A 144179-nucleotide genomic window follows, 5' to 3' on the forward strand; every position below is an offset into this window, starting at 1 on the left:
AAGAAAAATGAGCAGAGAAAGAGAAAGAGGGGAAGAGAGAGAATACAAAACCAAGAGAGAGACACATAGAGAGAAGAAAAGAACTTCCACACGTCTTCATTTCACTGCACTCAAGGATAGAGTCAAGCTTCTACCAAAAAAAGTGGTCAGGGAAAGGAAAGAGGAGAAATAAAAGGGAGAGAGAGGGAATGAACAAAATGGAGAGAGAAAATCAAAAAAGAAAAAAATATGAGAGGGAGAGAAAAATAAAAGGGAGAAGGGAGAAAAAGAATGAAAAAATAGGAGAGAAGAGAATAAAAAAGGCAAGGAGAGAGGGAGGAGAGAAGTGAGAGAACAAAAAAGAGGAGAGAGATAAGAAAAGAGAAGGAATAAACAAGAGATAGAAAAATAAGAAAAAAGAGGAGAGGGAAAGAGGAGAGAGAATAAAAAAGTAGGGAGAGAGGGAGAGAGAAGAAAAGGAAAAAGAGGAGAGAGAGTAAGAAAACAAGATGAGAGAGAGAGAGGAAGAAGAAGAAAAGGAAAAAGAGGAGACAGAGTAAGAAAAAAAGATGAGAGAGAGGAAGAAGAAGAAGAAGTAAATAAAAAGGAGGAGAGAGAGGAAAGAATAAAAGGAAAAAGAGGAGAGAGAAAAAAGAGGAAAGAGGGAGAAAAAGATAAGAGAGAGGGGGGAAAGAGGGGAGAGAAAAAAGGGAAGAGAGAGAGGGAGAAAAAATGAAAAAAACTGAAGAGAGAGAAGTAAAAAGTAGGAGAGAGTAAAATAAAAAAGAGGGGGGAGAAAGAGGGAAAAGAGAGGAGAGAAAGGCAAAGAAAAATAAGAGAGAGTGGGGGGAGGGAAAAGAGGAAAGAGAAAAAGGAGGGAAGAGAGAGAGGAGGCAAAAGAGGAGAGCAAGAGAGAGATGAAAGAAAAAAAATCAAGGGAGAGAAAAGTGAGAAAAATTTGAGAGAAAGAGAGGGGGTGAAAAGAGTGAGAGAAAAAATAAAAAAAATATACATAGAGAGAGAGGAAAAATCAAGAGGAAGAGGTGAGAAGAGAGAGAGAGAGAGGTTTTGGTCTATATAAGGGTGGGAGGTCTCAATTGATTCATCCTTATTAATTCATCCATGCTATAGAAGCTCTATTAGTGAAACTATTGAAGCTTTCTATTTACTTGTTTTATTCTATCATTTTTCTCCATTATTGAGAGCAAGGGTGAGAGAGAGTATCAAAGGTGTGTTGAGTGAGAAACTCAGGATAGAGAAGCTTTACATCTTCTTCTTCTTCCCATTCATGGTGTTGAGTGTGGAGTTGTGTGTGAGATTGTGAGAGAGTGAAGGACCACATATAAGATACAACTTTTCTCCATATTCTTTCTCTCCTTCTTCTCTCATTGTTGATGTACTTGGTCATAGATGTGAAGGAGTGATGGCATTGGATTGCATTGCTTGAATTGTGAAATCATCTTCAGTTTCAAGTGATTGGTAAACTTTGTGTATAGATAAAATTTTAAAAGTTTGATGTATAAAAGAGATTATACGTATATCTGGTGTTCTATATTATAAATTTTATAAATTATGTTTAGTTTTAAGTTTGATAAGAGAGAGAGAGAGAAAGGGGATATGAGAGAAAATAAAGAGAGAGAGAGAAAGGGGATATGAGAGAAAATAAACTAAAATAAAAAGACAAAGAGAGAGAAAGAGGAAAAAATTTTAGACATAGGGAATTGAGAAGAAACAAATTAGAAATAGAGAGAAAACAAAGAAGAGAGAAAAAAGAGAAATGGATTGTGAAGCAAAATTGTGGTATTGTAGTGACTTCGTATAGCAAGAGCTGCCTCGAAATGACCTAGCATTCCATGTATGTGAAATGCCAGTTCTACTATTAACTTGAGAGAGCCAATCAAACAACCAATCCAAATTCTCTAATTTCTAGAAGCCTACAACAATCAAAAGGTTATAGCCTTCCCAAAAGAGGGGGAGGGGTGGTTGTTGGAATAGCCAAGCCTCATGATACTACAATCAATAATTATCACTTGTTATCATAAAACTGCAATAGGTGCCTGCCTACGTCCATGAGTGGTGGAGAGAGCTCCACCCTTGTAATACTCGGGTGGCAATAAGAATGGCGGCTGCCGCCGGAGCTGCTGTTGGAACAACAGCCACCACCTCCCCTTCCGCCATCATAGCAGGAGTAGGGGGACATAGTCCTACTATTTGGTCACAATCACAATCCTCTCGTCTGAGCAGCAGGTGCCGAACTCTAAAGGCGTTTCAGCTTGCTCCCAGCGGCATTGTCGTCGCTAGATGGAGGTGCAGACACCCAGTAAGACATGGCCACCCTTGCGTGTGGGCCTCTGCATCGTCTGTGTTGCAAGAAACGGCCACAGAATCGGAGTCTCGAATCTCTATTTCTGAGCAGGAGCCCGTGGTCCTTCCCACCAATGAGTTTTCAGAGAACCTGCTTAGGATTCGCCACACGGTCAGTCACCAATATGCTTTGGACACTGAAATTGTAAACGAAACTGAATCGATTGGATTTCTAGACTTTCAGATGGATATGGTGACACTACCGACCAGGATTGTTTTGTCATAATTCCTTTTGTCCCATTGTCTTGAAAATACGGTTCCGGTTGCAGAAGCTCAAAGAAAAGTAGATGCTTCACTCTATGTTCTTCTGATTCCCCGAAAATAGCATGAACTAAATCTGGCTCTCTAGGCACATCTCAAATTTGCCCCAAGTTTAAGTAGGAAATCATTACAACTTCATAGTGTTTGCTAGATCAATTGTCGCTACACTAGGGTCTGTAGAGAAAACAGAGAGAGTGTATGAATGCAACTAACGGATGAACTTAGACAAGGACCCAGACAAAGAAGATTTTAAGATGATAAATCCCCAAAGAAAATGCAATGAACAGACCGAGTATGTGAGGTGTGATACAATGGATGCTGAAGGAGGGGAGGGTCCAACAACCATTGCCTCTTGTGGGAGTGGGCTGAGGGATGAAGTAGTTTGACGCACTTTGATGGATCCTAAGTGCAGCAAACTGCTACTGGATGATGCTAGATGATTTACAAAAGATACCAAGTAGCTACAATCATAGTAGGAGAGCCTAACAATATTTGATGGAGAAAGGGTCTCCGATGCTTTGGAAATGCCAGACACATAGCAGAACCTCTGATGCGGAGCAGTCCAACACAATATAACAATAAGATATGATGCTGTCCGATAGTGGAGATGGCAGCATGAGCCAAAAGTATTGTTGAGGGTGTTGAGCAACCAAAGCATAGTTGCATTCCGTTTAGCTTTTGTGACGTAATGAGGAATATTAAGAAGCACCACATTCAGTCTGTTTCCCTCCTCTCTGAGCTGTTCCTCTATTTCCTCCTTCGCTTGATGGATGCTGCATACTGGAGTTGTTGTATGCCCACACCTAGAGCTGCTGCTTGCTCAGCTGTGGTCCACCCAGGTCAGCGGGCTGCTGCCAACTGCTGTACATCTGCGTTTTGGTTCCAGCAGCCGCCCACATCCTATGTGGCTCCTTCAATGGTCTTCAACATCAGTGTTCTTTGCATTTGCTGGTTCCAGCTCTGTGCTTGCTGGCTACAGCTGCTTTTCCTTTTTCGGCAGGCTTCCCTACCAGTTGTCCACATCTGGAGTACACTTGGATTGTTGATCATCATCCTCTTTATCTATTTTGCATTTTGACTCTCTTGAAGGGCTGCTCAGCAGTTGCCTATTTGCAGCCACTTGTATATAGAGTTCTTCATCAGTACTTTTGCAATCTCACCTTCAAAAAGCTGCCCAGCAGTTGCATTGATAGCAGCCATCATTATGGAGAGATTCCAACATCTTTTTCATCATTGACAACTTCTGAGGACTGCATTTCTCTCCCTCTACCACTGTCCTTCATCACTCGGTATCTTCTCCGCCATCTTCATGCTTGGAGGAATGTATTTCGCTCTCTCACTCTACAGAGCATTCCTCATTCATAGGTGCTACCGCCTGATCAAAACAGGATAGTGCAGCCATCTTTGAGCTTTGATTAGTGTCATTGACTTGACTGTGCTCGCCTTAGTACCAGTCACAGAGACATGGAACCTTGAGGCTCACTCCTCCATTGTAACTGTTAGCAGAGTATTTGTCAGCTCATGTGTGAGTCTGAGCTTGATCTGGGCTGGGCATTTTTTATTAGGTATTTTAGATATTTTTCTGGTGTGGCATTTTATGCCAGTGGAGCATTTTATGCACCAGTCGGCCAGCTTTTAATGCTGTCCGACCAGCATTATTGCTCCCCACTTTTTCAGCCTATTTATACTCAGTGGCTCCTCCTCAGTCAGTCACTTCATCTTCACCATCTGCAGACTCTGTGGAGAGAGGAGCCAGTGCCAGTGCCCACGCAGCCAGTGACTCACTGTTGTATGCGACTGTCTCGTGTTCAGATATATGGATTCCATTTCCCGTGCATACATCTGAGTTCTCATCTGTATTGTGTTCTTTTCTTTTCTCTTTTTGTCTTGTGTTTCAGCAGTTTATTTCAGCACATGTTTATGCTTCCACCGCTGCTCCACTTCTGACATGGTATCAGTTTTCAGGATTTGTGTTTCTGCTGTGTTTTCTTGCTGATTTCAGGACTGTTTTTACCCCTGCTGATCCGACGACTGTTGTCGCAGCCAGGCGACCTGTTTTAGGGCTGTTTTCAGCCTGCGTTTTTTTGCAGTTTTGCCATCGCCTGCTGCCTCCGTACCCTCTGCTGCCTACGCACCCTCTGCTGCCTGCGTTTTTCATCTGCAGCTGCTGGCGACAGTTTTCTACCTGTTTTTCTCCAGTTTACAGCCTGCGTTTTGCTGATTCAGCATCTCTCGTGGCTGGGTGACTGTTACTTCAGGCCGTTTTCTCTATTTTTGGCAGTTTTTGACTGATTTTTTGACTTTCTGCAGCAGATTTTGTCTTCTATTGATCAGATTTTGGGTTATATTGCATGTGAACTCTCATTTTCTGCAGTCTGTGCTTGTGTTTTGGCTGTGTTTCCTCTCTCAATTCCATCTCTTCTCTACTTCTCTTCTTATCCTCTCCATATGGCTCCTCCGTGCACTTCCACTGATGATAAGTTACATATGACCTCGATGCTTCTTGAGCATGAGACATCCTTGAGATTACAGGGGCGGCTTCCGGCACATTATGGAGGTGAGGCTTATGTAGCTTCAGAGAGGGGTGACGGGAAGAAGAAGTCGAAGGCCCAGTGTTACCACTGTGGCAAGAAGGGACATTTGCGGAAGGACTGCAAGAAGTTAGCGGCTTCCAGGAAGAAGGAGCAGAAGACGAAGCGGGATGCTGGCTCTACTGATGAGTCCTCTCCTTCATCAAACTCCGACTCCGATCCTCCGACCAAGGTGAAGTCCAAGGCGCGGAAGGGATCCTCTTCTTCGGATCGCGGGAAGGGCTTGGTGGCCCCTTCCTCGGTTGCTTTCTAGTGGTGGTGATGAGGTCATCCCTCACGACTCTCTTGTGCCAGAGAGGGAGTGTGAGCGGGTGTTCAGATGGGGCAGCCGCGCCTCATCTATACTTTTATACAGGTGCACAGGTTCCAGAGAGGGACGTCCCTGACGCATCGACTTTAGTCTGGTGGAATCAAATCCTAGAGCTGGGATTGTCATCCCGGTTCATGATGAGCTGGTTATCTGACAGAGAGCGGGAGGCTTTCGTCTGGCGCTCACATGAGGGGACACTTTGGCGGTCTGGCCAAAGGCCGGGAATCCATGGTCACCTATGTTCAGAGGCATTTTTGACAGGATGGTCTTGTATGCTACTGCGAGACATTGGTGATGGACACAGAGACATGCTATGATCTTCTCTATTTTCAGGTGTTTGGTACGATCGACATCGACATCAGGTTCTCTCCGAGGCACCTTGGTGGTGGCTTGATCACCCACTGCTTGGGTATCCATGGTTCTACTTGGTGGTTCTATGTTGTATAGTTTCTGATCCCTTTTCATTGTACTATTGTATTGTATCAGTGATCTGAGAGAGGGTGTTAGCAGAGTATTTGTCAGCTCATGTGTAAGTCTGAGCTTGATCTGGGCTGGGCATTTTTTATTAGGTATTTTAGATATTTTTCTGGTGTGGCATTTTATGCCAGTGGAGCATTTTATGCACCAGTCGGCCAGCTTTTAATGCTGTCCGACCAGCATTATTGCTCCCCACTTTTTCAGCCTATTTATACTCAGTGGCTCCTCCTCAGTCAGTCACTTCATCTTCACCATCTGCAGACTCTGTGGAGAGAGGAGCCAGTGCCAGTGCCCACGCAGCCAGTGACTCACCGTTGTATGCGACTGTCTCGTGTTCAGATATATGGATTCCATTTCCCGTGCATACATCTGAGTTCTCATCTGTATCGTGTTCTTTTCTTTTCTCTTTTTGTCTTGTGTTTCAGCAGTTTATTTCAGCACATGTTTATGCTTCCACCGCTGCTCCACTTCTGACAGTAACAACATTTAACATGATTCATAGAGCATGATTCATTATTACATTCATCTTCTATGTGTTTGAATTCTCTGTCATAGTGTTTGCTGTAAACACTTTGTGTTGTCCCCTGCAACCCAAATGTTTCTTTACATGGTACTAGAGCAGAGGTGCTACAAGAGCTAAAGGACATCATCCTTAGTGAACGTGAATAAAGGTTGCAGGAAGTGGCAATGCTTTGAGATCCCAGATTGTTCTTCATTTTGTAACAATGTCTGGGAGATACCATTATCTTCTTCTCCCTCCCACCCTCTCATTATAGGTTTGACACATTGATGCTATGGCTTCTTTTACAAAGGAGGAAGCATTGGTCATTGGGTGCGTCTACTGTGGGGAAACCGATTGCTCCAACAAAGATTTTCATCATTGACGTGCTCCCTATCCCATGGGAATATATACGTCTATCCTCAAGCACTCCTTGTTTTGGGAGATAGAGATTGTTTTGTATCGGCTATTTGATTTCTTTGCTTAAGGCAATAAGACACATACGACGCATATGAATAGTAGGAGGCTCTATGATCTCATGAGGTGATAAGTCCTCTTGGAGACCATTGTAATGAGTTGCTGAGGTTGTTCCTAACTACTTTTTGGATTAGTGGCTTCCCCATCCTTAGCTTCATAGTTCGCTCCATCGATAGACAATGGCTGGTCACAATCATTCTTGGCCTAGCAGTTTGTTGAGTTGAGAGACAATGGTTGTTCATCACCACCTTTAGATCCACAGTTCTCTCCATCGAGGGATAGAGGTTCCATATGGAAGGGTTACAATACCTCTACCCTTTACTTTTCATACTATACCCAACAAAATTGCATTTTATTGCCTTGTCATCAAGCTTTCCACAAAGGTCTTTGAGTACATGTGCATATGCAACACAATTGAAAACACGAAAGTAATCCACACTAGGCTTCTTGCCATACTATGCATGATATGTTGTAATTGTCTTCAATGCTTTTTCTAGCATGAAACATGATTTGCACACATGAGACCTTCGAGCCAAAAATCTATGAGGCAGCCCTTTGCTCTTCAATATGTAGCTAGTCATTTCCATAAGAGTGTGGTTCTTATGTTCTGCTACTCCACTTTATCAAGAAGTCATCCTCACCATAGACTGATGTGCAATGCCATCGTCCAAAAATAAGCCTCAAAGGCTTTAGACATGTCCTCTTCCCCTCTATTTGTGCGAGGAGTTTGCTTGTTTAAACCAGTTTCAGTTTTCCATTCAGCAACCAAATGTTTGAAATCCATCAATACATCCGATTTGGCTTTTAAGCCATTCACCCAAGTGTATCTAGAGTAGTCATCAATAAATGTGACAAAAGAGAGATGACCCCCAAGAGCATGGGTCTACATGGGACCACATACATCACTATGTACAAGCTTTAATTTTTGGGCATCACACATTGCACTATCCTTGAGGGAAACCAATGCATTTTGCCAAGAGTGCAACCCCCACAAGCATGGGGAGAGGGAGTATCCAAAGTAGGCAAAGCATCAACCATCTAACACCTTTGGAGGATCATAAGTTTGCCAAAACTCATGTGCCTATATCTAGCATGCCACAACTCCGCATTTTTCATTGTAGGGGTGATCTCTTTATGTAACCATCCAAAAGAAAGAGACCTTTGTACAAAGTGCTAGAAAGCTTCAATGTATAATCATACTCTTTGTGATGCACAATGCAATTATCATCCTCAAAAATGACCTGAAATCCACATTGATTATAAATAGACACTGAAACTAAGTTCTTGTAATCCATGGAGCATACAAAATAGTCAAAAGTTGGAATTTGTGCCATTAGCTGCTGTAATCAGCAGCTCCTCAACAATATCACAAACTGCATGGGAAGTCTTCTTGGCACAAGATACCTTCTTGCCAGAATACAAAGACTTCCTAGAAGTGATATGGCATGATGCATGTGTGTCAAAATACGAAGTATGTTGAGTCTCTCTTGCATTAATGATTAAAGGCTGACCCATCCATAGAAGAAATAGCTACATGTGAGAAAAGTCAATAGCCCTCCTCCATGAGGTTGGCTGAAATATCACCATCGGGTATGTGAGGGGCTGATTTCTATTGGATTGCCATGTGGGAGTCCTTCTCTCTTTTGCAAGACTTTTTTTACCCTCTTCAATGTAATGACTTGGAATTTGCAATATGGAGATTTTTCCTTTTTCTTCGACTTGCATGCATCATTGTTGCCCTTATATGAAGGTTGTCCAACATTAGCTTTGGGGCAATTTTATTTTTCTTTCCTTTCACTTTGCCTTTGTAACTAGAAAGCATGGCCGAATCACTTGAACGTAGAGTCATATTCTTCCGGGTCTACTCCTCTTGAAGCAAGAGGCTAGTGAACTCCTTGAATGTGAGAGGCTGAGCTATCCCCCTCAGTGACAAATTCGGTGAAGTGTGAATACCAAGGTATGAGTTTGGAAGAGATTTCAAAGTGATGTTCACCATTCTTCAATTACCACATCAATGTTGACTAGTTGCTCATGCAAACCTTGAATGCACGAGCCATAGAATCATCCTCACTCATGTGAGCATTGACCAACTCACTTATCAAAAAAGAGTTGCGCGCCTCATTCTTGGCTGCAAATATCTGGTCTAGAATGATCCAAGTCACATGTGAGGTTTTTTTAGCCCGAATGCGAGGTATGATAGCTCTTTTCATTGATAGAGCTATAAAAGACAAAGCCTGTGCATCTCGAGAATTCCATCTCTTTTGGTTAGGTGTAACAGCAATGGGGGCAATAGTAGGCTGTCTTCTACCTCTCCCTTGTGCGAGAGGAGGTGTGCTAGGAGCAATTGTTGCGGGCCAAACTTCATCACCCATGACGTAATCCCACAAGTTCTTGGCCACAAGGAGATTCTGAATCATGAAACTCTAGAGGCAGTAGTTTGTACCATCTTCACTAGTGAGGATGCCAAGAACATCGTTGTTATTCCATGCCATTACTGAATAAAAACTAAATGAAAGCTATATCCAACACTTCTAATACTGCAGAGGGATAAATGACCAAAATCCTCTTCTTCGGGATCCAATGCAAAAAAAATTCTACCTAAATTTTGAGAAATTGTAAAAATTCAGAATTCCTGAACTAATGACCAATGTTAGTGAGACGAATCTCGAGATTTTAGTACCAAGTGTAGTAACATAGTGAAAGATAATGTTTTTTTTTTCAATTAAAATGGAGCTAATTATATTACTTAAAAGGCTAATTACAATGGAGTGCTCATGCTCAACAAACTAGTTGGAGCTGATGCAACGTCACGAATATATCATGTATACAAGCCTCTCAAGGCAGTCTGGGGGGGATGGGGGCAAGAAGCTGTGGAGGGGGGATGTATCGCCATCTGGGGCTGCTTGCCTATATCATGAAGACTAGGTCTTGGCCGCCCCAAGTGTGCAAAAAGTGAAGACGGAGCTCTTGACGAGCTGGAGACTCGCCCTGCACCTGGTCCCATTGGCCTTGGAGGGAGTGGATGATGGAAGTCCAAAGCTCAGCCAAAGTTGCCTGTATTGAAAGGCACTCCCCGCCAAAAACCTCCTGACAATGTACCTTCCAAATGTGCCACCTTGTAAGACTTCCTACGATCTCCCATACCTCAAAACGGTTTGTTGTGGGCTCCAGTACTTGGCGGCTAGGTAAAGCCTCTAAGCTGACCACTACGCAAGGCCCAACGTTGATGATGAAAATCATATCCTGCATCCCGGCCTCATACAAAAGGTTGCGGCCTTGGCTAATTGCCTACCAGCAGAAAGCTCCCTACAAGATACATCCAAGGTTGGGTGCCAGACGGTGGAGAATGTGGCAGGTTTCTCTCCACACGTGCTGTGCCGCCTCGCAAGACCCAAGGCAATGCTTTGGAGTTTCCAAAAGCTGCCGTGGGTAGCGTTTACACCCCTCCATCCTGATGCATCTGGGGTAGGCAACTCCCAACCGCCAGCCCTCCATGTGCCAAAAGCCATAGGAAATACGATACCCTTCTCGGCCTCCAGCTGTCCAATAGGCGGTGCCAGAAAGTCCGACGAAAGGCATCTGTGATGCTGTGCTCCGCCAAGTATTTGCTACGCAAAGGCGCCCAGTCCATGTCCTCCTGCATTAGTACATGTCTACCAATCTTGGTTGTGTACTCCAAGAACCTCAGTGGCTTCTTGGCGATTGAACTGGCTGGCCATAGCCACTCTCCTGGGTCCCACTCTAGCTCATTAAGTGACCTGCTTTCCCATATCCAGATGTGCCACTCTTGGAACTCCTCCCAGAACACATAAGGGTCCAGACGCCAGGTCTTCCCCTGGAGACCAACCACACGAATCCTCCTCCAAGGAAGGCCAACGTTCTCCTCATCCTGCTGCCCTCTGTCAAGGACCAAATTCCCCCCATCCTACACGTTGAAGAAAATTCTGTAGGGGGCGCCGCCCACTCTACCTAATACCTGTAGGGGGATACTCGCCGGTGAGAATCTAGCGGCCCACACCTTGCTAGGCTCCATCGACTCTTGGATTGGGGGGTCAAGCCACTGCTCATGGATCACTGCCTCAATCTCCCTTCTTCTCAACTCAGCTCCTCGGTGACAACCTGATGCTTGCTGTAGTACCTCTTGATCCACCATCTTGTATTCCTCCCGCCATGTCTTGATAGTACGAGTAGGGCCAGCCTCCCATCCAGCCCATTGGATGTGGGGGGGGGGGATTCGCCAATTTGTATCTCGTCCTGATCTCTGACCTGGGGGTTCCAGACTACTGGCTAGTGGTCTATCTCCTCTTGGCATCTTGGGAGGCTCTGAATTAGGGCCTTGCGGAGGCCCTGCCACACATGAAGTAGGCTGCGGAGGAAGGAGGATCTGGGCGGTGTGATCTGGGCCGTCGTGAAGATCCATCTCAAAGATGGCCTCTCTAATCACCACCAAGCCTTGGTCTGCACTCATGGAGACCCTGTTGCAGAAGGACCTTCTAGGTTTGCCCTCTTGGTGTGAGCCCATGGACTACTAGCTTGCCCAGAAGGCCAAGGCTCTAAAACTCTAGGTCTATGATCTCAGAAGCCCTCCCTCAGCCCGATGCTGGATGATGTTTCCCACGCTACCTTGGCCCAAGAATCCGTGGAACCATATGAGCTGGCCCAAAGAAAATTCTGCACTAGGCGGCGAAGCTGAACTACACAAGACGATGAGGAGCACCAACATGAGGCAATGTACCAAGCCGTCGCTAGGAGGACCTGGTTGACCACTAGGGCTCGGCCCGCTAAGGAGAGGCGGGCAGTACTCCAGCAGGTCACTGATAGAGTCAAGACCTAGAAGAAACTGCTTGGTAGGAGTGATATCAAGTCCCACCTAGAACCCTAGGTATCGGACGGTCTGCCCTCTACACACCCATCTGAATCCCAAGGGGATGTCCCACTCTGTGCTAGAGTTCGGGTCCGTAAGAAAACCAACCGACTTTCACCAGTTGATTTTCGTTCTAGCTGCAGTGCAAAACACCTCTAGGGCTAGTCTCACTCTCTTCAGCATCAACTCATCATCCTCTATATAAAGGGTGGTATCATCTGTATACTCTGAATCTAGCAGCTCCGTCTCCTCCCTCATCAGAAGTCGAAGGCCACGTAGCCCACTCACACGTGACCAGAGGAAGTACGACATTGCCTTTGAAAAGTGTAGGAACAAATACAGGGCAAGAGGACGATCCTGCCGGACTGATCTCTCCAGCCGAAACTCCTCCCTCCTCTTGCCACCTATGAGAACCCTTCTCGTAGGTGATCTGTAAAGTGCAAAGACCTCATGGATCCATGCCTAATCTCACCATGGTGCCCTCTAAGAAGTCACAGTCAACCCTATCATAGGCTTTCTCAAAGTCCAAGAGAAGTAAAACCAATCCCTGACCACTGTGCTGGGCCCACTCAGTCGCCTCTAAGAAGGTGAAGACATTGTCTAGGATGCTCCTATCCTGGACAAAACCTGTCTGTGTGTCATGAATGATGTTTGGAAGTACGGGTCGGAGTCGCCTACCGATCATCTTGGCCAGTGCCTTATAGGCCATTGACAAGAGGATGATCGGTCTCCATTGGGATAGCTCCAACCGGTCTTCCCCCTTTGGGGAGGAGACTGATCAGTCCTACCAATAGACTTCTTGGCATCCGTCCTGAGTTGAAGATCTCCTGAAAGGCTAGCAATAGGGGGTCCTTCACCACCTCCCAGTAGGTAGTGAAGAAGGCCTTAGAAAGGCCATCCTCTCCCTGGCATTTCTGCCCGTTCTGTGCATGGAAAGCCTTCTCTAGTTCCTTCTGTGCGAAGGGTCTAGGAGGGAGTGCCCCATCTCCTCTGTGACGAGGGATAGAATGTGGTCCCAGACTTGTTGTCTACAGCCCTGTCCTTTGGCTAAGATTGCGTTCTGCTGCTGTTGAAAAAGGTGTCTATAGTAGTCAGTGGCAATCTCCATCACCTCATCTGGGCTAGAGCGAATTCTCCCATACTGATAGGAGGTTGCGAATCAGATCTCCTGAGGTGCGAGATTGATGCACTGGAAAAACTCCCTACACATCGTGTCCCCTTTTGGCACCCAAAAGGTTGCTGAGGTACGGAAGGAAAACTAGGAGCGCATGTCCTTGAGACTGGCGAGGGCTGCCCATACATGCACCTCTTGTACGTGAAGAGTGGGATCCCCTGGTGCCTCTTGGAGTAGTCTCTGCGTGGCTGCTAGGTCTCGCTAGAGTGCTCTCTCCTCCCAACTTTGCTGCCTGGCTTGTATGGCTGCCTTGTGGCAGATCTTGCTTAACTCGGCTAGGACCTCTGCAACCTCCTTTGTGATCCGGTCCCTCTTGTCCCACTCCCTATTCTAGAGCTGCTCAATTTGCATCCTCAAATCCTCCATCCTATAGATCGAGTGAGGGATCTGGCAAGATCGCGTGTCCAGGGCTGAAGTTGGAGTATCAAATGTAAGGAGGACCGGGCAGTAATCAGACAAAGTGGTGCCAGCCAACTGCCCTACTTGGCCACCGCGAGAGCACCCCCACTCTCCCACATAGAACCTATCTAGCTGGTCCATAAGAGCTCCACCCAGCCGCCTGTATCCCCAAGAGAAGTCCAGCGACCTCTCCCTCCTGTGGAAAGCTGGGTCCCACCAAGCATCACACGCCTATGGAAAGGGGGGGGGAGGAGCAAGAGGTCACCTCCTATGGAAAGGGGGGGGGGGGGTGGGCAGGGGGTCACCTATATTGGGTGAGGATCAGAGGGATTGATTGGTGGGGGAGATGGTGGGAAGGAGGAAGATTGAGGGATGGTGGGGTGATCAGAGGTATGAGGCGGGTGTGGGGGGGGGGGGGGCGTGGTGGCCCTAGAAGGGGGAGGTTGTGGGGTAGGGTCGGGAGGGGATCCATGGGAAGGGGGGTGTGGGTGTGGGGGCTGTGGGATCTCGGGTGAGATAGCCTGACGCCTCCGTGGGTGGTGGATGTGGAGGTTTGTGATCTTGTCGGGTGGGACGAGCTGGGGGGGCTGCGGGGTGCTCTGCCAGGGGTCCGTCGCTCACCCTCCTGCTCTTTGCTGCTGTGGCTGTGTTTGAGGGACTGACTGAGGCTCCCCCTGCCGTCTCCCTCTCTGTCGTCTCGTTAGACGTGTGTAAAGTTGTTAGCGTCCACCTGCAAGCTTGTTGGCGGAGCTGCCTTGGCTCCGAAGCGTGTGCAATTTGCTGCCTGATGCCCAAAGTCATGGCATTGCAGACATTGCCTTGGCTGCCTAGTCACTATAACCTGCTGTGTGAAGGAGTGTCCGCCTGCCTCAATCTCCAGAAACTTTGGTATGTTCTTTGTATCTTTCACAGTCACCCGTACCTTTGGGACTCCTGCAGCTGTCACTGCATCCACGAAGGAAGCAGGAAGAACTGTGCCGAAGAGCCATCCAAAGTCCTTCACTAACTGACGATACACTACCGCCAGTTCGGGGAATAGTAAGATGACCGGATGTCTAAGAAATGTGTTGTGGAGCGCAAATTCCTCCACTATGAAGCCACTGTACCAGGGAACCATGTAGATGACCCCCTTTGTGGAGGCATAAGATGAGCTATCCACTAGCTCACGGGCTGCGTCCGCCGAGGTGAGTCAAACCATGAAGATCCCTTGACCCTTGAGAACTGCCTCCGCGATCTGCGCTGTGCCAATGCGCAGCGTGGAGTGAAGCCAATCTTGAAGCTAGGCCCTAGATCGGGAGTGCCCTATGACTTGACCAAAGATCGCTATTTCTTTCAGCTCCAGCTCTGTGGCACGGACGACTAAGAGCTGTTCCTTAGAGAGGATGATGCACAAGGTGTTTGACTGGGGAGCACTCGCAGAATGCACCAGCGTCTAACCAGAGGTTTCCATTGCGCGTCCCTGCTGAGAACCTACCAATCACGTTGTTGTGCTACCAGAGGGGGGAAGTGTTGTTGCAGATGGAGGGAGCAATTGGGAGGGGGGGGGGGGGGTGATGGTGAGGAGGGCAGATGCTGTTTTTTGGCGACGGGGGAGGTGCTGAACTCCACGGATGGCCAGCTCCCAATAGGAACACGTGGGTGGGGGGCTTGTCGGACAGGGCCGCAGGGCGAAGGAAGTGGGGGCAGTGCGCGGGGGGGGGGGGGGAGCGGGAGGAGGAGGATTGCCTGGTGCAATGGCGGGGTGGAGGGGGGAAAAGTTGGGCGGCGGGAGGAGGGGGGGAAAGCTGGGCGCTATGGCGGGGCAGCAGCGTGATGGGTAGGACAGCATAATGTATGAATACTAAATAGAATATAATACTCGATGCAATAAACACACTAGGCAATGAAGAATACTAACTTCCGAACTCCCATGTTTTGAAGATCGGGGTAGAGAGTATGAGCTGGAGAGTGTGTTGTACTCAGACGGATCCTGAAATGCAGCAGGCAGCCTCGGGATGCGTCTGGGCAGTAGCAAAGCAGCAATAGGATGCTAGATCAATGCTAGATGTGTAGTAGATTTATCAAAAACTGCAAATGTAGCAAGGTAGGGATGAGGGTGCAGCTGGTAATGACTAGGAATAGCAAAACACAGCATTAGGCAGCAGCAACCAGGCTGAGCGGCAGCAAGATGATGAAAATGCAGCAGTGTGGGAGGTTGCCAGCTGTAGCTGACAGCTGATCAGGCTGAAATTAAAGCTTTTGGGTGATAGGTAGCAGCAAATGCAAGTTTTTGATGTAGATAGCAGCTGCCTTGATGACTAGTAGTGAAAGGATGGCTGAAAACAGTCAAAATCTGCAAAGAAGGGTTGGGTAGCAAGTGCTTGATGGTAGACAACAATGTTGGTCAGCTTTGGTTGAGATATCCTCTGCAAAAAGGGTGTCTACTATCCACACCCCGTTCGTGGAGTATATCTCAGTTCAAGCTGGTATTCCTTGCTGGTCTACACTTGGTTCTTGCTACCCAACCCCTTCCATCCATTGGCGACTGATTGCAGCCTGCTGCCATCGCCTGGTTGGCTGTGTTTACTGCTGTTCCTGCCTTTCCAGCCTACATTTGGACCTGCATTGCTGCTATCAGCTGCTGATGTCACCATCCCAGCTTGTGTTTTTTTTGCTCTACCTTGCGGTACGATTGCTACATCATCATCCATTGTTGCATTTTGGTGCTGCAGTTGTTGCCTGCACTTCTCCTAATAGAACTCTACTATTTGTTGCTTGTTTGTCTCACCGATCCAGCTCCCTACTGCTGCGTTTGCTATTGCTAGACATTCATAGAGACCATCTATTGCATTTCGGGATCCATTAGAGTACAACACACTCTCTTATACTCTTTGCCTTGGTTTTGGAGACACGGTTATCTTGTACATTGTTCATTATCCGAGTTACCCTAATCTTAATTGTGTTCTTTTATCAGTCACGTGCTTTGTTACACGATTGTGTTTGTTATTTGTAGAGAGTATTTCTTTACATGGTATCAAAGCCAAGTACTCTTTGAAGAAACCTCGGCCCTTGATGGAAAAGCTCGTCAGCAATAGGTCCAAAGGGGGGATATGAGTTCAAATACTACTTTACGACTTCAGTCTCTAGAATGTCCTATGTCAAGAACCGAGTAGAAGTGGGCTCGATAGCTTGCCTAGTGAGGTTTTGACATTGGTGGAGAGACTTTTGACTATCATGGAATCTACAAACCTTTTGAGATGTCTTAGACTGAGTGTGACTTAATTTTCATGCATTGAGTCCAATAAGCTATTGAAGGTAAACATGAAATTTTTTCTTTAGATGCTTCATGTAAATCTAAAGATATTGCATGATTGTTGAAGCCTCCACTAGGGATGGACTCCCCTGTTGGAGAAAGAGATCCGGAGCATGTTTCCTTCTTCCAACCTAATATATCTACTCCGGTGCAAGCTACACAAGTTTTTACTTTTGACCCTTCTTCTTTTGCTTCTACATCCATGCAAGATTGTGGAACAGGTTATGAGGAAGATAGATTTCAGGTTGATTATGAAATAATTACAGAAGAAGATCGTTTTCCGTAAGAAGAGGTGGATATAAGAAAGTCAATACTCACTAGGTCATCCGATATCTTTTCGGCATATAGACCATCCTCAAGTTAATCACTTCCTTTAGAGCACACATCTAGAGTTACCATACCAAGCACTCTAGGCCCTCTCCACCTAGGAACTCGAGCATATCAAGCAAGGGCATTTCAGCCCCACCTCCACAGTTGAGGTGGTCATCCTCCTCAATAAGGTAGATCCACTTCTCACATGGCAATTGGACCATCCACCCTTGCTTCACCAAAGGGGTTATTTGATTGGTTTGCCCATGCCACTACTTTGGACGTCAATCCTCGGGTGCTCCTTGTCTCCCTTGAGGAGAGACTTGATGAGTCCCCATCTATTTTTGAGTTGCTCTCTACATCAAATACGCAGCCAAAAGGAGTTGAGGCCACTTTCTCTAGAGATCTTATGATCCGATGGATTGTGGAGCCTTTTCCTAATTTAGATGTCAGCGACACTGATCATGGACCTAACCCACTTTCCACTGACATATTAATTAATTTTTACAGGGCACACTCTAGCCTAGCTTCACTATTACGCGACACATACCTATGCCATTTTCCTATATCTTTAGTACGTCTACCTTTTGGTAGTGGGACCCTCCTCAAACCCAATCTATTGCACTCATAAGCACTCTTCATTGAAGTTGAGGTATGTGTGTTTTATGGCCTTCTATGATATTTTTGCTCCTAACATGTCTTTTGTAGGTTGGCACTAACCCTTACAAGACCTATCGGTTGATTGAAGTGGAGACTTGGATCATTTGACACTCCTTACCTTGGTTACCCTTGATGGGGCTTGACACTTTGGACCAACAAGGAGTCTTTTCCTCTTGAGGCCGAGTTCTTGCTTTCCTTGAGGTGCTCTTGGATTTCATTCATTTCACAGGTTTTCAGTTGGGCATGTAGCTCACCCTTCTTCTTTGGGTGCTTCTCCTTTCCCATTGACATCGACATCTTAGGGAGAGAGAGGGGATGCTTGCTTCTCCTTCCACCATCCAATGGTGAGAGGGGGTGGTCTTCTATGCTTGGTGTCTACAAGATTTTGATTACTTCAGAGACATTATTTTTTTACTTTGTATCATTATTGCTATCATCAAGATGATTATGATTGTAAAGTGGTGCTTCAGCAAGTGAATAATTCCCTTGTGAGGGCACTATCCAAGTGGCATTGTTGCATAGCACTTTACATGAGTATGATGTTTTGCATTGTCCTTTGCATTTTTCTGCGCATTGGTATTCTGCTCTTATAAACATACATCTATGTATATTTATCTCTTTTCAATTAGAGAGTGGTTGGCTTTGGATCCACTATATTCATGTTAGCTTCTATGGTAGTCTCCTAGAGTAGTCTTTTTTCTTTCCTTACAATATACCCCTCATAGCTTGCTTCATCATCGATACCCATGGGTGGTCGGGATAGCTTGTTTATTTTGTGATGTGTTGGGTCCAACCGTCCCTTTTATTCTCCCCCAAGGGCACAGATTACTCAATAGGATTGAGACTATCATTCCTATTAAAAAAAAAAAAAAAGACAAATCCATTGTGGTTCCATCCACCTTCGCAAGTCTTGGTAGGCCAGTAGGTAGCCGATAGCCCTCTTTGTCTAATGCCTTTGCCTCTTTGGGGTGATCACTTGGGCTCCCTTGGTAAGATAACCATCGCCTTTGTAGTCTTGGTAGGTCATTGAGTAGTCGAGTAGCCTTTGCCCAATTTGATTTTATTACGTTGTGACCACACCCAAGAAGCACGAGAGACGAGAGATATCCCTTCGTTCACCACTCATCTTCGCTTAGACAGATTTAGGAACCGTGCGTGTCTAGTATCTTGCCAGCTGTCGGTTTCTTAGGAGTTATACTAATTAATAACTCACTTACTAATTGCCTTGTTCCCACTTTCATTCCTAAGTCCCCTCGAACCCCGTACGGGCGTCCAAGGCTCCCGAACGGTCATCTCTCGTGTTGTTTCCCCATAAGTTACATTTATTAATGTAACATTTCCTCCCCCTTAAGAATCGGTTTCGTCCTCGAAAACGATACTTGGGAGGTCTAACTGTAAATTGGGAAACCTTTTTCTTAAAGTACTTACTCGCTCCTATGTTGAGCTTTCTTCTGAACAATCTTTCCATTTTACCAGACATTCTTGATAAACAGTATGCCTTGTTCGTCTATTACGAACATTTAAAATTCTTTTTGGTTCATGTGGAATAGATTGGTCACTAAATAGCTCCTCAATCTTATCATTTAAGAGTAGATTATCCATATCGCCTAGCTTCTTTCTTAGCTTACTTACATGAAAAACTGGATGTATTTTACTACCAGCAGGTAGTTGGAGCTTGTAAGCCTGTTTTCCCACCTTCTTAAGTATTGTGAAAGGACCACAATACCTGGGTGAAAGCTTTGGATATCGTCCCGCTTTCATAGTTTTAGTTTGTCCAAGCACTTTAAGATAGACCAATTCCCCTTCTTCAAAGGAGATGTCTCTTCGATGAGGATCTGCATAAGCTCTAGCTCGGTCTTGAGCTTTCTTAATATTTTCTTGAGCAAATTTTAACATACTATTCATATCCTCCAAAAAATCCTTTGTTGCTTAAACCTTTTCCTTATGTAGTCCTATTGCATGAGGAGCTTTGGGCTGAAACCCATACATTAGCACAAATGGACTATATTCGGTGGAAGAGTGCTTGGCACTATTATATGCAAACTCTGCTATTGGTAAATACTCTTCCCAATTAGTTTGCCTTTTACTTACATATGCTCTCAACATATCTTCAAGGATTTTGTTAACCCTTTCAGTTTGCCCATCAGTTTGCGGATGCTCCGCCATACTCGTGCTAAGTTTAGTATCCAACTTCTTAAATACAGCGCACCAAAATTGACTATCGAATTTTCTATCCCGATCAGAAACTATATTTGCCGAAAGGCCATACAATCGGTACATGTTCTCTATGAATAATCTAGCCAATTCTAGTGTTTTAACATCAGTTGAAGTTGGAATAAACCTAGCCATTTTGGTTAACCTATCCACAATCACCCACACAGAGTCGTGCCCCCTCTGTGTCCTGGGTAACACGACAATAAAGTCCATGGAGATACTCTCCCATTTTCCCGAAGAAATCTCTGATGGGTGGAGAAGTCCTCCCACTTTCAATCTTTCAGCTTTATTAACTTGGCACTTATTACATTCGACCACATAGTCAAGGATGTCCTTATTCATTCTAGGCCAATAGAACTGCCTTTTAATAAGACTATAAGTCTTATTAACTCTTGGATGTCCCGCACTAAGGGTATCATGACACTCAAAGAGTAACTGGCGCCTTATTTCTTTATCTTTCGGGACACATACCCTACCCTTGTAGAGTAAATAACCATTATCAATGGTAAAATTCTTCCACTTGAATCCCATTTGAGCAACCCCTGATGCTCCATTTCCTTGTTGAACATCTTCAGATGTTCCTTCCTCAATGGAGGTCTTCATTTGGATCCCCATTTTCAATTGCTTCCCATATGTTGGAATATGCCAGATCAACCTGACATTTTCCTTTTAAGGATTCAAGCAAATCGAAAGTGAACTGAGTAAAACTCAATTCATTTATGATGGGCATTCTGCTGAGCGCATCAGCCTCTATATTGTACTTTCCTTTTCTATACCTTATCTCGTAGTCGAACTCTTGAAGAAGTTCGACCCATCTGGCTTTACGCCCTTGTAGATCCAGTTGGTCATTAAGCCACTTAATGCTTTCATGATCCGACAATATCAAAAGTTTGGCACTGTACAAATAGTGCCTCCATTTCTTCATTGCATATACTATTGCATACAGCTCCCTCTCATAAGCGGAATAATTCTGTTTTGCATGGTCTAATTTCTTGCTTTCAAACGCGACCGGTCGACCTTCTTGTAATAAGACCGCACCTATTGCCCTATCACTGGCATCAGCTTCAACCACGAATGGTTTAGGATCCACAACTAATAGTACTAGAGCTGTAGTAATAGCTACCTTAAGTTCTTGAAAACTTTCATTTTGGTCTGTTCCCCAATTAAAGCTCTTCCCTTTCCCTTTAAGTTGGCCCGTCATTGGAACAACTATCTTGGGTATAATCTCGAATGAATCTATGATAAAATCCGGATAAACCTAGGAAGATCTGTAGCTCTTCCACATTCCTTGGAGATGGCCATTCAATAATTGCCCTTACTTTTCCTGGATCCATCTTGTTTCCCTCTTTTAAGATAATATGTCCCAAGTATTTGACTTCTTGTGCGAAGAATTCACACTTAGTTTTCTTCACATAGAGAGAATGGATTCTTAGCAATTGGAATACTAACTGTAAGTGTTCCAAATGTTCTTCTCTTGATTTACTAAAGATCAAGATATCATCCAAGAAGACTACTACAAAACATCCTAGATAGGGCTGTAATACACTATTCGTCAGCTCCATAAAAGTAGCTGGTGCATTAGTGAGGCCAAAAGGCATCACAAAAAAATCATAATGCCCGTATCTAGTACAAAATGCCGTCTTCGGAACATAGTGGGCCTTAATTCTTACTTGGTGATAGCCTGATCTTAAGTCAATCTTTGTGAAGAATTTTGCCCCTTGTAATTGATCAAAAAGATCTTTCATTCTGGGCATAGGAAATTTATTCTTCATCGTTATCTTATTAAGTGCTCTATAATCAACACAAAGTCGCATAGAACCATTTTTTTTCTTCACCAATAAAATTGGCGAAGCCCAAGGTGAATTATTGGGTTGTATAAATCCCTTATCAAGGTAATCCTTGATTTGTCTTTCGACTTCTTGGTGCTGTGTTTCACTTAGCCTGTAAGGTGGTTTAGAAATAGGGTGTATATCCCTATCTATGTCAATTGGGTGATTCACATTACCCCTATTTGGTGGAAGGCCACTAAGTAAGTCAGATGGAAACACATCTTTAAATTCATCTAACAAATCACTTAATTCATTATTTACATTCAACTCACAAACATACGAAAATTGTTGCTTTATATTACAAGAAGTAAAAGTGTCCTGTGTACAGGAAGGGACCATGACATATATACCTCACAAGCTTCCTTCTTTATCAGCTTTTGAACTTCAAGGGAACACATCAAAGGGTTATCAGATACTTCATGTTCACCTTGAATCACAAAAGTCTTACCATCCCTTTCAAATTCTAGTGTATTATGATGATAACTACACTTTAAAGATGGTTCCAATCCCCATAGCCACTCCCTCCCTAAAGCAATATCGGCTCTTTTCATATTCATAATCTGGAAATCAAGCTTATCTTTATATCCTTGGATCTCGATTTCCAAATTGGATACCATTGTATCCCATATTTTATTATCCTGACCTTGCATCATGCGAACAATGTATTGATGCTTACTCTTTTGTTGGGGAAGTTTCAACTTTTTGACAAGTGCATAACTTATGAAGTTATGGGTGGCAGAGTCATCAATCATGACTCTAACCCTCTTTTCACCTATCAATCCATGCACTCTAACTAAATCATGTGGCCCGAAGGTAGGTTACCACATAGAAGTTAACATACAACACCTGTGTTGTACATCCTTGTGCAAGACTTCTAAAGATTTATACTTTTCATGCCCCTTTAATTCCAGGGTCTGCACTACATGGATTTGTTTCTCTTTTCCCTTGCCCTTGTCCTTATCCTTTCCTTTATCTTCCCCCTTCTTTCTTTGAGAGTAATTCCAAGCAGCATGGTTAGGGGATAGGCAATTGAAACAGAGTCTTTATTTTTTGGCCTTATCAAAGTCATCTTGACTTAACTTCGGCCATATATATTGTTTCTTTTCAAAGGGTTGTTTCTTACCCTTAAGGCATGGCATTTTCCTTTTGGATTTACCTACAAATTTTGAGGTCTCAAATTCCTTAGTCTTGGGCTTCATATCGGTGAGACTAGTGAGTGCACGTGGACGTGTATTATCTTCATTGATTAATGTAAATTTAATCGCCTCTTCAAGCGTCTTGGGTGAACTCCTTTTCACTTCCTTTTTACAGGCCTTATCTAGTCCCCTTATGAATCCTCTTGTCTTTTGAAATTCATCCATTGCTTCCAATTTGAGGATTATCTCACGATACTCCTCGAGATATGTAAGCAAAGGTCTTCCCTTTTGTCTGACAAAATCCCAATCTTCCCAATTTCTTTCCATTTCATTCTCAGGAAGGAATTCTTTCAAAAAGACAGATTCAAATTGAGGCCAAGTTTCAGGTATTTTATTTGCCTCCTTTAAAGTTCTCCACCATTTATATGCCTTTGGCCCCAAGGTTAAATTGGCCTCCAACGCTTGAAGATGTGGTGGAGTATTATTTAATTTGTGCAAATTCTCCCATTTTTGGAGGAAGCTAAAGATAGTGTCTTTGTTTCTATCTTTTTCCTCCCCATGAAACTGAGGGGGTTTCATATCTTTTCACAGTGGTTTATCCCTTAGCTTTTGGTGGGGTTCCCTTGGGTCTTGCATAGTCACATCTACATCTTTTGATGAAGATGGAATATCTGAGGTCTCTATCTTACCTTTATCCCTTCCTAGTAATAAGGATAATTGGGATTTTATTTCAGTGAGTGCTTGAGTTAGCAACTCCATTTGAACCCCCTGTGCTTGCACACGAGCAGTTAAATCATCAAATTGTTCTCGTGTAGCGAAAATTCTTCCCAGTGTTCTTGTATTTCAGTTTCATGGGGATCCACCATAGGGTGGTCCCCGGAACTAGAGCCTTCCGTTGCCCCCTCTCTCTCTTTCCTCTCCATCTATACACTGGAATTGAAATTGGAAAGAAATTGTAAGAAATTTGGAAACAAAGGATGGGACACTTCCCTGTATTTCGTCTGCCTAATTTCTGACAGGCAGTGTGATAGTAAATGGGCCGTGGAAGATGAGGTGGAGTTTTCATGTTTTCCTGTCGAGCAGGAAAGCTGGGCTGCCTTGTCACGCTGGATGTGGAAGAAAATTTACGGCCGAAGGGAAAGGACGTCATTGGCCACGTGTTGCAGTATCACGGGGTCGCTTGAAGTTGGGCGATGGCCCATACGAATTACGGGGTCACTTGGACCCCTAGACACCAGCCACGAGCCGCCCGTCTTCAAATCACAAGTGGCCCTCAGTATATCAACGCCCGTTTCCAATTGCAAGAGTTGTGGATTAAGGATTTCTATTCATTATACAGCGGGGTGAGATATGGCTGAAGTGGTAGTTGGCGTGGCCCATCTTCAGATTGCAAAAGCTCTGATATCAGTATTACGTTGTGCCCACAACCAGGAAGCACGAGAGACGAGAGATATCCCTTCGTTCACCACCCAGCCTCACTTAGAAAGATTCAGTAACTGAGCGTGTCTAGCATCCTGCCAGCTGTTGATTTCTTAGGAGTTATACTAATTAATAACTCACTTACTAATTGCCTTGTTTCCACTTTCATTCCTAAGCCCCCTGAACCCCGTACGGGCGCCCAAGGCTCCCGGACGGTCATCTCTCGTGCTGTTTCCCCATAAGTTACATTTATTAATGTAACAGATTTGGGCTGGGACGCCTTGGGGTAAAGGAAAAATTGAGCTTGATCTATCTTGATTGTTCCTTCCTAGATCTCATTTTGGGCATGAGAGGGGGTGTTGAGCTAAAAGAGGCATTATTACTTAATTAGCCCTTAGTAACAGCCTAAAACTCAAAATTACGAACTTTTATTAAAAACAAATGCGATTCTAGAGAATATATGTGTCCCATGAGACAAATCCTAATTTGGGAGGACCCATCCATCTATAAATAGTTAGGCTGCCTATCGCTCAACTCAATCTCATTTTTGCAATTTGCAGGTGCCATATCTCTGCTATTCACACGCCATTCACAGAGGATATCTCAGTTCGAGTTGTTGCTCCTTGCTGATCTACACTTGGTACTTGTTGTTTGCTTGTGATTGATTCTAGCCTGTTGCCATTGCCTGGTTGTCCGCATTTATTGCTGTTCCTGCCTTTCTACCTTGTGTTTGGACCTATGCACTTGCTGCCAACTGCTGACGTCACCATTCGAGCCTATGTTTTGCTGTCCGGCCCTTTGGAAAACTGCCACATCCTCAGTCATTGCTGTGTTTTGGTGCTGCGATTGTCGCTTGCAGTTCTCTTGATAGAATTGCACAGTTTGCTGCCCATTTGTCACTGATCCATGTCCCTACTACCATATTTGGTGCTGCCTGACATTCATAGAGACTCTTTGCTATATTTTGGAATCCATAAGAGTATAACACACTCTCTGGCTCATAATCTCTGCCCTAGTCTTGGTGACATGGGAGTTTGGAGTTAGTATTTCACCTTTGCATAGTGCGTTTGCTACATTGAGCATCGCATATATTGAGCATTCATTATTTGTTGTCTTCTATAGTGTTCATTGTCTCTGAGTTACCATAATCCTAATTGTGTTCTTTTATTAGTTTGTGCTTTGTTGTACGATTGTGTTTGTTATCTATAGATGAATATTTGTTTATTGAGTGATCATCCCATCTTAGTTGTCACTAGGGATGGGATGTTGTCCCACACTTTGATCACGTGAGTTGAGACTGTCTCTTGCTAAACGGTTGTCAATAAAAGTCGGCTGCAAGTCCCATCACCTTGTTAGGAATTTAGAACATCATGCTATTGCATTGGCTCCTCCTTCAATGTATGTTGTTGTCTCAAAGATCTTGAAGATGATTTTCTGTTCTTGCCTTTATTGCCCTCTTTACCATGGATCATTTGCCATTGCATAAACATTTCAGCTATTGTGCTTAGTTGATCCTTAAATCGGTCATTAAATTCCTCTTTCTAGCTTTAAGAGTCCTAGAAGAACCCGCATTTTGGTCTACACCAACATTTTCAGCTCATTGCAAATGTTGAGTGCCTTGTTCAAGATTTGGCATTGCATTTTCTTTCCATTTTGTAAATTTTCAAATTGAGAGGCATCATCACTGCTTGATCCCATCTCATTGTATGAAGACATTATTGTTATAATTCTCAGCTGATTACGAATTCAGCACTAATGCATTGCTTTTGACTTCCAATTAGGTGCCATGGGCTCACCAAATCAAGGAAATTGATGGTTTCCTAGCAAATGGAGCCATGAAACTAGCTTCCCTCCTTAGATAGGGCGGTGATTAATGTGACTATTCACTAATAATAGCAAGCATTAAATTCACATAAACTGAAAATGCCAATGTTACTCCTTAATCTTGAATAGTGGACACTTTGTTGCCCCCAAAAATTGGCATCCCTTGCAATATTTCTTTAGTTTGTATTGCTAAAGGTTGAAGTGCACCGAGGTCCAGCTTGATCTCCTTCAATTTTCAATACATCTTGCGGTCCATAGCAATTAGCAAGCCTTCAAACCAATTTGCCCCTTAGTTTGCTTGGGGATTGGAATTCATTTTTCTCCTTGGAAGGAAAATTCTACCCCAAACTTAATATTGGCGGGTTGGCCTTTGAAATGTTTTGAAATTTTCAAAATTTAGGTGCTGAATTTCATGTACTAGGCTCCAACTTCTAAGCACTCTTCCTAAGGTGGCTGGTAAGTCCTAATTTTTGCTGTAAAATAGGTAAGAGTAGCAAATTTTTTTCAATTGCACCCTTGTGGGACTAAATTTAGTTGAGATCTCTTGATGGAAGCTGTGAACTGGTTGAAATAATAGAGAGGAAGGTGGAGAGAGAAATTTTAGAGATTCATTGTCAAAATTGCCTGAAACTCAATGCTTTCTTGTTGTGAATGGCTAATTGACTATAAGAAACCCACATTGGAGCCCGAAATGCAGTCATTAGTCTTTGGGATGATCAATGATCAATGTTGCTGCCGCTAGCTTGTAGGAGTCCTTGATTAGCTATCACCTGCCTCCTATGCACTCTCCAATGGGCCTCCATAGCTGGCACCCATAGTAGCTTGGCCTCTTTTTTCCTCCCATCAGCTCTTAGAATGCTGGAATGAGGTTGCACTAGCTTGTAATAGCCCTTTTCCATCTTGCACGGGAAGGTTTTGCCAAGTGGCAGACTTCTAATTACATTTTTCAGCCCAATTAAATCAATTTTCACAATATTAGCTCCGAAAATTAATTTAAAAATGAATTTTTTCTTAGAAAAATAATTTTAATAGCCAACAACTAAGTTGGATAGGCTAATTTGTTATCCAAGTATTTTTGAGCATTTAATAGTTTGCGAATTGGCATTACTCAATTAATTTATGCCTAGTTCCTAATATCACCATTGACATTAATAGTAATAAAATCCTCTAGGTCAAAATGTGAGACTAGGTACCACCTAGTACCTATCAAGGATAACTTATTACAACTTTTACCTTTGGCACTCATTGACTTCTTAGGGTCCTTGGCTTGTCATTGTGACATGACTAGCTTGCACATCACACATCACATGTGTAGCTCACATTTGCACATTTGATTAGCAGGTACTTAAATGCTAAGTAAAGCATCAAAATTTCATGTCCTTGTGACACACTTGATTGAAGGGATTTGGTCATAGTTACCTTAAAGAATTTGTTGTGTCGAATGCATCAAGTCACATTTAGCCCGAGAGATTCGATATGTCCTGTATTGTCCATAGTAGTCAGTTGTATCTTCATATGCCAGACTCCTTGGGAGTTAGTTGTGAATACCACTCTTGTATAGTCCATGGCATAGGTTGAGTTGGAGATTGATTCGATGTGAAGTGCTTGAAGACTTCCCTTATGTGTTCTTATGTCTCTTCCATGTCAAGCTTCTAGATCAAGGCTTAGGTATCTTCATTGTATACCTAGCTCAAATATCATATCAATAAATACTCGAGCAAACAAGATAAACACAAAGTGTATGACAAAACACAATGGTAAATAGTAGAACTCAAAGATGAAGAGTAACTTAGAGTGAATGAGACTGCTGAAAACACACTATGCAAAGGGAATACAATAACCTCAAACCTCCATGTCGCAAAATGGATTGGGGTAGAGATGAATTGGAGAGTGTGCTGTACTCTAAACAGATCCTGAATTGCTGCAGGCAATCTCTATGTACAACCAGCTGCTGTGGAAGCAGATCAGACCATGGAATCTGTTTGGAACAGGCTGATGAATGGCAGTGCCAGCAGGGCAGCCTGCACAGTAGATGAAACATAGGCCAGTAGCTGAAAAATACTGATCAGGCTGCAAATGCAACAGCTGGCAGCAAGGCAACTGCTGCAGGATGTACAGTAGGTGCTGGGTGGCAGCAGGCAGCTGCAAATGCAGCCTGCCACAGGCTGAATCTGGTGATATATGGCTTGGGCTGATGTGGTTGGCAGCTGACAGCAGCAAGCAAATGTGTAGACAGCTCCAGAATAGGGTGTAGGTGATGGGCGGTAGCTGCTATGGAAGCACCTTAGCTGAGGCAGGTTGGATATGCAGTCCACGAACTGAGATGTCCTTTGTGCAGCATGTAGACAATTGTGGAACTAGGCACGAGATGATGAAGAATGAAGAGCATGTAGAACTGCAAAATAGGTTTGGACAAGTGGCTAGATTAATCTCTCTGTTTATAGATGTGATTTGACCAAAAGTTTGGGTGTTTGCTTATGGGACACAACTTTGTAGTATTTTGAGTTTTGGGGCTGTCTAAAATGAGCTAATGAAGGTTTAAACTGTAATGCACATTTTTAGCTTAACAACATCTGCTATGGTGAGGCATGGAGGAGGATTTGAAGGTGAGAGTGGGGGAGGTGCTAGAGGGTGAAGAGGGGGTAGTATCCAATGATGGAGGAGGGGGTGGGTGTGGCGTGGCAGGGGAAGGGGAAGGGAGGGGATCAGTGTGCTGTGGAGGGGCAAAGGGGGGGTCGGGTGGAGAGTGGTGTGTTAGGGGTGGGGACGAAGATAGGTGAGTTCAATTAAGGGATTTGTGTGGGGGTGGGGGGATGTGATGATGCTCCTATGGTGTTTTTTGGGGAGAGGGGGGGGACTACTACTATGGTAGGCCTTCATTAGTGGGGACACTAGCGCGATCATGCGCCCTCAATTGGGGTTGCGACTATTGAGGTCACACAGATTGTTGGTCCCCTGGTGGCCTCCTACCTTGGCATTCTTGGACTCTAATGAAATCATCATCCTCTAGCTGTGTTGTTGTTTGCTACGTGGTCGTAGCCTCGAAGTGTGTGCACTTTGAGGCAAGGTGCCCAAAATTATGTCAAAGAAGACTTTGCTTGGGTTGTGATGTCACTATGATCTGTTGCTTGAACTCATGTCTTCTTGCCTCAATCTCTAGAAACTTAGGGATTTTCTTTGTGCATGTTACCATCACTACCTTTGGGTACCTATGCATAGGTTATTGCATCAATGAACAATGGGGGGAGGACCAGCCCAAAAAGTTGCCCAAAATCCTCCATGAGCTAGCGGTACTCAATTGCAAGATCAGGGAAGAGGAGGGTAACAAGATACCTAGGAAACCTATTGTGAAGTGTGAACTCTAGAATTGTGCAACCACTGTAACACAAAACCAAATAAATCACTCTCTTTGAGGATATGATTGGATAGATATCAACAAGCTACTCTACAAAGGTGACTCAAACCATGAAGATGCCTTGCCCCTGAAACCATCCTTCCTCCTCGGATAGAGTGATACTTCCCTAGTTTAACACTAATTACAACAAGTAATTAATTCATATAAATTGAAAAGCACACTTTACCACTTTAATCTTGGACAATGGAGAGCCTGTTGGCCCCAAAATTGGCATCCCTTGTGGTATCTCTTTAGCTTTTATTGCAAATGGATGGAGTGCAACTGAGATTCTTTGATCCCGTCCGTTAATCCAAGTGCCTCTTGTTGTCAAAATTGACCAGCAAGCCTTCAAACCAATTTTCCCCTTGGTTTACTTTGGAAATTGGCTTTCACCTTGCTCCATGCAAGACATATTTAGCCCCAAATTGACATTGGTTGGTTGGCCTTTGGAACATCCCTGAAATTCTTTAATTTTAGCTACTGGAATTCAAGTCCTAGGCCCTCAATTTTGAGTATGCATCTGAGGTGGCTGTTAAATCTTGATTTTTGCTGTAAATTAGGTTTTATGTCAAAGATTTTTCAATATCTCCACCTCTAATGACTCAAACTACTAGAAAATGCTGAGGGGAGTTTAGAAATGGTTGTATAATAAAAGAGAGTATCAAAGAGAGAGAAATTTCAGACTTCCATCATGAGAAAATGGAAGAGATCAGTTGCTACTCTGTCTAGACGGCCATGAAAGCTGTCCCTCAAACTACAATCATCTACTGTTGTAGTCTCTTGAGAGCATGTCACCAGCTCTTGGAGAGTCTCTTAATGGCTGAAAATGGCTTGTCAACTATTGTAGCAACGCAGCCTTCTCTTTGTCTCTCTTAGCTTGCACAAGACTGGAATCAACTCCCTCTCTCTCTCCTAGCCTCAAAAATATATTTTCCACTTGCATGGGCAAGTTTTGCCAAGTGGTGGCTTTCTAATCACATTTTGCAGTATTATCTAGCCTATTAAATTAAGTTTAAAATATTTTAAAAATTAATTTAATACCTACTCTAGTGCCTAGAAAAATGATTCCTCTAGCCAATAATTAAATTGGCTAGGCGAATTTGTCTCCCAAGTGTCATGAGGAGTTATTGACTCCTAAACTAGCATTAATTAATGAATTAATGCTTAGTATCTAATGTTACCACTGACATTAGTGGCTAATAAATTAGTCTAGGCCCAAATTACCACCTAGTACTTGTCAAGCATAACTTATTACAACTTTTGGCTTTAGTACCAACTGATATCTTCGGGTATTGGGTCCCACACTTTGAAATAATTATTTTGCACCTCACATGTGCAAGCCACGTTAGCATATTTGATTAAATTTTACTTAAATGCTAAACAAAGCAATAAAATTTCATGTCCTTGTGACGAACCATCCCCTTGAAATCCTTGCAATTGTCCTCAATTGCACTGCAATGTGCCAAAGCAAAAACATACAATATTGAAGTTTCCCTAAAGACATCATAGTAAAAATAACATTGGCTAGTGCTGCTTAATCATGCTAATGCCAAGGACTTGCTGAAAATTTCCAGCCTGCATATATGAAACATAAGACTCAAATAATCCAATATTGCTGCCAGAAACCCATAGAATGCATTTCCCATTAGCATACCTTAACCATTTTGGCCAAACAACCATAGCAAAGCATAAATTGAGCACAAACCATTGTTCAATTATCAATGGCATTCACAAAACATGCCGTTGTCCACAAAACCAGCTGAATACCAACTGAAAATTGAGGATTATTAGTGAAAACCAGTAGTCCTAGTGCATGTTTGCAAGTTGAAGACTACTACGGTAGATTGGAAGAAGCTCGTGTTCCTCTATCATGAGAAGACATTTGCTCTCCCTATCTCCCTTGAGAAGAAACTTTGCTCTCCGTATCTCCCTTGAGAAGAAACTTCGAATGCTTAGTGTTGATAATTCACCTTCCATGAAGGATCACATCAACAAATTGGAAGACATGAGAGATGAGCTTGCATCTTTGATGGACTATATCTTCAAAGACATGGCCATGATTCTTCTAACTCAGCTGCAATCTCCAAAGTTCAATGTATTCTACACCAATCTCCTTACGTCGAGGACCTAAGATATGCTTCTTTGGGAGGATCTTGCCTTGCTAGTCTTGGAGTATGATGAGCGACTCAGAGACATAGGTACACATGGATGATCCAACTCTACGAAGGCTTTTATTGTAGGTTTAGGGGGAGGGAGGAAAAAGGGTAAGCCCCAGGCTAAGAAATAAGAGGTCAAGAACGATAATTTCAAGAATGAGAAGAAGAAGTAGCCAAAGTGCCTACACTTTGGGGAGGGCACTCATCCTAAGGAGAAGTGTTGGCAGAAGTATCTCCACGGCCCATTTGAAGCCCAAGGAGGGGTCCAAGGATTTGAAGGCTACACTTGCTATACCACTGAGTCTATCTTTGTATATTTGTTTGAGGTGGAGGATGTGACACTCATGGATAGTGTTTCCACATGACTTATCTCCAGGATTGGCATAGGACGTGAGATCCAGAGGGGGTTCCATCACCTTTGGTGACAACTATTTAGTCCCTGTGCATGGAGTGGGAACCATTCCTTTATTGCCCGATTGACATTCTTCTTCGGCCAAAGTCCTCTATGTGCCAAATTTGGGCTTTATTCTTTTCTCTGTTTATGATCTTACTCAGCTAGGTACCTAAGTGATCTTTACCTAGGGTGTAGTCATAGTGGAGGATGCATTGTCTAGAGCTGCTATATGGACTGGTACACAAGAGGGTGGACTCTACACCCTCACATCCCTTGCTGTGTGGTTTTCCCATGAGCTTGGATTGTTTTGCCATGCTCGTTATGGGTATTTGAATTTTGATGCTTTTGAGCGGGCTTCTAGGAGAAAGATAGTGGAGGGACTACTAGATTTCTCTCCCATACACACTCTTTGCCCTAGTTGCTTGAGGGGCAAGTAGCATAGGCATCCTCATCCTCAGGTTGCTACTTGGAGGGCTTCTACACCACTTGAGTTGGTGCATACCGAATTTTGTGGATTTTTGGGCATGACCTCTCTTGGGAAGGCCAAGTACCTTATGTTGATTGTTGACAACTTTAGTCATTGCGTGGCCCTATTTCTTGGAGTACACGAGCAAGGTGTACTACCACTTTTGCGATTCAAAGGTGTTTGCGGAGAGGCAAACCTCTTTCAAAGTTCGTGGTATTCGAGTAGATCACGATGGCGTGTTTTCTTTTAATATATTTTTTGAGTTTTATAGGGACCAAGGCATTTGGGTGGAGTATTCCAATTTGAACATACCATTTGAAAATGGTGTGGTGGAGCATGCCAATCAGATCATGCTTGAAATGGCCCGATCGATGTTGGAGCACAGGAGTCTTCCCCATTCCCTATCTGCGAGGCAATGGCTATTGTGGTACATGTTGAGCTAAAATATGCATTACTTGCTGATTAGCCTCTTAAATAGCCCCAAAATACACTAAAAATGCTATTTTAGAGTAAAATCCTATAACGGGGAGCGGTTCGAGAGAGTTCAGTGGAAACCCTAAAACGGGGAGCGGTTCGAGAAAGTTTAGTGGAAACCCTAATTTTTGGGGCGCCCTTCCACATCTATAAATAGACAGGCTACCCCCATTCAGCAATCATCCTTGTTTTGCAGGTTACACCAGCCCACACACCCTGTGCTGCTGTTGGCGCCCAGTTTCCAGCCTGCAGTCCGCCTCCATTTGCTGTCCAGCCATCATCGACTGCAACCACATCATCTTCAGCCTGTCCATTGCTGTAGGCAACAGCTCTCAGCTGCTAGCGACTGCTCCAAACTGTCCTAGATTGCTGTTCAGCCTGCTGTCCATCATCTCCAGGGTTAGCCAGCCTACGTTTTCAGCATTGCAAGCCCTGACACTCTCATACACTGTTTCAGCTTGCTGTTTACAGCATACTGTGCACAGTTTCTAGCCCCCGATCGGTGGTACATTGCTGCGTTTACCAGTTTCCAGCCTCCAGACTACTGCGTTTTGGTGACCAGCTTGTTGCCATTCACTATTCAACACTCCTACACTCCGACTGGTGATCACAGAATTGGGATCCCTCTTCAGTAGACGTCACACCCTGACATTGCTCTGGCCTTGAGCATTGTACACTCTTACATTCATTTACAACATTCATTCACTTCAGAGTTGTGTTCTCTCTCTCCCTTCTTCTGTTTGTGTTTGAGTTTTGAGTTTTGTGTTTAGGGTTTGAGTTTTGCCCTATGTGTCTGTGTCTGTGTCTTTGTGTTTCTGTCGTGGTCGTACACTCTGTGTGTCCTCAGTGTAAACCCTAGCAGTCTTCTTAACATGGTATCAGAGCTTGTGCTCTTGTAAAGAGTATCCTGCGGGTATTGTTGAGAGCTAGTCTTTGTGCGAGGCACACAATACGACTCGTAACCGAATCACAATGTCCCAGACACCTTCTTCTCCAGTTCCTATGATGTCTTATCAGGCTTCTCCATCATTGGAGGCCCTGAGACGGCATTATGGACTTGGTGAGGAGGACGATACTCCATTTTTACCAGATTTCACTAACATGACAAAGGAGGACTTTGAAGAGTACTATCGTAACAAGTATGGTGATGTTTACGCCCCTCCTACCAGTTTTGCTACCATATCCGGACCGGTTGGTGAGGCTGGCCACCTCTCCGATCATGGAGGACATACGGCATTTGGAATGTTTGGCTATCCATCTTCATCATCTCAGCCAGGTTCAATGTCAGGTTTGTACTATTCTTTTGTGTTGCATGAATCAAAACCCTCGCGTGTTTCTTCTTTTGAGGTACAGGATCCGGATGGCTTTGCGTATGTGAACTTCAATAGAGGGGGGCTCACGATGCAGAGGGAATTCAGGTACATCTACAGCTTCTGTTTCTTTTGAGCATATCACACACACTTCTTACTTCCCTCTCATCCCATCCTCTTCTATATCACACCTTGATCATCTCTCATCATCTTTCCAAAATCTTGGATTATACTCCACATCTACTTCACACACCCTAGGGGTTGGATCTTCCATCTCCGCTCCTAGCAACTTTTCCTTCTCCACCCCATTCTCTACCTCTTTGTACCATGGTACTTCGTTAGGGGGAATGCCAAGCACATGAGCACACCCATAACTCCTGGGACGACTGTGATGGGCATCCCCCTCACTATCCCCATCTTCACATCTCCCATGACCACTCATACGCAGGGGTTTCCATCCTCAGCTTATGGTGCGTCTTTACACTCTCCTTGGGTTACACCTACGCAGGGATTCCCATCTTCTGCTCATTGTGTTCCCATCCCACCTCCTTGGGTTCCTCATGTGGCTACCATGCCCATGCCTAGTCAACCCATCCCTATCTATGGATCCACCTTGCACACTTCTCGCATGCTTGGTGGGCACTCTGGGGCCCATTCCCAAGTGTACTCCACTCCCCCATCCTACCCCCACTACACTTTTTCACACTATCCATCTCCGAGCACTACCACTCCTGTTGCAACGGCCAAGAATGCCTTCACAGATAAGACACATTTTAACGGGTTAAATTTCACTACTTGGTCAAATTTCATGTAGCAAGTGCTTGAGTTTTAGGGTCTTTGGGACCTCGCCATTGGTCTAGAGCCTATGCCGAACCCTCGACTAGCTCACCCTGACTACATCCGTCAATGGAGAGTTCGCAATGCTACAGCCAATGTTGAGCTGATGCAGGGATTGCTTCCTGAGTTTCACTCTCAGTTGTAGCACTTCCTGCTCGCGTCAGAGCGTTGGAGTCATTTTCTCGACCGCTATGCGGCTCGTGATCGTACTCGGCGCATCAATCTCGACTTTGAGTTTCAAGAGTTCTCTCTTAAGGAAGGGGATGATCTGAAAGTCAAGCTGGCTGACTATAGGCGGCTACTTGCCGAGTTCGCCACTAATGGCTCTCCAAAGTCAGATGACGATCAGGTTACATTCTTCTTGAATAATTTGCCCGCAAAATATTTCAATTTCATTCAACACATCATCTTCCAACCTCGATTGCCAATCTTCTACGATTTTGAGTGCCAGTTCTTGCGTTACGCAAGGTTGCATGATCAAGTCCACAAGAAATCCTCATCACAGCCTTATTTTGAGCAGAGGGGATTGGTTGCTTTTTCTTCGGGAGGGAAAACCACCAGTGGCAAGAACTCGCTAGATGCAAAGGCAAGCATGTTGGGTATTTGACTCACGCCTCACTTACGTCTACGCTCATATGGGAGTGTCGGTGATTAGTAGGACACTGGGGCACTTTTTACTCTCGGTAGGAGAGGTTTTTTCCCCCAGACTTATGGTCTTATTGTCGTATGTACTTATGTGCTTATGTTACACACATTTGGGCACTTAGTGTGTGTCGGGTGTGAACACCCCCTTCACACCCCCTACAACCCTAAGGTTTAAGGGTTGTACTTTGTACTTTCTAGTTACACTCATTCAGTCTATTCTCTTGGGTGTCGTGCTTCAACTTTGTCTCTCACTCTCACACTGTCTACTGAATCCCGGCTGCACCTCGATCCTTCCATCTCACATTTGGTATCAGAGCAGTCTTCAGTCTGCAATCTGCAGCCCATGCCAGTTCTGCTCCAGGCCGTCAGCTCCAGCCGCCAGCGTCAGCTCCACCTGCCTGTCCCAGCGCGCCACTAGCAGGAGCCGTCAACGTCAGTCTCGTCAGTCTCGTCTGTCCAGCCACGTCGTCAGCAGTCAGGCGCCACCTCATCATCAGTCTGCCAATGTTACAGCCCGCCAGCGCAGCTCCATCAGCGCGCTGTTCATCAGCGCTGCCCTCGTCAGCCCAGGCGCCAGCTACGTCGACTGTGATCTTGTTCGTCAGCACTGTCGTCAGCTGGCTCGACTGTTCGCCTACGCGACTTCCGCCAGATTGTCCTGCCGCCCGCCTGACGACCAGCCAGCCCGGCTGCCCGACGACCAACCACCTGCCACACAACTCGCAACTGTCCTGCCCGCCCGTTTGACGCCTCCACGTCAGCTCGCGACTGTCCTACCTGCCGTCTGACGAGTCCACGTCAGACCTGTCACTCTGCTCGTCCGCCCTGACCACGTTAGGTGTGTTTTTCTTTAAAAACAAAATTTTTAATTTTAGTCTAGAATCAATTTCTGGCAGAGGAGGTTCATACGCAGCAGGGACCGTAGGCACAGCACAGGTGTGAAATAAATTTGATGCAAATTTTTGGACTGGGTCATCAGAAATTTTGGGGCTTTTGTGTATTTTGGGGACAGTTGCATATGAACTGCTGGTACAGTCACAGAAAGACTGTTTTGACAGAAATTTTGGCAAAATTTTTGGGGATTTTGATATAACAGTGTTGCAGTGCACTGTTTGCACCTTGGGAAGCGTGCATTATAAGACAGTTTTCTGATAGAGTACGCCCTTGCACATTAATTGCAGAAACGTGTTTGCTGCAATTTCTGGAAATTTGCAGGTTTCCAGTTCATACTGCTTTGACATTGCTCATTTTGTCTTTGGAAATTTGTCATCATGGCAAATCAGGGAGGTGCTTCTTTACGTATGTATCCAAGGAAGACAGATTGGACGGAAACAACTATTCGCTTTGGTCATTCATGATGAAGAATGTATTAGTGGCCAAGAATTTATGGGATTATGTCAGTGGAGAGGAAACTCGACCGGGAGTTGTAGCTCCCGTTACTCCTCCCCACGGCGCACGTGGACAACGGGGACCTCAGCCCGCTCCACCTCAGCCACTTCCTCCAAGAACTGCAGCTCAAAAAGCTTGGGATACACGTGATGCACAGGCCTTGTCGCTGATTGCTCTGGTAGTTCAGTGGTTCATCATACCTCATATCCGTTCGGCATCTTCTTCACGAGATGCATGGTTGACTTTGGAGCATATGTTTGCAGGAAAGAATGAGACTCGGATCTCTTTCTTGAAAAAAGAGTTGGAAACTCTGAAGATGCATGAAGGTGATTCTATGCAGGATCACTTAAATAAGATTCAGGACTTGAGGGAGCAGCTCATGAATGTAGATGAGTATTTTTCGGATGCACAGTTGATATCCACCACCTTGAATTCCTTACCTCCTTCGTACTTGTCTTTTCATACTACATTGAACCTCACCATGAGGATTGCTGAGCACCCACTCACTTTTATTCAGCTGGTTAGTTTGCTTCTAGAGGAGGAGCAAACACGGAAAAATAGTGGTGTGGATGCTATAGTCTCCGAGCAGGCTTTTGTGGCAAGACAGAAAGGCAAAAACAGCAAGGTGAAAAATGCTCCACAGAGTTCTGGCACTTCGGGCACATCGCAGAATCAGATATAAGGGGGGACGCAAGCAAAAAAAGGAAAATGTCATTATTGTAAGAAGCCCGGCCACTATATCACTGAGTGCAGGAAGCGCATTGCCAAAGAGAAGAAGGAGTCAGGAATGTCTGTTTCTACTACTCCTTCCACTGCTAGTGAGTCCGCGTCCTTTGTTGTGGACAGGGACTATTGTTTTTACACTTGCAGTTATGACATCTCTTGGGCCGATAGAGCGCTTAGCTCTACAGAGGATGCTGACACTTGGTTCTTTGACAATGGCGCTTCTAGACATATTACATCTCGCAGAGATTTGTTTGCTTCAGTTAGTGTACCTCCCGTTGGGAAATCGGTACAGTGTGCTAATAATGCGTCATACCCTGTTCGTGGTATTGGGGAGATTCAGCTCACAGCCATTGATGGCTCTATTCTCCGCCTGCAGGATGCTTTGTTTGTGCCTGGAATCAAGAAGAATTTGCTTTCTATTTCTTCTTTGGCACGTTGTGGTTTGCAGGTCACCTTTGATGATGACCGTTGTATGGTTAGAGAAAAAGAATGCATGACTTTGGTCTTGACAGGATCTTTGTGTCATGGTTTATATGAGTCGGATGCTCTTTCAGTAGATCAGTCGGCATACTTGACATCCACTCTTACTCCTGCTATGATATAGGCGGAGTTATGGCATGCTCGTTTGGGGCATGTAAACTTTGGCAGCTTGATGCTTTTGCAGCGTACTCAGATGCTGGATGGCTTACCTCCCTTGGAGAGACCTCCTGAGCACTTATGCGAGGGATGCATTTTGGGGAAACTGCCGGTTCTCATTTCCTCGTGATGTTGCTTTCAGAGCAACAACCAGATTGCAGTTGGTGCATTCAGATGTTTGTGGGCCTATGCAGACCATGTCATTGGGCGGTTGTTATTATTTTGTGACATTCATTGATGACTTTACACGTTTTTGCTGGGTCTACTGTTTGAAAAAGAAGTCAGAAGTGTATGATGCATTTTTTGCTTTCAGTGCATTTGTTGAAAACCAATCTGGATGCAAGATTAAGACTCTCCGTTCGGACCGAGGGGGGGAATACATGTCCTCTATGCTGAATTCTTTTTTGCAGCAGAAGGGCATAGTCCATCAGTATACTGCAGCTTATACTCCACAGCAGAGAGGAAGAATCGGTCACTCATGGAGATGGCCAGATATTTGCTGAAGGCAAAGAGCTTGCCTCATAGTTTTTGGATGGAAGCAGTCATGTGTGCTTGCCATATTTTGAACAGATGCCCTACCAAAGCCTTGAAGACTATCACACCTTTTGAGGCTTGGAACAACCGTAAACCTTCTGTTGGTCACTTTCGTACCTTTGGGTGTCTTGCCTATGTCCATATTCCACAGGTACTTAGAAAAAAATTGGACAACAAGGCTGTTAAGTGCATTTTTATGGGATATAGCAATGAGAGTAAAGGCTACAGACTCTATGATCCTGTTACAAAGGTGGTTTTTGTCAGCAGGGATGTCGTTTTTGATGAAAAATCAGAATTATCCTTGGCTGGTTTGGATACATATCAGGCTGCCCGTGATGTTTTTGAAGGGCTGCTGCCCATTACTTTTGGTGATTCAGCTGGAGGTTCAGAAAATGAACCTAATGTTCAGCCAGCTGCTCCTATGGAAAGTGCAGAAATTCAGCCATTGGCTGATCGGAATATTCAGCATCATGCTGAAACTGAAATTCAGCAAGAGCTTGCACACAGTCAGGATGCTAGACAGCTACCTAGATGGTATTTGCAGACTATGCAAGATAGTCCTTTGGATGCACCCATGGTTGGTCGTACTAGAAGGCAAACTCGTTTGCATGATTCGGCACATACCATGGAGTTTATTATGGCAACAAGTACTTTTGATAATGAAGAGCCTGAATGTTATGAGGATGCACAACACAGTGTGCATTGGATGGCAGCTATGCAAGCTGAATTAGATTCTATTACTAAGAATCAAACTTGGGATTTGGTGTCATTGCCATTTGGGAAGAAAGCCATTGGAACGAAATGGGTCTACAAACTGAAAAGAAAAGCAGATGGATCCATTGATAAATACAAGGATGGCTGGTAGCTAAAGGCTACGCATAGAAAAAGGGCATTGATTATGAGGAGACATTTGCTCCTACTTCCCGTATGACGACCATCAGGTCTATGATTGCTTTGGTTGCACATTATGGTTGGACAGTGCATCAGCTAGATATCAAGACTGCATTTTTACATGGGGAACTTTAGGAGGAAGTTTATGTATAGCAGCCCATTGGTTTTGCAGTTGAAGGCTCAGAACATTTGGTATGCAAGCTTAAAAAGGCACTATATGGTTTGAAACAAGCTCCTAGAGCTTGGTATGCAAAAATAGATGCATTCTTGCTTGGTCAGGGATTTCTAAACAGCTCATCTGAGTCTACCCTTTACGTATGTAAAGAAGGGGGATCGCTGATTATATGTCTTTATGTTGATGACCTTTTGCTCACTGGAACACATGCTGATTGACATGTCTGACTTGGGAGTTTTGCATTACTACTTGGGCATCCAGTTCATACATAATGCTCGAGGTATTGGGCTATCACAGTCAAGGTATATTGGGCAGCTTCTTGAGAAGTTTGGCTTACAGGATTGCAAGCCAGTTTGTACTCCCATGGAACCTAGACTGAAACTGTCATTACATGATGACAGTGATTTGTTTGATATACATATATATGCTCCTGCAGTTGGATTATGGCGGTGACTTCTACCTAGCTCTTCCAGTTGGGATGCTTCCTCCTCTTCATTCCTTATGGTTCTTGGCACCACACGAAGACCGACATCAAGCTCCTCTTCCTTCTTCGGCATCTACATCCAGGTTGAGAGGGGGTTCCCACCCTTCTTGTTATTCTACAGGCTTTAGCACTTTGTCTTCGATATCGGCTTCTCCCTCCTGTTGTACCTTACCCTTTGCATTGCATGATTTCATCATCTTTGTACTAGGGCGCTTGGGCAAGTGAACAATTTCCCCATGAGGAACACTGTCCAAGTGGCACCTGCTGCATGAGCTGTTTCCACCGGCGGCTATTGTTACCACACCACCATCCTTCTTCATCACATGGATACCTCATCACCTACTTTTCCTCGTCATCAACACCCAGAGTGGATGGGTTAGCTTGTACTGTTTTGTGATGTGTTGGGTGTACCCTCCCTACTCCCGTCTTCTAGGTCACTATTCCTCAATCGGCGCATCCCATCAAATTTACCACACTTATTAAAAGAAAAAAAAAACACAACACACAAAAGTTTCATGTAGTTCCATCCGCCTTTGTAGGGCTTGGTAGGCCATTGGGCAGCCGACGTGCACCCTTTGTCTAATGCCCTGTCCTCTCTGGGGTGACTACTTGGATTCCCTTGGTACGATAACCATCGCCTTTGTAGTCTTGGTAGGCCACTGGGTAGCCGATGTGCACCCTTTGTCCGATGCCTTGGCTGCTTTGGGGTGGGTCGCTTTGGGGTACATCAACATCACAATGGCTGGTCTAACCTTTTGGCTCAGTTTTGGGCTTGAGAGGGGGTGTTGAGCTAAAATATGCATTACTTGCTGATTAGCCTCTTAAACAGCCCCAAAACACACTAAAAATGCTCTTTTAGAGTAAAACCCTATAACGGGGAGCGGTTCGAGAGAGTTCAGTGGAAACCCTAAAACGGGGAGCGGTTCGAGAAAGTTAGTGGAAACCCTAATTTTTGGGGCGCCCTTCCACATCTATAAATAGACAGGCTACCCCCATTCAGCAATCATCCTTGTTTTGCAGGTTATACCAGCCCACACACCCTTTGCTGCTGTTGGCGCCCAGTTTCCAGCCTGCAGCCCGCCTCCATCTGCTGTCCAGCCATCATCGACTGCAGCCACATCATCTTCAGCCTGTCCATTGCTGTAGGCGACAGCTCTCAGCTGCTGGCGACTGCTCCAAACTGTCCCAGACTGCTGTTTAGCCTGCTGTCCATCATCTCCAGGGTTAGCCAGCCTGCGTTTTCAGCATTGCAGGCCCTAACACTCTCAGACACTGTTTCAGCTTGCTGTTTACAGTAGACTGTGCACAGTTTCCAGCCCCCGATTGGTGGTACATTGCTGCGTTTACCAGTTTCCAGCCTCCAGACTATTGAGTTTTGGTGACCAGCCTGCTGCCATTCACTATTCAGCACTCCTACACTCCGACTGGTGGTCACAGACTTGGGATCTGTCTTCGGTGGACGTCACACTCCGACATTGCTCTGCCCTTGAGCACACTGTACACTCTTACATTCATTTACAACATTCATTCACTTCAGAGTTGTGTTCTCTCTCTCCCTTGTTCAGTTTGTGTTTGAGCTTTTGTGTTTGAGTTTTGAGTTTTGCGTTTAGGGTTTGAGTTTTTCCCTCTGTGTCTGTGTCTGTGTCTTTGTGTTTCTGTCGTGGTCGTACACTTTGTGTGTCCCCAGTGTAAACCCTAGCAGTCTTCTTAACAGTATATATTCACAATAGATTACCTACTTTGGCATTGGAGGATGTGACTCCCTACCTAGCTTTCTTTGGGAAGAAGCCTTCAGTTTCCCACTTTCGTATCTTTGGATGCAAGGCATATGTCCATGGTGATAAGAAGAAAAGATGGAGAAAGCTTGACTCCAAGTCAAAGAAGCTTATCTTCGTTGGTTATAGTACAAGCAGGAAGAGCTATCGGCTCTACGACTCAAAGACTTGAAAGATCGAGATGAGCACGGATGTGATCTTCGATGAGGCTATGGCCTCCAAAGATGGGATTGATGGTTCTTCTATTACAGGTGGTTCTTCATCTTCGATTGACCCCCCCACCATCAGTCTCTCCCCTTCCTTCCAGGTTACCCCTTGGCACTTCTTCTTCGTCTATGACTCCTCCCCCTCCTTCCCCTTCTCCCTCACCTTCTTCCCTTTCACCCTTGACAACTCCTTTATCTACTACTTCATCTTTGAGTATTTCTACCCCTTCTCCATCTCCTCAAGTTTGCTTTGGGGAGATTAAGTCGTCCCAAGGGGAGTCTTCTTCATTGGATGAGGAGGATCTAGCTTCTCTCAATGAGGGGAAGTCCTTTCCATAGATAGGTACTTTACAGGTATCAGAGGCCACTCGATCTCCTTTGCACCGGGATGAGTCTATTACCATTTCTTGGTGGTATTGGAGGCTCATGCAAGATTCAAGGACTTTGTTTCTTGAGATGCCTCTTGGCTCATGTAGGTTAGCTCAACTTCAAGCCTGGCGGGATAGTTCACTTTGCGTGAACTATGCCATTATATCATATATTCTTTAGGACCATGAGTCTCCTATAGTTGATGAGGCCCTTGCATAGGATGTTTGGTGCAATGCTATGCAGGCTGAGCTTGATTCTATTGAGTAGAACAAGACTTGGGAGTTCGTTTCTCATCCAAAGCGGGAAGGTGATTGATGTGAAGTGGGTCTATGACCAAGTATCTTGCAAATGAGACCTTGGAAAAGCATAAGGCATGGCTTGTTGTTAGGGGATTCTCTTAGTGGGCAAGTTTGGATTGCTTTGAGACTTTCGCAAATAGCTCAGATATCCACTATTCGAGCTATCTTGGTTTTGGCCACTCATCACCATTGGCCAATTTATTAGATGGACATGAAGTAAGCCTTTTTGAATGGCGTTTGGCAGAGGAGATTTATGTCTCTCAGCCTCTTGGTTTTCTTGTGCAGGGGAAGAATAACCATGTTTACAAGTTGCGGAAGGCCCTCTATGGTTTTTGAAGCAGGCTCCTAGGGCTTGGTATCAATGGATTGATTGATTCTACTTGGACAATGGCTTCCATCGATCAAATCATGACCCCAACCTTTATTAGAAGGTTGTGTAGGACAGGTACATCTTGGTCATCTTGTATGTTGATGACCTCATCATTACAGGGAGCGACACATAGGAGGTTGATCAAACGGGAATGATATTGGACCAAGAGTTTGACATGACGGATCTTGGGATCCTATTCTTCTTTGATTGGAGATCTATTTTCTAACATAGGTATATCTTTGAGCTTCTTTTGGAGTTTGATATGGCCATTTGTGGGCCTATTTCTTGCCCCATGGACCCTGAGTCTAAGTTATTGGCATCATGTGATCCCCTTCCCAATGCTACTCACTACAGGTGCCTTGTTGGCGTCTTGCTCTGGCTGATCCACACTTGGCCCGATCTCTCTTTTGTGGTGGATTTGCTATCTTATTTCATGAAGTCTCCTACTTATGCTCACTGGAGAGCCGCTTTGTGCGCTTTGTGCTATCTACAGGGGAATCGATTCTATGGGATCGTGTATGGAGAGGGGGCTACTCTTTCTAGATGGAGTGACTTTGTACTATCTATAGGGGAATCGATTCTATGGGATCATATATGGAGAGGGGGACTACTCTTTCTAGATGGAGTGACTCCGATTGGGTAGGTGATGTGGATTCAAGATGGTCCACTATAGGTTATGCCTTCTCCCTTGGATCAAGAGCTATCTCTTGGAGTAGTAAGAAGCAGCCTATTGTGGCTTTTTCTTCTACAGAGGCGGAGTATGGTGCCCTTTTGTTCTACAGCTATGGAGGCGGTTTGGCTCTGTTATCTGTTGGCAAAGATTGGCTTTTCATAGACAAGATCTATAGAGCTATGCATGGATAACTGGAGTGCCCTTGCTTTGGCGAAGAACCCAACGTTTCATGCTCACACAAAACACATTGTAGCAGACCTTTTCATGAAGCCTTTGCCGAAGGCTTCCATGCTTCATTACATGAGGTTGTTGAGTCTTCAAACACTCCCAAGATCTGAGAGGGGGTGTTGGCTTGCCTATTTTAGTCATGTTAGTTTATCATCGAGTGAGCTTCTATCAGAGTGTGACAGAGACATGGGAGCTTTGGTATTTTAGTATGCATTTCTTCTGTTTTAGGCCCTTTTCCTATGTTTGTCAGTCGGTTTACACCTTCTGTCAGTGCCTACCTCCTTCTAGACTGTCTAGGATGCCACCTCATTATTTTTTGGATTTTCCTATATAGTCAAACTGCATTTATTGCAGCCCTCGGGTTATTTGTAGCAAGTCGGCCAGATTTAGGGCCCTTTTTTGCAGGTCGGCCAGATTTGGTGGTCTTTAGCTATATATAGCTGGCCACTCTTCACTTTGGCTATCATCTTTTGCAGGTTGCTCCTTCGTTTCCGGTGCTATTGCTATTGGCATCATAATTTCCAGCCTGATCTAGTGCCCTCCTTGATGCCTCGGGTTGCGTGTAGGGATTGATCAGTCCTTTGTATTCAGCATTCATTCTCAGCCAGTGCAGATTTTCTTCCTTCTTCTTCTTGCTGTCTCTCTCTCTTCCCTTTTCACTATGTTCATGGTCCTTCTTTTGTTCCGTATTGTCACATATACATCCTCAAGCACATCACCATGGAAAGGCCTCAATAAGCTCATGTGAAAGGCATTGCATACCTGCCACTACAGCGGCAATTTCAGCATGTAAGCAATATCGTGGATCCTTTGCCAATCACACTTTACTTTTTGACATACAACGCGTGTCCTGACAAACTACTAAACATCATGTCTCAAAGAAGACAAGTAAAAGAAATGCTCCACTGCTCTAACTGTAGCATCAATCTCTCTATGTCTTGCATAAGGAGGAGCATAACTCTCATTGAGAACTAAAGTGACACACAGTCATCCATGCATTATCAGAAAACCATCTCTAAGCACAAAGTGCTCATATCTCTGGCCATTGCAAAGCTGATCATATATATTTGCAGAGTGCAAATCAACAGTATATTGATCATTCATGGCATTCAATTTAGTGTGATATATCATAGTGATAGCCGAAATTGGAGGCTTACATGATAATGTATCAGCCACCACATTTTTTTCCCCATCTATGTGCACAATTTGAAAGTGAAATATAGATAAAAAGTTGGCCCATCTCATGTGCTTCTCAAACAACTTAGTCCGAGTCAAGAAATAGCGCAATGTTTGATGGTTCGTCTACACTGTGAAATTGGCCCCTAAAAGATAGTGTTTCAACTTTCCATGTGGAAAGTGCATGAATTTTAACAAGCAATTCTTTCTTGTATACCTGCAAATTTCTCCTTGTACCATGGAAAACATGACTCTCAAATTCCTCTCTTGCATTGAAACAGTCCCTACGCTGTTTCCACATTCATCACATTATTGAACAACAAGTGACTTTCTTAGATTTGGCAATACAAGCACAGGATCTGAAGTCATCCTTTCCTATAACTTTTCAAACACTGAAATTTCCATTGTTGTTCACTTGAAAGGCACACCGTTCTTTTGCAAAGCATGCAGTGGCGATGCAATTTCAGCAAAACTGTATATGTACTTATTGTAATAAGAGCATAGATCCAAAAAGCTACAGATTTCATGTGCATTCCTCAAAGGTGGCCATGAACGTATCGTCTCAACCTTTGCAGGGTCCATATGAATACCATCAGCCAATACTATGTGCCCCAAAAAGTGGATCTCGTGTAAGAAAAATTCACTCTCTTGTCATTAATAACCAGTCTATGCTTATACATCTCAGTGAACATAATATCCAAATGCTTTCTATGCTTTACCTCATGCTTTAAGTAGACAATCATGTCATCAAAGAAGGTGCCCACAAATCCTCTACGTGGCCTGAAGATGCAATCTATCATTTGATTAAAAGTGGCAAGAGTACTCATAAGTCCAAAAGGCATGAGAATAAACTCATACAATCCAAAAGATGTCCTGAAAGTTGTCTTAGGTACATCCTTCAGTGGTCTAATGTGTATTTAATGATATCCACTTTTCAAATCTATACGGCTGAATATAGCTGCCCCTTGCGATCTATCTGTAGCATCATCGGTTTGAGGGATTGGAAATTGATTATTTATTGTGATTTTATTCAAAGCATGATAGTCAATGCACATCTTCCATGAACCATCCTTTTTTTGCTCTAGAAGCACTAGAGAACAAAAGGGCAATAAGCTGGGTTAATCAACCCTTTTTCTTACAACTCATTCACTTGACTCATTATCTCCTCATGTTGGGCTGCACTTACCTTGTAGGGTGGCTTATTAGATGGGCTACTTCCAAGGATAAGATCTATGCCATGATCTTCTGGCCTTTTAAACGATAGCTGCTTTGAAAGTGACCGAAAGAAATAATCAACATACATTTTCAGAAGTAAAATGCGATCCTTCTCTAACTTTGACATGTTCCCAACATTTTCATTGTCAACCTTATCCTTACTAAAAACTAAGTATGTTGAAAGGTGATTTTTCATTACTTTGGAAATGGTAGCAACTGATACAACAGGGATAGATTTCCATTTCAACTTTACATCTTAAGTATGGTTCTTGCCCTTATGCTTGTTGAGAAACCCTTCACCCTTCACCTGCAGTTTGCGTTTCTGCATTTTGCATTTAGGGTTTGCAGCCCCAAAAAGGAGCGCCATCCTAGAGTGACTATGCCTATTTATAAGCCACTCTCTCATTCATTCCTTACGGCTGATTCATTCAGTCCGTCACCTCTTCTCGCCAGCCCCTTTAGGAGGACATTGCGGTTCGTGGTTCGTGGTTGTCTTCATCATCTTTCTTGTGCTACAACACCCTTATTCCCTTGTATCACATTCACTCCATGATTCGGAACTTCATCATTCCATTCATTAGAGTTTCTTCTCTCTTCTCTTCTCTTCTCCATGTTTGCCGAGTTTACTCCATGTTCCTCTCCGCAAACCCTACTGTCTCACTGGTACATCATCTTTTGACATGGTGAATAGTGATCACTTTACCATGTGAATCAATACGTGCATATACATGATGGTACCAAGGCATACTAAGCAAAACATCACAACCCTTAAGTGGAGCAATAAAGAACTCACTGGTGTCCATATATCCTTCGATGCGCAAGCGAAACTCTCCAATGAGTGGTGTGATAGGCTTTGCATGGCCCTTGCATGCCATACTAGCTTCTTTTATGGGTCCCGTCTCATCCTCTCTAATGCCTAGATGGGCTACCATGTCTGTAGAAATACAATTGGCTCATGCTCCCTTTTTGGGCTACTTACCCTTGGGATCTCCTTGATTTTTTGATTTTCCAGCTTGCTACCTATTTGGACAATCCTTAGCTATGTGACCTCCACCCAACTCCATTATCATATAAGATCTCCATAGAGGCACTTGGAATGGGGGTTGTGTCAAAGTGCATATCATTATAGAGCTTGCTACGGATTTATTGTAGACTTGCTTTGGTAATACTTGATCTATCTCATCAATAGAAGTTCCTTAGTGTGTTCTTGAGCTTGTGCTATCTCAGTATCTCTCCAAGTATGTCTCTCCTTTTTCCCCACTCCCCACTCCCTCTATGGCACTCCAATTTTCTCATTCTATTTCTATGCATTGGTCTATGGCTCTCTCTCTCTCTCTCTCTCTCTCTCTCTCTCTCTCAATGATTTAGGGTTAATCTAGGCCACTCTATGACATTGAGCTCTCACTTTGACAAGCACTTGTACAACCACACACTCTAGTCTTACCATAGTCTTACTCTAGCTCTTCTCCAATGATACCCCATGTCTTACCAAAGCCTTCCTCTATCTTCTCTCTAAGAGAACTCCATGGTTAAGAAGAGAGTATATTACTTCTTGAAAACTTGATATATACCCAACATTACTATATGGCTCCGTGAGATCATAAAGAGGGATCCAATTCCAAGCTAAACATGAGGGATGGGTGTGATGATCACTTACCATAGTATTGATGATGATGTTGCTAACGACTTCTCATGGCTCCACCACTTATAATGATATTGATGATGATGTTGTTAATGACTTATCATGTCTCCATACAACTAGTAGAAAGGGGATGTGTAGGTCTACATTGAATGCTATCCACCAAAGTATCCTGGCTGCCATTGCATGCATGCTGTCCAAAACTGATTGGATTGGCACTAGCAAGATGGCCTTGCATTTGGGTATGCAATCCTAGTGGTACCATTTGCTTTTGCTCATTTTCAGCCTTGGGCGCAACGTTAGGTTGCGGTGGCTGTCCTTTGGAAACTTCTTGCTACCCAAAAGCCTTTGAAGATGATGTCTTCTTCTTGCCCTTGCTGTCCTTTTTGGGAGAATTCAAAAATCTCTCAAAATTGTTGATCTTTGACCAATTGAACAAAGATGTCAAGTGCTGTCTTCAATCAAGCCTTGAACTGGTCATTGTATTCTTCATCTCCTTGCCGGTCATTAGCATCTTGTGGCCTTGAAGGACTTGCTTCTAGGTTAACGACCACATTTTCTCCTTGCTGTCCATGCTGTAAGCTTGTTTCAGGATTATGCATTGATTTTCCCCTTCATTATGTGCATTTTTGGAATGAGATGCATCATCACTACTTGATCCCATCTCATTGTAAGATGCCATGCTTGCTGTAAATATTGAGTTGAACACAATTTCAGTACTTGAGAAAAACTTCTAGCCTTCAATTAGGTGCATCGGGCCCACCAAGTCATGGGATTTGATGGTATCTCGGCAATGGAATTGTGAAACTAGCCTTCCTCCTCAGATACGGTGGTTAGGGTTAGGGTAACTTAGAGACAATGAAATATGAATGAATGACTGAATATTGAATATACAATGCTCATGCAATAAACAATGTGTGTAGGGAATGATAACTATACCTTGAACTCTCATGTCTTGAGGACCGAGGCAGAGGTAATGAGTGGGAGAGTGTGTCGTAGTCCTGATGGATCTCGAAGGCAACAAGGCAACCTCCAAGATGTTGGACAACAAGAAACGCAACAGATGATTGTTGTGGATTTGAGTCAAATGCATGGAGGAGTGAGAAAAAGTAGCAAATGTAGATTTAGCTAATGATATGGTACGGCAGTCCATATAGTAAACACAGATCAGGATGTGATGATTTGGTAGCTTGTATGACAGCTTGCTGCAGCAAACGTAGGGTTTCAGCAATTGTCCGGGGCTGGGTGGCAGCCAATAGGTACCAATGCAGCAGTAGAGTGCCACATGACAGCTAGCGATAACAAATGGATGTGCAGTGTGAATGAAGGATTGAATAGTGAATATACAATGCTTATGCGGTAAACAAACCGTGCGGAGAATGAAAACTATATTCCAAACTCTTGTGTCTTGATGAGGACCAAGGCAGAGGTAATGAGAGGGAGAGTGTGTTGTACTCTCGACGGATCTTGAAACACAGCAAGGTGGCCTCCGACAGCAGCAAATGCAGCAGATGATGTGTTGGAGCTGAGTTAGATGCACAGAGGAGAGAGAATGCTTATTCAACTGATGAGCCTGTACAGCAGCCTTCACAGTAAATGTAGATCAGGATGGTGATGTGGCAGCCTGTATGGCAGCTTGCTGCAGCAAATGCAGGGTTTCAGCAGTCATCTCTGGGGCTGGCAGCAGGTACCAACGCAGCAGTAGAGTGCCATGTGGCAGTTGGCGACAGTAGATGGCTGGGCAGCAGCAGCTCTTGGGGCTGCACAGCAGCTATCAGTGCTATGGACTGTGCGATGAAGGTTGGAAACACATTGCGGATGGATGTAGACAAGTTTGGGAGCTGTCTTGGCTGAGTTGTCCTCTGCGAATAGGGTGTGGGCAATGAAGCTAGAAGGCCTGAAATGTGCAAGAACGAGATTGGATTGAATGGAGGGCAACCTATCTATTTATAGAAAGTTTCAAGACCTCGAACCTCTCCCCGTATAAAACTTGAGCTGTGCCCCGACTTAGGGTTTTCATTAATTAAGCATTTTTGCCATTTGGGACTATTCAAGAAGCTAATTCAGCATGTAGTGTGTATTTTAGCTCAACAGCCCCATCAACACAGCGTTTTGCTATTTGTGAGGTGTCGATGTGTAAGGTAGAATGAAGCCTATCATGAAGGTGTGCCCTAGAGGGGGAGTGACCAACTACTTGTTTGAAGATCATGGTCTCCTCTAGTGGTGTGGAGTGACTCAAGCTGTTCCTCGGTTGAGGATGACATGCAAGGCATGCGATTGGGGGGGGGGCCTTGGAGTGCTCCTGGCAACAGTTCAGAGTTTTCCATTGCATTCGTTCAACTGACCTCTTGGGTGAGCTACTGACTACGAAGGGAATGCTGTTGCTGCAAAGAGAGGGAGCAATTGGTTTTATGCCTGCATGTCATGGGAGTGGAGTGGAGTGTAGGGGTTGTAGCCTGGGTACGGGCGGGGGGGCGTAGGGGGAGGGGGAGGGGGAGAGGGAGAGGGGTTAGTTCAAGGATGAAGCAAGTGGGGAGCAGAGGCAAGCAGACAGAAAGGGGAGAAGCAGGCCACAGAGAGGAGAGGATGTGAAGAAAACTGCTAGGGTTTGCACTGAGGACACACAGAGTGTACAACCATGACAAACACAAAGAGACAGACACAGACACAGAGGGCAAAACTCAAACCCTAAATGCAAAACTCAAAACTCAAACCCTAAATGCAAAACTCAAAACTCAAACACAAAAACTCAAACACAAACAGAAGAAGGGGGAGAGAGAACACAACTCTGAAGTGAATGAATGTTGTAAATGAATGTAAGAGTGTATAGTGTGCTCAAGGGCAAAGCAATATCGGAGTGTGACGTCCATCGGAGACGGATCCCAAGTCTGTGACCACCAGTTGGAGTGGAGTGTTGAATAGTGGATGGTAGTAGGTAGGTCACCAAAACTCAGCAGTCTGGAGGCTGGAAACTGGTAAACGCAGCAGTGTACCACCGATTAGGGGCTGGAAACTGTGCACAGTCTGTTGTAAGCAACATGCTGAAATAGTGTATGATGTGGCTAGCGATGAGTGGATGATCAGATCGCAGCAGATGATGATGTTGCCAGCATGGATGAAGGCGCCAGCAGCAGGAGCAAACACAGATGGAGTGGCAACAGTCTCGAGGGCTGGATAGCCACGTGGGAGGAGGCTGATGGCTGAAATCTGCATGTGGAGTGAGAAACCTGCATAGACGGAATAAGGCTGAATGGGGTCAGTCTGTCTATTTACAGATGTGGAAGGGTGCTCCAAAAATTAGGGTTTCCACTGAACTCTCTTGCACCGCTCTCCGTTTTAGGGTTTTACTCTAAAAGAGCATTTTTTAGTGTGTTTTGGGGCTGTTTAAGAGGCTAATCAGCAAGTAATGCATGTTTTAGCTCAATACCTCCTCTCAGGTCCAAAATTGAGCCGAAAGGTTAGGCCAATCATTGTGATGTTTATTTACCCCAAGGCGTTTCACCCCAAAGCAGCTAGGGCATCAGATAAAGGGTGCACGTCGGCTGCCCAATGGCCTACCAAGACTATAGAGGCGATGGTTATCTTACCAAGGGAAGCCAAATAGTCACCCCAGAGAGGACAAGGTCTTGAACAAAGGGTGCATGTCAGCTGCCTAGTGGCCTACCAAGACTACAGAGGCGATGGTTATCTTACCAAGGGAAGCCAAATAGTCACCCTGTCAAAAGATGACGTACCAGCGAGACAGTAGGGTTGGTGGGGTGGAACACGGAGTGAACACGGCAAACATGGAGAAGAGAAGAGAAGAGAGAAGAAACTCTAATGAATGGAATGATGAAGTTTCGAATCGTGGAGTGAATGTAATACAAGGGACCAAGGGTGCCGTAGCACAAGGAAGATGATGAAGACAGCCACGAACCACGAACCGCAATGTCCTCCTGAAGGGGTGTGAGGGTAGTGGAGAGGCTGGAGAGAAGAGGTGACGGATTGAATGAATCAGCCGTAAGGAATGAATGAGAGAGTGGCCTATAAATAGGCACAGTCAGTCTAGGATGGTGCCCCTTTTTGGGGCTGCAAACCCTAAACGCAAAACACAGAAATGCAAACTGCAGGTGAAGGGTTTCTCAATACCCCCTCTTAGGCCCAAAAAGGGAAACAAGAGAAGAGTGAGGTGGAGATGCAATGCTACATGTTGAAGAATGCTCATGCAGCAGGTGCCACTTGGACAGTGTCCCTCGTGGGAAAATTGTTCACTTGCCCAAGCACCCTAGTACAAAGATGATGAAAAGATGCAATGCATAGGAGGAATGTCGGACTTTGTGTGGTGCCGAGAACCATAAGGATATTCCCATACTCGATCTCCGGAGGTGGCTCCATGCTAACCAAGTGACCAAGGTAAGAAAAGAAGAGGAGGAAGAAGATGTAGAGGATCCCTAAGATCCAAGATTTCCATCGGAAATGGAACCTGCAGTAAAAATCAGTAGACAGAGTGAACTGGAGAACCCGAAACTCAACCTCGAGAGAGAAGCTACTAGCTCCGTGCATCCATGCAAAAAGGAATACGAAGGCCTTATCACCAAGTCGCAGCTGAACCTCAGAGTTCGCGATCTAGGTGGTACCTGAAGATCCTAGGTATCAGTAGAAGAGATGACTGGCTGAAGACAGCCACCCCAAGAAAGTAGAGGATGGGTGAAGAACTTCATGTGGAGTAGGTTGCCCCTCTGAGGTGGGAGGTGGAGGGGCCTCCACTGAAGTCGAAGAAGAAGTAGATGCCCCCTCTGAGGGCAAAGAAATAACATCCCCCTTTGAAGTAGATAGGGAATCCAAAAACTCATGGATCACGGACTCCGAAATGTCTGATGACGAAGGAAGTGCCGCCGGTCGTGCTGAAGAAGGTATCTAGAGTGCCGAAGAGCTCTTAGAGGTAGCCTCTCGAACCTGAGTAGTCGAGGATGGGGAAGGATGGGACTCAAAATGAGCAAGAGGTGGGCAGCAGCAGCTGTCTCTCAGTGGAGTAGACTGGGTAGCCGAAGAAGAGGAAGGAGTCAAGCAGCCATTGTCTCTCGAAGGAGCAGACTGATGAGGAGACAGTATCAAACAATCACTGTCTCTCGACGGAGCGGACTGCAGATCCATAGGTCGTGGAAGTAATTGTACCAGAAAATAAGTGGGAGAAGATTGCCACTGGCATTGCGACGATCTCCAAAAGGTCGTAGCACCAATCGATCCTCCATGTGCTCGAAAGGAGTGAGTGCGCATTGAATGCGTCTTATTGCCTTGAGCATAGTACTTTGATAGCCGATGCAGAACAATCTTTGTGGCCCAGAAAGGAGAAGTGGCACAAGGAGTGCGTGGTGGAAGATGAATATTCTCTAGGGGGATGGGAAGCAAAGGTTGAAGTCGGTAAGCATCGGTGGTATGTCCGTTGATACCACAGTAGGAGCACCCAGTAGTCTGGACATCTGTTGGTAAAGAAGCCATGGATACTAGTGTGCCTTGTTGAAGAAGGAAGAGGTCAGCCACCATGAACCATGAATTGTAATGTCCGCCTCAAGGGGTGTGAGGGCAGTATGAAGCACGAACCGCAATGTCCGCCTCGAGGGGTAGGAGGGTAGTGGAAGGGCTGGAAGTGAGCTACCAGTAGTAGGAGGATACGACCAGCAGTAAGAGGTTGCAACCAATGGAAAAATGCACGTGTGGAGAGAGAAAGACTAAAAACGCAGGCAACAGGATTATGATGACGTGATAGATTGTATGGCAGTAGGTCTGCACAGGAACAGCAGTCGCCTGACTGGAATCGACTCCAAACTGCATGAAGAGGACTGAAAATCAGGCGCCAACTGATGGTGACAACAATGGACAACTTCAATTGAAAACGTGGTGTAGGCAGTAAGCTGAAACACTTGAAATCTGCAAAAACGAGATTTTGATGAGGTGGAAGAAGAAGAGAAGTGGATGTCGAACCCGCCACCGATCTTTGCCTTCAGTGGAGTGGAGGATCTTTGCCGTCGTTTGAGCAGATCTAGCTCTGATACCATGTCAAAAGATGACGTACCAGCGAGACAGTAGGGTTGGTGGAGTGGAACACGGAGTGAACTCGGCAAACATGGAGAAGAGAAGAGAAGAGAGAAGAAACTCTGATGAATGGAATGATGAAGTTCCGAATTATGGAGTGAATGTGATACAAGGGACCAAGGGTGCTGTAGCATAAGGAAGATGATGAAGACAGCCACGAATCACCAACAGCAATGTCCTCTTGAAGGGATGTGAGGGTAGTGGAGAGGCTGGAGAGAAGAGGTGACGGATTGAATGAATCAGCCGTAAGGAATGAATGAGAGAGTGGCCTATAAATAGGCACAGTTAGTCTAGGATGGCGCCCCTTTTTGGGGTTGCAAACCCTAAATGCAAAACTCAAAAACGTAAAAACGCAAACTGCGGGTGAAGGGTTTCTCAACACACCCTAGAGAGGACAGGGCATCGGACAAAGGGTGTACGTCGGTTGCCCAGTGGCCTACCAAGCCCTATAAAGGCGGATGGAACCACATGAAACTTTTTTGTTTTTTTATTATAAAGTGAGGTAAATTTTATGGGATGTGGCCGATTGAGTAAAAGTGACCCAGAAGATGGCAGTAGGTAGGGTACACCAAACACATCACAAAACAGAACAAGCTAACCCATCCACTCAGGGTGTTGATGACGAGGAAAAATAGGTGATGAGGTATCCATGTGATAAAGGAGGATGGTGGTGTGGTGACATCTGCCGCCGGTGGAAACAGCTTAGGATCCGCTCAAGTGGTGCTCTGCACAAAGTATATTACATGCTCATGCAGCAGGTGCCACTTGGACAGTGTCCCTCGTGGGAAAATTGTTCACTTGCCCAAGCGTCCTAGTACAAAGATGATTAAATCATGCAATGCAAAGGGTAAGGTACAATAGGGGGAGAAGCCGATGTTAAAGACAAAGGGCTGGAGCCTGTGGAATACCAAGAAGGGTAGGAACCCCCTCTCAACCTGGATGTAGATGTCGAAGAAGGAAGAGGAGCTTGATGTCGATCTTTGGATGGTGCCGAGAACCATAAGGAATGAAAGAAAAGGAAGTGGATAAAGTGGACGAAGCACCCCACCTAGAAGAGCAAGGTAGAAGGCACCGCCATGATAGCATCGACAGAGATGCTGCACGATCCATCTCGGGAAGGGAAACCGCCATGCTAGAAGAAGAGAAAGCACTCCTAGGATGATGAAACCATGTAAGGAACGGTGCGTATTCCCACATCTCTAGCCCAGGTAGGACCAAAGCAATCTGCAAGTTAGCCCTACACTGAAAGACAAAACCCTGCAAAAGAGATGAGAATATGCAAACACAGAGGCTAGTGGTGAGATGCTCCAAAGCAAAACATAACAGAAAGAAAATCTAACTCAAAATAAATGCAATGAATGAGTATGTGTGTGAGTAAATGCAGTGGAAGTCAAAAGAATGGAAAAGCTAAGGACAATGAATCCTATGGGCCTAACTCTAAGAGTGCGAAAAATGAATGCTAGACTGACCTAGGGTATCCGAAAGAACCTAGAGACATGCAAGTCTAAGAAGGTGGTCACCATCGCGTACGTCCAGTAGCAGAGCTCTACCAAGGGAATGCCTGACGAGGTGGGGAGGAAGGTGAGATAGATGCATGAAGTGCAACGGGATCAGAATTTGCAGACCTAAGTCAATCCCTCAGGGGTAGTGAAAGAGATGGACTGCTGAGACTATACTTGAGCCATACATCCAGCAGCAACAACGGGTGCTGAAGGAGCAGATGAAGCAGGAGTGGAAGGTGTAGTCCCACTGGACCGTGCAGTCGTAGCGGTCTGCTGAGGCTTTTTAGGTGGAAGACCTTGGGCCTTGGAGCAATACTCCTCGTTCACATGGCCTGCTCTTTGGCAGTGTGTGTAAAACCGGTTTTTCTTAGGGAGTTGCTGCCAAATAGGTCTAGATTCTTTGGCTCCATCGGAGCAAAAGGAGTCACCCTTTGATTGGTTTGCCTTCACATCTTGCGAGTTGTTGCCACTGGTGGTTTTCCCTCCCGAAGAAGAGGCAACCAACCCCCTCTGCTCTAAATAAGGTTGGACTTGATCATGCAGTCTCGCGTAACGCAAGAACTGGTACTCAAACTCATAGAAGGTTGGCAGTCTAGGTTGGCAGATGATTTGTTGAATAAAATTGAAGTACTTGTCGGGAAAAATGTAACCTAATTGTCGTTTGACTTTGGAGAGTCAGTAGTGGCGAACTCGGCAAGTAACCACCTATATTCAGCTAGCTTGACTTTCAGATCATCCCCTTTCTTAATAGAGAACTCTTGAAGCTTAAAGTCGAGATTGATGCGTTGAGCACGATCACGAGCCGCATAGCGGTCGAGAAGGTGACTCCAACGCTCTGACACGAGCGAAAAGTGTTGCAACTGAGAGTGAAACTCAGGAAGCAATCCCTGCATCAGCTTAACATTGGTTGTGGCATTGCGGACTCTCCATTGACAGATGTAATCAGGGTGAGCTAGTCTAGGGTTCGGCATAGGCTCTAGACCAATGACGAGGTTCTAAAGACCTTGAGACTCAAACACTTGTTGCATGAAATTAGACCAAATGGTGAAATTTGACCCGTTAAAACGTGTCTTATCCATTAAGGCATTCTTGGCCGTTGCAACAGGAGTGGTAGTGCTCGGAGATGGATAGTGTGAAAAAGTGTAGTGGGGGTAGGATGGGGGAGTGGAGTACACTTGGGAATGGGCCCCAGAGTACCCACCAGGCATGCGGGTAGTGTGCAAGGTAGATCCATAGGTAGGGATGGGTTGACTAGGCATGGGCATGGTAGCCACATGAGAAACCTAAGGAGGTGGAATGGGAAGACGGGAAGTAGAAGATGGGAATCCTTGCGTAGGTGTAACCCAAGGAGAGTGTGAAGACGCACCATAAGCTGAGGATGGAAACCCCTGCATTTGAGTGGTCATGTGAGATGTAAAGCTGGGGAGAGTGAGGGGGATGCCCATCATAGTCGACCTAGGAGTTATGGGTGTGCTCATTTGTTGAAAGGTGAGAGACACTGTGTTAAAGGGTGGCATTCCCCCTAACGAAGTACCATAGTGTAAAGAGGTAGAGAATGGGGTGGAAAAGAAAAAGGTGCTAGGAGCGGAGATGGAAGATCCAACCCCTAGGGTGTGTGATGCAGATATGGAGTGTAATCCAAGGTTTTGGAAAGATAATGAGAGGTGATCATGGTGTGATATAGAAGAGGGTGGGATGGGAGGAAAGTGAGAAGTGTGTATAATATGCTCAAATGAAATAGAAGCTGTTGATGTACTTGAATTTCATTTGCTTCGTGAGCCCCCTCTATTGAATTTCACATACGCAAAGCCATCCGGATCCTGTACCTCAAAAGAAAAAATAGGCGAGGGTTTTGATTTATGCAACACAAAAGAATTGTACAAACCTGACATTGGACCTGGCTGAGATGATGAAGATGGATCGCCACACATTCCGAATGCTGTATGTCCTCCATGATCGGAGAGGTGGCCAACCTCACCAACCGGTCGGAATATGGTAGCAAAACTGGTAGGAGGGGTGTAAACATCATCGTACTTGTTGCGATAGTACTCCTTAAAGTCCTCCTCTGTCATGTTAGTGTAATCTGGTGAAGGTGGAGTGTCGTCCTCCTCACCGAGTCCATAATGCTGTCTCAGGGCCTCTAATGATGGAGAAGCTTGATAAGACATCATAGGAATTGGAGAAGAAGGTGTTTGGGACATTGTGATTCAGTTACGAATGGTATTGTGTGCCTCGCACAAAGACTAGCTCTCCACAATATCCGCAGGATACTCTTTACAAGAGCACCGGTACTGATACCATGTGAAGAAAACTGCTAGGGTTTACACTGAGGGCACACAGATTGTATAACCATGACAGAAACACAAAGAGACAGACACAGACACAGAGGGCAAAACTCAAACCCTAAATGCAAAACTCAAAACTCAAACACAAAAACTCAAACACAAACAGAAGAAGGGGGAGAGAGAACACAACTTTGAATTGAATGAATGCTATAAATTAATGTAAGAGTGTACAGTGTGCTCAAGGGCAAAGCAATGTCAAAGTGTGACATCCACCGGAGACAAATCCCAAGTCTGTGACCACCAGTCGGAGTGTAGGAGTGCTGAATAGTGAATGGCAGCAGGCTGGTCACCAAAACTCGGTAGTTTGGAGGCTGGAAACTGGTAAACGCAGCAGTGTACCACCAATTGGGGGCTGGGAACTGTGCACAGTCTGCTGTAAACAGCAGGCTGAAACAGTGTCTAATGTGGCTAGCGATGACTGGATGATCAGATCGCAGCAGATGATGATGTCACCAGCAGCTGACGTTAGCATGGATGAAGGCGCCAGCAGCAGGAGCAAACATGGATGGAGTGGCAGCAGTCTCGAGGGGGGCTGGACAGCCACGTGGGAGGAGGCTGATGGCTGAAATCTGCACGTGGAGTGAGAAACCTGCATAGACGGAATAAGGCTGAATGGGGGCAGCCTGTGTATTTATAGATGTGGAAGGGCGCCCCAAAAATTAGGGTTTCCACTAAACTTTCTCGAACTGCTCCTTGTTTTAGGGTTTCCATTGAATTCTCTCGAACCGCTCCCCGTTTTAGGGTTTTACTCTAAAAGAGCATTTTTTAGTGTGTTTTGGGGTTGTTTAAGAGGCTAATCAGCAAGTAATGCATGTTTTAGCTCAACAAGGAGTGGGTGGAAGAGGGATAGGATGGTAATGGTAAGGCAGTTTCTGGGGGAGCAGGTGGTAGGCTGCAGAGGCGGAGGGAGGTGGTGTGCAGGATGGATGCGGCGGGTGCAGGGGCAATGGAGTGGATGTGACTACCCAGCCAACACACAGGTGGTGTTGCTCGGTTGGGGGTGTGTGCAGGAGCCATGCCTGGGAGAGGGGGGGGAGCTGTTGCATGGCAGAGGGGGTGGCAGCAGCTCACTCAGGAGGGGGCAGCTCAATTATCAGTCATGTATTTTTTACAGACCAGTTTCTTCTGAGAAATACAATGATTAGCTCACTGAGGACTGGCATTGGCCTAATCTTGAAGGATTATGAGCATGTGAATCCTTAATAAAAGATTCTGTGCCAAGTAGTAGATTATTTTGACCTTGGACTTATCCTGGAGTCATATCAGCATATAGCATTTCACCTGAAAATACTTTGGAAGTCTGCATAGAAGTATCCTTAAATCGTGGGCCATAAAACAAGAAGTGGATGGCAGAGAAAACTTTAGAAGAGTCAAAGTTAAAAAATATTCTAGTTTGAAAATAGAGCAAGAACAGGGCCATTGGTTTAAAATGTTTCTAGTGCAACAACAGGACCCTTGGATTTAAATGTTTCTACTTTTGGGAACACGAGACATGCTGTATTTGAGACTTGATAAACCAAAATTGAGTTTCAAAGAGAACATCGTTCTTTGATGTTTAAAGCAAATAACACACATAGAATACCCCAGGTTTTGGAACATGAAAAATCGATGTTCAATAGAGACTTAATTATGATTGATCAAAGGAATAATCCCGTTGTTAACCAAAATCAAGTGGTAGACATACACTAGTTCTCATGCCTTAAAAATTAAAAAAATTCTCGTTTGTTTGTCATAAGGGTCCATTTTGTTGGCTTCTTTATTCTCTAAGGTGAGAAAACCCAGACCCTATATCCTTTTCTGAAAATTTTAGTGGACTTCGATTATATTTTCAGACATCTCCTTTCATTTATTTGTGTGCAGAGTGCACATGTTATGGCTATGGCTGTCCAGAAACTGTTTCCTGAAGCACAAGTCACTATAGGTCCTTGGATTGAGAAAGGATTTTATTATGATTTTGACATGAAAGAGCCATTGACAGAAAAAGATCTGAAAAAGGTCAAAAAAGAGATGGTACGCCTTGTCATACTTTAGTTTGCTGTTCTCAAATGCAAACTTGCTTCTGTTTATCTTGAAGCTGATTAGCATTATGTCTGCAGGACAGGATTATTGGTCGGAATCTCCCACTCAGGAAGGAAGAAGTGTCTAGACAAGAAGCTGAACAGCGCATAAAACAAATCAATGAGCCCTACAAACTGGAGATACTTGACAGCATAAAGACAGAACCAATTACCATATATCACATTGGTCAGTGAGCTGGGGCTAGTTTGTTCATTTTGTTTCCATTTCAGTATTTTCTTATTCTCTTTCCAAGTGATTGGTTGGAATAAACATATATCCTGTGACAGAGAGGTAATGATTGATGTCACTTTCTTAACTCGGGTTGGGACCAGAAAAGTGAGTTTTCAAGCTTAAAATGGTGTTGTCAGTTGTTGCTAATTGAAAGGTAAAGTTTTCTAGTTGTCCAACATTGCATTCTCAATAAATTTTAATGCTGGGATCAATTATAGACTTTCAGATGATTATAATCACGGCTGGAAGTATTGGACTAAACAGGTGAAATGCCAAGACTTCAGTTGTTTTTGTGATACAAATCTGTACTTAAAACTTTGCATGGATGCATCATGAACATCTTGCAAAGTCGTATTTGCAACCTGTCCTTTCCCTTTGTCATTTAATACCATGTGGTTAATGACTACAAGAAAATGGTAGTGCCCTGTTTCTAAGCTAGTCTGCTTCTCTACCTCTCTTTTCTCTAAGAAAAATATAATTGGAAAATGGAAATGCAGAGCAATGGCAAATATTTTGAACTATTCATAGCATGACAGAATAGAGAACATGAGTTCTGAACATAGAGGCTTGAGACAAAAATTTGTTATCGTTGAATGGCTTTGTGCATAAACTTACATGGATGAATGAATGTGCACAATTGAGGCAAAAATTTCCCAAAGTAGTAGAGTTGGAGCTAGGGTATGCACACAACAATTCTATTGAACCTTAGTCCATTAGGATAGAGCTCAGTTAGAATCAGCTTGAGAGTGAGAAGAAGTATTCCTCACTCTCAATAGCTGATGTAAATGATATACATACACATATGCTTTCCTTACTATGCAATTAAAATGAGAGATTTTTTTACTAGATAAGAGTGGAAAGAGAGATTAGCCTCTCTCCACTATTGATCAGCAATATATTGATATGGCTCGCTTCTTTGTTCTTGAAGTGAAAGAAGAGCTCGAGAAGGAGGTATTGAATAAATTTACAAGTTTGCTATCCTGTAAAACAACAATGAAAAAAGAGAGAATATGGAGGTATTTGATGATGATAGAGATGGATGGGGCCAATTGTAAGCTATCTAACCAACGAATGAGGAAAAACAAGCTCTCTTTATAAAAGAAAGGAGAGAGTTAGTGCAAAAAAGAAAAGTGATAAGACAAGTGTCTAGCCACATGTCATGAGGTGTGACAAGTTATGGGATATTTGGAAGATTGTTTGACACTTGTTTCTTCTTTATGGCCTTCCTTTTTGGGTTGAGTATTGTCAATAATAAAAACAACCAAATTTAGTAACTATTATCAAAACATAAAACTTACTATTTTTAGAACATTATCTCTATTTTTACAACCAGCATTTTTAGGTCATAGTAATGCTCCTAAAATTTAGAGACCTTCCAATATGGGTATCATCGTGTGAAAGCTCTTTAAATAGAGCACAAAAACAATATTGCAATCTTCATACACCTTGGGTATGCATTTTAAGCTTTTCACCTACATATACACATTGTATAATCATTTCATGATCATGCCATCTTGGTGATTGTAACGTTCTATTCTAGTGCCACATTTCAAGGCATTAATAATTTCTATGTGTATGAGTTTGAACCTAATATGCTTGAGCTTCAATCGCGAGTGCCCAATTGTATCATATAGGTGGAGGTGTGTACTATCTTTCTTCTAACCCACTATGTGGGCCCAACATAACTTGTGACCACTCATTAGTGGTTATGGAATACACTTTTCTATATATCTAGTAAGTGCAAAGGAAGAAAATTCAATAAATGGTTAAATATGCAAATTAATCAAAAGGATACAAGTTTTTTTTTTTGTGTTGCGACAAGAGTTATCATGTTTTATAATTTCTTGAAAGAGTGCAAGTATGAGAGGTGCTTACTTCACATGATTGGACAATATGATCATTAATCTACACACGGTGGATACTTATGCTGGCATTGATAGGTACTAAAGAACAAGGACACTTTTAATGCCAAGCCAAATGCGACAAGTTTAAGTACGCTTTCCATGGGCTAGATTCTTGTAGCTTTCTTCAAGAGTCTGGTTGCAGATTTTTGTTTTGAATAGGTGTAGTGCACTGAGGACAACTACACTATACTAGAGAGAGCGTATTGCATCCATGTACTAGGCTAGTGATGCCATGGTGGGCAGATTAATCACCTAGAGTTGTGTACGTCATGATTGTGAAGCTACCTTAGAATTAGCTTCTACTTAATCTCATATTACTGGTGGCTAACTTCTTTCAACTCTTACACAGTGCCAAAACTTTTGGGAAGCTTCCTTCATACAGAGATAAAATTCCAAAATTTTAGGACTCAAAAAAGATTTAAAGGGTACTAGTGTGTGACCACTCTTTCTTCCTAGGGCAATCCTTGATCACACTTTTATCATCAGCTTTGTTATCATCTCATCACCATCATCATAATTATCTGACATCAGCCTTCCTGAACATCCTCTTTGCTGGTCCATTGCCATATATGCTGCCTCTAGAGTATTGATCCTCACCATCAGCACCTGTATTTCTACTTCTGGAGGCTGCATTTCATCCTGCTGCCCTGCCAGACAGCTGCTTATCATTATATCAGCCTCCAGTTCACTCCCTTTTGCAGTTTTTGCTGCCACCCTACTGGTCATCATCATCCTGATGCTGCAGGGCTGCATTGGAAACATCATACAGATTCGGAGCAGCTGCTTTTGGCTGCCTCTTTGCCATTATAGCTGCTTGGGGTGGTCTCCATCATATCATGTGTGGAGTTATAATTGTTGCTACATTCGGCATGCGCTCTGAAAGATGACACTCTCCTTTAACTTCTTTCGACCCATTCCCCACGAGAGTAGCTGTTGGACAGATCATATCTAGCATACTTAGTTTGTTAGGTGAATTTCATTTCATCATTCGTGCTCTCTCATCTTCTCTTGTGTTGTTTGGCATTCATTTGTAGTTGTGCTCACATTGTATTTTCTCTGCAAATCCTAACATATCCTTAGATCATATCAAGGCCAATGCTCTTGTAAGAGTTTCTTGAGCTATCAAGAGCATTGGGTTTCGCAAGAGCAATATGGACTAAGTCATGATGTTAATCACCTTCACTCTAAGAGCACCCATTTTCCCCACCTTCAATGCCTCTCTTGAGACTCTAGGGTAAATATTCCCCTAACATAGAGAATGCCTCTCATTCTTCTTTACCATTTCAGTTAGTCCTCCTTGTGGGGTTGGCTGATGCAGAGCTCCTCAAGGCCCTGTAGTTTGGCACAATGTCAAGTTAAAGGAAGGTGCATCTTGTTCATGGAAACTAGCTGGTGAGAGTAGCCACTTCTCAACTTTTGGAGAACAACCCATATTGGAACGATTGATAATTCAATGTTGTCATCTCAACTAGGCTTAGTTGTGAAGATATGCTAGGGTTTGCATTGAGGAAACATAGGAAGTATGATCATGAGTAAAACACAAAGATTCAAACAATGACGTGCCACACTCGAACCCTAAACGCAAAACTCAAAACTCAAACGCAAAAACACCAACATAGATAGAGAAAGAATAGAACTCTGAAGTGAATGAATCAATGGAGTAAATGAATGTAAGAATGTACATAATGCTGAAGGGTAGAGTAGTGAGTGTCGAAGTGTAATGTCCACCAAAGATAGATCCCAAGTGCTAAAACCACTAGTCGGAGCTATAGGAGAGAGAAAAATGCTGGTCGCTAAGGCAATAGGCAGCCAGGCGACAGCAAAAAAACTGTATGATAACAAAGAGAGCAGCGAATCTGCAAAACAAAGCAGCCGAAGGAGAAATAGGTGATGTTTTAGGCTTGTACTGCAAAATGCAGCCTGTTTGATGCCAAGCAGATGCCTAGACAGCATGATGGCCTCCGTAATCAGCAAACACAGCAGCGTGGAGGGGCTGAATGGTGTTGCCAACAGTTGGAGTGATGGGCGGTAGTAGTGGACAAGTTGTCAAGGATGGATGATGATGTGGCAACAGTCTGGAGGGGTTGGACAGCCATGGAAAAAAGGCTGAGGTTGGCTGAAATCTGCACATGAACACATGAAACTTGCATAGAAGTATGGGATTGAATGGTGGGCAGATTGTATATTTATTGATGTGGAAGAATCATCCTAAATCAGGGTTTTGCCTGTGGGACATAAAAACTCTCAAGAGCCGCTCTTTGTTTAATGAAATTGTTGGTAATTTACTGTTTTTGGGTTGTTTGGAAGAGCTAATCAGTCGTAATGAATTTTTAGCTTAACACAAAACACCCCATCTCAGGCCCAAAACTAGAATCAAGAAGGAACTAGAAGAAAAGCCCAAGTGATTTTTACCCCAAGGTGTCTCACCTCAAAGCAGCTAGGACATCCAACAAAGGATACACGTAGGTTGCCTAGTAGCCTACCAAGACTACAAAGGTGATGGTTATCGTACCAAGGGAGTCCAAGTAGTCACCCTAGAGAGGACATGGCTTTAGACAAAGGGTGCCCAATGGCCAAGTCATGCAAAAGCAGATGGAACCACATTGAACTTTTTTTTTTTATTAAAGAGAATACATATGGTTTGTGGCCTTTCAAGCAACTGTACTCTGTGGGGAGAATGAAAAGGGATGGTTAGACCCAACATATCAAAGAACAAGCAAGCTAACCCACGGAGGGTGTCTCGCTGAGGAGGGAGAGGAGTGAAGAAGGATGGTGATGTGGTGGGAAAGAACTGCCAGTGGAGACAACTCAGGATTTGCCGAGGTGTGCTTTGCGCAATGAGATGCATAGTAGTATGCTACATGACAATAATGCATATACAGCAAGTGCCATTTAGATAGTGTCCCTTGTGAAAAGATTGTTTACTTGCCCAAGTGCCCTTTACAACGACGATGAAATCATGCAATGCAAAGGAGAAGATACAACAGAGGGGGGCAGGAGGGGGGTGGATATAAAAGGCAAGCACTGAATCCTATAGAAAACCATGAAAGAGGTTGGTCTTTAAGTGGTGCTGAGAACCATGATGATAGATGAAGATAAGGATGAAGCACCTTGACTGGAAGAGCAAGGTAGCTGTCTCGGGAGAGGAAGCCTGCATATTGGTAGAAGAGCAAAACTGCAAGGATGATGAATCCATTAAAGGAATTTTGCGCTTCCCATGTCTCCAGGCCAGGAAGAACAGATGTAAACCTGCATGTTGGTCCTTCACTGAAATACAAAAACCTTGCAAGAGAAATCAAAATTTGCAACACAAGATTGGTAGTGAGATGCTTCAAAACAAAATAAAATAAAAAATAAGAGCTAAATGGAAAAAACAATGCAATGAGTGTATGTATGAGTGAATGAGGAGAAGATTGAAGAAGGAAAACCTAAGGATGTGGCCACCATGGTATACGTCCATTTGTAAGACGCTACCAATGAAACATCTCTGATGAGGTGGAGAAGTGGTCCTAGATGGAGATGTAGAGGATAACCTACGAATGGTTGCAAAGAGTGCAATGGGTGAGGAGCTAGCAGACCAATAAGCTAAGCCTTCTAAAATACTGAAAGATATAGGCTGTTGAGGCTATCTGCGTACCACATGTCCATCGACCACAGGGGTAGAAGGAGCAGACGGGGCAAGAGTGAAAGGCGTAGTCTATCATGGGAGCGTGAAATTTTAAGATGCTCTAATCTTGTCGATAACATTTGATTAAGATATTAATCAAATGTGCAAGGTTGTTTAACACATGTGATGCACATGACAGCTATTTCATGGTAACAAGCCAAGAACCCCAAGGATGTAGTGGGTGTCAAAGGTAAAAGTTATAATAAGTTATGCTTGACAGGTTCTAGGTGGTACCTGGTGTTAGATTCTGGCCAAGTCCAATGTAGTGACCACTAATGTCGGTGGTGATATTAGAGGCTAGGTATTAATTAATTAATTAATGCCGGTCCAAGGGCTAATAATTGCTTAGGGATACTTGAAAGACAAGCCTCCAAGAGCAGGTGACAATTGCCCTGTGAGATGTAGAAGATAGCCCTCTAGGGGCAAGTGATTGCAGCCCTGTGAGATATGGAAGATCGAAGCTCAGCTGAGAGTACACAATTCACAGTGAATAGAGAGAGTGAAGATACAGTACGACTCCCAATGCAATTACCAAAAGAATGTAAATGCAAGTACAAAGTACAATCCTTAAACCTTAAGGTTGTTAATGTGCGCTCACACCCGAAAGATGTAAAACACGATAAGTGCCCAAACTGTGTAATATAAGCACATAAAATAAAAGATAATATAACTAGGGGAAAACACCTCTCATAAGGAGAGTAAAAAGTGCCTTAGTGTCCTACCACGGATCACCGGCACTCCTCTATGAAGGTAGGTGTGAGTCAAACTCAACAAATCCCCCTGGAGTGAAAAGTGATCAGCATGCAAGGATCATCCACCAAAGGAGATAAAATTTAAAGCATTGTGAAAATGCTTCAAATTTGTTATGAGGAAGAGCTTTGGTGAAGATGTCTGCCACATTACTAGTGGTAGGATAGTAGATAAGGTTGATATATCTTGTATGTAGCCTCTCTGTGGCGAAGTGATAGTGGATCTCTATGTGTTTCATGCGTGCATGAAACACTAGGTTCCGTGCCATTGCAATGGCACTTTGACTATCAGTAAACAAAGGAATAGACTCTGTGACAAATACATCAAAATCAGCCAACAAATGTCTCAGCCGTATATGTTCAATTATGGTAGCGAAAGCTGCCTTAAATTCAAATTCACAAGGTGATGTGGCAACAGCAGATTGTTTCTTGCTAAGCCAAGAGATGCAAGATGAGCCAATAAAGAAACAATTTCACTCATAGAGTGACGTGAATCAAAATTACCAACCCAATTTGAATCACTTTAAGCATGTAGTTGTAGTAGTCCCCCCTTGGCATAAAGTGGTCCAAGAGTCCTAGTACCCTGCAAGTAACGAAAAACACTTCACAACTTGCCAATGTGACATGCGTGGGTTGTACATATATCTACTCAGGGTTGAAAATGCAAATTGAATATCTAGCCTTGTGTTGCATAGATAAATGAGACATCCAATTGCTGGAACATATGTATGGATGTCAAAAAAATCACTGTCATCATGCAAAGATAGCAATCCAGTCTCCATCGATGTGCAAATTGGCTTGCAATCCTGTAAGCCAAATCTCTCAAGGAGTCAAACAATGTGTCTGGACTGTGACAATCCAATGCCTCTAGCATCATGAATGTACTGAATGCCCAAATAGTAGTGCGAAGGCCCTAAATCTGACATTTCAAAAGTTTGCTACAAATTTTTCTTGAATGCTGAAATTTGATCAGCATGTGTCCGTGTGAGTAGAAGATCATCTACATAAAGACATATGACCAACAAGGATCCCCTCTCTTTGCAGACATAAATAGTAGACTTTGATGAGCTATTAATGAACCCTTGGCTGAGTAAAAAGGCATCAATTTTTGCATACCAAGCTTGGGGAGCTTGCTTTAAACCATACAAAGACTTTTTCAGCTTACATACCAAGTGTTCGAATCCCTCAATTGCAAAACCAATGGGCTGCTATACATACACTTCTTCTTAAAGTTCCCCGTGTAAAAATGCAGTCTTAATAGCAAGTTGGTGCACAGTCCAACCATGATGGGCAGCCAAAGAAACCATAGATCGAATGGTAGTCATATGGGATGTACGAGCAAATGTCTCCTCATAGTCAATGCCTTTCTTTTACGCGTAGCCTTTGATCACAAGCCTGGCTTTATACTTATCAATGGATCCATTTGCATTTCTTTTTAGCTTATAGATCCACTTTGTAGCAATGGCTTTCTTTCCAACAAGCAATGTCACTAGATTCCATGTTTGATTCTTTATAATAGAATCAAATTCACCTTGCATTGTTGCCATCCAATGCACACTTTGTTGTATATCCTCAAAATATTCAAGCTTCTCATCATCAAGTGTGTGTGTTGCCATAACAAACTCCATTGTATTAGCACGATCATGTAGACAAGCTTGTCTTCTAGTACGACTAGCAATAGGAGCATCCAAATGACTATTATTCATAGTCTGCAAGTACCATCTAGGCATTTGCCTAGCTTCTTGACTATGTACAAGCTCCTGCTCAATCTCAAATTCAGCATATTGCTGAATATTCAGATCAGACATAGGCTGAATTTCTGCATTGCTCAATGGAGCAATTGGCTAAACATTGTGTTCATTTATTGAAGCTCCAATTGTATCACCAAAAGAAATGGGCAGGAACCCTTCAAACACATCATTTGCAGCCTGATATGTATCAAAACCAGCAAGGGATAATTTTGATTTCTCATCAAAAATCACATCCCTATTGACAAAGACTTTCTTGGAAACAGAATCATATAGTCTATATCCTTTGCTCTCACTATTGCACCCTACAAAAATACATTTGACAACCTTGTTGGCCAACTTTTTTCTAAGTACATGGGGAATATGAGCATGCGCAAGACACCCAAAAGTATAAAATTGAAGGTTTCCAACAGTTCCAAGCCTCAAAAGACATAACGTTTTTTAATGCCTTGGTAGGGCACTTGTTCAAAACATGACAAGCACACATAATTGCTTCCATCCAAAAGCCATGTGGTAGACTCTTAGCTTTCAACATACATTTGGCCATCTCCATGAGTGACCGATTCTTCCTTTTTGCAATTCCATTTTGTTGTGGAGTATATGTAGTAGTATATTGATGGATAATACATTTTTGCTTCAAAAAATTATTTAGCAACAAGGACGACATGTCACCCCTCCCACTAGTCTAAATGGGGAGTCTTAATCCTGCAGCTAGATTGATTTTGAGCAAGTGCAACAAAAGCCAAAAATGTATCATACACCTTTGACTTTTTCACCAATGAGTAGACCCAGCAAAAACGAGTAAAGTCATAAATGAAGGTGACGAAATAATAACATCCACCCAATGACTTTGTCTGTATAGGTCCACATACATCCGAATGTACGATTTGTAATCTGGCAGTTGCCTTAAAAGTAATGTTACGAGGAAATGAGAATCGATACATTTTTCCCAAAATGCATCCCTCACAAATATGCTCATAAGGTCTCTCCAAGAGAGAGAAACCATCTAGCATCCAAGTAGGCTACATAAGCATCAAACTGCCATAGTTGATATGCCCCATGCGAGCATGCCATAACTTTGCGTGGGACATAGCAGGAGTAAGAGTAGATGCTAAATAGACTGACTGATCAATCAAATAAGCATCTAACTCATAGAGTCCATGACATAATATGCCAGTTAAAACCAAAGTCAAGAATTCTTTATCCCTGACCATATATCAAATGTGACTTGCATACCACACTTTGCTAAAGAAGAAATGGATAATAAATTCTTCTTTATGCCTAGCACATATAATGCATATTGTAAATGGAGAGTAGAGCCATCAATGGCTTTCAAGACAATCTCCCCAACACCTCTAATAGGGTAAGAGGCATTGTTGGCACATTGCATAGACTTGCCACCCAACAAGAGTTGCAATAACAAAGAAAAATAAATCCCTGTGGAATGTAATGTGCTTAGAAGCATCACTGTAAAAAAACCAAGTGCTAGCATCCTCGGTAGAGCTAAATGTTCTATCAACCTAAGAAGAGTCTTAACTGCAAGTGTAAAAACAGAGTCACGGTCTACAACAAAAGATGTAGACTCTGTAGCAGTAGAAGGTGCATCAGAAAAAGACATCCCTGACTCCTCCTTGGCAAAGCGCTTCTTACATTCCGTAACGTAATGACCTGGCTTCTTACAATAGTGGCACTTGCCTTTCTTGGCTTACGTGCCCCCTTGTTTCTTGTTGCTCTATGAAGTACCTAAACTTCCAAAACTGTGCGGAGCATTTTTAGACTGGTTGCCCTTGCCTTTCTACCTTGCCCTAAAAGCCTGTTCAGAGGCTATTACATTCACGTTGTTGTTCTTTTTTGTTCACTCTTCTTCTAGGAGCAAAATAACCAACTGAAGAAAAGTAAGTGGCTATGGAGAAATTCTCATGGTGAGATTTAGGGCCGTATGAGAGGCTAAATAAGAGGGCGGCAAAGAATTCATAGTAGTAGAGATCAAGTGTGCATTCAAATAATACTAATTTACATTCATTAATTGCTCACTTAATTTTGTTAAGATAATCTTGTATAGAATGACTTTCTTCCATCCTGACATTGTCAAGCTCTTTTTTCAAGAAAGAGATGCGTGTCTTATTTTTTCCAGCAAACATCTGCTCAGTGTAAGCCATGCTTCATGTGAACAAGCTGTAGACTGTATGTTTAAGATTATAGATGGCTGAACTACCAATGCAATGAGTGACAATGCTTGAGCATCCCGTGTGTCCCAAGCCTTTTATGCTGTTGATCTCTAGGGAAGTGGCTGAGATGGAGTGGGCCTTTGACCACGTCCTCCTGTAGGAGGTGTTATAGGAATCAAACTCCAAGATAGACTTCCTCACCACTAACATAATATGAAAGATTTTTTGCAATTAGCACATTCTTCATCATGAAAGACCATAGAGAATAATTATTGCCATTACTCTGTCCCTGATTGGCCATAGCAAATGTCATTGTTTTAAAGAGCACAAGAGCAAGATCTAAAGCTGAAACAGCCTGGAAGTTTGAAAATTTCTAGAAATTATAGCATGCAATACGCGCTGTAATTGACAAATCTGTGTCACATGTTCAAATTGTCCAATGTACTCGCTATCCAATGCACAAATAGTGCTCAATAACACAATCAATGGAAAAGTCCCAAAATTTTGTTGTCCAAAATTCACAATTTGAGTCTATTTCAAATTAATCCTAAAGTACATGTGCCAACGTCTGCAGCAAACCAAAAAAGGCCAAAATTTCTTGGCTTGCTTCCCAAGAAATCCCTGCCAGAAGTGTATCGAAGACATGAGACAGCCTGAGCAAAAAGAAGCCCCTTGTTGAAATTCAAAATTTTGAATTAAAAAACTATGTCTCTTTTACCTCTTATGTTGAGCTGATAGAAGGATAGGCAGGTAGCAGGCTGCAAGAGGAGACGTTGGCAAGCTTGGCGCTGATGGCACAACTACGAGCTAGAGCTGGAGTAGGTGGCACTGCAAAGGGAACATGCAACGCTGCAGAGGCATAGGCAACCAGGGTGCAATAGCGCAGGTGGGCGGGTGAGGTGGAGTAGGCGTCAATATAGTGCTGGCTATTGGTGGACCTGGCGAGCAAGGCTTTAGGTTGGGATGGCATAGCTAGTGGTGGCAATGACTTGTGGCGAATGAGCATGTAGGGGTTGTTGGTTAGGATGACAAAGGCGGTGCTGGTACTGCAACCAGCGTATAGATCCGACACTGGTGGCTTGAGTTGACCTAGCTGGGAGGAGCTAAAGCTGAGCTAAATCCTTGCTCTGATATCAAATGTAAGATATAGAAGATCAAAGCTCAACTGAGAGTACACACTTGATAGTGAAGAGAGTGAGAGTGAAGACACAACATGATTTCCAATGCAATTACCAAAATAATGTAATGCAAGTACAAAGTACAACCCTTAAACCTTAGGATTATTAATGTGCATTCACACCTGAAAGGTATAACACGATAAGTGCCTGAACTGTGTAACATAAGCATATAAATTAAAAGATAATATAACTGGGGGAAAAAGCCTCTCATAAAGAGAGTAAAAAGTACCCTAGTGTCCTGCTGTGGATCATTGACACTCTGTGAGCATAGGTATGAGTCAAACCCAACAAGCCCAATGTCCTTTTGGTGCAAATGACAATATATAGGATGGGGTAGCAGTCTTTTGGGTGATTCTAAGCTGTAGGTGATAGCTTCCATGGCTGTTTGAGCAAGGTAGTAGTAGTTTTTCAGTGTTTCTTACGATGATACTTTGAAATTTCTCTCTCCAGAATTCTCTCTCATCCCCCAACCATTTCTCAAGTTATCTCGGCATTTTTCAGTAATTTATGCCATCAAAGAAAGAGATTTCAGTCACTCTCTATTATAAACCCCAATTTATAGTAGAAATTAGGATTTTGACAACCGCCTTGGGATGTATACTTAGAATTGAGGGCTTGGGACTTGAATTCCAGTTGAAATTGAGAAATTTCAAGGAGATTCAGGAGGCCAGTCAGCCAATATCAAATTTGGGGTTGAGTTTGTCAAATCCCCAAGTAAACCAAGGGGTAAATTGGTGTGGAGGCTTGCTGGTCAATTTTGATAGCAACAAGCACTTGGATTAGCTTAGGAGACTAGAGGATCTTTGTTGTACTCCTTCCATTTGCAATATAAGATAAAGAAATACCACAAGAGGCACCAGTTTTGGGGCCACGAGTATTCAATGTCCATGACTAAAGTGGTAAAATGTGCATTTTTAGTTTATGTGAATTTAATGCTTGCTATAATTAGTGCTTAATCAAGTTATTTACCACCCTATATGAGGAGGAAGGTTGGTTTCAAGGTTCCATTGCTGGGATACCACTCAATCCCTTGATTTAATGGCCCCAAGGTACCTTATTGAAGGTCAAAAACTTTGATGTAGTGCTGAAATTATATTCAACTGAGCATTATAGCAAGAATGTCTTCAGATAGTGAGTAGGGACGATGCCTCAATGTGAAAATTCACAAACTGTTGGGAAAAATGTAATGGCACAAAGCATGGACAGCAAGCTATGAACGAGGGAATTAAACAAGAGGTGGGTCCTTTTAGGTCTCTTGAAGCTAATGACTAGCAAGAGAGAGGAATTTGATGACAAGTGTAAAGATCAGCTAAGGACAGCATGTGAAATGTTTATGCGATTGGCAAATGATCCTTAGTTTATGCGCTTTTTGAGCCCTTAAAGGAGGGCAGCTAAGGCAAGAAGAGGAAATCATCTTTGAGAGCTTCAGGACAGCAAGATGCACTGAAGGAAGAGCCAATACGACAGCATGATGTTCCAAACGTTGGTAGTGAGCATAAGAAAATGATCCTAGTGGGGCAATTGATACATATGCAAGGCCAACTTGGAAGTGCCAATCCAATGGTTTTTGGATAGCAGAGCATGCATGCAATGACGGGGCAGCCATGATACTTTGGTGGTGACACTAGTTTCCATGCCATGGTGGGTTGGGCCGCATATGGGGCAGCATGGTGGGCTGAGCCGCATATAGGGCAGCCATGATACTTTGGTGGTGATACTAGTTTCCATGCCCTGGTGGGCTGGACCACATACAGGGATGCATGGCACAACTCCTTATGGTATGCAACAACCAATGTGTGGTGTGCAAGGCCTAGTGTATTTGGGTATGGTTGGTAATATGCATAACCCTATATATAGCAATATTGGCATGATGCTGGGGCACAAAGTGGCAAGTTTGGCAATGCATATATGCAGTCCATTGTGTTTGGGACTCATGGTATTAATGCTGGTTATGCAAATTCTCTATATAGTGTTGGTCGTGAGGAAAAATGCAACTAGTAGTGCATACAATGTATGTGAAAATGTATCTTGGTATGACTGGTACTATGCTAATTCCCATGCACAGTCACATTGCAATGATGCAAAGTATGCAAACAAAAATGTTTCCTTATGCATTTGGTGCTCCTAGCATGTCAAGTACACATGAGGGGCTAGTCAACTGGATCCAATGTTACATATTAGTTAAGTTCGAATTGCAACAATGTGAAAGTATAAAGCATCGTAATGCTTAAGGAGAAGAAATGCCTACAATCTAGTGGAGGTTTCAGGCAAGTAAAGTTAGAGGTAAAGTTTCCAGGAGATACTTGGTGAAATTTCAGATTTATTCACCAATGGATGCCAAATGGGTGGCAGAGAATGATTTGGCAAACCATTCTCAGTTTTTGCAGCTTTACCTAGATGCCTTTCAGTTAGAGTCGACTTTAGTTGGGGCTCAGTTAGGTTCAACAAAGTAGGGGTTTGGAGTATTGTCTAATGCTCAAGGGGGAGATAGCACTTCTACTTTGTGGACAACTCTCATTTGTAGTGGATCTTAGATGTATTTAGGATACATCCAAGGTACTGTACAGACAGTATGTTTGCCATGAGGCCACTACTTAGTGTACTAGTAACTGTGAGATGTATGCAGATGAGTATGAGTTTCATCCGGCCACTGGAACTATACTTTTGCATCAATTTATGATCAGTTTAGTATAAGTTTTTTGCCTCAGTTTGAGAAAAAATCTGATTAGTTTCAGCTCAGTATTTGATGTGTTTGAGAACCGTTATGGTCACTTTTGGGATCTGTTTTGCATCAATTTTTGCATTAGTTACTGATCAATTTTTGCAATCAGTTTGTGATGAGTTTGGGATCACATTTATAGTAGTTTGTGATTAGTTCTCAAATCAACAAGTGATTAGTTTATGATCAATTTTCAATGCTTTATAGTTGGTTCCATGGACAACAACATGTTAGTAAATGCCATTGACAGTTTCAGCCATGGTTTATGCTGAGAATATGCTCTACTATGGTTCTGAATTCAGAATAGTCGAGAAACATGAGTTTTGGTGCATCCAATGGGTTTCTAGCAACAGTTCTGGGCTAATTCTCAATATTATCTGATGTTTATGCTGGCTGGAAATTTTCAATAAGGTTTGGAGCATGTAGCATGGTTGGACAACATTGACTAATGTTGTGACTATGATGCCTTGTGGAAATTCCACTGCGATATGCTTTTTCTTTGGCACAATGTAGTGCAATCGAGGACGATTGTAAGGATAAGGGGGAGGTCTATCATCGAGATGTGAAATTTTAAGATGCTCTAGTCCTGACGATGACATTTGATTAAGATATTAATCAAATGTGCAAGGTTGTTTAGCACATGTGATGCACATGGCTGCTATTTCATAGTAACAGGCCAAGGACCTTGAGGATGCAATGGGTATCAAAGGTAAAAATTGTAATAAGTTATGTCCCCTGACAGGTCCCTAAGGGCTTGTATGTCACATCATTGTTTATTTTATTGTCCAGTTATCCATGATTTGAGAGAGGGTTATAGCAATGTGCATTTTATATGTGTTAGAGTTTAGATTAGGGATCACTTGGGTAGCTAAGGTGATACATTTTCATCTTTGATGACTCCATTCATTGGCCAATTTGCACACTGTAGGATGATTATATACTAGCTAACCTATTTGTTTTGGGTGGCTCTTTGTACTCTATATATTCACATTCCTCTAATCTCTATTGTATCGAATCACATCACTTGGAAGAGGAAGACTAGAGGCACTACTGATCACCACATGTGCGACCCATGTGGTCTATACTAGACATTCTTAGGCTTAGCCTAGACCAATGTATTGGCCACTATTGTCGGTAGTGACATTAGAGACTAGGTATTAATTAATTAATTAATACCGGATCCTTGGAAGACAAATTAGGCTAGCCAATTTAATTATTGACTGGTGAAATTAATTTTATGAGCACTAGAATAATTATTAAATTGATTTTCAGAATTAATATTTTGAAAATTAATTTAATCAGCTGAATAATGGTGAAAATGGTATTAGAAAGCTTACACTTGGCAAAACTTGCCCATGCAAGTGAGAAAAACGTTTTTAGGGGCTAGTGGAGTCTATCCCAACCATTGTGAGAGAGGAGGCTGTTAGAGAGCAAGGAGAGGCTACTGATGTGATTTGCAGCCACCAAGGATCAGTCCTACAGCATGTGACAACAATTGGAGCCCTTCAAGAGTAGATGATAGTAGCCCAAGGTCCTTTTGGTGTAGATGACAGCATATAGGATGGAGCAGAGTCTTTTTAGTAGTCCTAAGTTGTAGGTCACAGCTTCCATGGCTGTTTGAGCAAGGCAACGATAAATTTCAGCGTTTCTCGCGATGAAACTCTTAAATTTCTCTCTCTACAACATTCTCTCTTATCCCCCAGCCATTTCTCAAGTTCTCAGCATTTTCCAGCAATTTGCGCCATCAGAGGAAGAGATTTTAGTCAATCTTTGCTGCTATAAACCCTAATTTAGTGCAAAAATTAGGGTTTTGACAGCTGCCTTGAGATGGGTGCTCAGAATTGAGGGCCTAAGACTTGAATTGCAGCAGCTGAAATTGAGGAATTTCAAGGAGATTCAAGAGGCCAGCTAGCCAATATCACATTTGGGGCTGAATTTGTCTTTCAAGAAGCAGGGTGAAGGCCAATCCCCAAGCGAACCAAGGGGAAAATTGGTGTGGAGGCTTGCCAGTCAATTTTGACAGCAACAGGTACTTGGATTAGCTTAGGAGATTAGAGGATCTCAGTTGTACTCCTTCCATTTACAATATAAGATTTAAAAATACCATAAGAGGCAATATTTTTTGGGCCAACCAAGTGTCTAATGTCCATGACTAAAGTGGTAAAATGTGCATTTTTAGTTTATGTGAATTTTATGCTTGCTATAATTAGTGCCTAATCAAGTTATTTACCAACCTATTTGAGGAGGAAAGACTAGTTTCATAGTCCCGTTGGATTGTCTAGTAGGAGTGGGAAGAATTGTAGCAGTTTGCTAAGGTTTCTTAGGAGGAAGACCCTAGGCCTTGGTACGATACTCCTCATCCACATGGCCCGATCTCTGGCAATGTGTGCAAAATCTATTTTCCTTGGGGAGTTGTTGCCAGATTGGTTTTGGTTCTTTGTTTCTGTTGGAGAAAGGGATGTTGCCCTTGTTTTGACTTGCCTTCATATGGATAAGGTATGTAATGGGGATAGGGTGGAGGAGTGGAGGATACTTGTGAATGGATCCTAGAGTGCCCACCATGCATGCGGAAAGTGTATGTAGTCAATCCAAAAGCGGGAATGGACTGACTACGCATGGGCATGGTGACCGCATGAGTAGCCCATTGGGGAGGAATAGGGATATGTGGAGTAGAGGATGGAAATCACTGTGTGGAAGTGACCCATGGAGTGTGTGACGGCACATGATAAGCAGAGGATAAAAATCCTTACATTGAGAGGTTGATAGATGGAAAGGTGAGTGTTTAGGGAATGCCCATCACAGCTGTCCTAGAATGAAAAGAAGGGTTCACTTGTGGGTATATGAAAGGACGTGTTAAATGGTGGCATGCCCCCTAATGATGCACCATGGTGCAAAGAGGTAGTGAAGTGAGGGTAGGTAGAATATGGGGTAGTGAAAGAAAAAGTACTATGAGGAGAGATGGAGGATCCAACTTCCAATGTGCAGGATGACGTGGAAGTAGAGTGTAATTCCAGGTTTTGAAATGAAGAATAGAGCAAATTGAGGTATGGATCATAAGAGGGTGGGATGGGAGGGATTTGAGAAGATTGATTTATATGCTCAAATGAAATAGAAGATGTAGATATACTTAATGAAGGATGTTTGCTTCAAGTGCCCCCTCTATTGAAGATTACATACTGAAAACTATCCGGATCCTATACACCAAAAGGAGAAATAAGGGAGGGTTTAGATTCACAAGACTCAAAAGGTTTATACAAACGTGACATTGGGCTTGGCTGAGATGAAGAAGATGGGTCACCATTTGTCCCAAATGTCGTATGTCCTCCTTGATCAGAGAGGTGATCAGTCTCACCGAATGGTCCGGATGTAGTAGCAAAGTTGGTAGGAAGAAGGTAGTTGGTACCCTACTTGTTGCGCATGAATTCTTCAAACTCCTAATCTATCATGAAGACAGAAAAAGGAGAAGAAAGTGAAGATGAAGGTGAAGGTGGGGTGTCGTCTTCGTTGCCAAGTCCATAATGCCTCCTCAAGGCCTCCAATGACAAAGCTGCCTGATAACACATCATTGGATCCCGAGAAGGTGTTTTGACACATTATGAATCAGTTACGTGTCATTTGTGTACTGCACACAAAACCACGCCTCCACAATATTGGCAACATACTCTTTACAAGAGCATTGGCTTTGGTACCATGTGAAGATATGCTAGGGTTTCCATTGAAACACAGAAAGTATAACTGCGACTGAAACATAAAGACTCAGACAGTGATGTGCAAAGCTCAAAACCCTAAATGCAAAACTCAAAACCCAAAACGCAAAAACACAAACATAGACATCAATGGAGTAAATGAGTGTAAGAGTGTACAGAATGCTCAAGGGCAGAGCAATAAGTGTCAGAGTGTGATGTTTACTGGAGATGGATCACGAGTGCTGAAACCACCAATCGGAGTTGTAGGAGAGAGCAAAACGCTGATCATTGAGGCAGTAGGCAGCTAGACAATAACAGAGAAAGGTGTTAGATGGTGAAGAGAGCAGCAAATCTACAAAACACAACAGCTGAAGGAGAAATGGGTGATGTGTCGGAGCTTGCACTGAAAAGCACAGCTTGTTTGATGCCAAGCGTACACCTGGATAGGGTGGCCTCCCTGATCAGCAATTGCAGGAGTCTAGAGGGGCTGAATGGTGTTTCCAGCAGTTGGAGTGATGGGTGGCAGCAGTGGACAGGTCGTCAGGGATGGATGATGATGTGGCAGCAGTTTGGAAGGGCTGGACAGCCATGGGAAGAAGACTGATGGCTGAAACCTGCATGTGAATGTACGAAACCTGCACAGAAGGATGGGGCTGAATGGTGGACAGCCTATCTATTTAAAGACATGGAAGGACCCTCCCAAATTAGGTTTTTGCATGTGGGACACAGAAACTCTCTAGAACCCCTCCCGGTTTAATGAAACTTTCGATCATTTACTATTTTGGGTTGTTTTAAAGAGCTAATCAGTGGGTAATGAATTTTTAGCCCAACATTAGTGGAAAGTTCACATGTACTTTTTGGTCTGTATAAACACCATTATCTCTTTGTTGCTTCTTCTGATATGCAAGAACTAGCGATAATTTAATCCAAAGATCCAGACTTGTAACGATATGTAAATTTCAATAGAGATTGCTATAAAAGCAAAATTCCCACCGTATACTTGCTATTTCACAATGTTTAGCTTCTGTTTCATTACAAGCATGATTTTGGTGCCTTGAGTTCTCAACTCTTGCGACTTCCACCTTCATCCAACTTGCATTTGGGTTCTATTCCATCCCCTCCTAGTGATTTAGGTCTAGATCCTCCATCTCTAGGTTCTTTTTCTTTTTCTCAAGCTACCTTTTATAGGTTTCAAGTGTTGCACTTGTTGTGTTCCTCTGTTGTTGTAGCATGAACACTCCCTCATCAATGGGAAGTTTTTAACTTCTAGTTGGAGAAGGATTTTCTCCCAGTGTGAACACCCACCTCAAGTATGGTACTATAGTATCTTAGGGATTGTACTTTCATTCACTTATTCTTACATTAGTGGATGGGACATTCAAACAATCTTCTCTACTCTCTTGTTGTTCATTGTTCGCTATGAGAGTATGGGTGAATGTGTGTGCGTGTGTGCATGTAGCCGAGCATTGACCCAATAGTGGTATCAAAGCTACCCTCTCCGGTGCCACTCAGCTCATGAACCATTGCCGCCACAATCACCATTAAGTCTTAGCTCAGTTCTCTACGTCTTGCCTTTCTTGCTGCAAAAGTTTGCATAGCAGTTCAGCCTGTGTGGCACCTTTCACCCAACCTGGCTGCATAGAACTTGCTGTTTGACAGGTTATTTTTGCCTACACACACTGCCAGTCCAATCACCTGCCCTATGCTTGCCTGCCTGTTTTGGCAGAGTCTGCGGCCATGCCACCTGCTGTATACTCGCATGCCTCTTTGATGCTGCCTGTAGCCATGTTGCCAGCTGCAATTGTGTCACCCGACTCAGCCACAATGTTCCAACAGTCGTGTTTGCAACCTGATACCAAACCTTCGACTTTCACAGGCCCTTGTTCCCACCAACACTCTCAACTAAGCAAGATTTAAGGTGAATTTGGGGAGTTGCCCAAGCTGACTCCAACAGACCAAAATGTATCCTTTGATTTGGGGATTGCAGTCAGTTCCATAAAATTCTTCATTGAATTGGAGAAATTCAGCTCCAATATTTGCAAAATTTGGGGCTTTTCACTTTAGAATTCACCAACTGTCACAAGTTGATCAATGTTGATACCCAACTCATCATCTTATGCGACATTTGGGGACATTGGCACCAATCTCACTTCAATTTTCAACATCCTCTTTGACATTCAGCTTCATCATCAACATTGGATCCATCAATTGTAAGTTTCTGTGTTTCTTCTTGCTTTTCTCTTGTGTTGCATCTACGTTTTTACTTTGGATAGCAATTGGTTAAAAATACCAGCTATATACAGCAAGCAATGGGGCCGTTCAAAATCACTCGTTGAACATGTTGGGCAATGATGACAAGTTGGATGGAACCAACTATCCACGTGGGCATACATGATAAGCCATGTCTTGGTTGCAAAACAACTTTGCAGTTATATAGTCGTTATTGAGAGAAGGCCTGTATACCCCATTGCACAAAATGATGCTAGTTTGTCTAGCTCGTTGTCAATGAACACTGGATCATCAGCACCAGAGTCTCCTCCTCCTCCCACAATCGATCTTCGAGATGGGATGGGTGAGCTGCCCAAGCACGTGCGTTGGTTCCATTGTTGTGTATGAGATAAGTCATTCAGCTGTGTACAATGACCGAGGATGATTGGGATACAATTGTCTCTTTGTATCATGTGTGTAATGAGGTATGTGTTGCCTATTTGCGCAAGTAGCTTGAGATAGAGTATGATCTTCAAGAGTAGCTTTCTCACATTTATGAGATCATCCTAGATGCATCTATTGTTTCTATTGTCTTGGCTGGTCTACCTGAGTCAAATCAAGTTTTATCACTACACTCTGCTTGCTTACAAAAGGAAATCCCAATGTACATACATTTAACGAATTGGTTTAACTACCATTGCAAGAGGAGGGTCAATTGCTTCAATATGACTATGAATAATCAAGCATTGGTGGCAAACACACTCTAAGAACAAAGGCAAATCGGCCTCTTATTTAAGCTCTCAAAGGACTAAGAATAAGGGTACCTAAGAGAAGAGTTGCAACTATTGGGAGAAAAAAGGTCATGTCATTGAGGAATGCAAAAAAAGAATTACTAATGAAAAGAGGAAGCAATCAAGTATAACGGTTACTTAACTTTTAGCAAATGTGAAGGATGCAGAAGCAAATTTGGCTAGTTCAGACATCAGGTAGTATTATGTCTTTGTTGTGTGTCGTTCCTATGATCCTTCATCACATGCACATTATTTATCAGTGATTGAGAACAAAAGTACATGGCATTTTGATAATGATACTTCAAAGCACATCACCTACTTTTGTGACTTGTTTGTATTATATATAGATGTACACAAGGGGGAATCTATCATATGTGCTAATAATGCTTCGTATGCAATCAAATCAATTAGGTAAATTCCAATTGTTGCAGTAAATGCAATTGTTATCATGCTTCAAAAGGTCTTGTATGTGCTAGGCATAGGGAAAAATTTTCTCTCAATTTCAGCCATTGCATGTATTGATCTTATGGTTAAATTTCACACTGATCGATACAGTTTCTATGACTAAAGTGATGGGAATGACCTCATTGTTGGAGGCACACTGTACAATGGCCTATGCCAACTTGACTTGTATGAGAAAAGAGCATCAAAGGATGTATTACATACAGTGGATGCCACTACTATGAATGACACCGAGCTTTGGCATTTGGTCATCTTAATTTCCGAAGTTTGCTTCGCTTGAGAATCAAAAAATATGGTGCTTGATCTTCCTTGGTTGAAGGCACATGTTCATAATGTGTGAGAGAGTTGTGTACTTAGCAAAGTGCATCATGCCTTGTTTCCCATGTGGATTTATGCACGTCCATCAGAAATTACATCTGATGTTTGTGGACCTATACGCGTTGCATCCATTAAGGAATATTGGTATTTTGTGACTTTCATTGATGACATGACCCATCATCGTTGGGTATATACATTAAAGCACAAATTAGAGGTGTTTGCATGTTTTAAAACCCTCTTGGCCTTGGCTGAAGCTGGCAGTAGTTGCAAGTTGGTTACTCTCTAGAACGGATCGAGGGAGGGAATACATGTCACGTGGATTTAACACTTTTTGGTTGAAAGGGATATTCTATATCGGTGTACTACACAACACAATGGTGTGGCTTGAGGAAAGAATGGGAGTCTTCTGGAGATGGCACATTACATGCTTTCCCACAATAAGTTGCCCCAAAACTTTTGGCTTGATACTATTATGCGTATAGTACATGTGCTAAATTGAAGTCCTCCCCAAGGCATGGAATGATCATATGCACTTGGCATGGCTGTAAACTACTGGTGAGTTGTGACCCATATACATGTCTTTGGTTGTTTAGCATATGCTTTGGTACAACCACCAAAAAGACATCGGCTATAGAATAAATCTATCAAATGCATTTTTATTGGTTATAGTGCAGAGAGCAAAGGGTACCATTTGTATCAGCCCTCTACAAAGAATCCTTGTGAGTATAGATTATAGTAACATGGGACGGGTTTCAAGGATAGGGACGAGGGCTTGAATTGTCACCCCTTGTCACCATGGTACTATGGTAGAGATGTATTATTTGTTGAAAGTGAAGGTCAACTCTTTCTTGCCTGCAAAAAATCAGTCACTTATGGATCCTATGGGTATGCTTCACAGCTTATTGCCTCTATTTCAGCAAGGTGCACCTGAAAATGGTTAGGTAGAGCCACCTATTTAAGGGGTACAACAACAAAATCAGCCACTTTTGCATGAATCAGAAACTTAATATTCATCCATTGATCAAGACATTGCTAATGATGTTGTTTAGATGACTATTGGATACTTTACACAATAGCAAACAACCCGTTTCTCTTCCTAGCAAAACTTGGGCAGCTAGTAGATATGCTTCGGGTCATTTTGTTGCACAAGCTCTTGTTGCTAGTGCATGTAATGAAGAGCCCATTTCTTTTATTGATGCTTCTCAGAGTGAGCATTGGATGACAGTAATGCAGTCAGAGTTAGTCTCTATATATAAAAATGGCATGTGGGAGTTCTGTGGGGCAAGCAAGCTATAGGTGCAAAGTGGGTTTACAAAGTAACATGCAGATTTGGTGATAGCATCGATCGCTCACTACAAAGCACATCTTATTGCCAAAGAGTATATGTAGAAACATGGGATTGACTGTCATAAGACGTTTGCACCGAGTTCACATATGACTACCATTTGCAATATTATTGCTTTGGCTATCCATTTTGATTGGCACATGCATCAATTGAATGTGAAGAATACCTTTTTGAATGGCGATCTACATGAGGAAGTTTATGTTACTCAATCTCCTAGCTTTATTCAAAAGGCTTAGAGGAAAAGGTGCATCGATTGCATAAGGCTTCGTATGGTTTGAAGCAGGTACCTAGGGCTTGTACGAAAAGATACATGCTCATTTTTTGCCCTTGGATTTAGTAATTCACATAGTGACAACACACACAATGTTTGCAAGAATGGAGATGATCTCTTGATTTTCACTCTTTATGTGGACGAGAAGCTATTGATTGGGCCCCATGAGATGCATATTGCAGACTTGAAGATTGAATTAGAGCATGCATTTGATGTTACAAATCGTGGCGATTTGCACTACTGTCTTGGCATACAGTTCACTGCACTTGAGGGGGCCCATTGTTTTATGGAAGTCTTAATACATTGAACAACTCCTCAAGCATTTTCAGATGTAGGATTGCAAGCCTACTTCTACTCCAAGCTAGGCAAGAAGCAGTCTACAATGGCCACTTCTAGCTGTGAGGCTGGACACAAGGCAACATTTACAGGTACATTGGAATGTGTATGGATCCTACGACTTTTGGTTGCTGTGAGTGTGGGACAAGAGTCACCCACTCCTATCTATACTAATAGTTTGAGTGCCATGGTAGTTGTAAGGAAGGGTGATTGACTTGGTTTATGCCCCTACACAGGACAATTTGTTAATGCAAGCTAAAGTTCTTTCAAGGGAGAAGTGTAAAGCTTTGCACAAGACTTCAGGCCTACTATCATTTGGGGATTGATAACTACCTATATACATTGACATTATAACCGGTGTGGTACTATAGTACCTTAGGAATCATACTTTCATTCACTTATTTTGACATTAGTGGATGTGATAGTCTAGCAAGCTTCTCTTATCTCTTGATCACTGTTCATTGTGAGTGTGTGTGTGCATTTGCTCATGCAATTGAGCATTGACCTAAGATTAATTATTCACTGAGTATTTTCTGTTGATGGTACTGTTTGATATCTTGTGAATAGCAGTTAACGAAAGAAAGGCTTCTCCTATTTTATTAGGTGATGAATGGTGGGATCTCTGTGCTGGGCCACATGTTAACTCTACTGGTAATCTCAATAAGAAAGCAATTGAGTTAGAAGGAGTAGCTGGTGCCTATTGGAGAGGGGATGAGAAGAACAAGATGTTACAGAGAATTTATGGTACAGCATGGGAGACAGAACAGCAACTTAAGACTTATCAAGTTCAGAAGGAAGAGGCCAAAAAACGTGATCATCGACGTCTTGGTCAAGAGCTTGATCTTTTCTCTATCCAGGTACTGTTACTGTTTTGGATACAGTGATACAGTGCATGAGGATTCTTTGTTAATCTGCACTGCAGGATTTTATGTCTGAAAACCTGTCCTAGCTTAAAAGGCTTTTCACTTGCTAAGTTCTGAGTAATTATATGCAGAATTACATTCTGGCTTGAGTGATGATACTTTATTTTGTTGGATTCTGACACAAAAAAAGGACTGCTTTGCACACAGTAAATAATGCGTACCTAGAAACTTCCTCCACAACAACTATGTTTTATGAGATGCATTTTCTTTCTCTCAAACAGACATACTCACCAATTCATGTATGCACATACAGGAATGTATGCATGTATGCGAAAAACCCAATTTCCCACTGTCCATTTCAATGCAGAAACATACATGCATGCATGCACACATGTGCATGTATGCATGGCACCATACACTCCACATGCATAATCCTTATCATAGATTATGTGCAAACTACTAGATTCCTCTTCTTTGATCTACTCCTCTATATAATGGATTGGACAAGTGATGCAAAATGGGACAGGGACATGGGACAGGCGCCAGGGAGGAATTTTTGTCACTTGTGACTATATAGTCCATGGAATGGGAAATGGGATGGAAATAAGCTACCGTCCCGGCAATCCTGAAGTCCAAAAATGACTGTCATTTGTGACTATGAGGTTCTTTATACATACTTGTATCCATCTATGCATGCATACAAGCAGGCATCATATATACTCACCATCCATCTACCAAATACATACAGCCTGCTTGCCTGCCTATTTTCTTTACCTGCATTACCTAGATGCCTACTTGCCTACCTGCATACCCATCTACCTTCCTACCTACCCTTCTGATGAAATGCTTGTGTGAAATGAATTGAATCTCGTCTATGAGATGCCAGGAGAATTTGTTGAATCTTTTAGATTCAATTCTGAGTGAAGAGTCCTCTCTTTATCCTGCATGTGAAGAAATGCAGTAGACCTTTTTTTTGCTTCACAGAAACAAAAAACACAAAATTGATTAAGGCAAAGGCTTGGAGATGCCCCCAAGTGGTGGGTCCTAGCAACTGTTAATAAGTTAGCAGGTTAACAGAAGGCTTATTATAGACTAAATTTTAAACTTGAACATGTGTGGACAGCCTTTTTTTTTTATCAGGAGGGCAGTCTTAAAGTCTTAAAGTCCCTTTCAGCAAGGGCTAGGCCCATTCTCTTGTATGACTACTGTCCTCATCTGTACAGTCCCCATATTAGAGTGCTCCCATGGGTGTGCGCTGTGGCAACTGTGATGATCGCTGTGTGGAGATTCTGAAGCTCATGAAATGGAGGGCACATCGGGAAGTCCCAAAACATAGCTCATTCACTTGGTAAAATCGTAGAGCATCAAGATGAATCGCTGGAATTTGGTTCGATACCAGGCCATGCTGCATATCTTTTACTTACATTTTCAACTTATGAACTTGGGCCAAGCAGACTTGTGCATATAGGTTGTGGGCCTTGTTGTTTATCCCAAGTCTTTGAATCTGCTGCCTGTAGGAAACAGCCAGGAACTAAGATCTCGAAAGTTTTCAGCTTAAAAGACCGAAAACAGAAATGTAATAATATGTCATTGTTTTTGACGGTTGCAGGAAGAGACAGGAGGTGGGCTAGTTTTCTGGCATCCAAAGGGAGCTGTGGTACGGTTGCTAATTGAAGATTTCTGGAAGCAGCTTCATCTTAGACGGGGCTACAATCTTCTGTTTACTCCACATGTTGCAAAGGTGGACCTGTGGAAGACAAGCGGGCATTTCGATTTCTACAAGGAAAACATGTTTGATCAGATGGAAATAGAGGAGGACATGTATCAACTCCGACCCATGAACTGCCCTTATCATATCCAAATATACAAAAGTGGACTACGGTCATATAGAGATTTGCCTTTTAGAGTTGCTGAGCTCGGAACTGTGTATCGATATGAGAAATCTGGAACCTTGCACGGTCTTTTTCGTGTCAGAGGCTTTACTCAGGTCAGTGATGCTAGCACAAGAAAGGTGCATTGCAGTTTCAATATTTATTTTGCTTACCGAAAATGACAAGGCACCGTAGAGTTCTTTCCAATTCTAAGGTTTTGCCTGAGAAGAGGCATTATTCAACTGCGTAGTCTTAAATACAGGGAAGAAAAATCAACTTACACTGGATCTTTACCATCTTAAAGGGTAGGCCTTGAGAAATTGCCCTAATAAGTTCTGAACATTCAGCATTCTTTGCACTTCATAGTTATCAATAATCATGCACATTGTCTATAGCTGTCCTTTAATTTGCTTTTGGGATATGACAGGATGATGCACACATTTTTTGTCTTCCACATCAAATCAAAGATGAAATTCGGGGAGTTCTTGATCTCACAGAGGATATTCTCTCTGAATTTGGTTTCAGGAGGTATGAGATAAACTTGTCTACCAAGCCTGAGAAGGCTGTTGGCAGCGATGAAGTTTGGGAAAAGGCAACTGCGGCCTTAAAAGAGGCTCTAGATGACAAGGGTTGGGACTACACATATGATGAAGGAGGCGGTGCCTTTTATGGTCCTAAAATTGATCTCAAGATTGAAGATGCGATTGGACGCAAGTGGCAATGCTCTACAATCCAGGTCAGTGATCACTTGGGCGGGCCGAGATGAGAGTCGTAGCAGATTTGGAAGTGAAGTTCCATTGAAATATGCCTTTGTGGACCTCTTATGTTCTTCAAATTGGAATTCAAATAATTACACGTTTTGGGATATCCGAGACCTTTAGTTCTATGAAGCAGACACCCTACATTGCTTGTGTGCAGGTGGACTTTAATCTTCCTGAGAGGTTTAACCTGGCGTATATTGACTCGACAACACAAAAGAAACAGCCTATTATGATTCACAGGGCCATCTTTGGCTCTTTGGAACGATTTTTTGGCGTGTTGGTAGAGAATTATGCAGGTGACTTTCCAATGTGGCTGGCACCTGTTCAAGCACGCGTGCTGCCTGTAACGGATTCTGAGGTCCTGCTCCATGGCAATTTTATGTTGAGCTGGTTCAATTTGTATGTTTGCGCGCTTGATTGGAACCACAAGGAGAGCTAAACTATCGCCACCTTTCCTTTCGCTCTTTGCAGATCCCTTACTGCCAAGAGATGGTCAAGGAGTTGCAAGAGCAAAACATACGTGCAGAGATGGTATCTGGTGAAAGACTCGGTAAGTTGATCCGGAATGCTGAAACTCAGAAAATCCCCCTTATGGCTGTGGTGGGTCCTAAAGAGGTTGAGAATCGGAGCCTCACAGTGAGGACAAGACGTGGAGGGGAGTTGGGAACATTGAGTGTCGGTGAGGTGGTGGACAGGATACACAAAGCAGTGGCTCTCCGAGGTTTTGTATGAGAAGACAGCATAAGATGAACCATGTGTAGCCCTAACCTTCCCTGATCACCCTTCTTTCTTTCTTCGGTATTCTTTGCAATACTCTCGTCGCTGTAAATGTTGTCCTATGTGCTTTAATGTAGATGGCAACAATCTGTCATGGCATGACCTTGATCGACAACATGGTGACCTGTTGCCGAACCATCTTGGGACTCGTTATTGTGGAGCTACAACATGTTAACAAAATGATCCTCAGAATGCATATCGATAAAATGGAAAGTCACCGGTACAATAAATCATTCTTTTAGAAAGAGAAAGTACTCAGCATTTCTCAAAGGCCTTATCACATTGAGAAGTATATTTGACAAGAAGTTGTAGATTAGTCCTCTTTTTGCATTAGACCCACACACATGGAGGCCCACAAATGCGAGACGCCTTACCCCTAAATATTAACCATGAAACAACACAATCATTTCATGTGGACAACAAGGATAATATAGGAGCAGAGTCAATGGCATATCTTGATCACAATTGGGATCCTCCTCGGGCTACCAATGAAGGAGGGTTCACTCGAGCATTCAAGGGCTGAGCCTTGACTACATGAACACTCCTTATGAACAAAGGTGTCCCTACTCATGATGCACCTTGCATGGCTTGAACCCACAACCTCTAGGATATAATTAAAAACTTCACCACTAGACCATTAGTTTCGAGACAAATTGATCTTGGTTGAGGGATGAGAATTTTGCTATTTTGAGGTTTGTGATATAGCTGATTGGATATTGGAGATCATCGATGAATGGATGGTTTAATGATTACGTCAACAATCTATAGCCAAGCATCGACATGGAGAGTGAGATGAGGGGAGATTCAACTTGAGATTACAAAGGTCTAGGAAGCACATTTCTCTATAGTAGATTCCAATTGAGTTTGTTGATGATACATGAGTGACCTTTAGTATCACTATGTAATTCAAAGAAACAAATAGGTTATGTAGGACTTGAAAATCAAAGGGTTAGGATTGCAATATAGGAGTATTTAATAGGTCACGATGCAATTGCAAGCCCAATCAACAACTAGTCGGAATCGATTAGGTGGCAACTTATAGACATTCTCTAGCCCTCCAAATTAGGCTTTACATCCAAGCTTTGTAATTCTAGTTATCATTACTGTAATCATCTCTCTGTTTCCTCAAATACCATATTGACATTCAATGTTCCTATAGTTAGCAATAGGTGCACCTCCCAAGTCCCCCCTCAATCACTTTGTTCCTATTGTTAGGTGTGCCCCCTTTCTCCTCACTATGTTTCTCGGAAATTTGTTTCCTAAAGTGATGGGATTGATGGTGGAGGGGCTCATGTGCATCTCAAGATGAAATGTGACCATCCGCATGTGGCAAAGTAACTTAGGCAAAAAAAGTACATTGTGTGGGATTTGAAACATGTGCTATAGTTGGTGGTCATATTTAATGTGGATGCTTTATGGTGCCACGATTAAATGATTTAATTTTCAAAATTTTGAAGTTCGATGGTGTTTCCAATTGGAAGTCCTCTCACCTTAGTTTGAAGCATGTGCATATTAACATGGGTGCGACATGAACTAACTCGGGTCAAATGAGTAATACAAAACTTAGGGTCTCATGGAAAATTTGTTCTTTCTGATTTTTTCATTGGGTTTGCGCTACCAAGTAGATCATTGTTACTAATAGAGCAACTCAAGTGGCATAGCATATTGGATCAAAAACATTGTTGGATTTGGAATCTTGGTGATGGATTTGTGCGTGGAACACCATGCACAAATGGAGAGCTATGCCCACTGACTCTAATCAACCGTGCAATCCAAGCTTATCTAAAGGGTGAGAGTTTGCTACGTTATATGGTTCATGTCTTCTTTTCAATGTTGTATTGATACATGCAATTGCAATGCATGGCATATCCATCGAGTATCTAGCTCCAAGTTATTTGAATGTATCTTGCATTATGGCTAATGAGTGGCACTAAAGCCATGTCCTATGAAGATGCCAAATATAACCTAGCCATTATGGCCAATGAATTGCTTACCTACAAAGACACAAGTGGCTTATCTCAATGAAACCACGCGTTAACTATGGTTTGGGCATTATAAAAATCAATAACCCTTGCACTATTCATAGCCCACAATCCTTGTGTTAGCCCATGAAACAACAAACTATGCAATGTTGAGTGTGATATACCAATATGTTTACCTTCTTGATTGGTCACTAAAGCAAAAAAATATATAGATGTTGTATATATGGTTGAATTCTTATGGATTATCATTGTTCTTGTAGGTTAGTGGGCATGGATGCTTTGGTTTTTGCTGGTATAGATAAGACATCATATTGATGATATATCTATTGGCAACAAGGATACACCACCTAAGGTCAAGGAAAATGATGAGATCAAAAATACCATAGCATTGTACACCAAACCAATTCATTTACATCTCAATGTACTACTTTGCCCACTACATTAGATATGATCAAAGCAAATGATGTCATAGGGTGTTTGGACTTGATGAAGAGGAGGAGGATGAGACATGGGTTGTGTGTAGTACAATAGCCAAAAGGACTGCCACACAAGTGCTTGAGACCAAGAGAGCACCCAAGGACTGCATATGTGGAGGGGTGGATGAGCATTATATGGAGTCTCTTTATATAGATGATGAGAGCAAGGCTCATTATGGGTCCAATGCGACAATTTAACACCTAAAAAGAGCAACAATGTTTCAACATGAAACACCATGTGATTATTTTTGCTTACATGAAGACACTCGTTGATACTTGTGGGTGTAAAGGATTGAGCAAGCCATCCTCCATGCCTATTGCACATTTATAATTTGGGAAAAAAGCTACCACAAATGTGGAGATTATGAAGGTCTACATTGCCAGTTCGACTCACCTAGATGGGTTTATGGCAGAGATCATGATAGAGCATAAAACACAACTTGTGCTCAAGCCGTCCACTAAACATATCCCACAATCATTGCAATCTTGCTAAGTATTTGGGCCATTGAGGTGGCAAAAAAATTTGTAGAAGTAGAAAGATGCGAAGGGTTGGAACTCCAGAGAAATGTGGTTGCTCATTTCAAGTCATTGTGTAGTTTTTGAAAGGTTCGACAATGTCAATGTGTATGTCCATCCTCCTCATTTTGGGCATGACTCAAGCCCAATAGAAGATTTATATCACCTTCTGATCCTGCCAAGTGTTATCCAGAATTGCATGGATGATCTATATGATGTAGGCACATGTCGCTACATGGTCAAAATGAGCCTCTCTAAGGAGAAATTTCATACGAAAAAAGCATTTGAATTGGATCATGTGATTTTCTAGTTCTTTGTGATCCAAAAGGAGGTCAAGATGATGCCATTCCAATTGTGAAGCCAAGGTATTTATATAAATTGTATGTTTGCTTCATCATTTCTATAATAAATAACTGAAACAAGATACATATTGCTGAGCATAGGAGACCATGTGATATTGAGTGAATGTCAACGTGCATGAAGGCAAAGGAATTTCTTACAAAATGCAAGGTGTTCTACTTCCTTCCCGACAATTTTATGGTAGACAATGAAATCAAGAGACCATTTGTTTTGATTATCCAAGATGAAAGGATGCTTGAAATGATGATGAATTTATCTCCTAACAATGCATGTGGCATTGATAGCATATGGGCTTCCTCTCTATGCAGTAATATCACTTAACGAGTGGGGATCAACATCCCCATATGGTTCATGATGTGTACTATGACCTTGGCTATAATCAAGAGAGAGTGGCTCTACATATGACTCTCCAAAAGGTTCTCTCACGCATGAAGAACATGTAGCCGTTACCAATCATCATCGACACCAATCATCATTGACAAGTGTCTCCCTGAGCTTGGGGAGTTCTTAAAGGTCATCATCATCAATGATCCTTATTCTTGGGTTCTAAACCACCAATTGGGGAGGCATCGGATTGCTTGCCATGTTCTATTGTGTTAGTTTGGTGCAAAAAAGACAGATCAAGAATTTTTTGCCATAGGTGCTTTGTTACTCTTGTAGGCTTTTCAAGAAACTTGCTTGGGAATATAAGATATAAAAGTTCGGGAACTTTGATTTTTTATTTGCTCACATGTGGGTGCCCACACATTCTCCTAACACAATCTATTCATCCATGTCAAACAAGTAGTGTTTGTGTCGTTATTGCTAATGGACGTGTCATCAAATGATGTCTAATCTATACCATCAACCAAAGTGTCCAATCCCACAAACCTACAAGAATAATGATAATCCATGAGAATATAACCATACATACAACACATGTATATGTTTTTGCTCTAGTGACCCATTGGGTAGGTGAACATATTGATGTATCACACTCGATGTTTCATAATTTGTCGTTTCTTGGGCTAACACAAGGACTATAGGCTATTAACAGTGCAAGGGCCACTAATTTTGCAATTCTTAAAGTGTAGTTGGCATGTGGTTACATCAATGTAAGCCAGTTGTCACTTCGTAGGTGAGTGTCCATTGGCCATAATGCCTAGATCCTAGCTAATGTATTCATAGGGCATGGCTTTCGTGCCACCCATTGGCCATAATGCAAGATGCATTCGAATGCCTTGGAGCTAGATTCTCCATGGACACGCCATGCGTTGCAACTACATGCATCAATACAACATTGAAGAGAAGACATGAACCATACAACATAGCAAACACTCATCCTTCCACACTATGAGCTTGAATTGCATGGTTGATACAAGTCAATGGGCATGGCTCTCCAATCTTGCATGGTGCCTCGTAGATCTATCGTTAATGTGTGGTAGATTTAAGTTCAATGTGTATTTTTTGATCCGACACAATGTGCCACCCAAGTTCCTCAATTAGGAACACTATTGCCTAGCAGCACGAACCCAGTAAAAAAAACCCAAGAGAATGAATTTGCCATTTATGAATTAGTGGAACCTTGATTTTCATTTGACTTAGGTTAGTTCGCCTTGCACCCATGTTAACATGAATCTGCTTTGAATTAAGATGAGATGATTTCGAATTCAAAATGCCTTATAACTTTAGAAATTTGGAAATTAGGTCTTTAATCTTGGTGCCATAGTGTCCACGTTAAACATTAACTACCTACAGACACATGTTTCAATTCCTATAGGTTACTTATGTTTCTTGGGTTACTTTGATACAGGTGGGGATGGTCATATTTTGTTTCGAGATGCACGTCAGTCCTTCCAGAGTCAACAAGCCCATCACTTTAGGAGATATATATATGTGGAACATGGTGGCGAGTCCCCCCTCCCCCCCGAGAGAGAGAGAGAGAGAGAGAGAGAGAGAGAGAGAGAGAGAGAGAGAGAGAGAGAGAGAGAGAGAGAGAGAGAGAGAGAGAGAGAGAGAGAGAGAGAGAGAGAGAGAGAGACTCTCACTCACTCACTCACTCACTCACTCACACTCTGTGTGTGTGTGTGTGTGTGTGTGTGTGTGTGTGTGTGTGTGTGTGTGTGTGTGTGTGTGATATATGTAATATGTACTTAACTAGATTGATTGATGGATTTTGATCCCTTAACCTTCTAAGCTTTGCAATGAGGTTGAAAATACATGCTCAAAGGGGCAAGTTTTTTGTGCCGAAATGGTGATGGGAGTGCTTTGTTATCTCTAGTGGCCTTACAAGGTCCTTTTATAGCTATTGCTTGCCCAAATTAAAAAAAGTATTGGTCATTGGCATGAGAGGCAACAAATATAAGATATTCTATTAGAAACAAACAAAGAATGGTTGACCCTCTTAAGTTTATTCATTTACTATAGAAAAGAAAGATTCATGAGTATATTTAATCGATAATACTTAGTAAATGGAGATGAGTTCACGTATGACCACAATCATCTCCATTTTCCTTTTTTATACCACCACTTTGTGTTTCTTTGTTCTCTTCTTAGAAGTTATTTCAGATGCTCACAAGTGCCAAAGTTTTAGATATCATATATGATGGCAAAGAGAGGGCATGAATCAATACACTGTTGTGTCGTGATAGGTGTGAGGTTTTGGTGTAACCTATTTTAAGACTATGAAATGCCCCCTTTTACGAGAAGCAAGTGTCTTAATCATAAAAATTTTGAAAAGTTTCAAGTGGTACTCTTTATAAGTTCCCAAATTTGGCATGTTTGTTTGTGCTTATGAACCTTTATTGCATAAAGTTTATGGATGGTTAAAATTTGGGGTTGTGGTCATTCCAAATAAAAACTCTTGAATTGTTCTATTTAGTACCAAATGTCTCATGGGATGTATGATATGTTTTGTCCAAGTGGTCGTGCTTGAGGAACCTAGAGGGCAAATTTATGTTCTAGTGGAGGAACACACTTACACAATGAGTTATCCATGGGCTTGTGTCACTACATGTTGTGCATTACTAGTTGCTTTGATCATTTCTACAATGGAGATGCATTGTTTTAAAGACTTCTTTTTATAGATATAATCATTGAGGTGCATGTAGTCTTGATATTTTGGAGTATCCAAGATGTGTGATCAATGTTCTTATCCTTGCTTGCTTACATGTTCTCTAGAGAGGGTGTACAATGTTATCATTCCATAGTTTCATGGATGTCTAAGGCTTAATGTATGGCTAGTTTCTCTAGTAGTTGTGATTCACTTGTTTTTTATAGGTCATCTCACCTTTTGCCTATGAAAGGAGGTTGTGGTCCCACTATTCAAGCATTTGTATCCATAAATTATTGGTTTGGAGAGACAAAACTTAATGAACTGTGTGGGTTGGCACTCCTATAGATTGAAATCTTATTTCCATAGAGGATAATAAGCTTATATTCATTGTCTCCTTCATTGCTACCTCTTCATTCTCATACTACTTTTTTCTATTATTCCATTTTCTATTGCTCCATCCCTCTCCCATCCCTTTTTTCTATTGCTTATCACTACTCCTCATACTCGCCTACTTGTGTATTTCTACTTTTGCTTTATTTATTGCTCCTCCTCCTTCTCTAGGTTACATAATCTACTTACACTGCAAGGGATGAGGGGAATACCAATGATATTTAAGTCAAAAAATGCGTGCAAATTTGTTTCTAATGTTAGGCCCCACAATTGGAATATTCATCGATAAAATCTTCAATTTGAGTATATCAATGTCCATTGGTATAAGTGCCAAAATATGCATCGATATAGAAATTACTAACCATTTTCAACATGTACATAAAATTTTTGAAGCGTATTCTCACAAATGCATGGGTTTAAAGCGACACATATACCGATGCTTATGAGAAAAAGAATTTAGTAGGGATTTGGCCATACAAGAGCCACAGTTCCCTACTATCTATGTCTGTTATCTTGTTGGATATGGAGTATTGTATAACCATGTATAAAACCCATCAAAATGTTAGATATAGTCAATACTCCACCCTTGTAAGGTGCCACCAATGATCCATGGTGCCCTAAGTTGTAAGGCCCCCATTATGAGGAAAAGCCATGTGTGAGCTCATGGGCCCTAACTTGTATGTCAAATGAGGTCTATGTGACTAGATGGCAAAAAGCTTATCTTTGTGAGTCTCGCCTTTGGGTTGGATAGAGTTGTTAAGCTAGTAGCAACTTCAGGTACATTACATTGAGTTGCAAGAAGGTGTGGGAGTTATGAAGGACCCTTATATTGAGATCTGAGGGTTTGGAGGGTCTCAGGGGGGGATCAATACCCCTCATGATAGGAGTCCATAGGGGGTGCCCTTGACAATATTAACTTGAGCTATTTTTCTTCTAAAATCTCTTATCGTTAGGAAAGTTATTAACTCGTAAGCTAAAAGGTCAACTTTTAGTCCCTATTTCTACTAATGGTGTTGGATTTGAGCATAATTGGTTCATATTTCTAGTAAAACCATAAGTTGACTTCAAGAAACTTAAAGGTACATACTTACGATTCCTAAAACATGAACTATAATTTGTAATGATAAAGAAGTCCTTCATACTAAATCGCAATCAATGCAACATATAAATCAAGATAAACTTGTCATGTTCTCTTTGGCAAACGAATAATTATGCTAAACAATATTTTTTTAAATTACTAACATTAATTAGCGTGTATTCCACTTCAACTATCTCTATGCATATGAAGCTTGGCTCTAATTGCATATGCTCTATGAGACAATTTACATTTAGGTTTAAAAGACCTCACACCTCTCCATTAATCTCTCTCTTGATTTCTTCTCCCTTAATATTTTTTTCCCCTAAGCTCCTCACACACACACACACAAAGAAAGTAAATAAGCCTAGCAAAGAAACCAAATTATAATCTTTCATCTCTTTCCCTAAAGCAACTAAATCATAAACCTAATCTATTTCTCTTTCTACATCTCTCTTGCTTATAATGATTTCATGGTTAATGAACTAAAAACTAACAACAAAGTACATTTTTCATATTCTCTATTTCTCTTGAGCTTGCACATACACACACCTAAACATTCTTGATCGAATTTGCCACAATAAAGCTCAAAGTTTAAGTTTCTCATATATGCAAAAACAACAAACCCTACCTTGAAGCATGGCTTTTTCTCAATGACTATGACTCTATAGACACACACACAGAAACCCTACCTTGAAGCAATGGCTTTTCTCAATGACAATGGGGAGGAGAGAGATTATGTAGAAGACAAATAAGCAAACAAACCAAAAAGCACGAAAAGTATGGGGGGGGATGAGCTCTTCTTCTAATATTTTTGTTGTCTCTATTCTAGCTTGCTCTTCATATGCTCTTTTCTATAAAATGTGTAGAGAAAAGAAAAGTTTCACCTGTAGGGTAAATTTAAATGGCATTGGTAATTTCATTGGAATATGGGTTGCCATATGTGCCTATACGTGTGCCAAAAAAGTGCTAAGAACTAGTTTGGAACACATGTCAAAATATTTAACTATGTATATTCAATGCACATACCAACGATTATTCTAGTGATAATAGCATAGAAAATATCAATGACACCCAAAAAAAAAACTTTTGCATTTTCATCAAAAACTTCGATCCGTATCCTCATCATCTATTGTTGTTATACAAAAATTTGCATTGTATGGGAAGTACATGCACTTCTATAGAGGGGGGAAAATCATGGCATACAATCCACCTACATGCCAAGAAATTAGAGAAATTTTGTATAGATTATTAGAGATAACTAAGGATTCTATTATATGCATATGGTAGATTATGTATTTCTTGTGAGAGAATATTCTCTTATATAAATCATTCCAACTTGGCACATAGTGGCCAAACCTAATGCATGCTTAGTCTCTAACTAGATGGCTAATAATCTTGGATTAAAATTTGAAAGAGGTATGAATATATATAATATTCAAAGAATTTTTTACCTAAATTATTTATTCTAAATGAGTTTCCTTAATTTTTTAGTTTGCTTTAAACACAAAAGAGAATCTAATAAGCTCATAAATGGATTATATATAAAAACGTGAATGATAGTTAAAATTGTAAAGACATAAATTTTAAAGTAAGCAATGTTGGGGGTAAAGGCACCTCCACCTAGCCGCCCGTGTATTACTACACTGACAGTCACCGCCACTACACACTACAGGTGGCGGGCGCCCGTCATCATCACTTTATTCTTTATTCTTTTAGTGACAGTTTGAATGTTGGAGTTCCCATTTCTTGTCTCTCTCTTTCTTGCTCTTGCTCTCCCGCCATAGCTCTCGAGTGCAAGCTTCGATCCCTCTCACCTTTCAATTGGTATCAGAGCATGGCTTCCCGACTCTTGAGCTTGGCTCGTGGCATTCTCAGCTTCCCATCGACTCCCCGCTCGCATTGGGTCTCCTTCCCGGCAGCCATAGCTCATTCTCTTGAGCTCCCGTCACTCCCCGGCTTCCCGAGCTTCTTCTCGGCCTGCTGAGGTACCATCAGGGCATTGACATTGAGGTATTGCTTCATTATTTCAAAGATTTATTTTAGTCCACAGGTCTAGGTAAACAGGGTTTTCACAAGTTGTGGGTAGCCATAGCTCACACCTCTTGGAGCTTCCTTCACCTAGATCTTGCTTCCAGCCTATAAAGGCTTGCTAAGGCTTGGTGTAGGCCTCCTTTGGCCCCCATTTGTGCCCCCTTTGGGCCCCATTGTTGACACGTGGGACATCAGACCCCCCCAACCAGCTCACATTTTTTTTGCATTTGTTTCAAAATCTGGCCCAAAAATCACTCTTTTTGTCATATCTCGGGCATTCGGAACCTGATTCAGGCAAGGTAAGAGTCTAAGCTCCGAACGCGATGGTGATGTCGGATTTGCCAAATTTTGATGAAAAAATATTATGCAACAGATTTCAGGTCTGAGACAACATGTATTTGTATGCCTATGGCTTATGTGATGCTTCTACTGATGTCTATTGATATCGAATCACTTGTAGCTTAGCCATTGACTGTTTTGAACAATCCTAGATTTGTTCAAAACAGGGTAGCCACGTGCTACTTCAATTTTATACTTACAGGTCTTGGCATTTGATGCTCAATTATGCTCGGTTGATGCCTATACATACGGGAATGTATGCCTATGATTTGCCTATGGATTTGAGCTTGGATTGAGCACTGATTTGCTCAGTTTACAGAGGTTATATACTACTGGAAACTTCAGGGCTGAAGCTATTTATGCTACAGTTGGGTTATGCCTATTGGTCAAGGGGGTGCTCCCGGCTACTCGGTATGATGTCATGATGTATTTCGACTATGCCACATGTCTTGTTTATGCTTCGGAATGCTTTTGAGCTGAGATTAGAGCTCGATTTGGGTTTGACTATCACTTCTTTGCAGCTGGCATTTCATCTATGGCATGGTTTATGCCTAGGCAACCTAGTACGGGCTATGATGTCTTGGTGAATGCTTTATGCTTTAGCTGTGGATGACAGTTGTTTGAGCTCGTCTCGACATTCATTTGAGTATTCCCTTGAGTAGTTGGACATTGACTTGGATTTTCCGTTACGACTTGGCTTTTTCCATTACGACCTTGGATGCTATTGTGACATTGTCTTGGTTACATGTCTTTGGTACTTTGACTTGGTTTGCTTGAGCTATTGAGCTCGTTTATCCGCCTTTTGAGCCAGTGGGAGCATCTTGTATGCTTGACCGACATTGAGCAGGAGGTTTATGCTATTTGAGCATTTTGCAGATACTTGAGACTTTGGGATCTCTTATACTTACATGTTGCATGGTTCATGCACTGATATCTTGGAGTTGCTTTTGAACTGAGCTTGGGCTTTGCACTCTTGTGAGCATACACCTACTGGTGTCAGGTCTTGCCAGTGTTATGTATACTTTTCCCTACTGTCCAGGGGGTATGCCTACTCATTGATAGATGCTTTGGTGACATATTTGGGTGTTTGCTCAGGGTCTTGATGACTGCTTGGTTTTGATTTATGCCCGTTTATGACTGGTCATGTCTTGGCTGTCATTTCTTGACTTGGTGTAGTGATTTGGTTAGTAATTGCCTCTCACGGTACCCTGCTGTCATTTATTACAGCAAGCATATAACTCCGGACTGACATGGATTTTTCATGCTGAAATATTCTGAAATGATGTACTTTCACTAGTACTTGGTGGGCAATAGCTTTGGTTACACTTTTCTCGCCATTTTCTCTCAATTTTGGTGATTTTTTTGTCATTTGCTATAGTAAACAGCAATCAGTTTTGAATTGTCTACAGTCTTCCAGCCTGCATTATGGTGAGTTCGTCCACTGATCATGCTATTTTCAACATCACTAAGCTTGATGGTATGAATTACTCTTATTGGAAGAGCCAAATTTGGCAGGTATTGGTGTAGAAATCGTAGATCAAACCATTGAGGTTGAGCGGGCATCCGCCTGCAACTATGCTAGATGAGGAATGGCTTGAGCTTGATGAGTTATGCAAGTCCACTATTGAGATTATCTCTCATAGAACATGTTCATTACAATGTATTTGAGGAAGAACAGAATACATGGCAGTTGTGGGAAAAGATAAAAAATCTCTATGACAAGAAAAGTCCAGCGGGTCAGATGTATTGGCTGAAGCAGCTTATGGATCTACACATGAAGGAGAATGTGAGTATGTCTGCTCACTTGAGCCAGTTCCATGCTATACTCAAGAACTTGACTTCGCAGGACATTACTTTTGCAGAGGATGTCACTCCTCTTTTCTTGCTTGGTACTCTTAATGAGTCATGGGATGTATTTCGCACTGCACTATGTGCCTCTATTGCTACCTTGAAATTATCTGATGTTGAGAGTGCTCTTCTGCAGAAAGAGGTTAACCGTAAGAATTTGGATGCCTCTTTGTGTCGCATGCTATGAAAATTAGAGGTAGGAATGATGGATATGGAAAGCATAGTAGTGGCAGTGGCCGTGGACGGGATTTTCAAAAATCTCGGTCCAAGTCTCATGAGAAATCACGTAGCAAATCCCATGGCAGGAATGCAGATGTTACTTATTACCAATGTAAGGGCCATGTTAGGCCACACGGCCATGAACTGTGCAATGAAAGGCACAAAGATAAGGGGAAAGACAAAGTGTAGGATAACTCTTCTGATCGTAACATAGCGCCTGCAAAGTCCAGTGTTATAATTGAAGAGATCAATGTTATGCAGCTTGAGGATGTTGATGATAATTATATCATTGTAGCTTCTTCTAGTGCTTCGCAGATGACAGAGATACACTCTATGTATGCACAATATTGGCTCTTGGACTCAGGTACATCCTTTCATGTGACACCTTATCGAGAGTGGTTCCATTCATACCATACTGTTTCAAGTTCTATGCACTTGGGTGATGATAGCTCTCTTGATATTGAGGGCATTGGTGATGTTAGGCTACAGTTTCCTTCTAGCAGCAGTTTTGTTATGCAGGATGTACGTCATGCACCTGCTTTGACACGCAGTCTCATGTCAGGATGGACAGCTTGATGACGTAGGTTATCATGTATCTTTTGGAGACTCTGCATGGAAGATCACTCATGGCAGACTTGTGATTGCGAGAGGTGCCAAGGCTAGCAGCCTCTATCCCTTGATTATATCCACTTCTTCCCTTGATCATGTTTTGTTTGTGGGTTCTATCGCACATGTATCTCTTTGGCATGCCCGTTTGGGCCATATGTCTATGAAGGGAATGAATGCTTTCTGGTTTGTAGTACTTACCGCCCCTTGATTATGCATGCGATGTCTGTGGGCCCATGCCTTGTCAGTCTATGGGTAGTGCAAAGTATTTTGTTACGTTCATAGATTATTTTTCACGAAAAGTTTGGGCTTATCCCATTAAGTTGAAATCTGATGTCTTGGCTATGTTTCAGAGATGGCTTGCATTAGTTGAGAACCAGTCTGGGTATAGGCTAAAATGTCTAAGAACAGATAATGGGAGTGAGTATGTCTCATGTGCTTTTGAGCAGTTATGTGATGAGAGGGATATTAAGCGACAACTAACCGCCCCCTACACCCCCCCAGAATGGTTTGGCTGAGCGAATGAATAGAACCATCCAGGAGCTTGTACGCAGTATGCTTAGCCATGCAGGCCTACCACAGAGCTTTTGGGCTGAGGCAGTTAGTACAACTGTGCATGTCATAAATAGATCACCTTCTAGTGGTTTGGATTTCCAGGTTGCAGAGGAGGTATGGACTGGAAAACCTCCCTCTTATGCTCATCTCCGTGTCTTTGTATGTGAGGCATTTTGCCATGTGCCCAGGGACAAGAGAAGTAAGATGGATCCTAAGAGTGTCAAATGCATTTTTCTTGGTTATGGGGATGCAGGCGAGATGGGTTACCATCTCTGGGATCTGTAGGCGCGGAAAGTCATCCGCAGGCATGATGTAGTCTTCCATGAAGACAAGATGCATCGACTGCCTGAGAGAGTTGTTGAGATCTGCAGGGTCATATTTCAGGAGGAGCCGAGAGCTCCCATACAGCCAGTTGGACAACCTATAGCTATAGTAGCAGATGCTCATGGTCAGGGTGTTGGACAGGCAGCTAGGTAGGCAGCAGAGCCTGTTGTGAGACGGTCTACTAGAGATAAACGTCCACCTGATAGATTTCAGCCCTCGATGCATGATGTCTTGGTTACAGATGCAGGAGATCCTTTCACTTATGATGAGGCTATGCACAGGGGTGACAGTCACTCCTGGGAGAGGGCTATGCAGTCTGGGATAAACTCCTTACATAAGAATGAGACTTGGGATTTGGTTTCCTTTCCTAAGAGCAAGAAGGCTTTGCCATGCAAGTGGGTGTACAAGCTGAAAAGTACCCCTGGACACCCCAAGCCGGCATACAAGGCTAGATTGGTAGCAAAGGGTTTTAAGCAAGAGCATGGTGTGGACTTTGATGAGGTCTTTTCTCCTGTGGTTAAGATGACCACCCTGTGCTTAGTCTTGGCTTTGGTTGCTCAGCTTGACTTGGATTTATACCAGATGGATATCAAGATGGCTTTCTTACATGGGGACTTGCATGATGAGATTTATATGGAGCAGCCTAAGGGCTTTGCAGAACTTGGCAGGGAGCACCTAGTGTGCAAATTGAAGAAAAGCCTTTATGGCCTGAAGCAGCCACCTAGGGAGTGGTATCATAAGTTTGATGCCTTTATGCAATCACATGGCTACAACGTGAGTGCTATGGATCCGTGTCTTTACACGAAGAAAGCTCGTGATGGTTCTTTATTGATTTTCGTACTCTATGTGGATGATATGCTAATAGCAGGGAAAGCTCATGATGAGCTAGATGCTCTTAAGGCTCAGCTCAAGAAGAGCTTTGAGATGAAAGATCTGGGACATGCCTCTCACATACTTGGCATGCGCATTAGATGCGACATGCATCAGGGACTACTCTACTTGTGACAGAGGGAGAACATTCATAAAGTCCTTGAGCACTTCCACATGCAGGATGTAAAGCCTATTGGATGTCCATTGCCTTCTTATGTGAATGTCTCACATACTGATTATCCACAGACAGACGAGTAGAGGGCCGAGATGGCCAAGATTCCCTATGCATTCGCAGTGGGCAGTCTTATGTATACCATGATAGCCACTCGTCCAAATATTGCCTTTACAGTTGGTGTTGTGGCACGCTATATGGCTACACCTGGCAAGAAGCATTGGGATGCCGTGAAGGGTATCATGATGTACCTGAAGGGCACTACAGATATGTGCATATGCTATGGCAGCCAGGATACAAGAGTCGTGGGGTACACTGACTCCGATTATGCAGGACATGCAGATAGTAGGAAGTCCACTTTTGGCTATGTATTCACCTATGCTAGAGGTGTTGTTTCTTCGATGTCCAGGGTGTAGAAATGCACGGCTCTTTCTACTACAAAGGTCGAGTATGTTGCAGCCACTGAGGCTTGCAAGGAGGCCATTTGGTTGGGTCATTTGGTTGCTGACCTTGGTATTGATGCTATCCCTACACTACATTCGGATTCTATGAGTGCTATTCAATTAGCCAAGAATCCGATCTTCCATGCAAAAATGAAACACATTGAGGTGAGATATCACTTCATACGTGGGGTCATTGAGGACAAGTCTATTGACCTTGTCAAGATCTCGACTGACCAGAATCATGCAGATCTGCTCACGAAAAGCCTCTCTACAGAGCGCTTTGCCTTCCTCAGGAGGTTGATGAGCATGGGATGAGATGACGTCTTTCCTCACCCTATTGTACATGTGTACATGTTGTACTGTCTTTTTTCTTTTTTTCTTTTCACTCCTCACTAGGGCAGATTCGCCTTTAAGTGGGAGGTTGTTAGGGGTAAAGGCACCTCCGCCTAGTCACCCGTGTATTACTACACTGATAGTTACCGCCACTGCACACTGCAGGTGGCGGGTGCCCGTCACCGTCATTTTATTCTTTATTCTTTTAGTGACAGTTTGAATAAAGGAAGGCTCGATCACACATTGTGATTGTTGGAGTTCTCATTTCTTGTCTCTCTCTTTCTTGCTCTTGCTCTCCTGCCATAGCTCTCAAGTACAAGCTTCGATCCCTCTCACCTTTCAAGCAACTTTGAACATTTTAGAAAATGGAATGGGATCATAGTAACTCTAGCCTATTAGAGCTTCATGAATTTATTCTTCAACACTTGCTTGGGGTGAGTTTCAAGTTAGCATCTTCACATTATGAATTTATTATTCAAGTATGAAATCCCACTCAAATATACCAAGTGGTAAAACTTGACATAAGATTTAACCTTATACATTGATTGGAGTACATGAAACTTTATCATTTTCACTTTCCATCATATAAATAGACTTAAATTATATATATATATATATATATATATATATATATATATATATAGCCCAACATTTATTCATTTGTAATGAAAATGAATAAAAAGATTACCTAACCGTTCAAATAATCACACTAAGCATATTGAAATAAATCATTGACAATAAATTTTTGTAGTGGAAATGATCCTATTTATTTTGTATATGCAAAAGTGAAATAAATGCTAGGCAAGCTAAGCCAAAAGGATAATCATGAAACATGGTTCAAAATTGAAATACATTAAAGACCGTCATCGTGTTTTGACTAATTTTATGTTGAAGTACATTCTTTGTGAACAAAAGTACCATGGATGGGCTTGTTATATTCGGGGAAACTTTTTGAATATACTAAAGACTATTAAATTTGTGAATAGCACTCCACCTAATGAAAAAGTAGTGCTTTGGAAATTTGGGAGTAAGCATCAATATAAACTTACATGAAAAGAAAGACAGTAGATTGAGAAGGTGCAAGATGCATTTGTAATCTTTATGTGTGTGTGTGTGTGTGTGTGTGTATAGCCCAACGTTTATTCATTTGTAATGAAAATGAAGAAAAAGATGACCTAACCGTTCAAATAATCACACTAAGCATATTAAAATCAATCATTGACAATAAATTTTTGTAGTGGAAATGATCCTATTTATTTCGTATATGCAGAAGTGAAATAAATGCTAGGCAAGCTAAGCCAAAAAGATAACCATGAAACATGGTTCAAAATTGAAATAAGTTAAAGAGTGTCATCGTGTTTTGACTAATTTTATGTTGAAGTGCATTCTTTGTGAACAAAAGTACCATGGATGGGCTTGTTATATTCGGAGAAACTTTTTGAATATACCAAAGACTATTGAATTTGTGATAGCACTCCACCTAATGAAAAAGTAGTGCTTTGGAAATTTGGGAGTAAGCATCAATATAAACTTACATGAAAAGAAAGACCATGGATTGAGAAGGTGCAAGATGCATTTGTAATCTTTATGTATGTATGTATGTATGTATGTATGTATGTACGTATGTATGTATGTATCTATATATATATATATATGTATATATATATATGTATATATATATATATATATGTATATATATATATATATATATATAGCCCAACATTTATTCATTTGTAATGAAAATGAATAAAAAGATGACCTAACCGTTCAAATAATCACACTAAGCATATTGAAATCAATCATTGACAATAAATTTTTGTAGTGGAAATGATCCTATTTATTTTGTATATGCAAATGTGAAATAAATGCTAGGCAAGCTAAGCCAAAAAGATAATCATGAAACATGGTTCAAAATTGAAATAAGTTAAAGAGCGTCATCATGTTTTGACTAATTTTATGTTGAAGTACATTCTTTGTGAACAAAAGTACCATGGATGGGCTTGTTATATTCGGGGAAACTTTTTGAATATACCAAAGACTATTAAATTTGTGATAGCACTCCACCTAATGAAAAAGTAGTGCTTTGGAATTTGGGAGTAAGCATCAATATAAACTTACATGAAAAGAAACACCTTGGATTGAGAAGGTGCAAGATGCATTTGTTTACACATGCAAACCATAAGGATAAGCTTGAAAGCATTCAAAAAGTGTGTCCTCATTCTATAGAAGTTGTAAATGGTGCATGATTATCGTGAGCAATCATTATGGGGACAAGCTTAAGGAAAATCTTTGAGAAGAAAAAACAGCTTAGTATTGCACTTCAATTGGATCTAGACCATATGGTTCAAAATCCTATATTCCAGGATGATTTGATGCCTATTGCAGAAGCTAGATTTATGTTGCCAGATTACAATAAGATGTTTACAAAATATTTGGAGAAAATAAAAATGGAGCTAAATGTGCATTTAAGACATGATGTTTTTGATAATGTCCCTTTACATGGTTGCATAATTGCCTTGGATGGATGTACAAGCAACTAATGAAAGGTAGTAATCAAAGTGGTGACCTTATATTTGAGAGGAATGCAAGGTTCAAGGAGGGACATGTCTAGCTAGGTTAAGGGATCCTAAGAATATCACTACTATAGCTCAAATAATACATGTTAGTATAAGTTGGCAAGAAAGCTCATAATGGCAAAGTAACTTGAGACTTCTTAGGTTTCTTATGCTACTCATACTCTAAACTTGCTCCTCAAAATGTGGCTATTAGTTGGGTTACTTGGTTGTGTGGGCTCTTTGATCACTTGATCCCCTTTGAGTACCTCATTTCTACTTTGCCTCTTTGCTCCCCTCATGCATTTCCATCATCTCATCTAGTCTAGTCGACTCAAAGTTGCCGCAATTACATAAAACAAAAAGTTTTTTATTCTGACCCACTAACAAACAATATGGTTTTTAATCTTGCACATTTTATAGCTAATGCTATGTTCAAGTAGACATATTCAATATGTACAATAATATCTTATGTTATCATGGTTACCTTATTCAAACATATTCAATATGTCAAGCAATATTAGCTAAGTGAAGCATGATATCTTTTATGTGCAAATCATGGCAAGTCATTATCTGTGAATGCCAAATATCATCATGCTCACAAAGCAATAGATCATGCTAAAACATGTTTAAATTCATCATCTTTAGGAAGACCTTAGTGTTTGTGGATCCTCCTCCTCTCTTGCCCAAAGCTCAAAGCATAGAAGGCATTCTACCCAACTATACAACCATTCTAGCTCATGCTCGTGCATTGATTAGTAATAATAATGGCATTATATCTTCAAAGACTCAAGAATTTGTTGTATATCTAATCTTTTTTATAGATTTCCTTAACCTCCTCAATTAATATTTTCCATGCAATTTCTTAATTGTAATCTCATCATCTTCACCTCCTTAAATCTTAGTGATATTGGTCACTCTACTACTAGTTTCGTTAGATGCCATACCCTAGGGCTAGGGTATGGAACTATAACACTCGCCAAAACACCCCCCTCCCCAACACCCCCCAAAAGCACAACCAAAAGAAAAAAGAAACAATCCTTTTAACTCTAAAGAGAGAGAGCCTCTCCATAAGATGGGAGGACTATTGTCATGTAATCCTTTTATTTCTAGGTTGTATTTGCAAAGGTTTTCATGATGACAACAAAATATTTGTTTTTTACCATATAAAGTTCCTAGAAATTTGTCATTGGAGGTACTTTGGGGTAGGTAGATGGGCCATGTTGCAAACAAACAAGATGAAGGTTTTAAGGGAGGGTTAGATTTTAAGCTCAGCACAAATAAGAGGATAATAGAGGAAGTTCTCATATGTTGTGCATTTATGCAATGATATATGTGACTCATTCATTGATGACATTTGAAACATACACCAAATGATCCAAACCATAAGTCCACCCTCTTCTCAAGCTTTTCTTTTGTAGTGGTCACTTTAAGACCTTAGAGTTAATCAGTTCTATGTATTTTGTTTGATGTGCACCATTCCAATCTTATGTACAAGTAGTGGGTTCTATATAATACCTAGGGTTAATAGAAGATTGTGGGTTGTTAATTCTTTCAAAAAATTGACCCTTGAAAATTTTGTAGTTGATGTTGTAGAAATCTTACCACTTTTATTATTCCAACAATCTTGCTACTCAAGATAATGAGGCAAGTTGTCCAAGCTCGAGTCATTCTAGTACTTGAAAACTTTTTTACAACAAATATATGAATGAAGATAATTCATTATATCTTTTTTAAATTTACCTCAAATGAAATTAACTTAGCCTAGATTGAATTAAAATAACAAGAAAATCAAGAAACAACAATTGAATCAATTGGCCATAGCCATGCCATACATGAATCGTGGATGAGAGGCTGCTGTAAGAAATCCACCTCTTGCTATGGTAGGCATTGAGTATTCACCCTCAGTGTTGGTGGGGAAGGCAAGAACCCTCAAGGTCCAAGAAATGGAGAAGTTTACAAATGTGCTAAAAGATAGATCATATGATTGGCCCCCTCTTGCCTTTTAAGTAATCTAATTCCTAAATCGAAGTATGAAATTTGTTTTAATACAAACCATCCCCTCTTAAAGAAGCTTTGTCCTCAAAGCTAGCAAAATTTATATGTACAATGGATATGTTGAGGATAGCTTGTTGGCATATAAACCCATGGTGATGTAGAAATCCATGCTAAAATAGAAGTCTTTGTGCCACAAAGAAGAGTCCTTCAAAGTATGAAAACAACTAAGAGAGTTCAATGGACTGTTGTAGACTGTTAAAACATGGCAACCATCAAAATTTTCCCATAACTTGTGACAGAGGAGTCCAAATGACATGAATGAAGTCTTATTGGAAAGAAAAGACCATAAGGAACCTATGGAGCGCATAGAATTTAATCATTTTTTCCAAAAGGACCATTTAATTCATGATAGAAAATTCACAAAGCAAGCTCTCCACTCTCCTGAAACTATAATAATCCCACTATTTTGAAGGATTTGTGATGCCTTAGAAAGGATGATTGAATATGGTGAGCAATTTGTATCACAATATTTATTTATAGCCCACCAACAATGAAAGTCACAAAATCCAAATATGCCTCCAAGGTCAAATGGATAACCATCAAAATAGCCATCACATCCATAAGTTTCTACTGCATAAAAATATATCCCATCATTGCTTCCCCGACCAAATGGAAACATAGAAGCATCCTCATGGTCCCCCGGATCAAATGGAAACCTAAGGTCATCAAATGAAAACATGTCATGTGTTAGATTGGTATATAGCTTCATTAAACTCCTTCACATGCACCTCTTCAATTTCTTCATTCATTTGGTATTTGGAATGTTGTAAGATAGAAAGTTGATAGGCATCTTGATCATCTTCAAAGGATTTGTATGACTCTCCATGGTAGACTTTATTATCAATTTCCTCTTCCTTTTCTTCAGCTTCCTCTTCATTATCCAGAAACTCTATAATCAATATCACTTTAGCATTCCTTTTCCTACATATGTCTTTGTGATCGGAAAATATTGGTTCAGCACATCTATAACATAAACCTTGTGCATACAATCCTCTAATATCATCACTGGTTAAGAGTTTTCCCCAAATAGCACCATGTTGGCCACTATGATACTCATACTACTCATAATGGAATGGTTGTCCATAGTCATGACCATGTTCATATCCACTAGCATAATGTTTTGTTCCATGAAATGGTTGATCATCATCATAATATTGACTATGGGATGGCTGATCATCATACAAGTACTTATCATCATGATGTCCATATTCACTAGCATAATGCTACTCTTGTCCATGATCATGATCATATGTATGTTGTTGCCCATTCATGTATGATTGTCCATTTGCATGCATATCAAAAGAGTTGGAACCATTCCCAAGCCCCCGTGGTTGTTCCACTTGATTCTCATACATGGAAGAGTGTCCAAAATGACTGCAAGGGTGTCCTTGCTTTTGAGAGTGATCATATGCATAATGATTGACAAGTTGTTACTGCCCATGGTACTCATGGTAAGCATGTGGTCAAGAAATAAATGATTGCTACTCATAGTCATATAGTTTCCATAAAAATATTGTTGCCCATAAGAGAGTGATTTTCCATACTCACTGATGTACAAATTTAGCAATGATTGTAGCAAATCTTGTTGAACTGTTGCATTAGTCAATCAATGCAACCAACATATGCTTGTCTTATACATGTCTAAACCCTCTTGCAAAACAATATTACCATAAAGATTTATGAGAGCTTCCAAAATGCATGGTTTACCAACTAATTCCTATGAGATGTCAAGTGTTGGACAAGTGCTCATTCTATCCAAACTACATCTACCACTTCAATTGCCATCATTATTTCATCAAAATTGATAAGTGCATGTGCCAACACATCAATCAAGTCAACCATGTGAGGAAATGACTTGATGAATTCCATTTCTTGTATGATTCTCATAATATTGCCCTATGGCACATGATAAGGAGCAAAGCCATGTAAGTAATGCTCTTGTTGGTGGCTGAGGCATTTGTTGCATCATAGTCCATTATTTTTGGAAAATTATGGTATTATTGTTGCTTGAAATGCTACCCAAAAGCAACTACTATTATTGCTACAATTTCCAAGTAAACCATATCAAAAGCACACCTATTGCATTCTAGCAAACCCTGCTTGTCATATAGCAAAGCTAACCCTCTTTCCAACAAGCACCTCTTGTCACTCTATCTTTTCCATCTGAAAGACTAGTATCCTTGATAAATCCAAGGGTCTCCTCACCTCTAGGGTCAATGCTGATTTCTCATTATCTTCATCTCTCACTTAAGCACATTGCTCTATTTATTACAACTGCAAAAAACAAAAATAGAGCATCCACTTGTTGTTTGAAATGTACTTGCATGGAATCCTTTTCTTGCATGTGTATCAACATCCACTCTTGAATTGATTTCCCCTTTGGAATAGCTAACTAGCTCCCTGAATAATGTTCAAACTAGAGAGATCTTGGTAAAGCAACTAACAGAAGAGCAAGAGTCTGATCACTCTCACTTTCCCCTTCAACTATGTTGCTGAAATATCTAATTATATTATTGCTTTGATTAGAGCTAGATCTAGACAAGTAATTGGCCTTTCTATATGAACTTGGGAAGCACGTCTATCTTCGTGTGTATCTTCAACTTGGAATGATAAATGTTACTGCTTGTAATGAGAGGATAACATTTGCATTTATGTTAGCCTTCACCTCAACATCAAGGCTACACAGCTGACGAGGATGGCTCATAGATTTAAAATATCACTCATTGTTGCTGCTATAGATGCCTAAAATGACAGTGAACTGATATATTTTTAATTTCCAATAGAGGATGATTCACTTCTACTCTATCGAAGCTCATAAACTACTATGGTCTGCAATTGATATTGCTAAAATCCTCAAACATGATGGTAGGCTAAAGTAATAGTTTCTTTACAATCACTAACATTAGTTCACATGCCCTTGTGGCAAACTAAGAATGCAACTAATTAAAATGGTAAGGAAAGATTGGATAAACTACCACAATGATTATGGCAGCTTCCTCTATATTGCTATAGAGTTGCAGGGTTCAATCTTGCCAAACTCTCATATTGGAATCAACCTTCATAACATTGCTAGAGAAGTTTGTGGATTTTCTTTCACGTCTACTTATAAAGACTCCAAGATTAGATCCAGTTGTAATGGAAGCTAACGCTCAACCACCAAGACCCATGGACCGCTTATTCCTTCAACCGTTTCAAGCAAGCAACTATGTGGCTATCTCTCACCTAGCCGATGCGCCTTCGATCCTACCAGGGTATAGTGAGCTTACCTTGATGCCCAAACAAGTTGCCTCCTCCCTCAAGCACTTTGGTAGCTCCACGATTCGTGATGCAAGCTCAAGTATCCTCAAGCCTCCTCCTCCAAGTTCCATCCTCCATAGCCACACGTGAGACAAGAGAAGAGAAGAAGAAGAGAGGAGATGATGCAGAGCTTCACCTCCAAGATCCCTCACCCTCACACACTCATTCCCTCACTCATTCACACTCCCTCCCTCAAGCACTCACAAACAAGCAAAGAGAAGAGAAGGAGAGAAGAAAATGAGTCCACTTTTGCCACACACCAAAGAATGAGCTCTTCATTCACTTTTCAACTTTATATACAAAACCCTAAATCCCTTGTGGGTGGTCATTCGTTTTTTACATGATCGGCCATTGTGGCAAGGTCATTTTTCCATTTCCTTCTATGTGCCTTCTATTTGTCTTCTCTCTTACCTATGCCCACCTACCTTTTACAATTTGCACAGAAGGGAGCTTGGCACTCTTTTACAATAGTCTTAGGAGCGCCTTGCATTTAAAAATGTGTTTTTGCCTTTGACTTAATTTTAGAGGCCGCCCTTGCGCTTTTAGTCGTTCTCCATTCTGCCTCTTCCGTTGTGTCCAATTTCCTTCCGTGCCACCTCTTTTAGGTCTCGACTTGCGCTTTTTCACTTTTTCCACTTTCTTCTTGTGCTGAGGTTAACATTATCCCCCTCCTAGCTTACTGCAAGTCTCATGGCACTGATATGTAGTAGTTGGAAGATGGAATGGGTGGAGCCAAATGGCTTTTTTGAGTTTGTATACAAGCCCTTGCGGAGGATGGTGTTGGATGGATTGGCCCTTGAAATTGAAGATGTAGTTGGGGCGGCTCCTTCCCTGACGCTAACCTTGAGTGGATCTGTCCCTTGAAATTGAAGATTTAGTTGGGGCAACTCCTTTTCTTAATGCTGACTTTGAGTGGATCTGACTGGCAAAAGACCAAGCCACTTTTACCCAGGTTAACAAGCCAACTCCTAAGCGTTGTTGCACTAAACAAGTGATTATTTCACTAATTGTTTTAATTTGACTCAACTTAGCCTTCCCTAAAATCTACAACGTTGTTTGTAGTAGTCCAACTGCAAAAATTCTAAACTTCAATAAATTATACTGGGCACTAAATTGCTAAACCTAAGATAACTATGGTTTCTCCCCATCTCTCAGAGGCAGCTCCTCATAATGTTCTCCTGCCATGCTAGTGGCGGTTTATCCAGGAAATGTTTTTAATGTTTGACTTTGGAAAGGTTGTTTCAGGAATATAGATCTCTTAGATCTATTTGTATATCTCCATTTAAAATTCCTTTTTATGTTTTTCTCCACCTAATTAAAATTAATTCTTTTTATTTGTTTAATTTTAAACAAACATTCAAATCAAATTTTCTAACATACCATAAACCCCTAAATTTTAATCTCCCTTGGTAAACGTTCCCCACTCCGTATATAAATTTCGTCGTTGCTTATTAGTTTTTAAATACTTAATTCATTTTGTGAATATAACGTCCTTTCCTTCTTTTCTATTATTAAACATCAACCAGAATAAAACAAGTTCTTCCATACTCTCACATGTCCACATTCATAATTTATTTTAAATTCCCATAGCACCCTTTAATTTATCAATGAGTCCTAGTAGCCCTCCACTCCGTGTATTTAAGAAATTGGTTGTAAAATGTATAACATGTAAAAAAATTTAATATAGATGCTGAGGCTTTTTCCTCATGCCATCCAATCATTAAATTGTTTTGATTTTATTTTGGTTTTAATTTAAACTAAATTTTATAACTGCAACTTAACATTATAAATCATTATAAAGTGTTGTCAAACTTTTTATTTGTAATTTCCCATGTTTCCTAAATGTTCACACCGTGTGTAATTTCTCCTTTCAAAACCAAAACACCATATCTTTATACAAGCATTTTTTAATAAAATATTATTAAATCATTATTTCTTTTATTTAACCCTTACAACATAAATGCACTAACAAATCAGATATTCTGTTTCCGATATTTCACTAAGAATCCATAGTTTATATCAATAAATAACACATTTTATGTAAAGGAAAACTATGCTTTTTACCTAAAATATAACTCTTTTCTAATTTTTAAATATAACAAAACATCTTTAAAAATTTTGATAGAAAATCAGTAAATTCCTTGACTCAAAAGCTTTATAGAAAAAAATATCAGAACTTATAAATTTTCAGTCAGTAATTTTATAAAATTTTATTTATGATAATTTTAAGTCTTTTTTTTAGTGTTTTCGACTGTTTTTTTGATTTTTAATAAATAAAAACCAGTTCAGATAAATACAAACAACCATGTAGCATGAGAAAACATATTAAAAGACATATTTTAAAAATATTAAACTAAGAAGTTATCATGCCATATCATTTATTTTAGATAAACCAGTTAGACACTTACTTGGAAAACCCGCGAGTCGTCGTCACGTCCTTGGAGACCGTGTCCCCCTACAATCCAGCTAAGGAATATTGATCTACCAAATATTTCACTCAGAAATCTTTCTTTGCTTCCTTCATTAGAACTTAACACCGCACTTTGCCAAAAGTAACTCCCCTCCCTTGCGCGTATGGACTAGGCCTTGGAGAGATTCTTTTAATCAACCTTTTAAGTAAAGGTTTAGGAAAGCTTATATATATTTTATCTCTTTCTCTGTCGTTTCTCCACGAATGGCCGCCATGATGACGTTGAAATGGAGAGAATGGTGACGAATTGAATCGGAAAATATGGCAATGGTAATGATTGTGGAAGAAATGATCAAGAAAATAATTTTGATTTGATGATGATGATCACGGAGAGGATGATCTTCTTCATGGCGATGATCTTGATTGGCGAGATGATTGCGATCCTGATCATGAAGATAATAAAAATTGACGGCGATGATAATCTTGATGCCCCCCTTCAACTTCATTCCCCCATCGCAGCAACGGCCCTCTCTCTTCTCTCAAGATGGCGCCCCCTTTCCTCTTGCTCATCATCTTCATTATTATACATGGTAGCAGATACAAGCATAGAGGCTCTATACCTATTGCTACTGCATTGAAGCTTCCCCAATGTAGACTAATTGAGAGGAGATTGAGTCAATACTTGATCTTACAAGCCGAAGGCTTCATTTTGTGAGGCGTACAGGTACCCGAATGAGTGCAGCACTAAGGGCGTAGCAGTCATGCTTATCCTCCATGTCTGTGGAACATATCGCCTCTCTGCTAAAAGGAAAAAGACCTTGCTACTCCTCCATATCTGTTAAAATGACGAGACTAATGCATCCTCCTGCTGAGACCTGATCGATAGGGATGAGGGACATATCCATAATCATAATCATAATTTTATTGAACATCTCTCTCTCTCTCACGCTGCTGAATCATCTCAGCATAAATTATCATGTTCATCTGCTGAGTAAAATGTGGCTAATTGACTCGCAGTAAAACATGGAAGCACATCCCATCAGGTCCTTGAAGATGATGAAGACGATGATGAAGAAGAAGACGAAGAGGATCTCGAACTCGGCGAGGCGGACGACAGAGAACACAAGGTCGACTGCGCGGGTGAGCAGGGATGGAGGCTTGGCGGGTGTGGACGGAGTAGTCCCCTGCTGGGCCGCCATGGATCCTGTGGGGCAATAACGGGGAAGACGGAGATGCGCAGTAGGTGATGATGATGAAGACGATTAGTAGTGCGACAATGGAAGAACAGCAACGAAGAGAAAAAAAAAACAGGCGATGGCGCTCCCTTTCCTCTTCACGACGTGTGCCGTAACGGCCCTCCCTCCCATGACATTCATTTTGCTTTTTTTTTTCTTCTTTCTTTTTCTTTTAAGTTCCTTCCATTAAAGGTTTTTACCTATTAAGGTTTTTTTTTTTAACTCTCCCCCAACACACAACCCCCCAAGGCAAAGTCCCAATTTCAATTGTAGTTGTTCCAATTGCAAGATAACTGCATCAAGGGAAGGTCTTTGAAGTGGATCTCGCACAAGTACAAAATGGAGAAATCCCATTATAGGCTTGAAGTGATTCACCTTTGCTGCCTTCTCATCGGGTATAAGATCCTGTGTTTGTAATGATTTCATGTTGGCATTATGAGTCGTTATAACTGCCCTCCATGACCTAAACCATAACCTAAAACTACATAATCTGCCATGAATAACACGATTTCTAGTGACTCTAAGAATATGGATTGCATAAGCTCAAAGGACTTCATTTCTGCAATGTCCTACAGTCCCTAAGTCTTGGTCTCCATAGCCTATGCCTTGCAAATGAGATATAAGAGTTTCTTGTGGTTGTACACAGGCCAAAAGATTGAATTTTGTACCGACATTTCTTGGCCAGATTGCAAGGACACGGTCTCCAAAGACAACACAACGAACACCGCATCTGCATTGAATTCATGTAAAAATTTAGTAATAAAGTGTCAATTGTATACAATTTTGCCAAAAAATTGTTGCAATAAATGGCATGTTTTTAGGTGTTGTCATTCTCCCCCACTGAAATGCGAAGCGTCCTCGCGAGCACAGCTACATCACGAACATTCAGCATCACCAACACTGCTACCACGAGCATTGCTACGCAACTTTGAAAGAAAAATATACTCTCCTCCACTTAATTGCGAAGCGTCCTCGCGAGCACAGCTACAAGATCTGCAAAACCGCACATGGACAACTAGTAGACACTGAAAAAGTAGAAAAAATACTTATTTGTGTCATATTAAAATGCAAACAATATAAATGTTTCAATGAAAAGATGTAAAAACTTGTACAAACTAACATTTTCCCTTACTCGCTCTCCCCACTGAAATGCATAACAGAGCTTCATCCATTGCATAGAATATACCAACTAGGAAACTGTCTAGAGCCGCTATACAACAATAATCCCTCTAGGCAATAAATTGCCACACTACTATCCTACTAAAAATATTGCTTCTGAAATAGCATCACTGATAAGGTCGTTACTTAGCAAAGAACCCAAACAAGGTAAACTAATACTACAACACTAAATAGGACTCCTAGGGTTTAGCTGCTAACCATCCATGTTCTACTAGAACAACCAGCCAATGGTTCGTAACTGCTAAGTGTCCAAGGCTCTTCTTTTAAGTTTATGTTTTAATGGGTTTTTTTTTTAAAATGTCAAAAGAGTATATACATTGATTCTCTTTCCCAAAAGGTCCCACCCCAAAGAGATACAAGGCATCGGACGCAGGGCACCCGTCAAGGAAATCCCTACAGCCTACCAGGACCTCAGAGGCGATGGTTATCTTCTTTTGGTTGTTTTTTTTTTTCAAACCCTGCAGTCTCAGGGTCTTTTTCTTTTCTTTTCTTTTCTTTTTCTTCTTGCTTTCTTTCTTTAAAAGAATAAATATATAGACTCTTCCGAACTTTTAATATTTGGATTGGATTTTAAGGATTGTTTTGTTTGTTGTTGTTTTTTTTTAAAGATCAACTAAGAAGCTAAGAAGACATCACTTAATTGAACGGTCAAACATTTCAGCTCAACAACTTTGCTCGAGGAATCTAATCTAACGCATAATACTAGTCACTTTGCCTAGGCAAATGATAAGCAAAGAATACTCACCAGCTCAGCATCTTTCTTCCACGCTACTCCTAGTCAAAATTTCATGGAGAGAACCTTGTTATTCAGCTATCCCACATATCACTAGAAAAGCGACCAAAAGATAGGGGAAAAACTCTATAGGATTCCTAATCGGACACCCATACAATGAAATTCACTATGTTATGCACACATGTCACCCCCTTTTAATCACTCCCTAATGCTAAGTCCCATCCCTTGTGAGTGGACTTCATATAGAGAATTGTGTATATATATCATTCATATTTGTTTAAAATATTTATTTATAATTCCTCTGTAATTTACTTAAGTGTTTTTTCCTTTTTTTTCCTTCTTCGACATCTCTAATTTCATTCCATCAATTTTTTTATTCATGTTTTTTTTTAAATGAATATGAAATAAAAAGTTTAGGTATGAAACAACCTTGTATGTTCGTGGATATTGCAACTCCAAGAATCAATCAGAAACATACAACAGTGTATAATGCAAAATCATAGTCAAATCTGCACATGAAACATACACTAGCCAGTACAATGTTAAAGGGTTAGATAAATAATAAAACTTCTCCCGGTACAAAAGAATTGTCAAATACTCATGTCACAATTTCGATCAACTAGACTGTCATAACGCTCCCACTGCTTGGTTGTTTAAGAAGCAGTATATTTCTCCACTTGATAACCATTCTTGCATATAGAACTGTCCATCTTACTAACTTAAATATCCCAAACTCCAGCACTGAAAGGAATATCCTGACCGTGCGTGCAACTAACTACCTAACTACGTGAAAAATAAAACTAAAGTGCATGAAAACCTACAGGATATCAATAACTCAAAGCATTGTATGTTTTTTTTTTTTAACGATATATATTTGTTTGTTTGTTTGGTTTTTTTTTCAAAATGTAGAATAAAAGAAAAACATAAAAGACTAAGAAAACAAAATATCTAGACTAAAATCTTCAAAGTCTCTGAGATCTTCTAGTGAAAACAATAATCCTAATCCGAAATCATCAACTCCATCTAAGTCAAACCTATTAACTAAACTATCATCTATAGGATGCTCAAGAATAGCCTCTAGCGTAGACATATCAGAAGTCACAGATCCGCTATCAGGTGCATCGCTAAGAACCTCCATCACATCATGGAGCGAAGCCGAAGCTGCATCATCATAGTAGGGCATAGGGGCCACTGGTAAAGCATATAAGGAATGCCCCTCGGTCGCATCCATGTACCAACAAATATAATCCCAACATGGGCAGGGAACACTAGTCTGTAAATCATGGTAAGATGGAGTAAGGCGGTAGACAGTCGAACGATATCTCGCAAATTCTGCTTGCTCTCTACCTACCCTAGACTGACCAGCGCCGCGCTCAGGAGAAAAAACACTATTATAATCATGACGCTGGTAGGTATAACCAATCATTTCCTGCATGGCAGTGGTACCATAGCGTCGAAAGTATGTGCGACACTGCCAACACAAGAGCTGAGCACGCACAAATAAATGCCGCTGACAAGACCTACAACCAAAAGGTGGATGATACTGTAAACAAAAAATAATCACAAAAGAAGAACCACAACAGGCCTCCCCTCTCGGTGCGTATAAAAACCTGTCATGCGTCTGAAAACGCGGAATATCGTAAGGTCCAGCATGAACAGGATCAGTACTATCGGCATCAACACGAGGGTAAAGCGCATCCATCCACAAAAAGGCCATACCTGCATCCCATTTAAAAACCCCCCAAGAAAGAAAAAGACATCCAAGGGTGGATTAGACAAAATATTATTGTAACTACTAACCTAACTATACCTAGCTAGCCTAAGTCACAAAATGTTTAAGGCGCAGGCCATTAACCCTAAATATCTCATTTTCAGCATTAATATCCTGCACATCAAGAGAACCATTATCATAAACATTAATCACCTTAAAAGGTCCCAACCAACGAATTTTAAGCTTCCCAGGAAATTTATAATAACGACTGTCATAAAGTAAAACTAAATCGCCTTCTTTAAACTCCCATACTTTAATATTCTGGTCGTGCCATGCTTTACGACGTTTTTGCATTGCTTCTAGACTTTGTAGGGCTAATAATCTTTCCTCATCCAACTTTACCAATTGTAAAATACGTTGTTTCAAAGATTCAACCTCACCTAGTTGTAATGATAGAGCTACTCGTAAAGTAGGCAACTCTTGCTCAATCGGGAATATAGCATTAGTGCCATAAACTAAATTGAAGGGTGTATTTTGCACTGTCACCTTATAAGTAGTTCTGTAGGCCCATAACGCTTCATATAAACGTTCATCCCAATCTCGCCTGTGGGAAGCAACCGTTTTAGTTAAAATCCCACATATAATGCGATTGGTTACTTCAACTTGACCGTTAGCTTTGGGATAATAAGGTGTTGATTTGCGATGTTTAATTTTATAGATTTCCATTAACTCGCTGATAAGACCATTCAAGAAATGGGAACCTCGGTCACTTACTAATTCCAGTGGGCAACCAAAATGCGTAATAATATTCTCATACATAAACTTAGCCACATCAATGGCTTTATCCGTTTTAAGCGCTTTCGCTTCCACCCACTTTGTAATATAGTCAGTACAGACTAAGATATAACGATTCGATCGATATCTAGTAGGCGGATCAATTGGGCCTACAAAATCAATTCCCCATTTCTCAAAAGGTGCTAATGCTAATATAGGTGTCAAAGGCGTAGCAAAACTCTTAGAAGGACGACCAGTCCTTTGACATACATCGCATTTGCGACAATAATAATAAGTATCTTTAAATAGAGTAGGCCACCAATAACCGGCTAATAGAACTTTTCTTGCAGTCAATTCACCAGCAAAATGGCCACCACACGGCTCATCATGCAATGCCTTAAGAACCACTGGTACTTCATCTTCCCTTACACAACGTCGATAGATACCTTCGCGTGGAAAAAATTTATAAAGGTAACCCCCTAATAATCCATAGGAGCGTGATTGCATTAATATCTGACGTTTCCTGCGCTTATCGGCACCAGGTGGATATCGAGCAGTACTAAGAAAATTCGCAATATCAGCATACCATGGAACTTGTGTCTCCACAGTAAAAAGTGATGCATCCGGCAAATCATCTTCCACACCTTCCTCTTTGTCTGATGTTAATAATCGTGATAGATGATCTGCTAGCACATGAGCTCTACCAGGACGAGTAACTATTTGAAAATCAAACTCTTGGAATAACAACATCCAACGAATCACACGTCCTGAAAGTTCTGCTTTATTAAGCAAATACTTTAACGCCTCATGATCAACATATATAGTAAACTTATTCCCTAATAAATAATGACAAAATTTCTCCACCGCAAATACCATTGATAGGCATTCTTTCTCAGTGGTGGTATAATTCCTTTCTGCATCACTTAAATTTCGACTCGCATAATAAATTGGATGATCCACCTTATTATCATCTGCCTGACACAAAACAGCTCCTACAGCATACATAGATGCATCAGCATGAATATGGAATTCTTTTGTCCAATCTGGGGGTGCAAGTACTGGTCCTTCAATTAACTTATGTTTAAGAAATTCAAATGCTTTCTGGCAAACACCATCCCAAATAAAAGGAGTATCCTTTCGTAGTAGATTTGTCAAAGGTGATGCCACCTTTGCAAAATCGGAAATAAATCTCCGATAATAATTTAGATGTCCTAAAAATCCACACAATTGCTTAAGATTTGTTGGAGGTGGAAGTGCAGAAATCTTAATAATTTTAGCTGGATCCATTGCAATACCTTCTTTAGAAACGATATGCCCCAATAAGGTTCCTTTTGGTACTCCAAAAACACATTTATCAGGATTCAAAGATATACCTACTTCATCACTACGTTCAAATACTTGCGTTAGTAGCTCAGGCATTTCTTTTGCCGTACCATAAACACAAAAATCATCCAAGAAAACTTCCATCCATTGACGTAGAAAATCTTGATAAGCTGCAATCATAACTCTCTGAAATGTTGCGGGTGCATTGCACAAACCAAAAGGCATTACTCTATAAGCAAATGTACCCCATTCAGTAGTAAATGTAGTTTTGGATTGATCTTCAGGATGAATTAGTACTTGGTTATAACCGCTAAATCCATCCATGAAAGAATACAGCTCATGACCAGCAACCTTATCAAGTACCTGATCAGTAAATGGCAAAGGAAAATGATCTTTACGTGTTTTGCTATTCAGCTTTCTATAATCGACACAAATGCGAATCTTCTTACTATTCTTCTTGGGTACTACAACAATAGGAGATACCCAATCACTGTATGCAACAGGATAAATGAATCCAGCATCTAAAAGCTTAGTAATTTCAGCTTTCACTAACTCTGCATACACAGGGTTTGTTCGTCGTTGACGTTGACATACAGGTTTTGTGCCTGGTTCCAGATCAATAAAATGCTGACATAATTCAGCTTTGATACCCTTAAGGTCCCTATATGACCAAGCAAAAGCGTCAACATGCAATCGTAGGACTTCTTCGAATCTTTCACGATGTGGCGATTCCAATTGATCTCCTAAATTTAAATATTTTCCTTCTGCCATTTTAAGCTTAACTACTTCAACTTCAGGCTCTTCAATAAATAGAGAGTCTATTCTTCGTGGCTTAATTGTGGGCACATCTTCGGATATCTGCATCAATACATTTTCAAGCAAGTTATTCTTAGTACTTGATTCCAGTGCTTCTTCTCCCACATTCACAGAATTTACTAAGGGTAAAGCCCTATAAGGAATAATAGCCAGGTTATCTTGCGTAGCACCATCAACTTCTACTCCATAGACATTTACTAACTCAGGAAAGGATTTTTCAGCATACCTCTTCCCATATTTATCTAAATCGCCATTATTGACATTTACATTTTTACGAGATTTCATGGTAAATGAGGTTCTTACAGAGTCAATTACGCTAGGTACCTGCTCTGAATTACATGGATATTGAGCATGTAACCTACGGCGATATCGACGTAAAATTTCGTTATTCTTTTCTAGACATTCCTGATCATCTAAACTCCAAAACCATTGATTATCTTTAAGCTTGAGAATTAATGAATGTAGATTCTCATCCTCCTCGCCCTGAATTCGACAGCCCAAATAATGTATAACTTGTTTCAGTTCCACAAAATTCCTAGGTACTGCAGGTTCAAACCATCTAAGTTGTGGCTCTTGCCCATCCCCATAAATAGTAAAATCCATTACTCTTTCTTTTGGATGAGGCAACACCACCGCTTGCATATTGTGCAATTTAACCTTAGTAGGTTCAGATTGGACTCGTTGATAACCAATTATGGGTCCCCTAGAACAGCGATAAATCTTCTGCGCAATTCCGGTCGAACGCCTAAAAGAATGACACAACCAGGGAACATTTGTAGGGTTTTTCTCTTGAGTCTCTGTTTCAAAAGTATTCTTAGATTTATTTTTTTCCAAAAACCTATCAGTGTTTTCATGTTCTTCCCAATAATTTGTATCCATAGATAACGCTTGGTCCATCTGTAACTCACCCCTACTGAATTTAGATTTCTCTTCTTCTAAATAAAATTCTAAAAGCGATATTTCATCTAGATATCGCCTTTCTCTAAACTGAAACTCTGCCTTTTCCTTTTGCAACTCAGTAATCTTCTTCATTGCTTCATTTACAGCAGTCAACGCTGCCTCACGCTCTACTTCCAATGCCTCTTCCAATTCTCTAATAATCCTAGCGTAATTATCATGATGTTCACGAGAAGTCTGTGAAAACCTGTTAAAAGCCGAGGCTGAATCATCCTCATCCTCACGAGATAGTGGTCTTTGTAAGGGTTTGCACCTATGCCTGCTTCTCCTTTCTCTTTCCTTCGCTTCTAGCTGGTAGTAATAAATCCTTTTAGCTCTATCTGGCAATTGTCCAAATCCAAAGGGTAAAGCATTTTCCCCATAAGGAAGAGCTTCTAAAATCCTACTCTCAAGCATACTATTATGATTATTAGTAACATCATCTTCTCCCATACCTTCTGAAGAGGTTATTGAAATGTCAACCACATCAGATATCATTAACTCAGGCATTTCTTCCTCCTCTAATTCATCCATAGAAATCACTTCCGACCTGTTGTAAGCAGAAAATACATCTTCTTGATCATCTCCTTCTTGATTTGTAGATAATTGAAAACATGTTTCAAGCGAATCATCAGGATATTCTGCTTCTTCTGCTGAAAGCAGTAAGCAGTCGAGGGTTGTATCTTCGGATGTGGATAACCACTGAGTAATATCACTATCCGAATCATTGTCAGATGAGAACGCTACAGCATATTCACCAATACCCATCTGTTCTACCTTGTGAGGCTGATGTACTATATTGACCTCTACTTTCTCTGCTCCTGCTGGGTGTGGTGTTTTAAATAACCAGGCATAAGGCCCTTCATGATCAGTCCCCTCCATTTCTGAATCATAAAACTCACTGTTGGATCTCTCATCCTTTTCACTAACTGCTTCATCTCCTGAATCTTTCAAAAATCCTTTTGAAATAACTTGTATCTTAACCCTATCATTTCGAGGACCAATCACAATTGAACCTTTATACCAGTCCTGAATGCATCTTGCTTGGTATAACCAAGGTCTTCCCAACAGGACAGAATACGATGAAATATTTGTTTGCGAACGAACGATCAAATAGTTCACATGAAATTCTAATCCGGCTACTATAGATTTCACATTCCGCAGTAACCCCAAAGGAGTTACTTTCCTTTGATCAGCCACACGTAAAACAATATGAGTAGGTTCTAGATCCTTCAACCCTAATTCTTGCATAGCTTGTTCTGTCATCAAATTAACTGCTGAGCCACCATCTAACTGCACTTCATGTAGCAAATGGCCATTAATAGTAGTATCGATAACTGGAGCTCCTGGGTCCACAAATAAATCTACTATTTTTACATCCTTAGTTGTTTTTCCTTTGGAAGAATTTTCACGGACTTTAGAAACGTTTATCTCATTCCTCTTCCTTCGACGCCGAACTAATTTATGGTAAAGTTGTTTCCGACAAACAGGCGCTATTTCTAGCAATTGCCGAAGGTTAATAGTCAATGATATTTCTTCTAATGCAGCCCAAAGATCATAGGTCTTATTTACGGATTCTACATAATCTTTACTCCCTTCCTTAGGAGGAACCAATCTTTCGGGAAAAGGAGCTACTCCCACTTGAATCTTAGGATTTACTAAAGGCACAGGTAATAATGGATGGTCAGAGGAATGCTGCGGAGAATCCGATTCAGGTAGTTCTATATTAGGATCTATGTCCTTAGACTTATCCTTCACTGCTCCGTTTAATTGTGAACTCTCTTCCTCTAAACCTTGCTCCTTCTGTTGTTGCTTTTGTGCCCGAGTAATAACACCAATCATAGGGTCAGCTCTAAAGGTCACCTTACGAGGTATAAATTTTGATTTAACTCCAATATCTTTCCTTATTATGTCTACTTCCACTAAATTTGCAGCAGACGTTGAAGGTTCGTTAGGGGTTTGTTTCCCTTTGTCAGACATTTTATTATCCTCTCGCTTAGGACAATTCTCTTCATAGTGTCCTTCACCACTGCACCTCCTACAAAGAGGAGTATAGTCTTGATTTTTACGCGCATTTGGACAATATGTGGCTATGTGACCTTCTTGTTGGCATCGATAACAAATTACTGGTCCCCTAGGTCTTTGTTGACCACCTTGTCCCATTGGATTACGAAAATTTCCATTATTTCTTCTAAAAGGAGAATTTCTCCCTCGATTGCCATCACTATTGTAATTGTTTCGAGGCACTGGGGGTCTACCCTGGGTGGGCAATCCTCGTGGCCTAAAAGGTTGATTGGGTGGTCCAATCTCATAAGTCCTATTATTACGATCCATGTAATTGTAATTCGTTTGCATTGAACGAGCTTGTTGTTGCTCTTGACCTAATTTATGCCAACAATTTGTATCTAAATGACCAGTCTTATGGCAAAAAGAGCAAAACGGTGGATGATCGGGCATTAACCTTGAAGGTGTCGGACACTCTGTAGCCACATGGCCGTAACCATGACACTTGCCACACCAGATATTAGATCGAGGTGGGTTTGAAGTCGAATTTCCCGATGATTGTTGAGCACTAGATCCTTGTGTCGTTATCAAATAAATTTCCTTCAAAGGCGCTTGTACTGCAGTCATAATTTCCTCCTTTAATTTTCCTAGAGATTTTGCAATAATATCTGCTACTTTTGCTTCATCCAAAGGAGATTGAGATTGCGGCATAGAAGGCATTCCTGTCTGCATCATATAAGCTGGAATTGAAGTGTACGGATTTAGAGGTACACTCGACATGTTTGAGCTTGCGGTTACTGAGGGATTTAAAGGAACGGTCACATAAGACACGTTCTTAGGTACCCCACCTGAAGTGCTTGGATATTTTGTCCGAGATTCTTTGAATAGATCTCTCCGTCGTTGTTGACTAAGCTGCACTTCTTCCCACCATCTAGCATGTGTTTTAGCATCTGCCAACGTAGCTGGTCGTTGTAAACTAACATGCTGATGAACTTCAGGATTAAGTCCATCAATAAACTTACGTTTTTGCGTGGGATCGTCAGGAGCAGGATTCATCTTACGAATGATTGTCTCCATGCGCTCAATATAATGTTCAACACTTTCAGTTGCTCCTTGGGACAGATAACCCAGTTGAAGAGCCAATCTATCTTGAAAACCTTGTCGTCTAAATTTTTCTAGAAAAGCTCTTGATAAGGCATCATAGGTCCCTTTATGTTGAGCATCTAAATTCCCATACCATTTTGCTGCTTCATCTTTTAATGTTGCAGGGAAGATATGAAGCTTTTGGTCGTCATCTATTATCTCATTGGCGACGCAAGTCACCTCAAATCTTTGCGAATGGGCATCGGGATCTTCGTCCCATAGCCCCCCGAATTGCGTAAAATCAGCTAATCTGACTGGGTTGCGAGCCATTGTTTCTCTAAATAGTAGCCCTAACCCTAAATCGTTGATAGTATCAAACCACGGAGGTTCCTGAGGTTCCTTAAATAATTGACGCAATCTGAAATTTGACTCTAAATCCCAGTCAAAGAGCAGTTCAATACTCCCGACTGTAGCATTAGCTTCACTCTCCCTAGTTTCGCTATTTTGCCTACCTCTTTCCCCAGTGACACTGCTAGTACTGGAGGCAACTTGATCCCATTGATATGAAGCTGCTTCACTTTCTTTCAATGGTGTTCTACCAATTGATAAGTTAGGCTGAAGAGGTTCTACCGTTGAGTTAGACACAGCGTCTACTCCCAAATTCAGCAATGCGTTGACCCTCTCTAGCCTTTCTAATAGCCAAGCCTCTTGTCGCACTGCTCGTTCTCTAACTCGCTGATCCCTAGCTTCGTTTTGCTGCTTCCGTCTCTCTTCTGAATTCATCCACGAGTACAAAACTAGCTGTTACTGTCATACTCCAAAATTACGCTCGTTCTATTTGAAGCTATAAAATTAAGTTATCGCTTGTATGCGCACTTAGAAGTTTCAAAATAGTCGGCAGCTCTGGGTCTATCTCCCCAAAAGGTAACTTTTCTTCTTGCTCGGGGATTAAACCCAGAATTTCAGCAACCTCTCTCACGTCTTTCGTGTCGAAAGAAATTTTTAAACCTCTGGATACACGTATCCAAGGCAACACATCATCCCACACTACTCTTCTAAACGTCCGATAAGCTGTGCGGTAATACCAATCAAAGTGGTACGATACACTGATTGTATTTATCTCTACCGTGTCTATTAACCCAAAGTGTGTCGCTAGTAGAACTATGGTTTGCGCACAGTCGTTATAACCCCAGCTCCAAGAGGATAATTGTTCAACGTCCACAGTTAATTGTGGCCCAAAATATGTGCCTCCCTCTACTAACTCTGTATCTCTCGCCCAGTCTAGCACTTTTCTTTGACACTCCTCGGGCAAATTAGGAAAATAGTCCCTTAGAAAAGAGACTGCGTATTCACTCATAAATAACACTTAGGATCTAAAATACCCTCGGAAGATTTATCACTCGTTCGAGCGCACTTGGCTCCCGGCAGACGCACCAAAAATGACTGGCAAAAGACCAAGCCACTTTTACCCAGGTTAACAAGCCAACTCCTAAGAGTTGTTGCACTAAACAAGTGATTATTTCACTAATTGTTTTAATTTGACTCAACTTAGCCTTCCCTAAAATCTACAACATTGTTTGTAGTAGTCCAACTGCAAAAATTCTAAACTTCAATAAATTATACTGGGCACTAAATTGCTAAACCTAAGATAACTATGGTTTCTCCCCATCTCTCAGAGGCAGCTCCTCATAATGTTCTCCTGCCATGCTAGTGGCGGTTTATCCAGGAAATGTTTTTAATGTTTGACTTTGGAAAGGTTGTTTCAGGAATATAGATCTCTTAGATATATTTGTATATCTCCATTTAAAATTCCTTTTTATGTTTTTCTCCACCTAATTAAAATTAATTCTTTTTATTTGTTTAATTTTAAACAAACATTCAAATCAAATTATCTAACATACCATAAACCCCTAAATTTTAATCTCCCTTGGTAAACGTTCCCCACTCCGTATATAAATTTCGTCGTTGCTTATTAGTTTTTAAATACTTAATTCATTTTGCGAATATAACGTCCTTTCCTTCTTTTCTATTATTAAACATCAACCAGAATAAAACAAGTTCTTCCATACTCTCACATGTCCACATTCATAATTTATTTTAATTTCCCATAGCACCCTTTAATTTATCAATGAGTCCTAGTAGCCCTCCACTCCGTGTATTTAAGAAATTGGTTGTAAAATGTATAACATGTAAAAAAATTTAATATAGATGCTGAGGCTTTTTCCTCATGCCATCCAATCATTAAATTGTTTTGATTTTATTTTGGTTTTAATTTAAACTAAATTTTATAACTGCAACTTAACATTATAAATCATTATAAAGTGTTGTCAAACTTTTTATTTGTAATTTCCCATGTTTCCTAAATGTTCACACCGTGTGTAATTTCTCCTTTCAAAACCAAAACACCATATCTTTATACAAGCATTTTTTAATAAAATATTATTAAATCATTATTTCTTTTATTTAACCCTTACAACATAAATGCACTAACAAATCAGATATTCTGTTTCCGATATTTCACTAAGAATCCATAGTTTATATCAATAAATAACACATTTTATGTAAAGGAAAACTATGCTTTTTCCCTAAAATATAACTCTTTTCTAATTTTTAAATATAACAAAACATCTTTAAAAATTTTGATAGAAAATCAGTAAATTCCTTGACTCAAAAGCTTTATAGAAAAAAATATCAGAACTTATAAATTTTCAGTCAGTAATTTTATAAAATTTTATTTATGATAATTTTAAGTCTTTTTTTTAGTGTTTTCGACTGTTTTTTTGATTTTTAATAAATAAAAACCAGTTCAGATAAATACAAACAACCATGTAGCATGAGAAAACATATTAAAAGACATATTTTAAAAATATTAAACTAAGAAGTTATCATGCCATATCATTTATTTTAGATAAACCAGTTAGACACTTACTTGGAAAACCCGCGAGTCGTCGTCACGTCCTTGGAGACCGTGTCCCCCTACAATCCAGCTAAGGAATATTGATCTACCAAATATTTCACTCAGAAATCTTTCTTTGCTTCCTTCATTAGAACTTAACACCGCACTTTGCCAAAAGTAACTCCCCTCCCTTGCGCGTATGGACTAGGCCTTGGAGAGATTCTTTTAATCAACCTTTTAAGTAAAGGTTTAGGAAAGCTTATATATATTTTATCTCTTTCTCTGTCGTTTCTCCACGAATGGCCGCCATGATGACGTTGAAATGGAGAGAATGGTGACGAATTGAATCGGAAAATATGGCAATGGTAATGATTGTGGAAGAAATGATCAAGAAAATAATTTTGATTTGATGATGATGATCACGGAGAGGATGATCTTCTTCATGGCGATGATCTTGATTGGCGAGATGATTGCGATGCTGATCATGGAGATAATAAATATTGACGGCGATGATAATCTTGATGCCCCCCTTCAACTTCATTCCCCCATCGCAGCAACGGCCCTCTCTCTTCTCTCAAGATGGCGCCCCCTTTCCTCTTGCTCATCATCTTCATTATTATACATGGTAGCAGATACAAGCATAGAGGCTCTATACCTATTGCTACTGCATTGAAGCTTCCCCAATGTAGACTAATTGAGAGGAGATTGAGTCAATACTTGATCTTACAAGCCGAAGGCTTCATTTTGTGAGGCGTACAGGTACCCGAATGAGTGCAGCACTAAGGGCGTAGCAGTCATGCTTATCCTCCATGTCTGTGGAACATATCGCCTCTCTGCTAAAAGGAAGAAGACCTTGCTACTCCTCCATATCTGTTAAAATGACGAGACTAATGCATCCTCCTGCTGAGACCTGATCGATAGGGATGAGGGACATATCCATAATCATAATCATAATTTTATTGAACATCTCTCTCTCTCTCACGCTGCTGAATCATCTCAGCATAAATTATCATGTTCATCTGCTGAGTAAAATGTGGCTAATTGACTCGCAGTAAAACATGGAAGCACATCCCATCAGGTCCTTGAAGATGATGAAGACGATGATGAAGAAGAAGACGAAGAGGATCTCGAACTCGGCGAGGCGGACGACAGAGAACACAAGGTCGACTGCGCGGGTGAGCAGGGATGGAGGCTTGGCGGGTGTGGACGGAGTAGTCCCCTGCTGGGCCGCCATGGATCCTGTGGGGCAATAACGGGGAAGACGGAGATGCGCAGTAGGTGATGATGATGAAGACGATTAGTAGTGCGACAATGGAAGAACAGCAACGAAGAGAAAAAAAAAACAGGCGATGGCGCTCCCTTTCCTCTTCACGACGTGTGCCGTAACGGCCCTCCCTCCCATGACATTCATTTTGCTTTTTTTTTTCTTCTTTCTTTTTCTTTTAAGTTCCTTCCATTAAAGTTTTTTACCTATTAAGGTTTTTTTTTTTACTCTCCCCCAACACACAACCCCCCAAGGCAAAGTCCCAATTTCAATTGTAGCTGTTCCAATTGCAAGATAACTGCATCAAGGGAAGGTCTTTGAAGTGGATCTCGCACAAGTACAAAATGGAGAAATCCCATTATAGGCTTGAAGTGATTCACCTTTGCTGCCTTCTCATCGGGTATAAGATCCTGTGTTTGTAATGATTTCATGTTGGCATTATGAGTCGTTATAACTGCCCTCCATGACCTAAACCATAACCTAAAACTACATAATCTGCCATGAATAACACGATTTCTAGTGACTCTAAGAATATGGATTGCATAAGCTCAAAGGACTTCATTTCTGCAATGTCCTACAGTCCCTAAATCTTGGTCTCCATAGCCTATGCCTTGCAAATGAGATATAAGAGTTTCTTGTGGTTGTACACAGGCCAAAAGATTGAATTTTGTACCGACATTTCTTGGCCAGATTGCAAGGACACGGTCTCCAAAGACAACACAACGAACACCGCATCTGCATTGAATTCATGTAAAAATTTAGTAATAAAGTGTCAATTGTATACAATTTTGCCAAAAAATTGTTGCAATAAATGGCATGTTTTTAGGTGTTGTCAGGATCTATCCCTCGAAATGGAAGATGGAGTTGGGCCAGGTCCTTCCTTTTGCTTTCTGTGGTTGCTACACCGCAATCATATCATGGCTTTTCCCTATTTTCTTCAAGGTGCCTTATCCCTTTTCCCATATTGGTATGGTAAGCTGATAAAATGAATTACATTGTGCCTTGCGCTGTCCTTGCAAGAGCCTTCAGAGGTTCTCCCTCATCCTTGAGAGAGCCTTGCTAGAATATTTAGTGCTTACCTCCATCCTTTCTGAGCACCTTGCTAGAATCTTTGGCGCTTTCTGTCATGAGAACATCCTTCATCCTCCTTGACAGGGCATCCCTCCTTGAGAGGACCTCGCCAAAGTAGTTGGAGCTCCCTCTTTTTATAAGCTTGCCTTCTCTTGTACTGTTCCAAATGAGCTTCTTTATTCACTTTTTGACTAGGGCTGCCTTGGTCTATGCCTCTACGTTGTTTCGTATGCATGGTGACATGTCATATAAGATGACCCCCCTCCTAGGTGGGTGCTAGTTCCAGGACACTTGCATTTTTGAGTTGATGAAGGTTCAATGATTTAAAAGGGTAGTCGTGTGAGTCAATGATGATGGGGTCTCGGGGAAATTGGTCTTGGGAAGAAATTGATCAATCGATTAAGGTGGTGGAGGCCGGGAGCACATTGCATGAATGATAGGACCTCCGAAGTTGGGGGGTTGGAGCCTTTTTTTGTACCTAAAAAGAAAAGAAGGTGCACTACCGGGGGTGTGTCTGCTTTTCTGTGTGGTGCATTGTACTTGTGCTAGTGGAATTGGGAGTTGGGTCAAACCACAAGCCTGGGTGTTGTCCCCCACTTTAGCACCCAATTTATGCATAAGGGACATGTGGTGTGTGTAGCTTAGGGTGACAGGTCTAGCCATAGACGAGTGTTACCTCCCTAGGTATGTCATGCCCTTGATGTGCCCTAAGCGTGAAGTGGGGAATCAAAATGAGGCTAGGGGGTTGGGGACAAAACCGGCCGACCAAAGCCACCGGATGCACCTAACTTGAGAACCCGTAGGTGTAGTGACTGTGGCTTATGTGGGGTAAACTGTTGTTTGTTGTGGTTTCTTCTCTTTTCATCTTTGCTTTCTTCTTTCTTTCTTTCTCTTTCTCGTTCATTTTCTTTTCTTTTCTTTTCTTCTTCTTTTTCCTTTTTTTGCCTTTTCTTTTTCCTTTTTCTTTTTGATTACATAGGCAAGATGAGAGCTAAGTTTCATCATCTAGTGGGGTGGAGAAGGGAGCCTAAGAGACTCATTCGGGAATTGCCAACTCTGCAAGTACTCTTTGAGGTTCAAGCCAAATTGCAGAGTGGTGGCAAAGAGAAATGTATGATTGCAACATGTAAAGTGGCTATCATTCATATATGCTAGAAGGGATAAACAAAAAGAAGGGAGAAGAGCAGTGCACATTATCTATGGCATTGGGATCAAAGTAGAGGGGTGGAAGGTTGTGTTCTTGTGGAGTGGGATTTTGCCTAAGTAGTATTCTAAGTAGCCTAAGGTAATTACTGGTAGTAATGAATATAGGGTTAGGGCACGAGGAAAATTCATCTATAAAATGGACTATAGAGTCGTATAGATTTTCTGGGGTGAAGATAAGGGCCTCTTCAGGCTTAGTACAATTCAGATTACAAGGAATTCATACCGGCCATGGACATTGAGATCAAAATCCACTCCCATTTTTCAGGGGTATGGCATGAATTTCGGGTTGTTGCATTCAAATGGGAGGGTGTTCTAGAAATCCACCCAATTATCCATATTTACGTCAGAGAGACGCCTTCTCCATATAGGCTGGCACTCATAGCCCCGCACTGATCTCAAGACCTCAAAATTTTTGTTTTGAAAAAATTCTCCATCCTTTGTGCCCTAGAGGGTGGGGTTCTATTCTCTCTCAGCCTACCATTTTTTCCCGAGCCTGCTTCCAATGTTGATCACTTCTTCCACCACCTTGATCGACAGGACCCTGTGCAAATTGGTGGGGAATTGGAAGTTCAGATCAAAGGGGTTTCTGGAAGTTTCCTATTGTTCCCAAATTACCAAAACAATGTGGAAGCTCACTGGAAAACTATCCTGGCTCGGTGGAATAGGCACGGTTGGCACTTGTACAGGTCTGGCATTCAATCTTCTCTTTGCTTCCTCCACCATTTGTTTTCTTTTTTCCTTAAGTGCGGCCCTTATTTCTTTGGATGTGTCTACTTGTTGTGGGTCTTTTGACTGTGTGGAGGGAAAGGAGGCTGTGGGGCTAGCTCTTCTTCATGGGGCCCCATCTCGAAGCTTGGGCCAACCTCATCTCTTTGCTGGGTTTCCTTTTGGACCCCTTCCACAAACCCTACTACATCTATTTCTTACGGGGTCATGCCCACCAACAATAGATATCTTCGTTGCTCTTCCAAGGTCAAGCTGACTCCCACAGGTTGTGGTGGCATCTACAGATCTGCTCCCAAGGCCCTACATGCAATCTACAACTTCTTCTTGATGGTTTCAATGGCCTCCTTTTCCTCCATCTGGGTGACATTGAGAAATGTGTTGAGGGAGGCACGTTGCTGGGTTTTGAAGCCCACTTGGGCGGCCTTTGCTTAGCTTTCATTTAGTATCTTATCTTTTTCAACTTGAGCCAGATGGTGCACCAAGGCTTTGACTCATCTTTCATTATGTGCTACCCATTCATCTACTCTTTTCGTCATCTCCTCGAGGCTTTCCCTTGCCTCTGAGCTAGCAATGTTAGCCTATGTTCTTGATCTTCCATTTCTCTTTTCAATCTCTGCTGCTCTTCCTGTGCTGAGGCTACCTCTTGTGTCAATTTCTCCACTTCATTTTTGTATCTATGTAGTCTTTCCTCCCTTAGTGCCTCTAGTTCCTGTGTGGCTTTACTGATCTTCTCCATCTCTGCTTGCAAGTCGTCATAAAGCCCTACAATCTCTTCGTTGTGTCTTCGTAAGTGCAATATGGCTTTTTTTTCTTTGTCCAGTCTTACTTGCCATTCGACTTCTACTTCTTTAGCCTGTAGTTGTTCTTTGAGCTCACCGATCTCCCTTTGGGCCATGGCTATTTGGCGGGTTTTCTCCAACTAAAATGCAGCCATGGCCTCTTTTTCTTCCTCTAGCTCTGTCACACTACCAACCTTTTCTCTTCCTTGGCTTTCTCTAGTTGAGAGAGAAGATCCTTGACATATTCATCATACTCCACAAGTGGCATCTCTATTGCGGGGATGGAGATTGTAGAGGTTGCCACCTTTTGCTTCTTTGGGTCTTGTCTAGACTCAGCTAGTCTTTTTGTTCCTACCACTAGGGAGGTCCCTTATCCTACTCCTTGGCTCATTTCCTTATTCACAAAGTATTGGACCCAGGCCATTAGGTTGCTGGCATCCACCTTGGTTGTAGAGCTAGGTGTGGATATGGTGGCGGTAGTGGCGGGCGCCAGGAGATTAGGAATGGGGGTGATTGAGGCCTTGCCCTTGCCTTCTTGCACTACAGGTGGTATGAGTTCCGTTACATGGGAACTTGAGCTCGGCTTGTCATCTCTAAGTGGGCTCATGGGCTCAAACTTGTCTTGCCTGAACTGCTGCTCAATGGATATGTGTATTGGAGGGGCTATATCTTCCTTCTCCTTTCTTTTCAACTCCTCCTCCTCTTCTTTTGCCTTTCTATTTCTTTCCTCCTCGACCTTCTTGGAATCCCTATGAGCCTTTTGTAAGTCCGCTTTTTCTTTTTTCATTCTCTCCTCTTCTTGCTTTTATTGTGCAATGTTTGTCTTTGTCTTCTTAGCCTCTCCACGGTTAGACTACTCTTCATGTTCCCTGTCCTCTTCATCCTCACTCATCATTCTTTCACTGGATTGTGCCTCTTATTCCTGGTGAGGTGGCAACCTGCTCGGTGTTTCATCAACTCCTTCTCCTTCTCCTTGCCCTTGCCCCAAGGCTTCTCTGATGATGGCGGTAAGGACCCCACCGAATCCAATGGTTGAGGCCTTTGAAGATGAAGCTTTTCTTTTAGCCTTGGTGGCAAGGGACTCTCCTCCGACAGGCTGTCCTCCTATTGCCAGATCCTTTTGCGAGGTCTTGATGGTCTTTCTCAGAAAGCCATTGAGGCTCACCTCATCCAATGATTGTGTTGCAATGTTCTCTAGCAAGGGAACACTAATTTGGCTCATGATTGTGTTATACCTCTAACCAGAGAACAATGCATGCACCATCTTGGCCTGGAGTTGGATTTTGGGATCCGGAATGTCCACCAAGATGATGCCATCATTGGTGTGGACCTTCACCTTGTCCATCCCCAACATGGCGTATACATCTCTTTTTTTCTTTCTCTCCACTTTGTTTGCTAGGCCCAATGCTCTTTCTATCAACTATGGGGTCAATTCAATCTGCACCTAATGAGTTTCTTCTCCCTCCCACATGGTCACGGTGCCACGATTCCTGTGAAAAGTTCATACAAACTCCAGGAAATGGATGTAATCTACCCCTTGGCCCTGTGCTTCCATGTATTTGTGCATATTGCATTGCTCAATAATCTACCTCACGTATATCTTCTAGGTTGAAGACATGCCAAAATTTAAACTGGTTGAAGCCCTCGTCTCCACCGAGATGCCGTATTTCACTTGTTCTTTTTCTGAGAAGGGCCATTTGCCAATCTTTTCTTAGCTTGCCACGATGGGTGCCTGTCATGAATCCATATTCACCATTAGTGCTTTTCAAAAGAATTAATCACAGAAGGAAAGTGAACACACAGATCGTCGACAAAAACCTCTAACTCCTTCCTAAGCATATCCTTGAATATAGCACATATGAGCCTCTAGAAGGTAACTAACATGTTAGTCAACCTGAAGGGCATGACTATGTAGGAAAAGACTCTGCACTCAGTGGCAAAGGCAGCCTTGTGGCTATCATGAGGGTGCACTTGCACCTGATTGTACCTCGAGAAGCCATCCAGGAAACTTTAAGCCTCTTTACTAGCCACTCTCTCAAGCAAGTACCCAATATACAGCAATGGATAATTGTCTCTCTTTATAGCAATGTTTACCTTTTTATAGTTGATGCACACTCTCATCTTCTCGTTCTTCTTAGTAGTACGATGACTATGGGTGAAACCCAATCTGTGTGCTCAATCTCATTGATGAATCCTGCTCTCATTAGCTTATCAATTTCTCCCTTGACAGTGTGAGCATGCTTTGGATTCATCGGATATGGTCGTTGCTTGATCGGCGTTGTGTCGGGTGTCATGGATATATTGTGAGTCACTACACTTGGATCTATCCCTTTGAGTTCTCCCAGTGTCCAAGCAAAGACGTCTATATACTCTTGCAAGAGAGCAATGAGACTTGCTTCCTCTTTCTTGGTCAGGTCATCGACTATAAAGTCAGGTCGGGGTGTCTCCCCCTCCTTGGCTAAATTGACCTCCTTGACCTTGTCATGTCCTTCTATTGGTTCACTTGCTTGCCCCTGGTGTTTGGCTCCTAGCAAGATCACTACCCTATCGCCTTTATTTAACTTAGTGAATCTCCATCTTGCGGTGTTCTTTGCTCCTCTGCCTACGTGTCATTAGGCTGCTTCCTTCTTTTCTCCTTTAACCTTCAATGCCTGAGGTGGATGGGTAAGTCCCCCTTGGTGCGTCTAGTCTTAGAATGTCGAGGTATTTCAAGATCACTATCTGAGATTACTTTCAATTTGGAATAAAACTCTCCATCATCGCTAGAAGAGGGAGTCTCTCTCGGCGGTCATAGCTCCGATGGTGAATTCGTCCTAAGCAATGGCATGGCACTTGGTTGGGCTAGGCCTTCTTACTCAAAGTCTATTGCACCTATGTGCTCCAACCAAGTGCAATTGTAATCCATGTGCATGACTCCTCTTTTGATTCTAAGGGCATTTCCCTTGCATGGTTCGGAGTCTACTCATATTTGCTCTATCACTCATCCCTCAATGTCGTATTCTATCGTGTCAATTTCCCCTTCACTCTCGTCATTGAAGGAACAACATTCCTCATATTCATCGTTATCTTCGTCCGACTACTCATCATCTCCTAATCCTTGATATGTCTCGTCCTTCTCGTCACTAACTAAGGCCCAATTGTACAACAAGTTTAAGTCATGCACTTTGGTCCATCACCACTTAGGTTCATTCAAAAGATATTTGAGTGGTTTAAGGTTTGTTGATGGGTTACCAGCTAACTTGTCGGTCAGGTGCTCTATCATCTCATGGAGCTCTCGCTTGTTGTTTGGTACTTGGAATATGATGGGATTGGGTCTTCTCTGCGCACTTCTAGCCATCGTGCGGATTGGCACTGAGGGCTTTCCTAGGGTCTTGCCAACTGCCTTAGTAGCTTGCTTGCATTCTTTGTTGTCCAAGAACGGCATGTCAATTGTAGCAAGGACATGCATTCAATCTTGCTCGTCCTCAGGTGTTTACTACAAAGAGAAGGAAGCAAAAAACGAGGCATCAAGAGGAAAAGTGCAAGGCAAAAAAAGGAAAATGTGCCCTATAAGAGAGTGGGCCTAGAAGAAATCTAAAAGCATAGGAACAAGCACCAGGAGTACAAGATGCAACCATGGAAGCCACAAGAAGCCAAAAGCAAGAAGGTGCACCTTTAAATATAAAGCTGCAGCCAAACCTCTGTAAAAGAGTGCTGAGCTCTCACCCGTGCAAATTGTAAAGGTAGATGGGCAGTAGGAATGAAGCTAGGAAGATAGGAGAACAATGGAAAAAAGGGCCTAGGCCATGGCCATGTAAAAAGGGGATGATCGCCCAAGGGAAAGAGGGTTTTGTATATAAAATTCAAAAAGCAAATGAGAGCTCATTCTTTGGTGTGTGGCAAAGTGGACTTTTCTTCTTCCCTTCTTCACTTCTCTTCTCTTGCTTGCTTGCTTATGAGTGCTTGAGGGAGGGAGTGAGAGTGAGTGAGGGAGAGAGTGTGTGAGGGTAAGAGATCTTAGAGGTGAAGCCCTCCACCATCTCATCTTCTTCTATTCTATTCTCTCATCTCGCGTCTCGCGTGTGGCTATGGAGAATGGAGCTTGAAGAAAGAGGCTTGAGGATGCTTGAGCATGTATCATGAATCGTGGAGCTATTGGACTGCTTGAGAGAGGAAGCAACTCAATCAAGCATTAAGGTAAGGTCACTATACTCATAGAGAGGGATAGTGTGTCGTCTATGTGAGAGGTAGCCATAAGCAGTCCATGGGTCTTGGCGGTTGCGCTTGAGCTCACCTCTATATTTTGGTTCTATTGCTGAGACCAATGGATTCAAGCTTGAGCACTTGCGCACTTAAAATCGAGCATCAAAGTAAGGGTTTCATCCCCGAACCAGAGCTTGAGATAGATAGGAGGTTTTTGGTTTATAATTCGTGCTACAAGTAGGTATTTTTGGTTTTTGATGATGGCTTGAGTAGGAAAAATCATCCAAGTACTTGGCTTTTGATTCTTGTTGCATCCAGAGTAGGTTAAGGTTAAGAGATCGGATGGAAAAGTGTAGGGTTTGGTGTTGTAAAATAGGCCAAACAGGACACAGATCTGGGAAAAATGGGAAGGAGTGCTGAAGGGGGTTAAGGTCGACAAGCGAGGGGGCATGAGTGGCAAGAACCTTGTGAAACATGGGTTTAGTAGCCAAGAGACCAAGGGGGAGCTCATTTGAAACCCTGGTTGTTTGAGAGAGAGAGGGAGGGAGAGAGAGTGAGCTCCATTGCGTGGACCCTGCTTCAATTGCATCGCTAACAAGTTTGTTGCCTATTACAAGTACAGCCACACCTTCTCCTTTATGCATAGGTAGGATCTGGAGGTACTCAGCTAGTGTGAAGCCCACCATCGCTTGGCACAACAAATTCTTTGTTAACTTGGAAAAAATGCGCCACATTTGGCCTGTACGAATTACGCTGCCAAGTTCCAGAATCGGCGCTCAGTCCACTTGTATTTGGCCATTCATCCCACTCAACTCAGACACATGGAAATTCGGCCTTGGCCCCTGTTCCTGTATTTGGCCCTTGGCCCACTCGACTTGAACGGCCACGGCTTGGCCCTCATCCGAATCAAACACTCACATCCGGCCTGGCCTAGTTCTCATCCCAGGCACATTCAAACACTCAAACCAACTTGCACTTGGCTTGGCCCAATTCGGGCCTAGATACATTCGAACACTAGACTCGCTGTCCAAATTAGTAACTCAGTACGTCCGAATTAGTCACTCAGCCCCTGCAATTCAGACCTATTGGGTCAAGTATGATTTTTTCAAAATTTTTTGAAATTTAGACCAGACCACCTAAACACCGGTCGTACAAACATGTGAAGACCATACAAATGCTTGAGATACCTTTTTGGCACAAGGAACAAAGAAATCAACTAGCATAGAGATGACACTAATCAACCCTCTAGCGATCTAGCCCATCAGCCACATCAAGCGGAGTCATAGAGCGCTTACCAATCCTAACTGAGCAGAGGGCATAGCAGAGAACCCTATGAACCAGTGAGGATGAGAGTGCTAGAGCCATCCAGACACTTTGTTTTCTCACTCACTCTCATTTCCAACCCTCAAAGCACACTTGAAAAGAGCTAAAAGCATGATTTCGCATAGTGCATGGAAAAGAACACACACACGCACACATGTACAAAGTGAGGGTAAGCTGAGGACCGGTTGTAATTAACAAGAAACTCACCTAGACTTAAGAACTTGAAGGAACCCACCAATAAGAGAAGACCTAAAGACATACAAGGGTGATTGAATCCCCAAAGGTAGGCCCAAGCGAAGAACACAATCAAAAAGCCGGATGCAATCACTATCGTGGAAGTGGATCTACTTGCCCTTATCAACTTGATCAACAACTTGGCTAAATAGGAAGCTTTGGACATGGAAGAGGGCAGCTCAGACCGTAGAAGCAACGAAGAGCTAGACCTAGGTGATTTTCCGGAGGCCGTTCAACAATTAGTGCACAAATACGACGTTCAAACCCGGCTAGAACACTAAGGTAGACTGTAGAGGACATCATCACAGATCTCGAGGAGGAGAGAAAGATGGCACGCAAAGCTCTACAAGGCCTAGCTGCATACAACCAGGATCAGCAAACTAGGAGCTTGCGCCAGAGCATGGAAATGCAAGAGATCCAGAGAGTGCTAGCCCTAGCAGGCAAAAATCGATCGAAGAGCAAGAGAGCACTAAAGGGGAGACCTCACACTAAGGGCTTCTGACGAAGCAACTACTAGATAACATAGCAATAGAGCAAAGCACTGTAGTATTAGCAACATCACTGCCAGCAGGGTTAGGGGTTAACCAAGGCTTTAAGAGCTAATTGAAAATTCCTATGGTGGCAAAGCAGTTGGACAAATACCAAGCAAACGATGACCAGTACAGCTTTGTGAAACTGTTTGAGTAGGTCTGCGAGGCCAACGGCCTTACCAATCCTACTCAACGCTCCCAAGCTTTCAGACTATGCTTACGTGACAAGGGCCAAACTTGGTACATAAGTTTGGATGCTGTAGAGCGTGCCAATTTCAATGGCTTGAAAAATCTATTCATTAAGAGATTTCTTGAACCTGGGGACTCCAATAGCCTACTAGTGTGACTTATGAACGTCAAGCAAAGAAAGAAAGAGGATATTCGAGATTACGTTACCAATGTGAGGAGTCTCTTCAAGAGAATCCCAATGGACGAGAGACCAACCAAAAGAGTGGTATCCACGGTATTCATCAATAGAATGCAAAGTGAAGAGCTCTACAAAGACTTAGCTGGCAACTCGAGCTTGCAGCGAGATGCACTAACAAGGGTCTTTAAGGAAGCTAGTAGAGTGGATGACCAACTCAAGGAAAAAAGCTCCAGAGGCTTGAGTCAAGAAGAGTCCAGTACACCAGGATTTCCGAGAGGACCTCAATGCCAAGTGAGAGAGCAAGCCCAAGCATATAGGACAAAGGGAAGGGCAGTGATTCGAGACAAGATCTAGCAAAGATTAGGATGGACATAACCAAACTAAAGGAGATGATGAGACGACCAATGTGCCCAGATGTCCAATGCATGCATTGTGGTAGGAACCACTTGCCACCCGAGTGCCAGGACCCTAGGTTACGACCTTGTACTAATTGTGGTAGGTTCGGCCATGACGCCATGCGTTGTAGACTACCTCGGAGACTCCCATATCTGCAGCCTTATGGTCAACCCTACCTTGAGAACAGGCCACCAAATTTCTTTGGAAGGGGAGCCCCATTGGCTCTCCTGGCACCTATGTAACCCGCCCAGCAAGTGATGTCCAAGTCCACTATGTGGACAAGCCTAGCAGCGATAAGCTTCATGTAAACCCATACATGTTGTACGACGAGGAAGGCAACGCAATCAACCAGTGCCTATGATGGCATTAGGTAGGGGAAGAGGTAGAGGCCTAGGAGCACAAACCTAAGAGACGATCGTATGTTGAACTTGCAGTCGCCCATGATACATTTTGTCGCGTTGCCCCGAGAGAAAGTAAGAAAATAGAGATAATGCTAACCTAAGATGCGCTGAGTGTGGAATCACTCACCTCTTTGTTGATTTCCCTAGGCGGAGGCCATCCTCTAGTTTGAGAAACGAGCCATTGGTTCCATTAGGGTTTTTTGATGTTGAGACATTCAATGGGGAGGCCACACCTATCCTGTTGCATGCCATGACCCATGTGCAGACGAAGCAGGTCGGCATATCATTTCCAGGGCCTTGCAACCTTAATGCAACCTCAGTTGGAAAGAAGAGCCAAAGACAAAGGAAGAAAATATCAAATGCTAAGGTCACCCTCAAAACCAAAAGTGCCACAACACTGCCGGTTGGAAGGAAAGTCATTGATGCAGAGGAAGAAACGTCGGCCCCACAGACGATTGAAAAGGAAAGTGCTAAGGTTGGGGAGTACCCCAACCCAAAGAGCCAACTTGAAGCCATCAAGAAGGTGAAAGAGTGGGTGAAGGAGGCCCAAGAGCACCTAAAGGATGCTGAGCCCATACTAGAAGACGAGATCGATGAACTCTCAAGCTTAAGCATGCCAATCTCTTTCCCACGACCAAGATCGAGGGAGGCGATGGCACCACAAGCTGGGCCACCTAGACAAAGTCTAAATACTTCAAGCCAGCAAACCAGTCAAAACCATTGGCCAAGAACCATAGACTTAGGGGAGAGGCAAGTGACTAGCAACCTCCTCAATACACTGGTGACCACCGCTGTAACTCTAAGCTTAGGTGACCTACTTAGGCAGTATCCAATGCTATAACTAGAGCTGAAATAGTGGGTTGAAGAACCAAATCAGCCAATTACCACAGACTTTCCTGAGCACGATGCAAAAACTCAAATATTGAGTCTGACGTTGCACTCCATACCTAGATCCTTGCACATTAATGCCTTTTGGGAAGGCATGAAAATGCATGCAGTCCTACCAGTCTTAGCACTAGGGGGACGTCACCAGAAAGGGAATCATGGACATGGGGGCAGGAGTGAGTGTGCTAAGCCATGTGGTATTCCAAACTTCGGGTAACCCACCGGTTGAGACTACTAGGTTCAACGTCACACTGGCTAACGCAATGAAGGTGAAACCGTTCGAAGTGTTGAAAAATTGGCTAGTGAAGATTGCAGGAATCCAATTCTCTATTGACTTCATAGTCATGAAGGGAGTGGATTACAATATCTTGCTAGATCGACCCTAGATGCACAACGCCAGAGTCATAAAGGACTGGGGCAACAGTCTTATCTTTCTGGGCAATCGAATGAAGGCCATAAGAGTGGAGATGGACACATGGAAGACTACGCATTTCGACCTAGATGCCATCTCCACCATGCTGAAGGGCGACGAATAGACTAGGGGATCCTATGGGGCCCTTACCAAGTATATCCCGTTCCTTGAGGATGAGCAAGACTGGGTGCATGTTCTTGCTACCATTGACCTACCATTCTCGGAAACTGGGAGTACGAACAATCCATCAAGGCAACCGAAAAATCCAAGGACACACCCTTAGTGCCACAGTCTACATGATGACTAGAAGCCGACATGGAAGAACCAACCCTGTTGCGTTCCAAGTCCCAAACAATAGACAAGAGCTCCTGGAGGTCCTAGGGTACTTTCTTGACAAGTTGGTTGGCAATCCAGTAACAAATCTTAAGCCACTCCAAGATCTCTTAGACGAGCCTGAATGGCAATGGTCCAAAGTGCACAATTTAAACTTGAGATACAATTGGGCCTTATTCCTCAACCAACAAGAAGAGATATGTTAGAACCTAGAGAATGATGAGCAAGCATACGAAGACAACTCTAACGGCGAATGTGAGGACTATTGTTCCTTCCATGATGAGAGTGAAAGGAAAATTGATGCCCTAGAAAATGACACTAGGGGACGTATGATTGAACAGATACGAGTAGACCCCAAACCATGCAAGCAAAGTGCCCTTAGAGTAGTGAAAGGAGTCCAACACAAGGATTGCAATTAAACTTGGTTGGAGCACACAAGTGCAATCGACTATGAGCAGGCAGGCCTAGCCCCGCCAAGTGACACAGCATTACTGCGAACAGACTCACCTTCTGAGCTACGACCACAAAGAGAGAGCCCCTCTTCTAGTGAAGACAGAGAGTTTAATTATTCTGAATCGGAAATCATCTCAGATAGTGATCCTAAAATACCGCGACCCCCCAAGACTAGACACACCAAGGGGGACCTACCCGTCCACCTAAGTCGTCGACGGTTAAGGGAGGAACGACAAAAGCTACCTAAAGAAACACAGACAGAAAAATAGCAAAAACTGCAAGAACTGCCGAAATGATTCACGGAGTTCAAAAATGGAGATAGGGTGGTGATCTTGCTGGGAGCCAAACGACAGGGGCAAGCAAGCAAACCAATCGAGGGATTCGCCAAGGTCAAGGAGGTCAATTTAGCTAGGGAAGGGGAGACCCAATGACCCATCTTTGTAGCCGATGACTTGACTAAGAAAG

The 144179-nt window shown here is 42.1% G+C and overlaps 1 protein-coding gene across 2 annotated transcripts; it reads left to right on the forward strand.

Moving 5' to 3' along the window:
- The first annotated feature begins 1983 nt into the window (after positions 1 to 1983).
- Positions 1984 to 88839, forward strand: EMB2761 (threonyl-tRNA synthetase, putative / threonine-tRNA ligase). Of its 2 annotated transcripts, none has more exons than XM_087696494.1 (8): positions 1984 to 2455; positions 60319 to 60468; positions 60555 to 60702; positions 84901 to 85154; positions 86770 to 87147; positions 87459 to 87767; positions 87950 to 88150; positions 88264 to 88839. In XM_087696494.1, exons 1-8 carry the CDS (start codon positions 2099 to 2101, stop codon positions 88522 to 88524), a joined length of 2058 nt encoding a protein of 685 aa, XP_087552620.1. In that variant the 5' UTR covers positions 1984 to 2098; the 3' UTR covers positions 88525 to 88839. The 2 variants fall into 2 exon arrangements, with proteins under 2 accessions (XP_087552620.1, XP_087552619.1); XM_087696493.1 differs by having other exon boundaries at positions 1987 to 2455; positions 84868 to 85154.
- The last annotated feature ends 55340 nt before the right edge of the window (positions 88840 to 144179 follow it).

The sequence above is a fragment of the Lygodium microphyllum genome, chromosome 16 (genome assembly GCF_053477565.2).
Source record: "Lygodium microphyllum isolate KBCC chromosome 16, Lygodium_microphyllum_v1.1.10, whole genome shotgun sequence".
NCBI lineage: Eukaryota > Viridiplantae > Streptophyta > Polypodiopsida > Schizaeales > Lygodiaceae > Lygodium > Lygodium microphyllum.

Excerpts from the sequence above, each read along its gene's own strand:
- EMB2761 (XM_087696493.1), top strand. The coding sequence starts at position 2,099 with ATGGCGGCTGCCGCCGGAGCTGCTGTTGGAACAACAGCCACCACCTCC. Across the intron at positions 2,456-60,318 it reads TGCTTAGGATTCGCCACACG|AGTGCACATGTTATGGCTAT; the intron begins GTCAGTCACCAA and ends ATTTGTGTGCAG. Across the intron at positions 85,155-86,769 it reads TTGATCTTTTCTCTATCCAG|GAAGAGACAGGAGGTGGGCT; the intron begins GTACTGTTACTG and ends TGACGGTTGCAG.